Source organism: Salmo salar, chromosome ssa04 (assembly GCF_905237065.1).
Source record: "Salmo salar chromosome ssa04, Ssal_v3.1, whole genome shotgun sequence".
Lineage (NCBI taxonomy): Eukaryota > Metazoa > Chordata > Actinopteri > Salmoniformes > Salmonidae > Salmo > Salmo salar.
The window spans coordinates 40,398,838-40,540,234 of record NC_059445.1 but is presented as its reverse complement, the minus strand read 5'-3'; the positions used below and the strand labels follow the sequence as shown (position 1 = coordinate 40,540,234).

General features: G+C 42.3%; 9 protein-coding genes and 2 long non-coding RNA genes across 22 annotated transcripts; 4 read left to right on the top strand and 7 right to left on the bottom strand.

Annotated features, from left to right (window-relative positions):
- Positions 1–802: 802 nt before the first annotated feature.
- Positions 803–7,200, bottom strand: LOC106603066 (eukaryotic translation initiation factor 1A, X-chromosomal). The gene is made up of 7 exons (XM_014196216.2): positions 6,973–7,200; positions 6,344–6,427; positions 2,141–2,244; positions 1,806–1,856; positions 1,617–1,698; positions 1,301–1,392; positions 803–1,103 (listed from the first exon to the last, which is right to left on the bottom strand). Exons 1-7 carry the CDS (start codon positions 6,986–6,988, stop codon positions 1,098–1,100), a joined length of 435 nt encoding a protein of 144 aa, XP_014051691.1. The 5' UTR covers positions 6,989–7,200; the 3' UTR covers positions 803–1,097.
- Positions 7,201–7,735: 535 nt separating this feature from the next.
- Positions 7,736–20,047, bottom strand: LOC106603065 (ribosomal protein S6 kinase alpha-3). Of its 3 annotated transcripts, none has more exons than XM_014196214.2 (23): positions 19,983–20,047; positions 19,717–19,871; positions 18,483–18,527; positions 17,426–17,542; positions 15,573–15,654; positions 15,319–15,399; positions 15,115–15,194; positions 14,347–14,453; positions 14,076–14,113; positions 13,720–13,862; positions 13,509–13,579; positions 13,303–13,391; positions 13,051–13,115; positions 12,809–12,911; positions 12,005–12,129; positions 11,548–11,673; positions 11,356–11,445; positions 10,912–11,070; positions 9,702–9,863; positions 9,455–9,531; positions 9,179–9,296; positions 8,872–9,012; positions 7,736–8,754 (listed from the first exon to the last, which is right to left on the bottom strand). In XM_014196214.2, exons 2-23 carry the CDS (start codon positions 19,780–19,782, stop codon positions 8,632–8,634), a joined length of 2,208 nt encoding a protein of 735 aa, XP_014051689.1. In that variant the 5' UTR covers positions 19,783–19,871; positions 19,983–20,047; the 3' UTR covers positions 7,736–8,631. The 3 variants fall into 3 exon arrangements, with proteins under 3 accessions (XP_014051689.1, XP_045572874.1, XP_014051688.1); XM_045716918.1 differs by having other exon boundaries at positions 20,009–20,027; XM_014196213.2 differs by having other exon boundaries at positions 19,717–20,033.
- Positions 20,048–24,355: 4,308 nt separating this feature from the next.
- Positions 24,356–46,915, bottom strand: LOC106603064 (pyruvate dehydrogenase E1 component subunit alpha, somatic form, mitochondrial). Of its 4 annotated transcripts, XM_014196209.2 has the most exons (13): positions 35,377–35,556; positions 34,644–34,664; positions 32,942–33,832; positions 32,280–32,348; positions 32,022–32,195; positions 31,775–31,901; positions 29,470–29,561; positions 29,223–29,315; positions 28,962–29,117; positions 28,807–28,878; positions 28,634–28,701; positions 25,743–25,851; positions 24,356–25,561 (listed from the first exon to the last, which is right to left on the bottom strand). In XM_014196209.2, exons 1-13 carry the CDS (start codon positions 35,539–35,541, stop codon positions 25,397–25,399), a joined length of 2,202 nt encoding a protein of 733 aa, XP_014051684.2. In that variant the 5' UTR covers positions 35,542–35,556; the 3' UTR covers positions 24,356–25,396. The 4 variants fall into 4 exon arrangements, with proteins under 4 accessions (XP_014051684.2, XP_014051685.2, XP_045572873.1 ...); XM_014196210.2 differs by lacking the exon at positions 32,942–33,832; XM_045716917.1 differs by lacking the exons at positions 32,942–33,832; positions 34,644–34,664; positions 35,377–35,556 and adding an exon at positions 46,788–46,915.
- Positions 46,916–51,730: 4,815 nt separating this feature from the next.
- Positions 51,731–57,816, top strand: LOC106603063 (peroxiredoxin-4). Its single transcript, XM_014196208.2, has 7 exons — positions 51,731–52,041; positions 54,576–54,693; positions 56,194–56,310; positions 56,407–56,529; positions 56,739–56,869; positions 57,031–57,065; positions 57,715–57,816. The coding sequence occupies exons 1-7, from the start codon at positions 51,828–51,830 to the stop codon at positions 57,763–57,765; spliced, it is 789 nt and encodes a 262-aa protein (XP_014051683.1). The 5' UTR covers positions 51,731–51,827; the 3' UTR covers positions 57,766–57,816.
- Positions 57,817–68,582: 10,766 nt separating this feature from the next.
- Positions 68,583–70,829, top strand: sat1a.2 (spermidine/spermine N1-acetyltransferase 1a, duplicate 2). The gene is made up of 6 exons (XM_014196207.2): positions 68,583–68,889; positions 69,077–69,128; positions 69,233–69,316; positions 69,739–69,840; positions 70,374–70,414; positions 70,549–70,829. Exons 1-6 carry the CDS (start codon positions 68,824–68,826, stop codon positions 70,720–70,722), a joined length of 519 nt encoding a protein of 172 aa, XP_014051682.1. The 5' UTR covers positions 68,583–68,823; the 3' UTR covers positions 70,723–70,829.
- A 626-nt stretch (positions 70,830–71,455) lies between these two features.
- On the bottom strand, positions 71,456–82,342 carry apooa (apolipoprotein O, a). Of its 2 annotated transcripts, NM_001141477.2 has the most exons (10): positions 82,203–82,266; positions 80,864–80,965; positions 80,636–80,755; positions 80,004–80,036; positions 73,089–73,143; positions 72,865–72,960; positions 72,487–72,578; positions 72,216–72,296; positions 71,989–72,074; positions 71,456–71,711 (listed from the first exon to the last, which is right to left on the bottom strand). In NM_001141477.2, the coding sequence occupies exons 1-9, from the start codon at positions 82,209–82,211 to the stop codon at positions 72,024–72,026; spliced, it is 639 nt and encodes a 212-aa protein (NP_001134949.1). In that variant the 5' UTR covers positions 82,212–82,266; the 3' UTR covers positions 71,456–71,711; positions 71,989–72,023. The 2 variants fall into 2 exon arrangements, with proteins under 2 accessions (NP_001134949.1, XP_014051611.1); XM_014196136.2 differs by lacking the exon at positions 80,004–80,036 and having other exon boundaries at positions 82,203–82,342.
- Positions 82,343–82,433: 91 nt separating this feature from the next.
- cssa04hxorf58 (chromosome ssa04 CXorf58 homolog) lies at positions 82,434–96,522 on the top strand. 3 transcript variants are annotated; one of them, XM_045716916.1, is made up of 8 exons: positions 82,434–82,532; positions 83,067–83,175; positions 84,928–85,022; positions 85,213–85,318; positions 93,729–93,860; positions 94,013–94,236; positions 95,036–95,195; positions 96,175–96,522. In XM_045716916.1, the coding sequence occupies exons 2-8, from the start codon at positions 83,152–83,154 to the stop codon at positions 96,400–96,402; spliced, it is 969 nt and encodes a 322-aa protein (XP_045572872.1). In that variant the 5' UTR covers positions 82,434–82,532; positions 83,067–83,151; the 3' UTR covers positions 96,403–96,522. The 3 variants fall into 3 exon arrangements, with proteins under 3 accessions (XP_045572872.1, XP_014051679.1, XP_014051678.1); XM_014196204.2 differs by having other exon boundaries at positions 82,512–82,783; positions 94,112–94,236; XM_014196203.2 differs by having other exon boundaries at positions 82,512–82,783.
- Positions 96,523–99,447: 2,925 nt separating this feature from the next.
- Positions 99,448–100,379, bottom strand: LOC123742454 (uncharacterized). Its single transcript, XR_006769616.1, has 2 exons — positions 100,095–100,379; positions 99,448–99,776 (listed from the first exon to the last, which is right to left on the bottom strand). It is a non-coding gene; the product is annotated as an uncharacterized lncRNA (long non-coding RNA).
- Positions 99,530–116,775, top strand: LOC106603060 (zinc finger Y-chromosomal protein 1). Of its 3 annotated transcripts, none has more exons than XM_014196202.2 (8): positions 99,530–99,817; positions 101,263–101,359; positions 103,028–103,363; positions 103,508–103,654; positions 103,763–103,846; positions 103,930–104,064; positions 110,791–110,937; positions 112,849–116,775. In XM_014196202.2, exons 2-8 carry the CDS (start codon positions 101,293–101,295, stop codon positions 114,114–114,116), a joined length of 2,184 nt encoding a protein of 727 aa, XP_014051677.1. In that variant the 5' UTR covers positions 99,530–99,817; positions 101,263–101,292; the 3' UTR covers positions 114,117–116,775. The 3 variants fall into 3 exon arrangements, with proteins under 3 accessions (XP_014051677.1, XP_014051676.1, XP_045572871.1); XM_014196201.2 differs by having other exon boundaries at positions 112,804–116,775; XM_045716915.1 differs by lacking the exon at positions 99,530–99,817 and adding an exon at positions 100,405–100,650 and having other exon boundaries at positions 112,804–116,775.
- A 249-nt stretch (positions 116,776–117,024) lies between these two features.
- On the bottom strand, positions 117,025–119,382 carry LOC106603057 (lipocalin). The gene is made up of 6 exons (XM_014196198.2): positions 119,132–119,382; positions 118,025–118,164; positions 117,854–117,933; positions 117,654–117,761; positions 117,395–117,496; positions 117,025–117,287 (listed from the first exon to the last, which is right to left on the bottom strand). Exons 1-6 carry the CDS (start codon positions 119,225–119,227, stop codon positions 117,268–117,270), a joined length of 546 nt encoding a protein of 181 aa, XP_014051673.1. The 5' UTR covers positions 119,228–119,382; the 3' UTR covers positions 117,025–117,267.
- Positions 119,383–126,932: 7,550 nt separating this feature from the next.
- On the bottom strand, positions 126,933–137,322 carry LOC106603059 (uncharacterized). 2 transcript variants are annotated; one of them, XR_001328362.2, is made up of 4 exons: positions 137,024–137,322; positions 136,394–136,668; positions 133,680–136,301; positions 126,933–127,172 (listed from the first exon to the last, which is right to left on the bottom strand). It is a non-coding gene; the product is annotated as an uncharacterized lncRNA (long non-coding RNA). The 2 variants fall into 2 exon arrangements; XR_001328363.2 differs by lacking the exon at positions 126,933–127,172 and having other exon boundaries at positions 135,381–135,842; positions 136,194–136,301; positions 137,024–137,272.
- Positions 137,323–141,397: the final 4,075 nt, after the last annotated feature.

Below are 141,397 nucleotides of genomic sequence, written 5' to 3'. Positions count from 1 at the left end.
TTAATTTCACATTTCCAAAGTGTTTCCTTTCAAATGGTTTCAAGAATATGCATATCCTTGCTTCAGGTCCTGAGCTACAGGCAGTTAGATTTGAGTATGTAATTTTAGGCTAATATTGAGAAAACAAAGGGTCCGATCCTTAAGAGGTTTTACACAATTAAGACCAACTAGAAGGGAAGAACAGAACACAGCATCAAACTTTATAGTAGACGCACCTTTCAACCCCTCTGTCCAGAAATGAAATGTAAGCGTGGATAACGTGGTGACAGCATCCGAGCGAGACTGGGTATTTTGCGGAGGTCGCTTTGTGGTAGGTAGGCTTACCTACTGTCAGTCTGACTTCATAGTAAAGCCAGCCAAGTTCTGGGAATTCCAGACAAAAAAAAAGCTTAGAGAATGGCCGTGTTCGACAGGATCTAAACCGTAATGTATCATGGGTAAATTGACTGATCCACAAATAATCATGTAGCAAGGTTCTTTGTAGATCAATCAGTTGGCAGTTGCCTGCACTGTCGGCCGAAATGTCAAAGCCCAATATTTCTCCAGCGTTGCGCAAATCCTGACTAGGCTAAAAGGTTTACCAACATGGCAGGAACCTGAGTTATACCTGCTTTCACCATTTTTACAAAGAGACTTCTGTTGCCAGACCCAATGTTCTTTGATATAAAAAAAAGAAATTATCACAAATAAAATACTTATTTTATTGATAATCAAAATCAAGAAAACAAACATTGGTAAAAAATAAAATAAAAAGGGGGAGGGATCCTTTGTTTCAGACAAAAAAATATATCCAGACCAAACATAAAATGATTCAAGTTTTTATTGTAAACTCTGGTGTTCTGTAATTTGAGGGTATATTCCACATGATGGAATAAAAATACATTACAACAAACAAAAATATGAAGTGTGTGAACTAAAGTAGGTGTGGTGATGTTCTCAGTGACAGATTCCAGGCTTAAAGCAGTCTCAAGAGAAGGGAAATGAGCTGCCTCAACTGACTTGAAGCAGGGAGTTGTTGGCAAGGTTGCACTGCCTCTGCCAGTATAGAAATGTCCACTTTCCTCTGCGTAAACGACTTGGCACACAATAGTTCTGATTCAGATCTGAGTGGAAGGGGAGAGACATGTGTTACTAAGTTACCTGACTCAAAAGCAGACAAAGACAAAGCATTCAAGCAAAATGGATAGAGCAAAAAGCATTTCACTCAATTGTATGTGATTTCAGTTGATTGACTGCATCACACCAATTATTACCTATGGATGGCTTTCCTTGTAACTAGCAAGAGGAATCCTCTACTTACATCATCAATGTCCTCGTCGTCATCGCCAATGTCATCAAACTGAATATCCTCATCGTCGCCAGGTCCAAATGTGTCAGTCTCATTGATTTTAGCTAGGGTGTTAGAAGATAGTCACAATTAATAAACTAGCCTACTTAAAAAAAATTTTTTAAAAGTGAACCATTCCTGGCTTTATGGTTTCAGCATCACATGGTGAAGGATGCCTTTCCAGAGGGGGCTATTTTCCTTAAACTACTTGAAATTTCATTTTAGTCTTCGATTAGAGGCTATTAACCTCCCTGACTTCCTCGCTCTTTTAGTGGTCCAAGATACTTACCGTGTTCAGGAAGCTCCCCATAGGCCTTCAAACTCCTGGCCTCGTCTGCATTGTACTTAAGGATAACATCGGCTTTTTGGTCCTTGAGGGAAGAATGTAACCATTAGGACATATTCTTCGAACTTTGGGCCTCCTAGTGCATTATCTTTTTTTTTTTAAAATACACCGCACAATTTTTATTAATATTACCTGGTAATCTCGAAGTCCCACAAGGATGATGTCTGAAGTATTGATCCAAACCTACCCAGGAGCGAAGAACAAGATGTCAGCAAGGACAGCTTGGAGTATGGAAACTGTAATATTTCCAGCATAGAGACAAACTAATCAGGTAGAAGAGCCTGTAAACCCTCATGTCAAACCCAAAGCATTGTGGAAGTGGAGTGTAAATGATAATGGCATTGGATTGCATTTATACAGTACACATAAGATCTCAATAATCTTCAGTCTACAGCTATTTGCCAAAACACGTGGTGGATATTGTGACTAATGGCACTACTTATATAGGCTACTGTGTACACCATTACCTTTTTCCGTAGCTTTCCTCGGATGTGGCATAGTCGCTTGACTCCATCAAAACACATAGCTTCCAGTCGTCCATTACCCAACATCTTTATCACCTGCGCATATTCTTGATTAGAACAGAAGTTCAGCCAGTTAGTCAACTCATATAGAGGGGGGGTCACGAGGTGGCTCAAATGTAAGAGCTGAATTGTTAACAGCCCTACTCCCTGGTTACGGTGACCGTATTACCGCCACACTGGCAGTCACCAGTCATGACCGAAGTCAAATTCCACATGACCGTTGAGTCATGGTAACTAGGCTACTCCAAAACTGCGCTCTGATGCTGCTGATGGTCATTAGTAGCCTTTATTTATTTCACCTTTATTAACCTCTCTTGGGTAGGGGGCAGTATTTTGACGTCCGGATGAAAAGCGTGCCCGAAGTAAACTGCCTGTTACTCAGGCCCAGAAGCTAGGATATGCATAGAATAGGTAGATTTGGATAGAAAACTCTAAAGTTTCTAAAACAGTTAAAATTATGTCTTTGAGTATAACAGAACTGATATGGCAGGCAAAACCCCGAGGACAACCCCCCCCCCCCCCCAAAAAAAAGAATTCAGCCTTCCTCTATTTTCAATGACTATCACTTTAATTATAAGGCCAAGTCCTCCCAGATTGCAGTTCCTAGGGCTTCCACTAGATGACAAGTCTTTAGAAAGAGTTTCAGGCTGCTCTTATTCTCCATGGACTTTAAGTGTCCTAAAACGTTTTGGAATTATTTGCATCCTGCAGCACTTTCTGTTTGAAAAAGCTAGCCTTTGCTTTCCTGACTGACTCTGTATATTGGTTCCTGACTTCCTGCATATCGCGGGGACTATTCAAAGCTAGTGCAGTGCGCCAGAGGATGTTTTTGTGCTGGTCAAGGGCAGTCAAGTCTGGACTATATCTGTTCTTAGTTCTACATTTAAGGGGCATGCCGATTTAAGATGGTGAGGAAGGCACTTTTGAAGAACAACCAGGCATCCTCTGACGGGATGAGGTCAATATCCTTCCAGCATACCCGGGCCGATTAAGAAGGCCTGCTCGCAGAAGTGTTTTAGGGAGCGTTTGACGGAGATGAGGGGTGGTTGTTTGAGATCCTGGTTGAAAACAGCAGAGGTGTATTTAGAGGGCAAGTTGGTCAGGATGATATCTATGAGGGTGCCCATGTTTACGGATTTGGGGTTGTACCTGGTAGGTTCCTTGATCATTTGTGTGAGATTGAGGGCCTAGCAAACTTGCTAATGGCTTGGTACTCAGCGCTCTATTGTCCCTCCATCAGGTCCTAACTGCCTGGTACTCAACGCACTATTGTCCCTCTAATCACTCTGACATCAATGCAAATGCAATCTAATCAAACACTTCATGAGAGCCCTGGCATTCATTCAGAGTTTGAGCGGAATAGGATCACCTGTTGTGCAGGGAGAGCCAGCTTCTCATAGCTGGTTGATGCATGGAGTTAAATAAGGGTTCTTATAATGAGCCCATGTTGAACAACATTTCTATAGGCCATGCAATTGTGAGAAAACAGAGTTTTGATGGCCTCTATTAAAAACAGGATCCCATCAGCTTTCTATAGACTAGGCCTACTATATTTATTTCTCAACTTTCCTAATATTAAGCACATTGCTTCTCTTTCCAACCGAAGTAGCATACCTGGCTGGCATGAAAATGAACGGCAGGAAAAGCGTCCTCCATTCGCTATTCAAGAGCATACAGATGTCTTTTTCCCCCCTGTCCCAATATGTGCATGAAAATAGGCCATTCTAAATCAGAACTAAAATCGCACATACAGTACTAGTCAAAAGTTTGAACACACCAGCTCATAGAATAATAGCGTTAAAAGTGTTCAAATCAAAATATATTTGATATGAGATTCTTCAAAGTAGCCACCCTTTGCCTTGACAGCTCTGCACACTCTTGGCATTCTCTAAACCAGCTTCATGCGGTAGTCATCTGGAATGCATTTCAATTAAAAGGTGTGCCTTGTTAAAAGTTAATTTGTGGACTTTCTTCCCTTTATGGGTTTGAGCCAATCAGTTATGACAAGATAGGGCTATCTTCTCTATACCACCCCTATTTGTAAAAAGACCAAGTCCATATTATGGCAAGAACAGCTCAAATAAGCAAAGAGAGACGACAGTCCATCATTACTTTAAGACAAAGTTCAAACATTTCAAGAACTTTGAAAGTTTCTTCAAGTGCAGTCGCAAAAACCATCAAGTGCTATGATGAAACTGGCTCATGAGGACCGCCACAGGAAAGGAAGACCCAGAGTTACCTCTGCTGCAGAGGATAAGTTCATTAGAGTTAACTACACCTCAGATTGCAGCCAAAATAAATCCTTCAGAGTTCAAGTAACAGACATCTCAACATCAACTGTTCAGAGGAGACTGTGTGAGTCAGGCCTTCATGGTCGATTTGCTGCTAAGAAACCACTACTAAAGGACACCAATAATAATAAGAGACTTGCTTGGGCAAAGAAACACGAGCAATGGACATTAGACCGGTGGAAATCTGTCCTTTGGTCTGAGTTCAAATTTGAGATTTTTGGTTCCAACCGCTGTGTCTGAGACGCAAAGTAGGTGAACGGATGTTCGCCGCATGCTTGGTTCCCACCGCGAAGCATGGAGGAGGTGGTGTGATGGTGCATTGCTGGTGACACCATCTGATTTATTTAGAATTCAAGGCACACTTAACCAGCATGGCTACCAGAGCATTCTTCAGCGATACGCCATCCCATCAGTTTTGCGCTTAGTGGGACTATTTGTTTTTCAACAGGACAATGACCCAAAACACACCTTCAGGCTGTAAGGGATATTTTACCAATATTGAGAGTGATGAGTGCTGCATCAGATGACCTGTCCTCCACAATCACCCAACCTCAACCCAATTGAGATGGTTTGGGATGAGTTGGACCGCAGTTTAGGAAATGCAGCCAACAAATGCTCAGCATGTGGGAACTCCAAGATTGTTAGAAAAGCATTCCTCATGAAGCTGGTTGAGAGAATGCTGTCATCAAGGCAAAGGGTGGCTACTTTGCCTTTTAGGTTACTAAACTCAGCAAAAAATGAAAAAAGGGACATTTTCTACAATGTAGAAAATAGTAAAAATAAAGAAAAACCTTTGAATGAGTAGGTGTGTCTAAACTTTTGACTGGTACTGTATTATTTAGTATATGTAAAGAGAAGATTAAATTGAGAATAGTCTGATGGTTGAGAATATTATCATTTGTGAATGATGCCCAGCATGTGCGGTATAAGGCAAGAAGCAGAGCATGCATTTTGTGTGTGCCTTTTTCACATCATAGTTGCATGCATCATGTAACCTAGCCTATAGGCCCATACGTTTTGATAAGGTTTATATCACAACTAATGTAGCCAAATAACTTATAGAGTAGGACCCCTGGAACATGGTTGGAGAGCCCATAGCCTACAGAGCCTAGTGAAACGTGTTCTTATAAAGCCCAGTCATTGAGCAATCACGTGTGAAAACAGAGATCTGACAGGCCACCATTTAAAAGAGGATCCCAGCTTTCGTGCTGCTATATTTATGGCTAATGTCGTAAAAGTAAGCACATTAATCCGCTTTATAAACAAGTACAACTTTTTTTTGTGGAGGCGGGGGTAAACTAGTGGGAGTTTGGCAGCATAATTTCTACAGGGCTTGACAACGACCTTGGTGGTTTCATTTCTGATATCCATCGTGGCAGTGGCAGATTAGCTAGTTAGAGCTAACTCTGTATTGGCGGGGTAGAGTTGAGGGAGGCAGCTTTAACTGTAAACTTGACCCTGTCCTTATGAATTAAAATATTACAGGTGGAGGCGTATCTCGTTATTCCCTTAGCCTAACACGTTATTCACATAGCCTACCACAGATAGCGGCATTTTTTCAAACTCAAAAGGAGTCATACTTAACTTTGCAGTTTCCTAGCGGCCCTACACACAACCCACTCTGCGGCACGTTCTGTCCATGGTGCTGATACAGATTTTGTGACGACCTGTCACTCAATCACTTGAACTTTGGTATTTTTATATAGGGACATAAAACTGTGGGGGCACACGTTTCAATTGAGTGGGTTAAGCCCTTTTTTGCCCCCTCATGGAGCAGGCCAGATTGACAGCGAGGTCAAAACCTGCTTGCTAAATTTACAGGTTAAATAAGGTTGAAGGGGGTCCATGCACTCACCTTGGCCATCCTCTTTAAATACCAGTTCTCTCTTTTCTGATTCATTCTCGTTCTTACCACGTCGCCGATTCTTTCCACCCTTACCTGTAATAAGAAGATGAGATAGTAAACATGTGGCACTGGTAACTGTAATTCCAATTCCAAATGTTATTGGCATCATAAGCCAAATAAACACATAAATAAACCAACCACATGCCTTCAACCTAACTACAAAGATTTTAACTAACCCCTTTTATATGTGGTAACTAACTAGTTAGCCAGTGAATGTGACAGCGATTAAGGCAGAGGCTCAAGATGATGTAAACCGCTGGGCAGGGATATTGTTGGCCTACCACTAGTTGATGGTAGTCATTCTGAGGCGCAACAGAATGTGACAAAAGCAAGCAAGGCAGTTCATTTAGCTGGATAATCGCCATTTGAATTCCTTATTTTTTTAATAGTCAAATTATGCTTAAATAAAACAACGACGATGGTTGTAACTAAGGTTAACGTTTCCACGCTTTCAATTGTTCAATGCCATACCGTGCCTTCCTCCGGTAACGTTGCTAAGCATGGGCCGGGAAGCTAGCTAGCATAAACTTCCCCCCTGAAATAGAATAACAACCAAAGACAACATATTTGCTGCTTACCTTTATTCTTCGGCATATTCCCAAACGAACAGACTTTTTTAAACGAGTCCTGTTTTTTCCGTAACAAATTAACTATCTAGTTTTATTAAAATGGAATGGAAACCAATCCTTGATGATGTCACACACTCTTTACAAAGTTAGCTAGCTAAGCCAGAGATATTAGAGAAAGGAGATGGGGATCTCATTGCGCAATTAATAGAGGAACGTATAACGCCCCACCCAGCAGACTGTCGACCAATCGTGTTCACGTTGTAATGCAACGTCACGAGGTTGCTAAAGTAATCGTCACTTAATCCCTTCTAAAAATCAGGTTAAATTAAGAAATCTGCTTTTTTTCCTAGAAAGTACGTAATGACACGATTCCAAATGTATATGATATTACAGAAAACAGGTTAATTATCTCGGAAAATATTTAATGTTGTACTTTTTCACAAAATTCATGCTGTTGTTTTTTTTGGGAGCTAGCGCCCAATAGACTCCCATTATTTCCTTGAAGGAGATCTCTCCTATAGCCCAGAATGCATTGTGCGTCCTATTGACGACGTATGAGCAAACTACACAATGGGCGTTAATACCGTTCCAATGGAGTTTCCCATCTCCTTATTAACTAAGTTTAGCCAGATATACTTTTTTCTTGCGAAACATTTTCCTCTTGTGACACCGTACTGCGCTTGCGTGAAGAAGCATTCGTTTCTAAAAAGTGGTTCTGGTCTCCTACATTGTGGCTTTTCAGTGGAGGAAAGAATAAAATGCTGATACATTATTTGATTGTATATTTATTTAATCGTGATAATTTTCATTTTTTAAAGTTACAAAATAAGCTGTAGACACTTGCCTGGACCACACCTGAGAATGTTTTTTTTCATTTGTTAAACATGGACAGGCAGATGCCAAAGCAGAGGGGAAATACAGTGTCTATTCTCACCTGTCCTGTGGCCTCAATCATGCACACCAAGTAGAAAATGTTTCATTCATCCACATACAAAAATACATTCTTAATAGGCTCTTAAAATTAGACTGTAAAATTAATCCTAATTGCTATTAGTATATCCCTTGTTCACATGTGACAAAAAATGTAAAGACTGAGTAAAGCAAAAAAAAACTTTGACCCCTGCCCCAACACAAAGGTCTGAGAGAAAGTGCAGCAGCAGAGGTCAGCACATTTTCTCCCCCCAAGTTTGAAAGGGTCTTGGTAAACTGATTGTTGTAGAATTGAGGAGTTTGCCCAATAGATGGGTATAAGCAATAGCCCATATTGAGTACCCATCTTCTCAGATTTACACAAGTGCATAGGTAGTGGGGGGGGACTGGCTTTTGCCACATCTTGTGGTCCATGCAATTGGAGGAAACATCCTTGTTATCCTCTCCAAACCCCTTCATCCCGCAGTGCTTAACTCTCTCTCTCTGTTTAAACACAGACCTATAGGAACCCGTACAGTTAATTATATTGTTCTAGTAAATATAACTCATTTTCATAAAATAATATATACAGTCTTGTAACTCTTGTTCTGTGGGCAGTGAAGATTGTACACGCAAATAAATTGTCAAGTTCCTTTTTGGTCTTACACACCGTTCTTCTAACACAGCGGGAGTCAAAACTCAATAATGCACTGGTGCAGTAGCATTAAACAGGTGAGATTGATACTAGTGGCAGGTGGATCACAGGGCTGTGGAAGTCAACTTCTTCACTCCTCTTCGTTGAGCTAATGAGGAGTGTCCTACAGGGTCCAGCACAGGGGGAACATGCATGTTCAGAGCAGAGTAAGTGGCTGCCATCGCACCCTGTAGGAGGAAAGAGAGAACAGCCTTGGAGTCTTAAATTTATCAATACCCAGTAGAGACTTTTTTTCAGAGTGGTAGAAAAGAGAGACTTTAGTGCATTGAATCAAGTTTTGTTACCTTGACCAAATGAGGGGTATCATGTCTATTGAGCTGGTACTTGGGCAACCGGTCCTTGTGTACTATCCAGGAGTGTCGCAGCACCTGAGCAGCAGTTAGCCTCTGGTGGGGGTCCACATGCAGCATCTTCGACACTAGGTCCTAAAGAAAGCAATTCCAAAGTTCAGTTTGTGCATTAACTGCCATTACTACAACATCAAGCACATTGTGCTAGGAAAAAAGTATTTACTTTGGAAACTACTATCGTAGAGAAATGGGATACTATGGAAAGCACAGTGCTGTCGTCCAACCGATGTTCCAGACATACCTTGGCCTCTGCTGAGACAGAGTTCCAGTAGCCGCCCGTCAGAGAAAACTTTCCACTGCCAATCCGAGCCAAGACCTCTTCAGGAGTATCTTCTGGTCCATTGGCAAAAGGAGTGAACCTGAAACATCAAGAAAAACACATACTTCAAAAGGACCTATAACATATGAAAGTACTTTATTGGTCTTCTTAAATTGTATTGCATTTCTGTGTTAAATATTATATTTGTATGCACATCATTGACTATTGCCTGCATTATAGTTGATATAGCACACATACCCAGTAAGCATTGTGTAGAGCAGTACTCCCAGACTCCAGATATCACACGCTGCATCATAGCCCTGTTTCTTCAGCACCTAACAACAACATTAAGTATTGCACACTGCATTAGAATACAGAAAGCAAAGAACATTGTGTCAGTTACTAGACAAACATATTGAAAACTGAAAACACAGACTAGTTATACAGCAGACAGACATTAGCTGAGGATGCAGGTACTAATCACAGAAACATGTAGAAGAGACACCTCGGGGGCGACAAAGTTGGCCGTGTAGCATGGAGTCATCAGGAGCCCGTTTTCAGCTCTCAGCTGTTTGGCGAAGCCAAAATCACAGATCCGGATGGACTCTGGGTTTCCAGACTCATCCACATACAGGATGTTACTGGGCTTCAGGTCTCTGTGGACAACCTGAGCAGGGAGACAGATATTTCATCAGTGACATCCTAAGTCAGTGAGTCAAATTTCATAGATGGCCAACTCGTATTTCTTATATAGTGCGAGGTTGACCATGTGGTAGGATTTTAACAGTGATGAAATTAATGGATTTTTCTTGCCCAGAGTGAGGCTTTTTACTTGCAAGTGAAGATAATAATAGCCAGCAAAATGTACAAGTATTTAGAAAAATAATAAACTGGATCAAATAGAGCTCCTCAATCAAAACCGAGCAGCATGCCAAACTGTTCCCTGTCCTGTCCTTCAAACAATGAGGACAGGCTTCTTATAGCAATACCCATGGGAAACCCTTACACATAGTATATCTGGTCAATTAACATTCAAAGCACATGATATACCATACAGAAATGTTCAGCTAAACATATGTACCTATACCAGCACACATCTCAATAAAGGTGCTAGCATGCTTTAAGCGTCAATAACCTGGGATATAAACATGTACGTCCCCCGGAATAAGCTACTACCACATTACCCGTACCCTAAATAACCATGCATTCAAACGCGCCCCCATTTGCCCATTAATTCTCTGAACATAAATTAACAGACCTCTTCAACAACGAGAAAAACAGGTACGTTTGCAAACAATTCTTTACCTTCAATCTAGCCATTACATTACCAGAGTATGTGCACTTGAATGTTAATTTAGCTCAGAAAAAGCATGCCCAGCACTACAAACAAATGGTTGGCACGCCCAAAGCCAAAATGACTGTCGGCGTAAACTCTAACATGCATTTCTCTCGTTACAGGCGAACGGTCGGCCGCACCGAAGGACATAGTAAACACATTCAATTCAATAGATATATGTGCATTCTTAGAAACCCATAAAGTGTTATTGATATAACGTATGTCTTTAAAATTATGTGACAAGATCATAAGTCGATCGTCACATACAGGATAATGTTGCTTTGAAAGTACCGAAGTGCTCTAGGTAAAAAAAATATAATACATACATGGAACGCATAGTATAATAGTGTAATGTATCATAGTGATGGTGATCGCTTACCCCCTGTACATGCAGGTACTCCACAGTTTTGGTGATGGTGTGGAGAACCGCACTGGCCTCCCTCTCAGAGAAGAACTTCTGTCGGAGGATCTTATCCAGCAGCTCCCCTCCTTTCATCAGCTCTGTCACCAGGTACACGGAGCGCCCATCGTCATACACCTACAATCAACAGAGCACAACCTCACACTGTTACCTAGAGAGATACTCACAAATAACATGACTCGTTATAGAAGAGTATTCAGCGCAATCAAAAAAATAAAAATATGGAGACAGGTGGCGTAATTAGTCAGAGAAAATATGCTCATAACTCTCTCAGAACATAGACATACTAGCCAAACAACAAATCTAGAATAATAGCACCATCTTGCTGTAACTTTCAACTGTGGCTCAAAAGCAAAACAGTGTCGCTTGCTTCATGAGCATACTGCGGATGTAATGACTCACATCTTTGAGAGTGATGATGTTGGGGTGCTGTCCGTAGCGCAGAATAATCTCCACCTCTTCTGTGGGGTCCCTCTTGGCCTTACTGATGATCTAAGATAATAACATCAGTAATGACCGTTAATCGTACCATTCTAACATGGGCAGCGCCAGAGGGAGATATTGACAGTGTTTAAGGACAGTGTTACAGCTCACCTTTACAGCATACTCCATACTGTTGCTCTTCTGAACGCAGCGTTTGCATATGGAGTAAGAGCCCACGCCGATGTCCTCCTTCACATCGTATACATCACTGAACAGTGCTGCGTTTTTGTGGAGTTGCTGAAAAGAGATTCAGATACAGAGACCAGTTCTGTTATTTCCACATGTAACCGATGTGAAATGGCTAGTTAGTTAGCGGTGGTGCGCGCTAATAGCATTTCAATCAGTGACGTCACTCGCTCTGAGACTTGAAGTAGGGTTTCCCCTTGCGTTGCAAGGACCGTGGCTTTTGTGGCGCGATGGGTAACGATGCTTCGTTGTTGATGTGTGCAAGGGTCACTGGTTCGAGCCCAGGTTGGGGCGAAGAGAGGGGCGGAACCTACACTGTTACACACACACACACAACCATATAATAACAGCAGATCATACCCCATAGTGTATGTGTTGGTACCTGTATTGAGGTTATGTTCATGCTGGTGGTCTGTGGTGGTTGACTCTCCTCCTCCGAGATGGCCACGAAGCTGAAGCCTCTGAAAAGCTGGTGGGCGTTGGCACTCGGGGGACAGCCAGGAGAGTCTGTAGGGACAATCCTCACGTCAATCCGCTCACTACTTTTCATTCACACAATTCATAATAATAGTGGGTGCTTATTTTTCTGGCTATTGTTAAGTTCCAATTCGCCACTTGATGCACGAGTGATATACTGTTAGGCGATGTTCCCATTGAATTAATAAAATAATACGAAGACAGATTAAACTTGATTGCGATGGTTTGTGGTCGAGTAATCCGGGTTGACTATCGGTAAAAACCATGTGAATCTCCCAATTCACCCATGCAGCCCTACTATCTGTTTTCCTGTGACCCTATACGCCTGACCCACCACCTGACCCATAACCCAAGTGAGACTGCTCTCTAGTGGTGAGAAGACCAAACAGCCACAACACACATCAAAATAGTTCTTACACTTATATTTGTCCTATTTCATGTGTGAATTGGAAATTCGTTTTTTGCATATCCCAATTCCCCGAGACACCTGGGAGAGTGGGGTCACGGGCAGGGTCAGCCACCATCAACGGCAACTCTGTGAGCAATGGGCACAGACGGAGTTTTCATCTTGTGGGCTCTGGGATTCAAACTAGAAACCTTTCAGTTACTGGCCCAACACTCTAACCGCTAGGCTACCTGCCACCAATAACACTGTTCAGATTATGAAACTGTGTATTGTAAAAGCACCAAACAAGAACCTTTTATTTACCTCGTGGAGTTTTTGCAGTGAATTCAGAGTCAAAGTAGACAGTGTCATCAGGTCTGCCACTCGCAGGTTTAAAGGGGGGATGGATTTCTCTCCTGAATAATTTCTATAGGCATACCAACAAAAGGGGATACTAATTGGAATAAACCTAAACATGTATGTTAAAAACACAAAAAATACATGTATAATACATAAAGGACAGAGCCGTAGGCAGATGGTACAAATCTGAATAGCCAAAAACGTACATTCCAGTCAATAGTGGAAAAGAAGAAATGTCTCTTAATCTCTTCCACTCCGTCTGGACCAGCACCTGTGAACAACAAAAACCACACACATTACATCAGGATAGCTGGGGTAATAGGATTGCAGTTGTTCAAACATTCGGTGATATTTCAGTAGTCGGACTAGAGTTTTTCCGTTTGAGTGTGATTTATTTGAGCCACCCATTAGTTACAAGACACAGCAGAAAATACCATTTCAGTGATGAGATTGATTACCTAGTCTGTTGCCTGGGTTGCGTTTGAACAGGTTACGTAGGAGAGACTGGGCCTCTTGACTCAAGGACTGTGGCATTCCCAGCTTGGCCCTGCAGTGCATACAAAAAAAGTACTATGGTAGATGAAGAACAAATTATGGCTAACTATTTTAACAGCCTGAAAGAACTGGTACTATAGAGAATGGGACATGTTGAGGGAGGACACACTTCAGTATCATGGTCATGGTTTCCTTCCGATCCTTCCCTTGGAAAGGCAGTGTTCCAGTCAGCATCTCAAACTGGGGAAGATGAAAACAGTGGTCCTGTCAGCCATTGGACACATTGGCCCATACAGGCAGATATGAAGGCACACTTGATACCAGTCAGATATTTGAACACATCCCAGAGTAATAAAAGGTAAAAGAGCTACAGCATTCACCATGAGCACGCCGTAGGACCACCAGTCGGCGCTAAGGGTGTGTCCTCGGCGGTTCACGACCTCTGGTGCCATGTACTCCACTGTTCCGCAGAAAGAGTAGGCCTTGTTCTCATGATCAATGGACTCTTTACTCAGGCCGAAGTCTGGAACAAACAAAGGGCAGCAAAATGAGCTTGTGCTTACATTCTATTCACAATCAAGCAGAAAATGGTACATAGGCAAACTGAGGGCTCCTAAAATGACATGCAAATGTATTAATATGACTAGCAGTGCTTTCCTATTGTGCTTGGTGGCTGAGTCATGCTAAAGTGTGAATATGAAGCATGAATATTTAATAGAAGCAGAGCATTACTCACCAGTGAGTTTGATATGTCCCTGCTCATCTAACAGGATGCTGAAAGGACAGATCTCAGTCAGAGAGGAAAACAACATACACCAGCAGAAACTCATTCAGTAAATAGACAGTATATAACATTGTCCCTTCTACGCTCAAAATTTATTTGACTCAAAATAACATTTGGCTTAAATATGAATAATACACATGTATTTTCCAGGTTGCTGATTGGAAGAGAAACAAGTACCTAATGTGCATAAAGAATGTTTATAGCATTAGTGTGATTAGTGTACTTCTCAGGTTTAAGGTCTCTGTAGATGATTCCCAGGCCATGCAGATGGTCCAGGGCCAGAGCCAGCTCTGCCAGGTAGAACTTCACATCCTCCTCTGTGAACATTACCTGGGAGTATGGAGACAGACTGATTAAAATAACATACCTACTGATACACAAAACACACAGAAATTATTCAAAATGTGTCCTTTTTCTAAATATACTGAACAAAAATAACCATTTAAAAGATTTTACTGAGCTACAGTTCATAAAAGAAAATCAGGCAATTTCAATAAATTCATTAGGCCCTAACCTAAGGATTTCACATGACTGAGCAAGGGCACAGTGCAAGGGCATGAGTGAGCCTGGGAGGGCATAGGCCCACTCTCTAGGGAGCCAGGCCCAGTCAATCAGAATTCGATTTTTACCACAAAAGGGCCTTATTAGAGACAGAAATACCCCCCCGAGGTCCTGGGTTGGCATGGCGGCTTATGGTAGAGAAATTAACATTAAATTCTCTGGCAACAGCTCTGGTGGACATTCCTGCAGTCAGCATGCCAGGTGCACGCTCCCTCAAAACTTGAGACATCTATGGCATTGTGTTTTGTGACATTCTTTTAGAGAAATAAGCTTTTTGTGCTTATGAACATTATCAGGGATCTTATATTTCAGCTCATGAAGCATAGGACCAACACTTTACATGTTGCGTTTATATTTGTGTTTAGTGTGAAACAATTATATTTAGAAATAAATCATAGAAAACCCCCCTCAGGATTACAATTTGGTTTACCTCTTTGGACAGCCGTGTGAATAAATCTCCACCCCTGAGGAAGTCTAAAATCAGGTACAGCTTCCCTTCTGTCTGGAATGCTGTGAAGAATCATGGGTACATGTTCAACTCGAAACTCATCTGTAAGTTTTGATAATCTCTCTTTACATCTGACGTAAAAAAAAAATATATGGCAGGTCAGTGAGATGATGTCTGATAACTCACCGTAATGTAGTCGGACGATAAAAGGATGGTTCACCTCCACCAAAATATCTCGCTCCATCTTGGTCCGGACCCTATCTCGCACTGGTGATACGTGATAAGAATAATAAGTGAAACCCAGCTGTAGACAATTCAACAAGAAAGATTGATAATGTAGTTGGAAAGTAGTTCTAAACCCAGAAAGATAGACACTGTAGTTGTAAAGTAGTTCAATATAAACAAATTCACACAAAAAAAAAATCTGTGCACTAGTGTACCTTTCAATGTGGCCTTTTTCAGCACCTTCATAGCATAGAGCTGTCCAGCATCAGGCCCTGTTATTTTCTTCACAAGGAACACCTGAACATCAATAGACAGAGACACAAATCAGTTCAGTTGTTAATCACAACATCTTCCATCAATTTGTCAGTCACATTTACACAAATGTTCAGAGATATGATCATACTTCATACAGCTGAAGTCGGACGTTTATAAACACATTAACCAAATACATTTAAACTCAATTTTTCACAATTCCTGACATTCAATCCTAGTAAAAAGTCCCTGTCTTAGGTCAGTTGGGATCACCACTTTATATTAAGAATGTGAAATGTCAGAAAAAAAGTAGAGAGAATTATTTATTTCAGCTTTTATTTCTTTCATCACATTCCCAGTGGGTCAGAAGTTTACATACACTCAATTAGTATTTGGTAGCATTGCCTTGATTTTTTTTTAAATTGTTTAACTTGGGTCAAGGGTTTCGGGTAGCCTTCCACAAGCTTCCCACAATAAGTTGGGTGAATTTTGGGCCATTCCTCCTGACAGTACTGGTGTAACTCAGGTTTGTAGGCCTCCTTGCTCGCACACGCCTTTTCAGTTCTGCCCACAAATTTTCTATAGAATTGAGGTCAGGGCTTTGTGATGGCCACTCCAATACCTTGACTTTGTTGTGCTAAAGTCATTTTGCCACAACTTTGGAAGTATGCTTGGGGTCATTGTCCATTTGGAAGACCCATTTGCGACCAAGCTTCAACTTCCTGACTGATGTCTTGAGATGTTGCTTCAATATATCCACATAATTTCCCTCCATCATGATGCCATCTATTTTTTGAAGTACACCAGTCCCTCCTGCAGAAAGGCACCCCCACAACATGATGCTGCTCCCCCGTACTTCACGGTTGGGATGGTGTTCTTCGGCTTGCAAGCCTCTCCCTTTTCCTCCAAACATAACAATGGTCAATGTGTCCAAACAGTTCTATTTTTGTTTCATCAGACCAGAGGACATTTCTCAAAAATGTATGATCTTTGTCCCCATGTGCAGTTGTAAACCGTAGTCTGGCTTTTTGGCGGTTTTGGAGCAGTGGCTTCTTCCTTGCTGAGCGGCCTTTCAGGTTATGTCAATATAGGACTCGTTTTACAGTGGATATAGATACTTTTGTACCCGTTTCCTCCAGCATCTTCACAAGGTCCTTTGCTGTTGTTCTGGGATTGATCTGCACTTTTCACACCAAAGTACGTTCGTCTCTAGGAGACAGAACGTGTCTCCTTCCTGAGCGGTATGACGGCTGCGTGGTCCCATGGTGTTTATTCTTGCGTACTATTGTTTGTACAGATGAACGTGGTACCTTCAGGCGTTTTCTGAGGTCTTGGCTGATTTCTTTTGATTTTCCCATTTAGTCAAGCAACGAGGCACTGAGTTTGAAGGTAGGCCTTGAAATACATCCACAGGCACACCTTCAATTGACTCAAATGATGTCAATTAGCCTATCAGAAGCTTCTAAAGCCATGACATAATTTTCTGGAATTTTCCAAGCTGTTTAAAGGCACAGTCAACTTAGTGTATGTAAACCTCTGACCCACTGGAATTGTGATACAGTGAATTATATTTGAAATAATCTGTCTGTAAACAATTGTTGGAAAAATTATCATGCACAAAGTAGATGTCCTAACTGACTTACCAAACTATAGTTTGTTAACAAGAAATTTGTGGAGTGGTTGAAAAACGAGTTAATGATTCCAACCTAAGTGTATGTAAACTTCCGACTTCAACTGTATATGAATAATATTATCATTAAGAACAAAGAAACATTACAACCACGTCTACAAATGGCAACCTCACACAATAATTTACCTTCCCAAAGGATCCCTGTCCCAGGACCTTGCGCAGCTCAAACTGCCGCGGATCAGCCTTTTCAGAGCCCTCTTTAACATGGTGTGTGATACTGATCTCATTCACAAAGCCCTCATCCTGTGAAAGAAAAGAGACGCAGTCAAACCAAAGCCAGGCGCGACCCAAATACACAACACAGCAGTGTAGAAAAAAATCAAACAATACACAGCAGTGTGGAAAAAGTCCAACAATACACAGCACAGCAGTATGGAAAAAGACAACAATACACAGCAATTCTAGAAACAAACACAGATGTGAGTACGAAAACAAACACACGAGACATGCAAAGAATAAGCAAATATACAAGGCAATAGAATGAATCAAATCAAATACATTCACAACCTTTGATCTAAAACCCCACTAAGAAAGAGACTGCATACTCAGCGCCTTTTCTCTGCACTAAAGCAGAGAGTCATACTGTGAGAGGATGGAGAAATAAACTCCCATGCTTTCCCACCAAAACACAACACCAAACCAGACCCACGTACAGCACACCAGCTTACAGTGAAGTCCTTCTTTGGCCCGTGTTCTGCCCAAGCGGAGGCCAAATCCCCCATGCCGGTGCTGGGCCAGCAGAGCCCCTCTCCCTGTGTCAGTGTTGCCGAGAGGCTGCGGTGGGGGAGACTGCGCTGCACTCGGATCAGCCGGGACTGACAGCTTGCAACTGGTTGCCATGACACCAACACCCCCTCCCATTGCATCAGAGGTGGTGTGGAGGAGGATGACTAAAGACACAGTATGCTCCCTCTCTCTTTCACAGTCACTCTCAGGCTCTTTCGCTACCCCCTCATCTTCGCTAACCATTTTCCTCTCCTTTTACTCAGACGACCCCACCACTACGCCACTTTAATACATAGTACTCAGCGTTATTGTGGAGTGCCTGAATGTAGGTGTTTGAGCAAGTGAGTAAGAGAGAGAGGAAGAAAACAGAACATAAACACATACACCAACTGTGTAAATTAGACAGTCAGGGAGAAGACAGAAGGTGAGATAATATTTATATTATTTTTAAACTTACACTGCATGCAGTATCATCATCATCCCCCATGGAGTCATCCATGACCTGTACAACACATAAAACATATCATCTCTCTCTATCCCTTAAGGTCCTTGTGTAATGTGTTATTGTACCCCTTAGCCACCACCCTAGCCCTACTGTCATTTGTATACTATTTATGTGTACTTGTGTTCACCATCTACCTTCGTATTGATGTATTATTGTTAATAATAAAAATAGTCACAATTGCGGTATTTTTTTACACTTGCTTCAGGGCCAATTGTTCAGTTGATTATAAAACATATATAAATAAAACTGTATTTATTAATAAGCCTAGTTTACATGTTAGAACTTGTCCAATAACATTGCATGTTCCCTGTAGTGAGTGAATTACCCAAAGGTCAGCCAGCCCAGCAGCTAGTAGCTATGACTCATACATTGAGTGAAACAAAACATTAGGAACAAGAACACCTTCCTAATTGCGTTGCACCCACTTTCCCCTCAGAACAGCCTCAATTCATCAGGTATGGACCACATGGTGTCGAAAGCGTTCCACAGGGATGCTGTCCCATGTTGACTCTAATGCTTCCCACAGTTGTGTCAAGTTTAGCTGGATGTCCTTTGGGTGGTGGACCATTCTTGATAGACACGGGAAACTGTTGAGTGTGAAAAACCCAGCAGCGTTGCAGTTCTTGACACACTCAAACCGGTGCGCCTGGCATCTACTACCATAACCCCATTCAAAGGCACTTAAATATTTTGTCTTGCATTCACCCTCTGAATGGCACACATACACAATTCATGCATCAATTGTCTCAAGGCTTAACAATCCTTCTTTAACCCGTCGCCTCCCGTTCACCTACACTGGTTGAAGTCGATTTAACAAGTGACATCAATAAGGGTTCGTAGCATTCACCTTGTCAGTCTCATAGAAAGAGCAGGTGTTCCTAATGTTTTGTGCACTCAGTGTATATCGCGAATAGTTTTTTTTCCCCCAACACAGCTTCCTTCCGGCCACAAATGTCTGTTGTTACAATGTAGCAACCTGCACTTGAGAAAATTAGATAACTTAAGATCACAATGCTGTCCTTTTGTTAGTCGTTTAAGTTTTAAAATCCGTTTGTGCGAAACTTAAAACGAAGTTTCTGTCCCACAAACTCTAGGGAGGGCGTCAATTTACAAGAGACCGCGGCAATCATTGACAACAAATGACAGCTACGGTGGCCATTGGTCATTCATTTGCATGCCTATTTACCTCGGTTTCAGAATTACCCAATGCCAGTTTCTGCCAAGGGTCTGCTCCAAACTGTGCCAAGGGCATCTTCGACAAGAGTTCAGTCGCGAGCTTCCAGTGACTTGAAGCTTTCAAGGGTGAGATAAGTAAAAATATTTCTTGAGGTGGGGGGGTCTCTGTTCAACGAGAAAAACAAAATCGTAAGAGGGTTTCAATGTAGACGCAACTGTAGGTATAAACTACTTTTATCACTATTCCTAATGTTTTCTTGAAACTACATCGCTTACACTTTTTCCACAACAAAATCACTCACTTCCGTTCTCAATATGGCGCCGTGGCTCGGCGTACCTGTCTGTCAGAACAGGCTGAGGAATGCGTCACCCATATGCCATTGGTTGGCAGGAACAAGATAACGTCTCGAGGACAGGTAATGATAAGCAATAAACTAAAATGTATCAAATATGCCTTGAGATGAGATGACAAATGTCACCTAGGACTTATTGGGGTCCAATTAGTCAAATAGCCATGTCATTGTGTAACATTTATTTTATTTAACCTTTATTTATCTAGGCAAGTCAGTTAAGAACAAATACTTATTTACTATGACGGCCTACCAAAAGGCCTTCTGCGGGGAAGGGGGCTGGGATTAAAAATATAGGACAAAACACACATCACGACAAGAGATAACACTACATAAAGAGAGACCTAAGACAACAACATAGCATGGTAGCAACACAACATGGCAGCAGCACAAAACGGGGTACAAACATTATTGGGCAACATTGAGCCACCCATCCATGCCGTTTAAGAGCAAGGGATAAAACGGTGTGTATGTATGTATGTATGTATAAATATGTGTGTGTGAATATTATTTATATTTCAAGTTTGGACACATCTACTCATTCAAGGGTTTTTCTCTTTTCTGTAGAATAGTGAAGACATCAAAACTATGAAATAACACATATGGAATCATGTAGTAACCCAAAAAGTGTTAAACAAAAACAAATTATATTTTAGATTATTCAAAGTAGCCACCCTTTGCCTTAATGACAACTTTGCATTCTCTCAACCAGCTTCACCTGGAATGCTTTTCCAACAGTCTTGCAGGAGTTCCCACATATGCTGAGCACTTGTTGGCTGCTTTTCCTTCACGCTGCGGGCCAACTCATACCAAACCATCTCAATTGGGTTGAGGTCAGGTGATTGTGGAGGCCAGGTCATCTGATGCAGCACTCCATCACTCTCCTTCTGGGTCAAATAGCCCTTACACAGCCTGGAGGTGGGTTGGGTCATTTTCCTGTTGAAAAACAAATGATAGTCCCACTAAGCACAAACCAGATGGGATGGCGTATCGCTACAGAATGCTGTGGTAGCAATGCTGGTTAAGTGTGCCTTGAATTCTAAATAAATCACTGACAGTCTCACTAGCAAAGCAACGCCACACCATCACACCTCCATGCTTTACAGTGGGAACCACACATGCGGAGATCATCCGTTCACCTACTCTGCGTCTCATAAGGACACAGCAGTTGGACTCATCAGACCAAAGGACAGATTGCCACCGGTCTAATGTCCATTGTTTGTGTTTCTTGGCCTAAGCAAGTCTCTTCTTCTTGGTGTCCTTTAGTGGTTTCTTTGCAACAATTTGACCATAAAGGCCTGACTCACACAGTCTCCTCTGAACAGTTGATGTTGAGATGTCTGTTACTTGAACTATGTGAAGCATTAATTTGGGCTGCAATTTCTGAGGCACTCTAATGAACTTATCCTCTGCAGCAGAGGTAACTCTGGGTCTTCCTTTGCTGTGGCGGTCCTCATGAGAGACAGTTTCGGTCATAGTGCTTGATGGTTTTTGCGACTACACTTGAAGACACTTTCAAAGTTCTTAATTTTCCCAATTGTCTGACCATGTCTTAAAGTAATGCTGGACTGTCGTTTCTCTTTGCTTACTTTAGCTGTTCTTACAAAAATAATTGCTTCCTGTAGCACTAATTCCAAAAAGTTTCAGGACACTGTAAAGTCATGGAGAATAAGGTACCTCCTCTCAGCTGCCCACTGGACAGAGGATAGGAAACACTGTCACCACCGATAAATCTACGATAATCGATCATTTCAATAAGCATTTTTCTACGGCTACCCCTACCCCGGCCAACATCTCAGCACCCCCTGCAGCAACTTTCCCAAGTCCCCCCCGCTTCTCCGTCACCCAAATCCAGATAGCTGATGTTCTGAAAGAGCTGCAAAATCTGGATCCCTACAAATCAGCTGGGCTAGACAATCTGGACCTTCTTTCTAAAATGATCCGCTGCCATTGTTGCAACCCCCATTACTAGCCTGTTCAACCTCTTTCGTATCGTCTGAGATCCCCAAAGATTGAAAAGCTGCCGCGGTCATCCCCCTCTTCAAAGGGGGAGACACTCTAGACCCAAACTGTTAGACCTATATCCATCCTGCACTGCCTTTCTAGAATCTTCGAAAGCCAAGTTAACAAACAGATCACCGACCATTTTGAATCCCACCGTACCTTCTCCGCTATGCAATCTGGTTTCCGAGCTGGTCATGGGTGCGCCTCAGCCACGCTTAAGGTTCTAAAAGATATAACCGCCATCGATAAAAGATAGTACTGTGCAGCCGTCTTCATCGACCTGGCCAAGGCTTTTGACTCTGTCACTCACCGTATTCTTATCGGCAGACTCAATAGCCTTGGCTTCTCAAATGACTGCCTCGCCTGGTTCACCAACTACTTCTCAGACAGTTCAGTGGGTCAAATCGGAGGGCCTGTTGTCTGGACCTCTGGCAGTCTATGGGGGTGCCACAGGGTTAAATTCTCGGGCTGACTTTTTTCTCTGTATATATCAAGGATGTCGCTCTTGCTGCTGGTGATTCTCTGATCCACCTCTACGCAGATGACACCATTCTGTATACATCTGGCTCTTCTTTGGACACTGTGCTAACAAACCTCCAAACGAGCTTCAACGCCATACAACACTCCTTCCGTGGCCTCCAACTGCTTTTAAATGCTAGTAAAACTAAGTGCATGCTCTTGAACCGATTGCTGCCCTCACCCTCCCGCCCGACTAGCATCACTACTCTGGACGGTTCTGACCTAGAATATGTGGACAACTACAAATACCTAGGTGTCTGGCTAGACTGTAAGCTGTCCTTCCAGACTCACATTAAGCATCTCCAATCCAAAATTAAATCTAGAATCGGCTTCCTATTTTGCAGCAAAGCCTCTTTCACTCATGCTGCCAAACATACCCTCGTAAAACTGACTATCCTACCGATCCTTGACTTCGGCGATGTCATTTACAAAATAGCCCCCAACACTCTACTCAGCAAACTGGATGTAGTCTATCACAGTGCCATCCGTTTTGTCACCAAAGCCCCATATTCTACCCACCACTGCGACCTCTATGCTCTCGTTGGCTGGCCCTCACTACATATTCGTCGCCAAACCCACTGGCTCCAGGTCATCTAGAAGTCTTTGCTAGGTAGAGCCCCGCCTTATCTCAGCTCACTGGTCCCCATAGCAACACCCACCCGTAGCACACGCTCCAGCAGGTATATTTCACTGGTCATCCCCAAAGCCAACACTTCCTTTGGCCGCCTTTCCTTCCAGTTCTCTGCTGCCAATGACTGGAACGAATTGCAAAAAAAAAATCATTGTTAATGCTAAATTCAGTGTTAATGCTAAATTGTACAATTTCACCTCTATGGCCTATTTATTGCCCACCACCCTACATTTACACACACTGTACATAGATTTTTCTATTGTGTTATTGACTGTACATTTCTGTGTAACTGTTTTTGTCGCACTGCTTTGCTTTATATTGGCCAGGTCGTAGTTGTGAATGAGAACTTGTTCTCATCTGGCCTACCTGGTTAAAGGTGAAGTGAAATGAAATAAAAGAAAAAAAATCTAATCTGGACTTGGTATTTTTACCAAATAGGGCTCATCTGTATACCACCCCTACCTTGTCACAAACCCATTAAGGAAAGATATTCCACAAATTATCTTAAGGCACACCTGTTAATTGAAATGCATCCCAGTTGACTACCTCATGAAGCTGACTGGGGCAGCAGGTAGCCTAGTGGTTAGAGCGTTGGACTAGTAACCGAAATGTTGCAAGATCGAATTGCCGAGCTGTCGTTCTGCCCCTGAACAAGGCAGTTAACCCACTGTTCCTAGGCCATCATTGAAAATAAGAATTTGTTATTTTACTAAAGTCAAGTCAGTTAATGTAAAATACACTTAAAAAAATGGAGAGAATACCAAGTGTGTAAAGCTGTCAAGGCAAAGGGTGGCTACTTTGAGAAATCTCATTTTGGATTTGTTTAACACTTGATTAGTATATGATTCCATGTGTTTTATTTCAGTTGACGTCTTCTATTATTCCACAATGTAAAAAAATAAAGAAACCCTTGAATGAGGTGTAAACTTTTGACTGGTACTATATACACATACATACTGTATCCCTTGCTCTTAAAGAAAACAGGCATGCCATTTAGCAGACTTATCAAAAGCAACATTTATGCATGCATTTTTGTATGGGTGGTCCCAGCGGGAATCAAACCCACAATCACGCTGTTGTAAGCGCTGTGCTCTACCAACTGAGCCAGGGGACCACACATTCACACAAAGCCCAAAACAAGTTAATTCGTTTCTTGAGGTTTATTTGTTTTGATAGACAATAACAGCGCACACACTTCCTGATCTCGTCACCTCTGGGGGGGGGGGACCAGGACAGATCCCTGTGTAGTGCACCACTGTTTTGTAGTCTGACCATTATTCACTAACAGTTGACCATTATTCACTAACAGTTGACCACCAAGACTCCCAAAAGAGGCATTTCCTATTCCTGCTTGAAGCAGTTAGTTTGAGTACTGGTACGTTAGGTACAAAACACAATCGGCAATAAATATGAGGCTGATAGAACAAAACAAATATTTTTGAGAACTAGAGAGCATTATGATTTAGAGTCTACAAAAATGGTGTATGACAACACAGTGAAGGCATGAAGTCAGCAGTATTCTAATATCTCTGAAGCATCACACCAATGTACAGACTCAGCCTCTGTTCATGTGGATCTGCAGTGTTTGTGCTCGGCTACGAGTGACACGCAGCCAAGAGACATCTTCCAAACACAGACAAGATCCCACAGGCACAGGTTTGATTTGGCAAGATAAATAAAAATGTTAACATCCCAATAAAGCCATTTATTTAATATTATATTTGGATAGGGAAGAAAACACTAATCAAATAGGAATAATTATGCCAGTAATGTTAAGGAGAATTGGTCCATGTGACCAGTCTCAGAACAACATTTGGAGTAGGATAATGAAAGGCTCTTACTTCTCTGCTGTGTTTTAAGTGGCCTTTCAATAGAAAAGACAAGAGCCAATAGTGTGGCATGAGCACTGCAAGTAGCAATGACTCAGTTAGTCAGTGAGGTATGACACCAGTCAGGCATTCTTTTTGGGTGTGGAGTGTTTGGATTAGGGCTCTGGCAGAGGGTCAATGGAAAATAAGTGGGTGGCATAAGTTGTTCTTGGCACGGGATGTGTGGGGGGGCAGGCAAAGATTAGAGTCCATGAAGTCCATTGGCTGAGATGGGGAATGTGATGTGTGAAAAGATAAGTGCGTTGATGGAGCATAGGGGAAGGGCCTAGGAGAGAAAGGGGTGGGGCACAAGAGCCTTTAGCTGGTCGACGTCAGCTTGGTCCATGGGGTGGCGCCACGCACTTCAAAGGGCTGATCATTGGCGAAGATGTGGCTACACAGGTCATCCAGAGGGGGCTCGGGGTCTGTGGTGGCAAATTGTGCAGCATCTTCAATCTCCTTCCTCACCGCAATATCAATCTCCTGCACACATACGGGACAAGTGAAGTTTGGTCATTACATCCTCCAAGACATGCTTTTATCAGCTGTAACTATTTACAATGCGTCAATCATGCATTTTTCAAACTTAGTCAAAGATCTGAATCTTTGACTATGTATATACTGCGTCGAATGGCCAGTATATTAGTGAATATTTGAGAATCACCTTGAGCTCATCTATGCTAGCCATGTTGTTGCTGAGCATACGGTCCTTCAGCATGGAGATGGGGTCGCTCTTACTACGGACCTCCTGGATCTCCTCACGTGTGCGGTAGCTAAGGAAAGAGCGGGGTAGGGTTATATAGTGTCACTATGGCAGCTAAGATAATGCAGGGAGGCGGCTACTGGGGGACAGAGTGCAGGGGTAGCAATATATTAGAGCACTGAAAGACTAGCTGTTGAATCCCTGGTAGGTCAGCACTAGGTTTCCATGTAATTGGTTCCAGATTTTCATGCAAATATTTGGAGAGAAAAATAAATATATATTGTGCATAAAATCAATATGCACATTGTCCCACCAGAGGTATTTCCATCAAACTGATTTGTTGAGAAGAAAAGGCTGTGTGTGATGACGTGCACATAAAAAGCATTTTGCGGTTATGTTCCCAAAAAAAGGCCATGGCTGCGGATCTGTATGTAACCCCCCCCAGTTCTACCCCCCTTACAGTAACAAATCACTGAAGCCTCATCTCGCTCACTAACTTCAAGCATCAGCTGTCAGAGCAGCTTACCGATCATTGCATCTGTACACAGCCCATCTGTAAACAGCCCACCCAACTACCTCATCCCATGTTATTTTTTGTTGTTGTTGCTCCTTAGCACCCCAGTATCTCTACTTGCACATTCATCTTCTGCACATAACTTGTGTTTAATTGCTAAATTGTAATTATTTCACCACTATGGCCTATTTGCCTTACCTCCCTAATCTTACTACATTTGCACACACCGTATACAGATTTTTCTATTGTGTTATTGACTACGTTTATGTGTAACTCTTGTCACACTGCTTTGTTTTCTTGGCCAGGTCGCAGTTGTAAATGAGAACTTGTTCTTAACTGGCCTACCTGGTTACATAAAAGGTTAAATAAAAACATACTATGCCAGACACTCAATGTCCAGATGATCATATACTTGCCCATGTTGGCTAGATAGCTGGTTAGTCTAACTTATCTAAATCTTATCATGGCCAGATTACGTGGCCAGTGGGCTTGATCCCCAGGGTGCCCCCATTGATTTTGTTGAGTCACTCCGGTATCATATGAACGCACAAGACATGGCAAAATGTGTAGAATTGCAATAAGTTAGCTTTAAAATGGCATCTCTCTCCACCAACAAGAGGGGTCTGAACAGTTGCGGTCGCGAGGTGGGGGTTGGTTACTATGCCGATAAATGACAATATCCACCCAGACCTTTGCGGTTCAGTTCCCATGTGCCAAATATTATTATTTTATATATGGCCATGGCTGCGGAACTGTAGGTAATCACCCAGTTCTGACGGATCCCATGGAAAGATCAGTATCACGTTTTGCGCATGCGTTTCTTCACCTCTAATTTAACCACTTTTTTTTGCAGTAACCCTCCCTTCACATTTCTCACTGTCAATTGTGAATGATAATTCAGGTTTTACCAGTTTAGCGTGCATGCCAACCATTTGATCTGTCAGCTACATGGGAATAGGCGTGTAGATCTTCTTAGTTACGTACAGTGTTTCAAATTATGTACAGTGCATTTAAAAGCAGATGGTGCTACCACGTTAACAAACTGTAGCATACCTGTTTTGTTTCAATCAAAGAAAATAAATGTAGGAACTCAGTAGGGCTTTCAATTTATTGATGTTGAGAGTTATACTCGTAGAATGAACAACGTGCAATTTCTACATTTGGTAGTATATGGGCAGTTTCCCCCACTGTCATTCACCGACAGACCAGAGAGAGCAATTAATAAACTGTCATATCTCCAGTTGATCAACTACTAGCCCATGTTAGCTAGATAGGTTAGTCTATCTTGTTATCATGGCCAGATTACATTCCCAAGGGCCTCAACCCCCAAAACTGTTAAACAGAACTTGCCCAAGCTGGTTTTGGCACATGCTTCCTAGACAAGTTTGCTGATAAAGTGGACAGGTTATATGATGAGACATGGATAAGAGCAAGATCAATTAATTTGATAATTGGCAGCAAGCAGCGATTCTCATGTCACCAGCAATCAAATAGTCTACCCTTGGTATTTAGCCATTTGGATTTGCTTGATCATTACACTCAACCACCATCTGAAGTTCATATTAACTTATTTCATGTACCTATAAAACGGTCATGCTTTTTAGCGTGGAGGTGGTAGGCCTATAACGTAACATATCATTGCGTGACTTGTGGCCGTTATCAATATTTGTGCATAAAGGCGCTTCCACCTCCATTTCTCACATAACTAATTTTACTGACAAAAAAATCCCACCATGTCGAACAAACAAATTGTCAACATTTTAACCGACATTTCCTGTTTCCATTAGCCCTGTCGTGGCTGTTTTTATGCGTCAGGTAAAAAATCTGCATTAAATGGTTGGAAACCTGTTTACTGATGGGAGTTCAAATAACATGGGTAGGTAATAATCTACAATAGTAATCTACTAATCCAACAAGAACAATAGAGTATACAAAACATTAAGAACACCTGCTGTTCCCATTACATAGACTGACCAGGTGAAAGAAATGATCCCTTATTGATGTCACTTGTTAAATCCACTTCAGTCAGTGTAGGTGAAGGGGAGGAGACCGGTTAAAGAAGGATTTTTAAGCCTCAAGACAACTGAGACATGGATTGTGTGTGTGTGCCATTCAGAGGGTGAACGGGCAAGTCTAAATATAAGTGCATTTGAATGGGGTATGGTAGTAGGTGCCAGGCACACCAGTTTGTGTCAAGAACTGCAATGCTGCTGGGTTTTTCACAACAGTTTCCCGTGTGTATACAGAGCGGTCCACCACCCAAAGGACATCCAGCCAACTTGGCACTGTGGGAAGCACTTGAGTCATTGGTATACTCAGTGTAGCTGTGGACTTTTACCTGACGCCAGGATCGCTCATGCTGTGTCCATGGTAACGGTAGGTCTGGAGCTCCATGAGGATAGGGCCCTGAACACAGGTGGAGCAGAGAAACAGACTTAAACACACAAACCTGTACACAGTACACACAGACACAAAATTAACAACCCTACATACTGTAAGGTTGATGCTCACCTTTCCAGATCGGCAGTGATCAGCTGCAAACTTGGTGGCCTCTCTAACACACAGGACATCCATCCCATCCACCTGGATACAGATACATTTCGTGAGTTTAAGAATGACATTTTGTAAGTTGTACAGAAGCGTGAATGTATTAGTTAGCGGTCTACCCTGAGGCCAGGAATGTAGTCTCCTCTCTTGTAGTATTCGGTGCTGGCAGAAGAGCGCTCTACTGATGTGCCCATGCCATATTGGTTGTTCTCACAGATGAAGATGATGGGTAACTTCCAAAGAGACGACATGTTATAGGTCTCAAATATCTGACCCTGTGGATTAATACAAATTCAGTCAACAGTTGGGCTCAAATTTAAACTTGAAGTGATTGTCCTTCATATGTTCAATGCATGCAGGTTTCAATAAGCATGTCAAACCTGGTTGGCTGCTCCATCACCATAGAGACTGACACACAGCTGGTCATTGCCCAGGTACTTACAGGCCAGGGCTACACCGGCTCCCAGCGGTACCTGAGGGGAGATTAGGCAGGTGTTATATTTGAGAAGGAGAATCCACCATCTTTGAATGGGATATACAGTTTAGACAAATTATAAAGTTTAAAAAAGAAATCAAATGGGATTCTTTCAAATCTAAGAAATGAATAATGCTAGGCCTTTGAATTACCTGAGCTCCCACAATGCCATTGCCGCCATAGAAGTTTTTAGTGTACATGTGCATAGAGCCTCCTTTGCCCTTAGCAATGCCTCCTCTACGACCTTAGTGAGATAGCAAGGGAAGAAAATAGGAAATGAGGGAAGAAAACAATGAGTGAAAGAGGTGTTTGAATGGTTTGGAAGACAAAATCAGAGGTGCAAAGTACAATGATTAGCTCTTGGTGCTAAGCGATTATTTATTTAACTAGGCAAGTCGGTTAAGAACAAATTCTTATTTACAATGACGGCTTACCCCGGATGACGCTGGGCCAATTGTGCACCGCCCTATGGGACTCCCAAGCATGGGCGGATGTGATACAGCCTGGAATCGAACCAGGGACTGTAGTGACACCTCTTGCACTGAGATGCCGTAGCGCCACTCGGGAGACCAAATGTTTTTTTTGGGGGGGTTATTAAACAAATAATTGACCGACAGTTTTAATTACTTTAATTCCATTTAGTTATTGGAGGTGAGCCCAATGCTCTGTTTCTCTACAGAGAAATCAAATCAGTCATGAGAGAAATGAAGTAAAGAACTAAAATGGGACACTGGGCTGAAGGGAGTTGTAGTTTTTATGAAGCAAATATTCAACCTAGTTCAGCACAGAACCGTGGTAATTAACTACAATGACCATAATCCATTGAGCCTGTTCTTTTCCGGCTCGGACACAGATGGATACACTTTTACGCCTCATGTTAGATTAGAGACACACAGATGGCATACGCCGCTGCATGAGAGAGTAATGTACACGAGAGAGGGATAGAACATTTTAAAGTATGCCTTATCTACTTTGAAGAACTAGTACAATTATTTAAAACCTGTTTGGGATAGGGGTTCCGTAGCGGAACGTTTTGACAACATCCGGTGAAACGGCAGAGCGCGAAATATATATATATATATATATTTTTTTAAATATTTAGCTTTCATACATTCACAAGTGCAACACACCAAATTAAAGCTGAACTTCTTGTTAATCTAGCCACCGTGTCAGATTTCAAAAAGACTTTACGGCGAAAGCAAACCATGCGATTATGTGAGGACAGCACCCCGTCAAACACAGAATCATATTTCATCCTGCCAGGCGCAACACAGAAGTCAGAAATAACAATTTAATTAATGCCTTACCTTTGAAGAACTTCTTCCGTTGGCACTCCAATATGTCCCATAAACATCACAAATGGTCCTTTTGTTCGATTAATTCCATCGTTATATCTCAAATGTCCATTTATTTGGTGCGTTTCATTAAGAAAAACACCGGTTCCAACTCGCCCAGCATGACTACAAAATATGTAATAAGTTACCTGTAAAAGCTGTCCAAACATATGAAACAACTTTCCTAATCCAACTTTAAATGTAAATAATCGATAAAATGTAAGACGGGATAAACAGTGTTCAATACCGGATAAAAACAAAGTGAAACTCGTGACCTGGAGCGCGCATGAAAACATTAGAGAGCACTCGGCTGGACCCTCGTTCTAAACTGCCGTACTTCTTCATTTCTCTAAAGAAAAACATCAACCAATTTCTAAAGGCTGACATCCAGTGGAAGCGATAGGAACTGCAACCAAGTGCCACAGAAATCTAGGATCCCATAGAAAACACTCACCTCAACAAACCAAAATCCTGGATGGTTTGTCCTCGGGTTTCGCCTTCCAAATAAGTTCTGTTATACTCAGACATTATTTTAATAGTTTTAGAAACTTGTTTTCTATCCAAATCTACCAATTATATGCATATCCTAGCTTCTGGGCCTGAGTAGCAGGCAGTTTCCTTTGGGCTCGCTTTTCATCCGGACGTGAAAATACTGCCCCCTATCCCAAACAGTTTCAGACAACTATGCAGCATACTTAGGCAGGCTAGTCTAGCTAAATAGGATGACTAAAGACAGCACAGTATGGGAAGAACACAGAATGTTAAATGGTTGTCTGGCTGGCTGCTACTGTCTGAGCAGATGAGATGACTAAGGAATGAAAAATTATGAAGTAATATACACAACTGAAATATTTTATTATTTAATAGTAATTTCCTTTACCCCCCTATATGGACCTGACAAAGACAATGGAATATGTTCAATGTTTTGGCAATTTAATGTTCACCATTTCTAGCTTTGGCATTTCCATAAAAAAAATCTCTAATCATTGTTTAATAATGCATTTAATATAAAAAAATATAAGTTTCGAAACCCGTTATTCCCTAAAAATCAAACAGACCTCAAAAAGCAGTAATCGTTCAGCACTATTAGAGTTATCGATTGGATTGAGTCAAGTCCACTCACCAGTGAGCTCAGCCATGATCTCCCTGACCGTCCCGCCCCTGGTGAGGGTGTAGCCATGGGCGCGATATGCAGTGATCAGGTGATCTGACAGGGTGATACCCCCCTCAATGCCAACCGCACAGGCTTCCTATCATAGAATAACAAACAGAATCTCTGAGCGTTTATATTTGAATGAAGTGCGTCTTCATGTTCATGCGAGACTGTACGTTTGCTTATACAATACATGAGTGATTGTGTGCACTCTAACCTGGCCATCATACAGGTGACAAAAGCCTCTGATGATCTTCTGCTTGTACAGCTGATCTGCCTTCAGCTCCATGCGTCTTATTGTCTGCATGGTGCGGTAGTACTTCAGCCCCTCCTCCCGGGTCAGAGTGGCCGTCAGGGGTGGGCCTTCCTCCAGACGATGAAGGTCAACTTTCTATAGGAGGGAGCACACAATGAGATCAAGGCGAAAAGTGAGTATCAATCAGCTAAAAAAAAATATACTTTTTATTTGCCTTACCTTTATGTCAAAGGTGGCCTCAGGAGTGAAATCAGCATATGAACGTGACGACGCCACCATGCTGGCGGCCTAAAATAAAAACAGAGGACATTGAGAGGTTTCACTCCACGTGTACCTTCTACCAGACATCACAAATATACTTCGCAGGACCTGCAGTTGGGCAAGCCAGGAGGACAGACCCAAACAGTGAGAAAGGGTGGAGTGAACAACCTTGAGACAAAACATAGCTACACTTCCAGAGGTTGAACCACACACCACAACTAGCGTGAATAAACACTCCATTGTCACCGAGATCACCAGTGAAAGGTCACCGTCTCAAACACTGAACCAATCAACTTACAAGAATGCCTCGTCGGCTGAAAACAGACATATCCAGAACACTGTATTCACCCTGGAAAAATCTTGTGTTCAAATGTGAATGGTTAATGGAGAAAGAGAACATAGTGTTGTAGACCAAATATGAATAGAGTTCATTTTGGGGTGAGCAGGTTCGCACAGCCAGTATGTCAATTCAAGCACTCTAGGGAAACAGTGATCACCACACCAGCGTGAGAAAACGAGTGGATCACAGCACCTGTGCATAAGGGCATGCAGTGTACTGTAAAAGCATGACTAGTGGTGAGGGGAGGAGTGTAGGAGACAGGGGGGCTGCCAGTACTCACAGCAAGCTGTGGCTCTGGTAAAGGAGCGTCTTCAGTCAAGCTGAGGGCGATCTCAGGGCGTGAAAGCAACATTATGTCTGTATTCTGGCTCCTCTCTGCCAGCTGAGGCTCAGATATGGAAGTGTTGCTGTTTGTACTGATGTCAGGTTCGGATGGGTTTAATTCCTGAGTCGGTTGGTCTGTGTTTAGAGGTCGTTCTGGCGATGATAGTTCTAGCGTTAGTTGGTCAAAGTCCATTTCTGCTTCTGTTGAAGAGTGAGCTATGATAGGTGCATCAGAGGTTATTGGAGGCTCTGGTAAAGTCGATTCTGATACTTGAGAGTCCATCGCAGCTGACCGTTCAGATGAGTTTGATTCTGGAATAAATGGGTTTGTACTCACGAATGGTTTGGATAAAATTAATTCTGAAACAGTCAAGGCGGTATCTGCCAAGGGTTCTGCTTCTGAAACAGTCAGGCCAGTTGCTAAGAGTTCTGGTGAGTTTAGATTTGGTTGCTCTGATACGGATAACTCTGAGCCTGGCGGTTCCGTATTTATCACGTGGTGAAGTGATAGATCTGCAAATGGTTTGTCAGTGTCAAATAACTCCTCTTCAGGTTTACTGTTAAAGACAGGGGACGAATCGACTAGAGTGACTTCTAGGGGTTCTTCTTCAGGTATTAGTCTGCTGTCAATTGTACGTTCTGTGGTCAGTACAGCACTGTGGTCCATTTCAGTAAATGTTAGATCAGTCTTTGGTCTTTTTAAATTGTCTGCTAGAGGACTGTGTGAGATGGAGTATAAATCTGTGTCTGGCTTGTAGGGTCGTAGTGCTGGATCTGGTGGAGAGGTTATGTCAGCATACTGCCCCTGGACTGCCAGCAGCTGCAAAACAGCCCTGCGCATGGAGGACTGGGGAGAGAAGAGCCAGGGAGATAAGTCACTGCAGAGTCAACACCCACTGAGAGGTCTGAAAACAGCAGCAGTTAACTACTCCAGCTCAAACAGCTAAAGCTATTTTGGTTGTTCTGAAGGTGTTGATCCAGTTCAACACTAAAAAAAGCTATTCTCAACACTTAGTGCATCATCTGAGTTCTTTGTTTCATCGGGAATACGATAATAAAAATGGTGTTATTCCACATAACTACTTCACCAATTAAAGCCCTTTAAAAGACAGACATAAAAAAAATATATAGGCTAGTTCTACACCACATTCTCTGCACTAAACTTACAAACCAAACAACTTTCCACTCACAACATAAAATAAACAGTACCTACCAATCAGACCACATTTGGCTTAGCCAAAGCATCTGCACTAGCCTGTTGGCTCTGACACCACTATCCAATGTGAAATAAGTAGGTCTAGCTAGAAGCTATATGAGATAGGTCTGTGTGCATGTGAGAATGAATAGCTCTTCTCAGTATCAGAATTTTCAAAAAGCAACAAGATGAGGGATAAGAAGATAGTAAAGCATGATTGCTTAAAAGAGAAAATTAAATAAACTTGTTTTTCTAGTGGTGGGTTGGGTAAATACAATGTTGAAGGATGCTGGAAATGGACAAAGTATTCAGTGGTCACAAACTAAAATCATTGAGTGAAAGTATGGCACATACCATGGTGAAAGGGAAATAAATCATTTGGTTTAAAGCTGGAGTGCAAAACTGGCAGTCAGGCATCACAGGGATTGTATCACCCTTACACTTGAATAAAACCACATCTTACCTCTGACACAACCTGGGCTCCCTATAAGGCAGCCAATAGGAGAGAGAACCAGAGGGGAAAAGTGAGAACACGAGAAAGACATCAATGGATAAAGAGATCAATTAGAGAATCACATGATATTGTCAGACATGAAAAGAGAATTACGACAATGTGCCACATCAAATGTTTTGAGTTGTTCTCCATGGTAGCCAGGCCAGCCAATCACACATTTAGTTCCCTGTGATTACCTTCACACTGATCCTCTCTCATCATACTGACACTTCTGTCAGAAGCTTTTTCACATCATTAAGACATTATCATTGGGTATCTTGATTAATAGCTGACATTGTGGCACAGAAACAAAAACAACCAATGGCGTGATATGAGGAGACGCTCTCGCATCTAACGATATTAGACTGCCTTTGATGATGATGCTGCTGAAGGTAAGGCTTGTTGAGGTCAATTCTTTTGACAAGTTAGCAGCTAGGTAAACGATTGGCTAACTAGATAAAGTACCGGTAACGTAGGCCTTTAATATGATTCGCTAGGATCTTAGCTAGCAGGTTAACTTAACTACAGCTAGGCAACAGTCATATGTGTATCTAAAGCCAGGCAAGCTAACTTTACCTCGGTACGCGTACGAATTGGGGCCTTGCTGTCAAGCAAGGTCAGGACGTCAGCCGGTCTTGTTTTAGAAAAAGGCATGCGGTCATTTGCAACCTATACTAAAGTACTATACCGAAGCAATACTTACATTTCTGCTTGCACCACCCCTCAGCACGTTTGCGATTATTGTCAGCATCTTTTGCATACTATCTTGCTGCCACCGACCTGCAGTCTCTGAACGTTTCTCCCCTCCTTTCTGCTGCCTGTCTTCTTCGATGAGGTTAAACGGCGATGGCATCCAATAAAGTTGCATTACCGCCACCTACTAGACTGGAGTATAACTCCCTTATACTTTGCTGGAAAAAAATATTCAAACTTTTATCATTTGAATCTGCTGTGTAGTGTTAGGGCAAAACCCAAAACTTGCACCAGTTGGGGTCCCGAGGAAACGCTAGGTTTGGGTTTACGGCAGGGACGTCCCACGGATTCAAGATAACACCGACCCTTCTAAATGCACAGTTTAGAGATAGGGCAAGAGCACAGGCAAGGGTAGCTATAGCTAGGTAAAAGAAAACAGAATTCCTCTTCAAGCATTAGCTTGCAAAATGGATTACTGCATACGAAACAAGCACATTCAATAGTCATGAAAAAGGACGATACATAAACTGGTTTAGACTGTTTAAACAAGGACCTTCAGAGGATTAACTTGGATAAGTGAGTGTATTTCAAATACTTACAATACATCCTTCACATCCCTCTTAAGAATGAGTAACACAATATACATTTTATTGTAGGGACCCTTTAGAATTATAGTAATATAATATATGCCATTTAACAGACACTTTTTTCCAAATGCAACTTTTTACATATGTTTTTTTACATATGGGTGGCCCCAGCGGGAATCGAACCCTCATCCCTTGGCTTTGTAAGCGCCATGCTCTACCGACTGAGTCACAACAAAATAGGAAAAACCTCAATGCTTTCATCATTGTTTTTATATAGTTGTATATACCCAAATCAATCCTTATCACACTAGAGGAAGGGCAAGTACCCCTGGAAAGGGTTCAATCGAGGTCAAAACTACGTGTGCATATGAAATAAGAGCATCCCCTGCATGCATTTGTAGTTCTTGGAGAGAAAGATGGCGGAAACGGATATTCTGTTTGAAACCAACAGCGCATCGGGTGAAGATGAGAGCACAAAGAGTCTGAATGAGTGGGTTACAGTGGCGAAAAAGAAAGGAAACAAGGGAAGTAAAGTTGTGGGGAAATCAAGCGTCCTCTAGACTTGTTTTGCAGATGATATAACTGAGGAAGTAGGTGAAGTGGTTGGTTCACGTCTATTGACCAGTACGGTAGATGGAGTAAAGAAATCCACTTCATTCATACTATTGTTCTTTGATGAAGAGTCTCTCCCTTCTCATGTAAAGTTAGGATTTATGAGATACTCTGTAAGAGTTTTTGTACACAAGCCCCCTTCAGTGTCATTAATGCAAAAGATTCGGTCATGTGTCAAGTGTATGCAGATGGGAAGAATATCGTATGCCAGCTGAGGCTATATCCTGCAATTGTGGTGGCGAACATGTGCCCAGATCGCTCTGTTAGGGTGAATGAGACAGAGGTGGCAAGAATAAGAGCGGTCAAGCATGGCTAGCTGGAGGCGCTGAGAAGAGCAGAAGGAGTGAGTGAATGTTCTCTTTCAATTATTAATTTTGACATCACACTAGTGGAATTCACTGGAATCTCCTAAGTAGCTCGAAAGAACCAATCATCACAGGAGCCTGCTGAGGGGAGAATGACTCATAATAAATGGACGGAGCGGAGCAAATGGAATGGCATCAAACACCTGGAAACCGCGTGTTTGATGTATTTGATACCATTCCACTTATTCTGCTCCAGTCATTACCACAAGCCTGTTTTCCCCAATTAAGGTGCCACCAACCTCCTGTTCCAATCATACACATCTGTCAGAGCAGACAGGTTGAGTGGCGAATGAGGGAGTCCCTCCCCTCAGACCCACCTGCCCTCTGATCATTCTCGCCTCTGTTCCTTACAGAAGAGTTCTACTTAGCTCTTCTCAGCACGACTTGATCTGTTTTCCTGTTCACAGGTGTGCCGTCAAGGTTATGCTGCAGAGTGCAGGGTTATCATCGCTTGTCTTTTGTGTTGGATGACATGAGTGAAAGGAAAGTTTTCGCTTCGGGTAAGAATTTGCTTCACCACTTTTTTTCCATTGTATCCTTTTGTAGCTAGCGTCACACGGCTAGCTGCGGAGACTTGGCTAGCTTAGCTGCAAGGCTTAGCTAACCTGGCTGGCTCGCTGCAAGGCTAGCTATCCTACCGACTAGCTTTTCTACCTGGAAGAGTAAAATGACTAGTTCATGTTCTCGATAAGTTCAACCCACTACCGGCATTGACTAGACCGACCATCCCAGCGTCATTGCTTATCGGTCGAGAGCCACACTTCTGTTAGTCGCAAGACTAGCTTTCTTTCGCTAACTTTGTGCTAACTAGCTAGGCTACTAGCCCACGTGGCGAACGGTAGCTACGTTCACATTGTTAAAGGATTAGCTTCTCCGGCTAGCACTGTGCTAACTAGCTAGGCTATAAGCCCAAGTGGCGAACGCTACTGACATTTAACTTTGTTCACGGATTAGATGTTTTTTGGAGCCATGGAACCTGCTAGCCCGGCCCAGGGGCTACCAAGCAAGGCCCCGGCCCGTTCCCCAGCAGACCCATGCCTATGCAGGGCAACCATTTCGGGCAAGGACACGCACTCCCTCTGTGTCGTCTGCCTGGGTGTCGAACACGCGGAAGCAGCATTCGACCGACCCCCGGTCATGCATCCATTGCAAGGTTTTTGCTACTGAACAAGTCTGCTAAATTAACATATTCTTTCTACCGTTTATCAGCATACACCCAATATGTTCCCTTTGTTGATGATGCTTATTATGCATTATGATTGAACCAAAATATTACATTTAAGGCACAGATCTGGGAAGGGTACCAAAACATTTCTGCAGCATTGAAGGTCCCAAAGAACACAGTGGCCTCCATCATTCTTAAATGGAAGAAGTTTGGAACCACCAAGACTCTTCCTAGAGCTGGCCGCCCGGCCAAACTGAGCAATCGGGGGATAAGAGCCTTGGTCACGGAGGTGACCAAGAACCCGATGCTCTCTCTGACAGGACAACCATCTCTGCAGCACTCCACCAATCAGGCTTTTATGGTAGAATGGCCAGACAGAAGCCACTCCTCACTAAAAGGCACATGACAGCCCGCTTGGAGTTTGCCAAAAAGCACATAAAGACTCTCAGACTGAGAAACAAGATTCTCTGGTCTGATGAAACCAAGATTTGGCCTGAATGCCAAGCATCACGTCTTGAGGAAACCTGGCACCATCCCTACGGTGAAGCATGTTGGTGACAGCATTATGCTGCAGGGATGTTTTTCAGCAGCTGGGCCACACAGCCAAGACAACGCAGGAGTGGCTTCGGGACAAGTCTCTGGATGTCCTGGAGTGGCCTAGCCAGAGCCTGGACTTGAACCCGATCGAACATCTCTGGAGAGACCTGAAAATAGCTGTGCAGCGACACTCCCCATCCGACCTGACAGAGCTTGAGAGGATCTGCAGAGAAGAATGATGTAGCGTCATACCCAAGAAGACTCAAGGCTGTAATTGCTGCCAAAGGTGCTTCAACAAAGTACTGAGTAAAGGGTCTGAATACTTATGTAAATGTCATATTTCATTTTTTTCATTTTTATGAATCAGCAAACATTTCTAAACTGTTTTTGCTTTGTCATAATGGGGTGTTGTGTGTAGATTGATGAGGGGGAAAAAACGATTGACTCAATTTTAGAATAAGGCTGTAACTATCAAAATGTGGAAAAAGTCAAGGGGTCTGAATACTTTCTGAATGCACTGTATATGACTAATAGTTGTGGTGAGGGTTTCGCTTAATGCAGGTTTGTATCTTGTAGGCCTATGCAACTTGAATTAAAAATGTAACTCAGTCTGTCATCACTATTGTGTTGATTACATTCAGGTAGGCTAATTAATTTGTGATGAAAAGGCCAAAGTAGCCTAGCCACCCCAAGTTTAAATATAAACAAAATGTGATCACATTCACATTTTAAGAAAATATATTGGATGTATTTATAGCCTATTTAGACAAATAAATGGGCTATAAATACATAACCACTTCGTTTACGCTGCCCTGGGTGACGGGGCGCATTGGCTGTAATGCAGCTGCTGCTGTAATCCGTAGCCTACACTTGATCACACTGAAAAATCGTCTAGTTTTCATCCCAAACAGCATGGCAAATCGATAATGTTTAGGTGTAGGCTGTTGCAACATTTCTGTTAAGATTTTTTGCTTGTGTCTATCGGGGTTGAATATTGCTTGCTAAATATCTGAGAAATGTTGAGAGAGCGCTTTGCTAGATGTGTCTTGTGCTGTCCCGCACGACTGTGATTTCCATGACTCTGATTGGTCAAGACACGCAGTACTCCGATATGAAGGACAGATAACTTGTGCACGAGTTGTCAAATCATTAAGCAAATACGTTAATAAAAATAAATTAAAAACGGTACTTTCCTCCAATTTGTAACGCTTTTCCATCATTATTTTAATTGAACTCCATCTTAGTTGTGTAAAGTTCTTAAGTAAAAATACTTAGAAGGACTACTTATGTCGTTTTTGGGGGGTTATCTGTACTTTACTATTTATAATTGACAACTTTTAATTTTACTTAACTACATTCCTAAAGAAAATAAATGTACTTTTTACTCCATACATTTTCCCCGACAGCCAAAAGTAATCTTTACATTTTGAATGCTTAGCAGGACAGGAAAATGGTCCAATTCATGTACTTATCAAGAGAACATCACTGGTCAACCCTACTGCCTCTGATCTGGCGGACTAGTAGCACACATGCTTTGTTTGTTAATTATGTCTGAGTGTTGGCGTGTTCCTGCCCCTGGCTATCCATACATTAAAAAAACAAGAAAATGGTGCTGTCAGTTTTTTTATTTTTTATGATTCATACTTTTAATACTTAATTATATTTTTTACATTTACTATCATAACCAGATCAGAGTCCAGGAGGTACAGAGAGGTAGGCAGGCTCAAGGTCAGGGCAGGCAGGTACAGAGTCCAGAAAAGGCAAGGGTCAAAACCAGGAGGACTAGGGAAAAGGCAAAGCAGGAAAACCGCTGGTAGGCTTAGACATACAAGACAAACTGGCCCAAAGAGACAGGAAACACAGGGATAAATACACTGGGGAAAACAAGCGACACCTACCCATATCGCTTTAACCATTAAAATTGATTGACGCCTAAGGGAACGCAAGAGTGAGAGGTCTGGTCTCGGGCACACTCGTGCACCCGATATTGCGCGTTCACTTCCTATGGAATCCGTAAGTTTCCGAAGGCAGCTCTTCCGAGAGGAGTCGAAGCCAACTGAGCTCTCTCGTGAATATACAACGGGTGAATGGGATACTCCTGAGCCTATGCAGTTGGGAAGAGCTAGGTTATCAGTTGGGGAGCGCTCATGGAGGATGAACAGTAACTGTTGTCTGTACTGTGGAGGGGTCAGGACACTTTTTATAGCTACCTGCCCTATTAGAAAACCCTTGTCTTTAGTGGGTACCAGTACCATTGTGAGTCAGACTGGGAGTTCCCTAATTCCCATCACCCGCACACCCCTTGTGCTGTGGGGAGACCAATCTAAGTTTCTCCAAGTGCTCATTGACTCTGGGGCTGATGAAAATCTCATGGATGCCACGATAGCTTCGGTGCTTGGTATTCCCACTCAGCCTCTCTCTGTGCCCATGGATGCTAGGGCACTGAACGGCCGCTCTATAGGGGAAGTTACCAATAGTTCTGTGCCCGTTCAATTACGAATTTCCAGTAACCACAGTGAGACTATAGTTCTTCCTCATTACATCTCCCCATGTTCCAGTTGTGTTGGGATTTTCCTGGGTGGAAGCCCATTTTGCCATTCCCACTGCATTCAAGCAGCACAGCCTTCCCCCAAGCCGTCTTCCTCAGGATGTTAGCAAGACTGTGGATGTCTCTGCTATTCCCACTATGACCTCCTGGAAGTGTTCAATAAGCCACGTGCTACTTCCCTTCCTCCGCACCGTCCTTATGATCATTGATCTTTTCCCAGGCACTACAGCACCTCGGGGTCGATTGTGTTCTCTGTCTGGACCAGAGACCAAAGCTATAGAGGAGTCTCTGGCCACTGGGGCCGTCCATCTGCATCTCCTGCCGGCGCAGGGTTTTTCTTTGTGGAGAAGGACAAGAGCGTGCATCCATGCATTGACTACCGGGGACTTAATGACATTACTGTCAAGAATTGTTACCCCCTACCTCTCCTCGGTGTTTTGAACCTCTCCAGGGGTCCACCATATTTTCCAAGTTGGACCTTCAAAATGCCTACTACCTGGCTCAGATATGCGAGGGGGATGACTGGAAGACAGCCTTCAACACAGCCAGTAGACATTATGAGTACCAGGTCATGCCATTTGGACTCACCAACGCCCCTGCTGTTTTCCAGACGTTGGTCAATGATGTGCTTCGGGACATGCTAAAGTGGTTTGTGTTCGTGTACCTTGACGACATCATGTTTTTTTTCTCCCCGATCTGCACAAGAACATCTTCATGTCAGACAGGTCCTTCAGCACCTCCTGGAGAACCAACTGTTCGTGAAAGCTGAGAAGTGTGAGTTCCACCGCTCTACTATCACTTTTCTGGCATATGTCATTGCTGAGGGCAATGTTCAGCTGGATCCTGGAAAGGTGAAAACAGTGGTGGATTGGCCTCAACCAACATCCAGGGTGCTGTTGCAACAGTTTCTTGGTTTTGTTAACTTCTACTGCTGTTTCATTTGGGACTACAGCACCCTTTCGGCACCCCCCTCTCCCAAGGAACTATTCAAATTGTCTCCAGCTGCCGACAAAGCCTTTGTGGACCTGAAGCATCGGTTCACAACCGCACCCATCCTCATCCATCTGGACCCCTCACGTCAATTTGTGGTGGAAGTTGATGCTTCGGATGTTGGAGTGGGGGCCATCCTGTCCCAGCGATCTGCCCAGGACCAAAAGCTTCATCCCTGTGCCTTCCTGTCCCATCGTCTCAATCCTGCTGAAAGGAACTATAATGTTGGCAACTAAGAACTCCTGGCGGTGAAGATGGCGTTGGAAGAGGAGGCACTGGCTGGAAGGTGCCGAACAGCCATTCCTGGTCTGGACCGACCATAACCTGGGATATCTCCGTACAGCCAAGCGCCTCAACTCCTACAGGCCCAGGAGGCCCTCCTGTTTACCAGATTTAACTTCATCTCCTACCGCACAGGGTCTAAGAATGTGAAGCCTGATGCCCTCTCCCGCATATACAGTTCCTCTGCCACACCCTCGACCTCTGAAACCATTCTCCCTACTTCATACCTTGCTGCCACTGTGGATTGGGGTATTGAGAACCTGGTCCGCGAGGCACAACGCTCCCAGCCTGGACCTGAAGGGGGCCCGGCTAACCGGCTGTTTGTCCATACTTCAGTCCGGTCTCGGGTCCTGGAATGGGCTCATTCCTTCAGGGTCCCGTCGTACACTAGCCTTCCTTCGACAACGTTTCTGGTGGCCCACAATGGTCCCTGACGTCTCTGCCTTCATCACCGCATGCACTGTGTTTGCTCAAAACAATACTCCACGGCAAGCTCCTGCTACCACTACCGGTTCCTCATCGTCCCTGGTCTCCTATATCTCTGGACTTTGTCACTGGGCTCCCTCCATCTGATGGCAACACTGTCATTCTGACGGTAGTCGACCGGTTCTCCAAGGTCGCCCATTTCATCCCTCTCCCCAAACTACCTTTTGCCAATGAGACGGCCCAGCTTATGATGCAGCATGTCACCAGGATCCATGGACCCCCGGTGGACATGGTCTCCGATCGGGGTTCTCGTCTCAGTTCTGAAGACATTCTGCACCCTTATTGGGTTGTCGGCCAGCCTGTCATCCGGATTCCATCCCCAAACTAACGGTCAGTCGGCGCGAGCCAACCAAGACTTGGAGACCACCTTAAGGTGCCTGGTCTCAACCAACCCCACTACCTGGAGCCGTCAACTGGTCTGGGTGGAGTATACCTGGAACACCCTTCCCAGTTCTGCCACGGGACTCTCCCCTTTCGGGTGCTTCATGGGGTATCAGCCTCCACTCTTCCCTGAACAAGAGCAGGTCAGCATACCCTCGACCCAGATGTTTGTCTGCCGCTGTCGACATACCTGTAGAAGAGCCAGGGCGGCTATTCTCAAGACCAACTCCAGGTATCGTCGACAAGCGGACCGCTGCCGGACCCCAGCTCCTCGCTACTGCATTGGGCAGAGGGTATGGATGTCCACACAGGACCTACCCCTTCAGGTAGAGTCCCACAAACTGTCCCCGGGTTTTATTGGTCCTTTTATTGGTCCTTTTCCCACCTGTGTCTCTCAGTTCTTTGTCTTCTGTCCACAGGCCCCCCCCCCCCTCCTCCTCCCCGTGTCATTGCTGGCCATCCGGCATACACGGTGAGACGTCTCCTGGGTGTTTGACCACGGGGAAGGGGTTTCCAGTACCTGGTTGACTGGGGGGGTTACGGCCCGGAGGAGAGGTGCTGGGTTCCCATTAGATATGTCCTGGATCCAGCCCACATCGCTGACTGCCACCCCGGTCAACCAGGTATGCGCCCAGGTAGGACGCCAGGTGGCACCCCTGGGGGGGGGTACTGTCGCACCCTGATCAGTTTCACCTGTCCTCGTTATTGTCTCCACCCCCTCCAGGTGTCGCTTGTTTTCCCCAGTGTATTTATCCTTGTGTTTCCTGTCTCTCTATGCCAGTTCGTTTTGTATGTCCAAGCCTACCAGTGGTTTTCCTGCTTTGCCTTTTCTCCTTTTTCTAGTCCTCCTGGTTTTGACCCTTGCCCGTTCTGGACTCTGTACCTGCCTACTACTCTGTACCTCCTGGACTCTGATCTGGTTATGACCTTTTGCCTGTCCACGACCATTCTCTTGCCTATTCCCTTTGGATTTATTAAACATCTTAAACTCCGACAATCTGCCTCCTGTGTCTGCATTTGGGTCTTGCCTAGTGTCATGATAGCTGACACCTTTGCTAACAGGTATTGTGTCAATTTAAAACTTGCACAAGAAAGTTCCCAGAATTGTCCATTTAAAGAAATGTAGCCAACTTATTAATTACTACATTTAGTTAATATTAGCTAGTTAATCCAGAGATGCTTACCTTTACCTTGATTTGGCAGTCTCGTCCAGATCATTGTATTTGTAGTTATAAAGTAATAATCACAATAGCAGCTAATTAGCGTTTCATTAAAGGCGACTATATTACTTAGTCACCTTGTCCTAGAGATTTACACGGTTATTAAAACGTAACGCCATGGCACAGCCCTTTAAGTGTTTCTATATTCCCCCATGGGACATTTTGTGTTAAACGCTCTACAACAAAGCTTTCTTAGTGTTCTCTGCACTTAACCTTGTTCTGAACACCTCCAAAACAAAGGTCATGTGGTTTGGTAAAAATGCCCCTCTCCCCACAGGTGTGACTACTACCTCTGAGGGTTTAGAGCTTGAGGTAGTCACCTCATACAAGTACTTCGGAGTATGGCTAGACGGTGCACTGTCCTTTTCTCAGCACATCAAAGCTGCAGGCGAAAGTTAAATCTAAATATAGACTTGGTTTCCTCTATTGTAATCGCTCCTCTTTCACCCCAGCTGCCAAACTAACCCTGATTCAGATGACCATCCTACCCATGCTAGATTACGGAGATGTAATTTATAGTTAAGGGTGCTCTCGAGCGGCTAGATGTTGTTCACCATTCGGCCATCAGATTTTCCACCAATGCTCCTTATAGGACACATCACTGCACTCTATACTCTGTAAACTGGTCATCTCTGTATACCCATCGCAAGACCCACTGGTTGATGCTTATTTCTAAAACCCTCTTAGGCCTCACTCCCCCTTATCTGAGATCTACTGCAGCCCTCATCCTCCATACAACACTCGTTCTGCCAGTCACATTCTGTTAAAGGTCCCCAAAGCGCACACATCCCTGGGTTGCTCGTCTTTTCAGTTCGTTGCAGCTAGCGACTGGAACGAGCTGCAATAAACACTCAAACTGGACAGTTTTATCTCAATCTCTTCATTCAAAGACTCAATCATGGACACGCTTACTGACAGTTGTATCTGCTTTGCATAATGTATTGTTGTCTCTACCTTCTTGCCCTTTGTGCTGTTGTCTGTGCCCAATGTTTGTAACCTGTGCTGCTGCCATCTTGTTTTGCTACCATGTCATGCTGTGTTGTCTTAGGTCCCTCTTTATGTAGTGTTCTCTCGTCGTGATGTGTGTGTGTGTGTTCTATATTTTTAATCCCCCGTCCCCGCAGGAGACCTTTTGGTAGGCAGTCATTGTAAATAAGAATATGTTCATAACTGACTTGCCTGGTTAAATAAAAATGTAAAATGTATTTTAAAAATGTATGGTGGAAAAAGGATTGGAACCATTTCCCTGTTTGACCGCTAGGTTTTATGGGTATTATGACTCATACTGTGGTACTCTGTGTAGAATTTATTGGATGCTTGATCTGATTCTCAAGTCTTAAATATGCTGCATAACTACTTCTAGTCTTTGCCTGCCCTTGAACGGTCTAAGTATTTAGAAAAGTTTATTGTTGACTTGCCTATATACTTTCAACTTGCCGGAGACCAGTTGTGTAGACAATCCTGCCAAAGTAGCCTATGGCGATATCTACACCTACTTCGTGTAATCTCCAGGTTTACACAGGCAATACATATAGCTAGTTAGATACAAACAAGTGTTAGCTAGCGATTTACCGTGAATGAAGTGCTTCGAACACACAAATGTATCGAGTAACAGATTTCCATTATCTTTGCAGGGTATAGCCTGAAACCATGAGGTTCGTTTAACCTGGTCCTTGGGAAGTGGATGAAACTTGATTTAATGGTCTTTTGACTATTATTCAAAGAAAACAGTACACAGCTTTTCAGCATCTTAGCTATAAGAGTTATTTAACGTTAGCTAGCTGAAGAAAGTCCATTGGAACCGTTAATTTGGCTGATGGTGACGTACATTCCATGTGGCAGTCTCTGTTCATGCTAACATTTTTACTTTTAGAATCAGTGTTTTTAGGTATGTAGTTTGTTGATTAAGATGACATGGAAGTATGTTAAAAACAACCAACCAAGCATATTCAGCATATTCAATAGCCTGAGATTAGCTATAAAACTGCAAAAGTTTATCTTTGCCCCATGACAAAATGTGTACAATTGTAACAAGTTAGCTGTTTTGAGGAAGGATTAAGTGCCTTGATCAAGAGCACATCGACATATTTTTCACCTAGTCAACTGGGATTCAAACCAGTGACATTTCAGTTACTGGACCAATGCTCTTAACCACTAGGATACGTGCCGCCGTTCTACACGCTCACTGTATGGAAATAAGTGGTGCAATTTTGAGAAGTGGTGCTACCGAAAACAGATCATATCTTACCAATGCTCTGGATCTGAGGTGTTATGCTTCTTGCAGGACCTTTTGGACAGAGGGAAGGTTTTCTCCAATGTTGAGGTCTATCTAGCCACTATCTCTATCTGTCATATAGGCTTCCACAAGGACAAGGTGGGAAAACACCCCCTGTTATGTTGTTTCATGAAGGGGGCATGTCCAATGATGTGTATGAACCCGGGATGACTGACAGGGGGTGCTGTATTGAAGTCACCACGCAGTCATCTTGGTAGATTTTGGAAGATGAATAAATGCATTTCTATATGTCTATATTCGCTTTTGACACGTTTATTCTATTACAGACACCTTAATGTTTACCTTTAAATTATATTAAACATATAAATTAAAAATATATTTAACATTTTCCTTAAAGTATTTTTTTAGAGAGTGCTAATGTTACTGTCCCCACTACAACAACAAAAATACTTAAATACATGGAATTAATTCCTATGGAGGACTGCTCCTACTGGAGAGTGCCAATATGGCCGACCAGTGGCTTCAAAGCCTCACAATGGCCAATACATCATTTGTCACGTAGGTTCAGTTCCCAAGCACTTAGCCCCATCATGGGATTTGTCTATTGTGCTTGTGGCTATTTCACAGCAGCTTTTTGAGCCGCTGGAAATATGGAGATGAAATATCTCTCCTTTAAGACAATTTTACTGCAAAAGGAGTGAATGAGCTGCATGTACTGTCAGTCACCATTCGTGCCTGCAGTTTGCCCAGGGCTTGTCCAAGTTCACCTTGTTGCCCATGTAACAGGTTTGCTTCCTTCCATCTCTTTGCCCCTACCTGGGCTCGAACCAGGGACCCTCTGCACACATTAACGAACAGTCACCCTCGAAGCATCGTAACCTATCGCTCCACAAAAGCCATGGCCATTTCAGAGCAACAACTACTTCAAGGTCTCAGAGCGAGTGACATCACCAATTGAAACACTATTAGCACACAACCCACCATTTCACACCGGTTACACTCACCCCACTTTTGACACAGCAACCAGTGATCCGGGTCAGCAGCATCAATGTAACAGTTTTGCTTCCATCCCTCTCCCCTACCTGGGCTCAAACCAGGGATCCTCTGCACACATCAACAACAGTCAGCCTCAAAGAATCATTACCTATCGCTCCACAAAGGACAGAGCAGAGCAAGGGAAACAACTACTTCAAGGTCTTAGAGCAAGTGACATCACCGATTGAAATGCTATTAGTGCACACCCCGCTAACTAGCTATTCATTTCACACCGGTTACACCCAATTAGCCCATGAGTCGGTCATGGTCACCAGATGAGGATGCCTTGCAAACTTCAAACCCAATGTCTGCCCCCAGCCTAAGGGGTGAATTTCCTCTTGGTCTAACGGTCTAAGACGTTGGTTGCTCTGGGTTCATGCCCCGTGTCTTACAATGCTGCCAAACGTGGGGTGGTCTCTCATGAGTGAGGAGGTCAAAGGGGGGTGAATGTAGTGGTTATGGTCACGTGATGAGGTAGCCCTGCCTGTGAACTTCAAAACAAGTGTCTATCCAAGGGGGGAATTTCCTCTTGGTCTAAAGGTCTAAGACATTGATTTTTCCTGTGGAAGCTCCGGGTCCCGTATGTTACGCCCAATCCCGCCTTTATGCCCGAGGTTAGCGCAATTACAATTGTCTGGCCTTGGAGCTTGTGGCTTTCCACCCGCCGCCTTTCTTTTCGATTGAAGAGGAGCGGCTACACCGTTTTGTCCAGTACGTGTGTTGAGCATATACTTGGATAGGAAGAGTTTTGCACTAGAGTGCCCAACTGTTTGTCCTTGGTACCTCCTTGCAAGGGAAGCCCCCTCTCTTGTTAACGGTTGTCTCATTGGATTGTGGAAGCAATTGTATTGGCCTATAATAAAGATAGGCACTCCGGAGGCTGTAACCCAAGGGCTCACTCCACCAGAGGTATGGCTACCTCTTGGGCTATGTTCAAGGGAATCTCCTTGCAGGAGATTTGCAGTGCAGCTTGTTGGGCATCCCTCATACTTTTTATGAGGTTCTTCCGACTAAACGCCACTGCTCCGTTATTGGTGCATAATGTCCTCAGTGTCAGGGCCTCTGAGGGTTGACATTGAGACTGCCTGGCTTCGGAGAGCATATGGGAGTTGGTCATGTCCCACTAGTGAGATGTCGAAACAAATAATTGAAAGATAATTTAAGGTTACTTGTGTAACCCCTCTTCTCTGAGATTATGAGTGAGACATCTCACCACGTTCCCCTACTCACAAGAGTGTGAGGAAGTTTGGCACGCTCCAGAATGATCGCAGGGCAGGCGTGTGGCTCTTTATTATGAGGGGAGGGGCTCCCTCATTTGCCACTCAACCTGTCTGTCTCAGAGAGACGTGTATGATTGGTTCTTCAAGCTACTCAGAAGATTCTGGTGAATTCCACTAATATAGTGAAATATCTCACCCATAATATCAGAAAACCGGGGTTATGCAAGTAACCTGAAGTTTCTCGGCAACTGAGGTATCCTGATATATTGCATGTGAAAAAGGTGTAATTTATTACAAGGGTCATAAACTGCACAGCACAAACAGAGAAGAAATCTGAGAAAAGTGGCATCATTGTGAGGGCAGGATGAAGACCTACCTGTGGCGGCAGGTGTGGGGGTAGAGATGAACAACATTTGCCCTGAGAGACGTTTTTGGAAAAAGGGGATCCCTGCTTTTTGGCTGACCCATATATTGTTTCAAGCTTAGTAAAGGACGAACTGGTAACTGTTACATCTGTCAATGTTTTGAGAAGAGGAATTGTTTAGATTTTTTGGTGTATCTTCCACTTCAGAGGCAGCAGGCACGGTGCGTCACGCTTCTCAGGGGTTGGCCTGTGTTGGTCTTTGCTCTCCAGAGCAGTGCGCTGCTGAAAGGAGTGATCAGTGACGAGAAAGAATATTCCTGGTGTTTGTGATGCCTGCCGTTTGGTAAGATGCAGACCCGGTGGAAATGGTTAGACGGAGGATACCCTGTCTGTCTTGTTGAGCTTCGACATGGAGTTTCTACCTGATAAGGTCAGGCTAGGGTACATTAACTATTCGTTGAGGGCAATTGTTCCGAACCTGCAACAGTGCTTCAGGTGCCAAGGATTCAGATATGTGGTAGCAATATGCAGAAGGGATACCCCCCAAATGTGGAAAGTGTGCAGGAGGGCATAGTCAGAGGGAGTGTGAAGTGGGGGTTGAGAAACCACTGTGTATAGTTGAGATTGCCAAAGTTTGAGTCAGGAAGACGGTTTGAGGGATGAGGGTTTCGACTGAGTTTAGTTAGGTTGGATTTGTTGCATTTATAGCCATCGTGATCAACTGCACTGCACTGATGGAGCGGTTATCACAGAAGATAGATGTGGTAGTTGCAGCAGTTGAGAAATATTTGGGTTTGAGAGATTTCAGTGCAGAAGATCTACAGGGAGTTCTGAGAAAAGGGGTTCCTCCCAGGCCAACGGCCTGGTGTAGGATTGTTTAGGGCCAAAGTGGTGGGATGGGGTTCCAAGGGAAGCCAGGCTTCCCAAAAAAATTGACCAAGGAAAATAAAAAGAGAAAAACATATAAAAGAATGTATATTTTGTCTCTCTCGTTCATAATTTAGGCCATCTGTATGATGCTGTCAGGTCAAAAAGAGTATCACATTGTTGCCGCCCATAGCATTGAATGCAAGGGAAGGATGCTAGCGAGCATTTTACCTCCCTTGATAAAAAAGTATAAAATAATAGCCAATCAGCGTTGAGCTAAATTGAGTGAGCGAAACTGTGAATTGTCCTGGCGCACCCCACCATTTTTTTTCAAGGGAAGTCAGTTTGGATTTGGCTTCTCTCCAATCACATCACATGGAGAGAAATACGTCATTGACAGAAACAACATGAACTGTTGCATCTAGGTGTGTTGTTGTCCAGTGGCTGGCTGCTAGCTAGCTACCTAAAATTGACCCTTTCCTAAATTAGCCATGGATGGAGACAGGGATTTGGACTTGTGGTTTTACTTAATTCTCCTTAATGGCCAATAATTATAACGGTGATTCTAATCCAACCATAAATTCATACATTGTGCCCCTGGCCTGAGAGGATGGAAGTTCAGTATGTAGCTAGATGTAGGCTAATGTTGGCCATAAAAAGGAAGTTAGGCTAGTGAGAACATTTTAGCCAGGTAGCCTAGGACAACAAATAAGTGTTTACTGTATGAGAGTCATAGACCGTTTCATCAATATGAAAGAGAGGAGGATGGCATTGGTGTCTCTCTACAAGTAGGGTGAGTCAACATGTTTTTTCTACTTGCACGAACACGCACACATACACAGAAATCAGAACCCTGGACAGCCACATCATATTTAGCTTACGTTGATTGGACTAAATAGTTTTTGGTATGTATTAGTTGTCACTGTATTAGACTAAGCATATGTGATTTGATGATTTTGAAATGTTGAAATGGTGCTAGGGTAGTGGAGGCATTTCCTGTTTTCTTTGCAACTTGCAGTAACTCTCCAAGTGATTCTTAATAAATAGTTGTTTAGCAGTCAGAAACATTAACTTGCGTGACAATGCTGTTTGTTACATATGCTTTGTGGACTTCATCGGACAGAGGTTGCTCTCCAGTTTTGTGATGAAACAAAGGTGTGGTTGAATTTATTCTGCCACTGTGTCTTCTTATTGTCTCTGCCTTAAGCCTATATATCACGGTACCAAGGCATATTAACTAACAGGCTAGAGCAAACAATTCAATTATCACAACTCATAGGTTGTAATATGGCTTTATTTCTGGCTTGGCTTCCCCAGTGATTTTACCCACGCACCGCTACTATGTAGAGATAAGTTGAAGGGTTAGAAGGTGGTGCAATTTAAAATGTCCACATGCCCCTTTTTTTTGTGACCAAAATGTGCAATCCGCATTCCGACCTGCGAACGCCAGCAATACGCAACACAGCGTCTAGCCTGCGGAAAATTCACACGAAGAAGAGGATTTGTAGTTCTTCCTGTACAGTACTTTCTTAGCAGCTAGCTACGTGGTTTTAGCAAGACTGTGGAATGAACGTCATGCTTCATATGAAAATGTTAAAGGACATTTTACGTGTGTTTTGCACAATTTGTCTTGTCACCAAGTTTACCACTGCAGCCCAAGACGACTCTAATGGGAAAAAGGACCAAGAGTGTTACAACTACGCTGGAGGACACGTCTACCCCGGAGAGGCTTTCCGTGTGCCCGTTTCTGATCATTCCTTGCACCTCAGCAAGGCAAAAAGTGGGTATTGTCCCCCGTGCACCGTACTGTAGTTGTACTTGGCAATCATATTGACTTAAATTATTTTAATAACGGGAGGATGTTTTACTCAACAATACAATGGTAACTCCATAGCTAGCTAACTAGTTTGCCTGCAGCCAATTAGATAGCTAATTTAGTAGTCTTCATTAATGTTAGCTAGCCACCGTTACAGTTATGCTGCAAATTTTCACAACTGAAGTTTGCATCAAATCGATATTCGCGTTATTGTAATGTGCCAGATTTTACTTGTCGACCCAAATTCATAAGTTGTAGCTATTAGTACATTTGGACACGTCATGCAAAAAAAACTTGGCTCCAACTGTAGCCTGCAGTTTTACCGACCCTACGATTACGCTTGTTTACACTAAACTGCACTGGGGTCAGAACGCCGTCATGGTTAGATTAACGTCCAAGGACCATACAGTGAGGGGAAAAAAGTATTTGATCCGCTGCTGATTTTGTACGTTTGCCCACTGACAAAGAAATTATCAGTCTATAATTTTAATGGTAGTGTTTATTTGAACATTGAGAGACAGAATAACAACAAAAAAATCCAGAAAAACGCATGTCAAAAACGTTATAAATTGATTTGCATTTTAATGAGGGAAATAAGTATTTGACCCCCCTCTCAATGAGAAAGATTTCTGGCTCCCAGGTGTCTTCTATACAGGTAAAGAGCTGAGATTAGGAGCACACTCTTAAAGGAAGTGCTCCTAATCTCTGCTTGTTACCTGTATAAAAGACACCTGTCCACAGAAGCAATCAATCAATCAGATTCCAAACTCTCCACCATGGCCAAGACCAAAGAGCTCTCCAAGGATGTCAGGGACAAGATTGTACACCTACACAAGGCTGGAATGGGTTACAAGACAATCACCAAGCAGCTTGGTGAGAAGGTGACAACAGTTGGTGCGATTATTCACAAATGGAAGAAACACAAAATAACTGTCAATCTCGCCTCAGCCTGGGGCTCCATGCAAGATCTCACCTTGTGGAGTTGCAATGATCATGAGAACGGTGAGGAATCAGCCCAGAACTACACGGGAGGATCTCGTCAATGATCTCAAGGCAGCTGGGACCATAGTCACCAAGAAAACAATTGGTAACACACTACACCGTGAAGGACTGAAATCCTGCAACGCCCGCAAGGTCCCCTTGCTCAAGAATACATATACATGCCCGTCTGAAGTTTGCCAATGAACATCTGAATGATTCAGAGGACAACTGGGTGAAAGTGTTGTGGTCAGATGAGACAAATGGAGGTCTTTGGCATCAACTCAACTCACCGTGTTTGGAGGAGGAGGAATGCCAGGTCATTGAAAATGGGTCGTGGATGGGTATTCCAACATGACAATGACCCAAAACACACGGCCAAGGCAACAAAGGAGTGGTTCAAGAAGAAGCACATTAAGGTCCTGGTGTGGTCTAGCCAGTCTCCAGACCTTAATCCCATAGAAAATCTGGAGGGAGCTGAAGGTTCGAGTTGCCAAACGTCAGCCTCAAAACCATAATGACTTGGAGAAGATCTGCAAAGAGGAGTGGGACAAAATCCCTCCTGAGATGTGTGCAAACTTGGTGGCCAACTACAAGAAACGTCTGACCTCTGATTGCCAACAAGGGTTTTTCCACCAGGTACTAAGTCATGTTTTGCAGAGGGGGTCAAATACTTATTTCCCTCATTTAAAATGCAAATCAATTTATAACATTTTTGACATGCGTTTTTCTGGATTTTTTTGTTGTTATTCTGTCTCTCACTGTTCAAATAAACACTACCATTAAAATTATAGTCTGATAATTTCTTTGTCCGTGGGCAAACGTACAAAATCAGCAGGGGATCAAATACTTTTTTCCCTCAGTGTATATGTTCAGAGGTAAACTGACTCTGGCAGCCAAAACCGGCAAATACGATACGGTTATAGAAACATTAAAAAGCCCTCTACTTTCATATCACATTAAAATAATTTTACTAATGCAAAATATACACTCACTGTTTTAACAGTTGCAGCCGACAGTACTTCTCAGTTACAACACTTTTCTGGCGTTCGGGGACGCTAGATAGCTAGGCTAATTAGAACAAGTGGTCGCCTCTCTTCTGTAAACAGTCCGTAACATGGAAATATGGTTGTGTGGGGGTTGTAGTAATTTTACCTTTTTGTTTTATGAAAAATCTTTCTCGATTAGCCGATATGGAAGTAAACAAAGGTTTCCAAAACCGTATTGCAAGGATTATTGACGTAGAGGGAGCCCTCTTTGGTGAACGAAAGCTAGGTGTGCCCCAATCCTGCCCTGAGCCATAGGCCTACCTGCACACTGCTCACCAACTATGAACAAATACTATTAATTGTTGACCAAGCACACTAAATAATGGTGTGTTGGTATGAACAATGTTGGGGATACACAGCAGGAAGTCTGTTCTGATTAGTTTTTTTCCTAAAATGTGATCAGCAAATAACTTGCTTGCTCGTGCTTTGAACTGTCATCAAATGTGTTTTTGTTATTTCTTCTTCTTGCAGTTTCAAAGCCTGCACCTTACTTTGAGGGATCAGCTGTCATCGATGGTAAGTTTAAGGAGCTCAAACTGTTGGACTACAAAGGGAAATACCTAGTCTTCTTCTTCTACCCCCTGGACTTGTGAGTACTATCTCTTACTGACCTTCATCCTAAAACAATCCTCTTTATAGTGTTGTTTTCTACTGTCATAAAATATGTTTGTTTATTTTACTTTGTTATACGTATTTCGGACATCATTTTTTGGTAATTTTTTTTTAAGGGCAATTTATTATGACCCCCCCTTTCAAACAGTCCCATTTTTACCACTTGTTGGGATACGCATTTTACAGGCTACATCCCGTTGCGCAGCTGACGGATGTGTCTATTTGAATAAATCCATTGACTATATACCATCACAAAGAAACCCATTGTTAATAAGTTTAGGCAGATCTTAAGAAACATTATGATACTAAGAAAATGTATTTCAATTGAATAGCATATTTTGAGTTTTATGTTACTCGTCTGTGCAGCCTAGGCTATAGGCTCTGGCTGCACCATGCAAATGAAATCAATAGTTCATTAAACAAACAAGACACAATTACATTCCCTGCTCAGATCAGTCAACACAACATTTTATAGTGAGAATAAAATATAAATAATATTTATTCCCAAACAACTTGAGTGTTGCGGGAATGTGTGGACCCGCTGTTAATCTATTAAAAAAATAGGTGATCTTTTGAAACCGAGCCCATGCCCTCGTCGCTTTGAGGTGCTTTAGAAACCCCAGAATTTGCTCTTTCCGATCGTGTATTGAAATCAAATGTCTGACCTGGATGAATGTGATTTGAAATACATTTTTTTAATGGCTTTTTTGCTTAAAAAAGATTGCAGATCCACATTTAATCTTTTTTTCCTACCCTCTCCATATTATGCACATTGATAGCTTGCTAGAAAATGTACTCTAACTGATTATTTTTTTTAATAGTAGCACTAGGCAGTAATCTAAGTAATTGGAGCTAAACGTGCAAGGAGAAATGACTGGTGAAATTAATCAAGCAGCAAAAATGTTAATTATTTATTAGAATCCCCATTAGCTGTTGCTCACGCCGCAGCTACTCTTCCTTGGGTTCACACACATTACATACAGAACATTAATGTACAAGAACAGCTTAAGGACCGAACTCCATGCATTTAAATGGAAAGAATACATGAATTAAAAGCATTGTCCCAATGCCTGGAAAGAATGTTACTGCTGGGTTTTCCAAGCCGTTGGCAGAGCTTAATTGTGCTTAAGTCTGTCTTCTGAATTTATTGTACTGGGTTTGTTATTGGCTTCCCCTTTCAGATATAAAGAATAGGCAGTATAAAGACTGTATGGTAAAGATTGCATGATTTTGTCTGGGTATTAAAGTGATTTTAGTAACGTGCCAGGATGAAGAAATATAGCAATCCAAATCATCAGATTTTTATTGGGAGATTTCAGGGAGAGAAAAAACATTCTTAGTAGTGTATTGTAAAATCTAAACTGTAGTAACTGTATTTTAGAACCAGTGACTTAATTAAAATCCAGTATGCTTTGGTAAAGTAATAATGTTGTTGGCTATGTGTTATTCTGATAACACGAACTCTGTGTACCTGCAGCACGTTTGTCTGCCCGACTGAGATTATTGCGTTCAGTGATCGTGTGCACGAGTTCCGTGCCATCAATGCTGAGGTTGTTGCCTGCTCTGTCGACTCACAATTCACGCATCTGGCATGGTAAGATTACAAGCATCACACCCCTCTTCAGAGGTGCTTGGACTTTAATTTCAGATTTTTTAATTTTTTTTCTCCCTCCGGCTTTGTTGTTAACAGGATCAACACACCCAGGAAGCAGGGTGGACTTGGACCAATGAAAATCCCTCTGCTGTCTGACCTCACACACCAGATTTCCAAAGACTATGGAGTCTTCCTGGAGGACGCAGGACACACACTCAGGTACAGTATACACTTGCTCACGGGGGTAGAAGCTACTCCAAAAGAAGATTACTAGTACAACTACCATTTAAAAACTTTTTTTTTTTTAAATAAAAAAATTAAAAAATGGTACAACAAAATACCTGTTAATTATTATAAGTTCATAAAGTTTAAAGTCATGCGGTTTGAAACTGAACCGAACTTCTCATTGTTTTCATTGTCTGCCTCAGGGGCCTGTTCATCATCGATGACAAGGGCGTCCTGAGGCAGATCACCATGAATGACCTCCCCGTGGGGCGCTCTGTAGATGAGACCCTGCGGCTTGTCCAAGCCTTCCAGTATACTGACAAACACGGCGAAGGTACGGTTCACTCCTCAGCCTCCACATTCAGTCTCACCACATAACATTCTCAGATAATACCGCTTAACACGTAATTATCTGTGGTTGCTATGGATGGTCTTTTGACATTTTTTTTTTTTTACAGTTTGTGTGAATTAAAAAAATATATATCTCTTTTTCAGTGTGCCCAGCAGGATGGAAGCCAGGCAGTGACACAGTGAGTTTCATACTGTATGTGGTTAAAGAGGCAATCAGCAGTTGCTACGTCAATTTGTACCCATTGATTCTTGAGGAATAACTTCTAAATGCCTCATGAGCTTAAACTGTCATACCCCATCAGAACCTGAAAATATAAGCTTGTTTTATTCCAGTGTTTGTAAACAAACACTATATAGCCTCAATATGGTTAAAACTGTAAACATGGATGGTCAATCCTTGCATCTCCATAGCTCTGTCTATGAATTTGAGTGGTTACATTTCTCCAGCCGCATCCCTCATCCTTTTTCCCGAAGCAGGGTCGGGGAATACGCTTTATTGTTTCAACTGCTGACTGCCACTTTAAGTGAGTGCATGCATGAGATTATATTTATGATCTCTACCCGGCACAGCCAAAAGAGGACTGGCCACCCCTCAGAGCCTGGTTCCTCTCTAGGTTTCTTCCTAGGTCCCTGCCTTTCTAGGGAGTTTTTCCTAGCCACCGTGCTTCTGCATCTGCATTGCTTGCTGTTTGGGGTTTTAGGCTGGGTTTCTGTATAAGCACTTTGTGACATCTGCTGATGTAAAAAGGGCTTTAAAAATACATTTGATTTGATAGGATTTTCTTAGACAATTGCTTGTGCACTAATTCAATGTATTACTCTTCACAGATAATCCCAGACCCAGCGGGCAAACTCAAGTACTTTGACAAGCTGAACTGACCCTCTAATAAACACTTTGGTTAAAGCTCAGAATAAAAATAGTTTTGATAATCTGGTGTCTGTTTGTTTTAGCAACGTCGAGGCATATTGGGCAAATCAAATTCAATCTTATCTAGCGATCTGAGTAAAACTGGTGACCTTTGAGATGAGAAACAGGCCAGGAATTACGACAACCATATGCCTCTTAGAAATGGCAGTCACTCTCCTAAATGGGAGACACTATATGGTGCTTTTATGGAAATGCCTTTAAGTGCTTTGAGCATCCCAAATTTGCCCCACTCCAGTGGACTGGACACACCAGAACAGAGGTCTATAAACTTGTCGCTTTGCTCATTGAGAGTTTACGCACATTCCTGTGGAAGGGTCTGGAATATGATGGACGTGTACTGAAGGAAAGGACTAGGGTGGACCGTAAGCTAGGTTCAGGACTGTTGCTGCCACCATGGCACATCAGTGAGAATGCAATGAGGAGATGGGGAATCCAGGTTTAGGGGTATTTATTATACACAGTTGAACAACAGAGGCAGATGGGGGAGGGTTTGTATGGAGGAGAATATGGAGGTTAGGATTTGGGCTTGTAAGGCCTCTAGGTTGGATAGGATTAGCTGTGGATAACAAGGTTGAGGCGGTCTGGAAGGGAGATACAAAAAGGGAAACATTAGGAACACAACATAAAAGGTGCAGGCATGACAAAGTACAGTGCCTTCAGAAAGTCTTCACACCCCTTGACCTTTTCCACATTGTTGTTACAGCCCGAATTTAAAATGGATTAAATTTATTTTTATTTTTGTCACTTGCCTACACACAATACCCCATAATGTCGAAGTGGAACGTTTTTGTAAATTTGCCTAACAAGTCACATAAGTTGCATGGACTTACTGTGTAATAAGTGTTTAACATGACTTAATGACTACCTCTTTCCTGTACCCCGCACATACAATTATCTGTAAGGTCCCTCAGTCGAGCAGTGAATTTCAAACACAGATTCAACCACAAAGACCAGGGAGGTTTTCCAATGCCTCACGAAGGGCACCTATTGGAAGATGGGGAACAATAAAAGCAGACATTGAATATCCCTTGAGCATGGTGAAGTTATTAATTACACTTTGGATGGTGTATCAATCCACCCAGTCACTACAAAGATACAGGCGTTCTTCCTAATTCAGTTGCCAGAGAGGAAGAAAACCACTCAGGTATTCACCATGAGGCCAATGGTGACTTTAAAACAGTTACGGAGTTGAAAGGCTGTGATAGAAAACTGAGGCTCTATCAACAACATTGGAGTTCCAATAATAACCTAATTGACAGAGTGGAAAGAAGGAAGCCTGTACAGAACACAAAATATTCCAAAACGAGCATGCTGTTTGCAAAAAAGTAATACTGCAGAAATGTGGCAAAGCAATTCACTTTTAGTCCTGAATGCAAAGTGTTATGGTTAAGGCAAATCCAATACAACACATTACTGAGTACCACTGTCCATATTGTCAAGCATAGTGGTGTCTGCATCATGTTATGGGTATGCTTGTAATTGTTAAAAACTGGGGAGTTTTCAGGATAAAAAAAGAAACGGAATGGAGCTAAGCACAGGCAAAATCCTAGAGGAAAACCTGGTTCAGTCTGCTTTCCACCAGACACTGGGGGATGAATTCACTTTTCAGCAGGACAAAAACCTAAAACACAAGGCCAACTATACACTGGAGTTGCTTACCAAGAAGACAGTGAATGGCTGAATTACAGTTTTGACTTAAATCTATGGCAAGATCTGAAAATGATTCTAGCAATGATCAACAACCAATTTGACAGCGCTTGAAGCATTTTTTAAAGAATAATGGGCAAATGTTGGACAATCCAGGTGTGGAAAGCTCTTAGAGACTTACCCAGAAAGACTCTGTAGTCGCTGCCAAAGGTGCTTCAACAAAGTATTGACTCGGGTGTGAATACTTATGTACACTGAACAAAAATATAAACGCAACATGTAAAGTGCTGGTCCCATATTTCATGAGTTGAAATAAAATATATCTCTCAAATGCATTTGTGCTCAAATTTGTTTACGTCCCTGTTAGTGAGCATTTTATCCTTTGTCAAGATAATCCAGCCACCTGACAAGTGTGGCATATCAAGAAGCTGATTAAACAGCATGATCATTACCCAGGTGCACCTTGTGCTGGAGACAAGGAAAGGCCACTAAAATGTGCAGTTTTGTCACACAACACAATGCCACAGATGTCTCAAATATTGAGGGAGCGTGCAATTGGCATGCTGACTGCAGGAATGTCCACCAGAGCTGTTGCCAGAGAATTGAATGTTAATTTCTCTGTCATAAGCCGCCTCCAATGTCATTTTAGATATTTTTGCAGTACATTGCAACCGGCCGCACAACCGCAGACCACGTGTAACCACGCCAGTCCATGACCTCCATGGCTTCTTCACCTGCAGGATTGTCCTGCGGAGGAGTATTTCTGTCTGTAATAAAGCCCTTTTGTGGGGAAAAACTCATTATGATTGCCTGGGCCTGGCTCCCCAGTTGGTGGGCCGATGCCCTCGCAGGCCCACCCATGGCTGCGCCCCTGCCCAGTTATGTGAAATCCATAGATTAGGTCCTAGTGAATTTATTTCAGTTGACTGATTTCCTTTTATGAACTGTATATCTTTGAAATTTTTGCATGTTGCGTTTGTTTTTGTTCAGTATAAATCTGATATTTCTTAATTTAATTTTCAATACATTTGCTAAAATGTTTTCACTTTGTCATGATGGGGTATTTTTTCTAGATAGGTGAGAGAAAAAAATGTTGTTATCCATTTTGAATTCAGGCTGTAACAACAATATGTGGAATGAAAAGTCAAGGGTATGAATACTTTCTGAAAGTGCTCTAGTCACAGGTGACTATTGGGAATATGGGTTTAACACTAAACTGAGGAGACTGCCAACACATAACTAGAACAAAGGAGCCATAGCATTGGGCATTATCATTAGCAAACTGAGGGCATGGTCATGGATATAGAAAGTGATATAACGTAGGGCAACAAGGATATAATATTTAGGACATTCTCTATATAGCAAAATAACAGTTTGTACTTATTTCATAACACACCCACAGTGGTAGGAGGAAGGCTAGGGCCACGTGGAATCACCAAGCATGAATACCGATAAATCCACAATAATTGAGAATTTCAATAAGCATTTTTCTACGGCTGGCCATGCTTTCCACCTGGCAACCCCTACCCCGGTCAACAGCCCTGCGCTCTCCACAGCAACTCGCCCAAACCTCCCCCACTTCTCCGTCACCGAAATCCAGATAGCTGATGTTCTGAAAGAGCCTCAAAATCTGGACCCCTACAAATCAGCCGGGCTAGACAATCTGGACCCTCTCTTTCTAAAATTATCTGCCGAAATTATTGCAACCCCTATTACTAGCCTGTTCAACCTCTCTTTCGTATCGTCTGAGATTCCCATAGATTGGAAAGCTGCCGTGGTCATCCCCCTCTTCAAAGGGGGAGACACTCTAGACCCAAACTGCTACAGACATATCTATTCTACCCTGCCTTTCTAAGGTCTTTGAAAGCCAAGTTAACAAACAGATTACCGACCATTTCGAATTTCACCGTACCTTCTCCGCTATGCAATCTGGTTTCAGAGCTGGTCATGGGTGCCCCTCAGCCACGCTCAAGGTCCTAAACGATATCATAACCGCCATCGATAAGAGACATTACTGTGCAGCCATATTCATCGACCTGGCTAAGGCTTTCGACTCTGTCAATCACAACATTCTTATTGGCAGACTCAACAGCCTTGGTTTCTCAAATGATTGCATCGCTTGGTTCACCAACTACTTCTCCGATAGAGTTCAGTATGTCAAATCGGAGGGCCTGTTGTCCGGACCTCTGGCAGTCTCTATGGGGGTGCCACAGGGTTCAATTCTCGGGCCGACTCTCTTCTCTGTATACATCAATGATGTCGCTCTCGCTGCTGGTGATTCTTTGATCCACCTCTACGCAGACGACACCATTCTGTATACCTCTGGCCCTTCATTGGACACTGTGTTAACTAACCTCCAGATGAGCTTCAATGCCATTCAACTCTCCTTCTGTGGCCTCCAACTGCTCTTAAATGCAAGTAAAACTAAATGCATGCTCTTCAACCAATCGCTGCCCGCACCTACCTGCCCATCCAGCATCACTACTCTGGACGGTTCTGACTTAGAATATGTGGACAACTACAAATACATAGGTGTCTGGTTAGACTGTAAACTCTCCTTCCAGACTCACATTAAACATCTCCCATCCAAAATTAAATCTAGAATCGGCTTCCTATTTTGCAACAAAGCATCCTTCACTCATGCTGCCAAACATACCCTCGTAAAACTGACCATCCTACCGATCCTCGACTTCGGCGATGTCATTTACAAAATAGCCTCCAACACTCTACTCAAGAAATTGGATGCAGTCTATCACAGTGCCATCCGTTTTGTCACCAAAGCCCCATATACTACCCACCACTGTGACCTGTATGATCTCGTTGGCTGGCCCTCGCTTCATACTCGTCGCCAAACCCACTGGCTCCAGGTCATCTACAAGTATCTGCTAGGTAAGCCCCGCCTTATCTCAGCTCACTGGTCACCATAGCAGCACCCACCCGTAGCACACGCTCCAGCAGGTATATCTCACTGGTCACCCCCAAAGCCAATTCTTTCTTTGGCCGCCTCTCCTTCCAGTTCTCTGCTGCCAATGACTGGAACGAACTGCAAAAATCTCTGAAGCTGGAGACTCTTACCTCCCTCACTAGCTGTAAGCACCAGCTGTCAGAGCAGCTCAAAGATCACTGCACCTGTACATAGCTCATCTGTAAATAGCCCATCCAATCTACCTCATCCCCATACTGTATTTGTTTATCTTGCTCCTTTGCACCCCAGTATCTCAACTTGCACATTCATCTTCTGCACATCCTACCATTCCAGTGTTTAATTGCTATATTGTAATTACTTTGCCACCATAGCCTATTTATTGCATTACATCTCTTATCCTACCTCATTTGCACATGCTGTATCTAGATTTTCCTATTGTATTATTGATTGTATGTTTGTTTATTCCATGTGTAACTCTGTGTCGTTGTATGTGTCGAACTGCTTTGCTTTATCTTGGCCAGGTCGCAGTTGCAGATGAGAACTTGTTCTCAACTGGCCTACCTGGTTAAATAAAGGTGAAATAAATAAAAAATTGAGCTGGTAGGTAGGAAGGAGCAAGCAGCTTATATGGGGAAACAGGTGTGAGAAAGTCAGCAGAGAGGTGATTAAGGGAGTGGGAACAGGTGTGGAGGGAAGGGGCATGGCCTAGGTCCTAGGGTAATTGAAAACATTTGGAGCTCTTTGGGGGTGCCATGACACTTCACAACATGCACACTTAAAATAATTTGTGCAACTTTTTCAATGTAAATGTAACTACAGTGCATCTTGGCACACACAATAAAACCTTCCCATTTACAAAACATGTAAGTCTGCATGGTCACATGTTGTCAATGTCGTGTGTGTAGGTGGCAGGGAAGTCAGGTGCAGGAGAAACCAACTTGGTGTAACTGGAGTAGTTTAATAAAGATTAAACCAACTCCAAAAACCAACGTACATAAAAAAATAACATGGGTAAAATAACCCGTCGCGCACCAATACAAATACACGAGCACAATAACAACAAACAATCTCTGACAAGGACATGAGGGGAAACAGAGGGTTAAATACACATGTAATGAATGGGATTGGAACCAGGTGTGTAGGAAGACAAGACAAAACCAATGGAAAATAAAAAATGGATCAATGATGGCTAGAAGACCGGTGACGTCGACCGCCGAGCACTACTCGAACAAAGAGGGGCATCGACTTCGGCAGAAGTCGTGACACATGTATTCTGTTGATATTTCATTATAGCACTAGCACTAACCGAAAGAGAAACCAAACAGGAAGAGAGTTCAGTGGCAGTTTGTTCACAGGTTCATGGATCATCCTTGTTTAAGTGAAGTTAGTGTCTGCCTCCCTGAAGATTGGATAGTACATCTGGGTCACTACTGTGAAGCTTTGCAGAGCAATGCTACGGGCTGAGTCGTCAAAATATAAATACTGTCTCTTTGATCAAGTTTAAATCACTTAAGGGCTTTTATAACTGACACTTCCAATAAATCCTGGGATTTAAAATAACTCATAGACCGGCAGTAGAATACTGCTGTCAAGGGCCAATGGGTTTGGACAAGACTGCAGGCCTAATCGACAATAATAGGTGATGTTTTTAATGAATATGCATATTGGAGATGTTTTTGTTGACATGAAGGAAAATAAAAGATGAAGGACCCACAACCCCAGTGATTTACATCTAAGTGGCCTAAAGCCTATGTATTTACAATGTAGTTACATAGGCAGCAGGTACTGTGTAATTACATTGTAGGTATAGTTATGGTACTTACAACTGTGATGTATTTGTGGTTTGTGCAATTCGGTGCAATTTACATTGCCATTTCATTGAGTCTTCTTGGGTATGACGCTACAAGCTTGGTACACCTGTATTGGGGGACTTTCTCCCGTTCTTCTCTGCAGTTCCTCTCAAGCTCTGTCAGGTTGGATGGGGAGCGTCGCTGCACAGCTATTTTCAGGTCTCTCCAGAATTGTTCAAGTCCGGGCTCTGGCTGGGCCTCTCAAGGACATTCAGAGACTTGTCCTGAAGCCACTCCTGCGTTGTCTTGGCTGTGTGCTTTGGGACGTTGTCTTGTTGGAAGGTGAACCTTTGCCCCAGTCTGCGGTCTTGAGCACTCTGGAGCAGGTTTTCATCAAGGATCTATCTGTACTTTCCTCCCTTCATCTTTCCCTCGATCCTCACTAGTCTCCCAGTGCCTGCCGCTGAAAAATGTCCCCACAGCATGATGCTCCCACCATCATGCTTCACCATAAGGATGGTGCCAGGTTTCCTCCAGACGTGACGCTTGGCCAAAGGCCAAAGACTTCAATCTTGGTTTCATCAGAACAGAGAATATTGTTTCTCATAGTTTGAGAGTCTTTAGGTACCTTTTGGCAAACTCCAAGCGGACTGTCATATGCCTTTTCCTGAGGAGTGGCTTCCGTCTGGCCACTCTACCACAAAGGCCTGATTGGTGGAGTGCTGCAGAGATGGTTGTCCTTCTGGAAGGTTCTCCCATCTCCACAGAGAGCTCTGTCAGAGTGACCATTGGGTTCTTGGTCAACTCCCTGACCAAGGCCCTTCTCCCCCGATTGCTCAGTTTGGCCGGGCGGCCAGCTCTAGGAAGAGTCTTGATGGTTCCAAACTTCTTCCATTTAAGAATGATGGAGGCCACTGTGTTCTTGGGGATCTTCAATGCTGCAGAAATGGTTTGGTACCCTTCCCCAGATCTGTGCCTCGACACAATCCTGTCTCGGAGCTCTACGGACAATTCCTTTGACCTCAATGCTTGGTTTTTGCTCTGACATGCACTGTCAACTGATTGACCTTGTATAGACAGGTGTGTGCCTTTCAAAATCATGTCCAATCAATTGAATTTACCACAGGTGGACTCCAATCAAGTTGTAGAAACATCCCAAGGATGATCAATGGAACCAGGATGCACCTTAGCTCAATTTCGAGTTTCACAGCAAAGGGTCTGAATACTTATGTAAATAAGATATGTTTTTTATTTTGAATACATTTGCACAAAAAAAGTTAATCCTACTTTTCCTTTGTTATTATGGGGTATTGTGTGTAGATTGATGAAGGAAAAAAACATTTGATCAATTTTAGAATAAGGCTGTAAGTAACAAAATGTGGAAAAAGTCAAGGAGTCTGAATACTTTCTGAAGGCACTGTACATAAGTTTTAGGTCATTTGATTGACCATCCCTTCTCAGCCTTCTCTTGTGACACATCCTAAACACGTCATATGTGTTTCTGATGGTACAGTGAAACAGATGTGTATGCATATAGGATAACATTGTAAGACCTTGGGTTGTAAGACCTTGGGTGTATTCACTAGGAACCAAACACCTCACTTGTACAGGTTACCCACTTGACATGCACTGAAAAAGGACAAATATAAGCACCCCCCATTTGACATTTTTAATTTGTCCAATATAAACTTGTTTTCTTGCTTAATGTTTTCTGTTTGGAGTAAACTGTTTCTGTTGCAAAACGAATGAATACACCCTGTTTTACAATGGAGGTGTCACGCGAATACTGTAGCCTACACCATGTGACAAGGACATGTTACATAAATGCATGACATGGCCATCACATAGCCTACTTTGTGTGTGTGTGAGTGACAGAGAGGTAATTTTATCATTGTGTACTGATTTAATAACTTTAAAAAAAAATGGAACCATCATATAAAATCAAGTACTCTATCTAGGGCTAGGCGAACAGGACATTAAAGTTACCCTATAGTTTAGTGTTTCCCAACCAGGGGTACTTGGCCTATCTACAGGGGGTACTTGAGGAGACTCATAAGACCATAGGCTTACTGGTCAAATGTACATGAGGGTGTACTTCAGGCAGAGCAAAATATACTTGGTGGTACAATAACCGAAAAATGTTGGGAACCACTGCCCTATTTAAACCTATTTTAGAGATTCTTTAGAATGCATGTAGGCCTACATTCATTGTCATCAAGAGCAGCCATGTCAAAGTCCGACATACAGGAAACGATGCTGCATTCAAAACAACTGGGAACTGGGAAATCTCTGACTTCCAACTTCAGTGTGTTCAAGGCAACTGGGAACTCAGGGAAAAAAACAAACTTCTATTGGGTAAAATCGTTTTGAATTGTCATCAAACTCGGAATTCTTAGTTGGAAACTCTGGCATATTTTTAGAGCTCTTACTTTTCCGATCTTTCAGCGTTCCCAGTTGTCTTGAAAGTACCATAAACCCTAACCTTAACCATTTGAAATGTCAACGTCAATAGGGTAGGGATGTCCTAAGGATGCCGGACAGCACGGATCATTTATATATATATATATATATATATATATATATATATATATATATATATAGACTTTTTTTTGGGGGGGGGTTTGTGTTTTTATTTTTCAAGTCAATACAGAGGGTACATGGGGGAACACAAGTATATATAAATAATATACAAAGGACAATTGGGCTAGGGGGTACAATATCACATTACACAAGGACCTTAAGGGACATACATACACTTATTATTCTAACAGCTTTTTGTTAGTAGAGTATTTAATTGTCTTAAAATACAGTTCAATTTCTTTTTGTAAGGTAAGAAAATGTGGTGTTTTATTTGTAAATTTACATATGTGAATATGAAATTTGGCCAAAAGTATAATGAAATTGTTTCAGCTTATTTCTATCGTAGGTAAATAATCCAAGCAGTACATCTCTCCACAATAGTGTAAGATCTTCATAAATGTGTACAATTATAATTCTACTGATGTCTTGCCACAGTTGCCTTACATGAATACAATGCCAAAGATGCATCACCGTTTCTGGGTGGTCATTACAAAAGGTACAATTTAAGTTGATGTTTTTCTTAAACTTCTTCATATAGTGGTTGGCAGGATAATATTTATGAATAATTTTAAAGGAAACGTCCTTAATTTTGTTAACAAGTAGGTATGTGGCAACATCCAAACTTTTCCCCAACAGATATTATCAATAAAATCGTTTCAATAAGGCAGGACATAAGGTGTGGATACAACATCCTGCTGAAACAAGGTTCGTATCGCTCTGTTGTTGAATGGACCAAAAGAGAAACAAATCTTTCCTACTGATGAGTCAACAGGGTGAATAGAAGGTAGGTCCTGAGGGTCAGGTCTTGACACGTTCCTGGATAATAAAGCAACACCTGAGGGAATGGCGTCTAAAACAATCGCAAAATCTTTTAGCGTTACAGGAATCTTATAAAGTGATAAGAATTCCTTTTAATTAAGTAAAAAGTTGGCTCACCAATAGGACATTATTTCGGCACCAATATTCTAAAAACAAATGAGTATTTTTATACAATATATCCCGATTATTCTATATATAATATCTGTGTGGATAAAAATTATGCTTATAAATTAAAGACCATGACAAGAAAAACTGCCGATGAAAAGCAGTTTCACTGGAACTTTGTCAATATTATAATTGCAAACCAACATGAAGTTAAGGCCACCAAAAGTAGAGAAGACCGACATGATGAGGAATACAATTCCATGTAGAAGTTGGTCTTCTTAGGAATTGTTTTATCCAATTGATCCTAAAAGTATTATTTAAGGTAGTAAAGTCCAGAAAATTCAGCCCACCATACTCATGTGTTCATTACAAAAGTTTTCCTAATGTAATGGGTACGGTTTCTCCACAGAAAGTTGAAAAGCATCGGGTCCTACTCCTTGCTTATTTAACCGTCAAAAAATAAATTGAGCGCCATATGTTAGCCTAGAGATACCCTCAGCCATGGTTATTAGGACTCTTCCTTTAAAAGATAACTCCCTCTGTAGCCATTGATTTAGCTTCTTTGGGTTTTTTTTTAATAAGAGGGTTAAAATGTAGTAAGCCTCTAGACTTCTGATTCTTAGTAATGGTTATGCCTAAATAAGTAAGTTCTTCTTTCACTGGAATACGATAATATGAAGATGTCACACAATCTTTGACAGCCATGAGTTCACATTTATTAATGTTAAGATATAGACCAGATGCTTTGGAAAAGGATTGTATCACATTGATCGATATGTGAATTTGGTTGGCGTCTTTCAGAAAGTGTAGTATCGTCAGCCGGCTGGTTTATAATTAGTACAGCTCATGAGTCATGGGAAGTAGAGACCCGATGACGTCAACCGTTATTTGTTAAGCTATTTTCCCGTTTAGTCTTCCGGGATGTGATTGTGACGCGTTTACAGAATGTGTTTAAAAGAGGGTGAAGCGCTCAATAAAGTCAGTAGCTGCCAGCGACCAAAGCGAATGTAATTCCGCTCGTACTGGAATCCTAAACGTATTGCAGGGGGGTCAACTCCTAAGAAGCGGATGAAGAAACAGGTTTTGCTTATTTTCACATTCAGAGGACTTGTTAGAAAAGGGAAAAAGAGTAAAAAAAGAAAATGTCAAATTTCATATTACGGAAAGCCGAGCCCAAGGACGTGTCAGACATATTGCGACTCATAAAGGTAAAAGGATGCGTGTATTCAACGATGTATGTATGTATGTATGTATGTATGTATGTATGTATGTATGTATGTATGCGTTTAAATCTCCGTAGTTTAAGTTATAATCACAGACATAGCCTAAGCATATTTTTCAATATTATGACATTTGACTTAACAACAATACTTTTTTTATTCCCTATTATTTAAGGAACTTGCGAAATTTGAAAAAATGGAAGAGCAGGTCATCTTGACCGAGAAAGGTAACGTTAAGTCCACTTGTATGTGTGTAATTGCTGATTATTGTAAACATATCAAATGTTTCCCCAACAAATCAGAAGTCCCTGACTTTACAATTTACTTTCAGAACTACTAGAGGACGGCTTTGGGGATCATCCATTCTACCATTGCGTCGTTGCAGAAGTTCCTGAGGATAAGCAGAGCTCAGACGGTAAGCCATGTTGTAATTCTGTTAACAGAATGTCAGATCGTAAGGAAATGGTGCAAAGGTTTGACAATCAAGATTTCAAACATTTATGGCTAGTGAAAAAAAAGAACGGAAGCGCTGCTAAGGTACACAATAGTACGTGTTGGTAGACACAACACAATGTATGGTTAGTGTTGGTGGGCATAACTCAAAGTGAATCATGATCTGGAGTTTGGAATTTAATGTTCTCAATTCTCAGAGAAACTCCTTTTAAATCCTCAGTGATATCATAACTAGGGCCCAAGTTTTTCCTGACCATGAAAATCCCCTTCATCATAACACAAAAATATCATACTCAATAAGCCAAGTGGGATTTTGTCAGATCCTAGTAGTTTTACACAAACACTTACCTGCCGGTTTTGATGTGGATGTTTTCACTGTTTTAGGATACACTGTCATTGGGTTTGCCATGTACTACTTCACCTATGACCCCTGGATTGGGAAGCTTCTCTACTTAGAGGACTTCTATGTGATGAAGGAGTTCAGGGGTAAGTCTATGATGGTGTGTTACATCAAAGAAATAGGGTTGGTTATATTTGTCCTGTTTCACACATGTATAAGTGTGTGGTGTGAAATGAACTGCGTTTTTCGCATATCCCACACCCTCAGAAAGGGAACGTCACAGCCAAGGATCAGCCATTATTGACACCCTCGGAAAGGGGACATCACAACCAGGGATCAGCCATTATTTACAGCGACCTTGGAGGAATTAGGGCAGGGTTTCCCAAGCTCGGTCCTCGGGACCCTAAGGGATGCACATTTTGTTTTTTGCCCTAGCTGAATCAGCTGTGTAGTTAGGTCAAAATCCAAAACGTGCACCCCTTGGGGTCCCGAGGATCGAGTTTGGGAAACACTGGGTTAAGATTAAGTGCCTTGCTCAAGGGTAGATCATTTGGTTTTTCACCTAGTCGGCTTGGGGATTCGAACTAGCAACCTTTCGGTTACTGGCCCAACGCTGGCAACTGAATCAGGGTCCATGGATCCAGGGCTTAACTGCCAATCTTTGATCCTGTTTTCTCAGGTTATGGTATTGGGTCCGATATCCTGAAGGTTCTGAGTGAGGTAAGTCTATATGACATTTTTGCAATCAATTTACTGAACGCATAGATCAGTCCAGCCTATGGAAAACTCCCATCCTATAGGCAAGGCTATATGATGACCCTGTCTAACTTTGTTTAATGTCCTCCCTTCCTCAGACGGCAGTTAAGACTCGCTGCAGTAGCATGCACTTCATCGTAGCAGAGTGGAACAAGTCGTCCATAGAGTTCTACAAGCGCCGTGGAGCCTCAGACCTGTCCGATGAGGAGGGCTGGCGACTCTATGCGATTGATAAGGATGACCTGCTGAAGATTTCTGCAAAGAAACGATAAATTCAGCAAATTACCACTGATTACTAACGGCAATGCCTTCCCTTTCGTTTGTTAATGTCAATGTTCTTTAAAAGAAATATGTATTTCAATAAATAAATACAAAAACAGTTTGTTCAACTTCTTCCTGCAAGACCTGTTATACATCTGGGTGGTTTTGAAACTCGAAGTCAGTATGTTTCATTTACTCATGTCTGATAATGGTTGTGATTGACCTTCCATAAGCAAAAAGGAGAACTATCCTAGTCATGTGACCCTGTACTGGAACATAGATTTCAACATGAATCAGCATGTATAGATAGTTTATAAATGGCTTGATGATAACTTCTGGCTCAGAAGGAGAAGTGTGTGCTTGTTTATGGAAGGACAGACCTGTTATACATCTGGGTGGTTTTGAAACTCGAAGTCAGTTTGTTTAATTTACTCATGTCTGATAATGGTTGTGATTGACCTTCCATAAGCAAAAAGGAGAACTATCCTAGTCATGTGACCTTGTACTGGAACATAGATTTCAACATGAATCAGCATGTATAGATAGTTTATAAATGGCTCGACGATAACGTCTGGCTCAGAAGGAGAAGTGTGTGCTTGTTTATGGAAGGACAGACTTCTTAACTGTCTTGTCAAACAATATTTTTCTTCACGTAGTTGTTCTCACACACGCTTAGGGTGCCTATGTACAATACCTCTACAGTTTTCGGTGGCCTTTTATTTTAAAATCCACGCTGTCAATATAGATCGTACAATATAGATTTTATTCCTGTCTACATAAATACATTCAAATCACAAAGCTGAACCTTCAATACATAAGTTTAAATGTTTGTGATAGGTCCTGCCCCCTCCTGGGTAAATGCCAGAGAAAGGCTAGTGCAAAAGCTGGTCATTAGAGTCGCAAATGGGAGCGAGCCTAACCATGACTTATGGTAGCATACATTGGGAGGACCTGGGAAGACTGCTAATCCTGTTGTCACGGTCCTAGTATCACAACGTATCTGAAAAGAGAGAACTCATCGTTAGCCTTTTATCTACAAGCCTTTGCGAGCATTAGCACCTGATATGTAAAGTACACTGGTTTGTTCTCTGCTATCACAAAAAAATATCTTAAAGTTGGTATAAATGTTAGTATAAAGGATTTATAATGAATTGACAACATTTTGTGGCAAGTTATTGGGGTGTTACATAAACCTGCAGGTTGACCACTAGGGCAATGATTAAAGTGTTGCGTGCTGGCAGGCTGTTATTGTGCAAAAATGTTCAGGTTTGTTGTACCTGCTGCGATCAGGGTTTGGCCTCTGCAGCTCTTCTCATCTGGTTTCTTCTGGTTTATTTTCCTCTGGTTTGTCTTTTTTCACTGGCTGTGGAGGGATTCATGGTAGGATGTGACAATTCAGAGTTGTCAACCCATTACAAATACTCTGTATTGATCTGCACAGTAATTCTGTACCATCTCTATCCTCAGGATCAAACTAGTTTTTGACCTGACAGGATGAGCTCACCTTCCCCTCCACTGACTTGAAAACCTTCTCTACGTTAACGTAGCCCTGCAGGGCAAAATCGTACAACGAGTCTCCTGTGTTCTGTGGGAAGGAGGGGGACCGAAAAATAGGTTTAAGCAAAATAGTATACATTAAGAATCAAACATCACAGGATTAAGAATGACCCTACAACACTGTCTTATGTCTTGGTATGGAACAATGTGCATTAACTCCCACACAAGTAGGTAAAAAAACACAACATATGACATACAGTATTGACACGCTAACTCACCTTGGCGATTGATGCGGCTCGCTGGGGGTAGTACATAGTGTAGCCCACAGCCATCAGTCCAGTAGGATAGATCAGCTTCTTCACCCTGGAGCCTAGAAGACAGAGGAGAGAGGACCACATAGACTATTTTTTTATTCAAGGAGATTAGAAACAAGAAAAGGAAGCCGGAGAGGGCAACAGGAAGCAGCAGTAGGTTTGAGATTTGTACCCCGCCTTGTATGGTCTGGAGGCTACAGCTCTACCTCTAGATCAGCCTCTGGCACAGAGACTCACAGAGTGCTTGCTTAGCACAAGGACAAGTGGATAAAACCCCAAAACAATAGAGATCAAAAACAGGGTACTTTTCATCCAAACCCAAAACTTACACCCACTATTTACCTCTTGCAAGAAAGAGTCCAAGGATACCAGCAAATCCAATGACCCCAGCCCGGGGGTAGAATTCAGCAGGAGGGTTTTGCAGGAAAGTGAAAGTCTCTGAAACAACAGAAAGTAACTCTGTAACCAAACTGAAACTGACATTCTATTTGTACAAATGAGTGTACATTACAGTGTATGAGTAATGAGTCCACTTTATGTGTATCATGGGGTGTGTGTTCTCTTACCATTTCCTAATTGGATGGCACTTTCAACCTTGGGCATCACTTTTCCAATGGCACCCTGAATCCCACAGGAAAAGAGGACAGCACAGTGAACACATAATGTACATCAGCTCACATCACCCAATCTCTGCACCTTCAGAGCCATTCAATAATGGATAAATGTTTATTTTTCATTGTTACAGAACAAGTTGACATTTCATAACATGATAATACGATATTTCACAGTAAATATGCTCTTGCTCAGTAATCCTCAATTCAAGTTTACTGTGTACTTGTGATGCTTTATATTGTCTGTACTGTGATTGTTATAGTGGTAGTATAACTAGTGGTAGTGTAACAGGTGTAAAATATACTTTATGTATTTCACTGAAAATCGCTCATATTTATTTTCATTTATTATTTTATGGTTCTTTTGAGATGTATTACACTACTTTCAAGGATTCATTATTTTATTTATTTTCTAAATTGTGTTGATGTTGATGTCATCAACGGGAGCCATGCTTTTACTCTTCAGTTTGCTCAAAGCATGATGAGGTGAGGCAAATATACTTGTGCATGTTAGTCCAGACGGCAGCATTAAAGTTTTCCTTGCATTTGTATCCATTCCATGCAGCCATTAAAAGAGAGACAACCGGCAGAATTGTGTCCAGAGCTTTCCCTTCCACCTACACCTCACCAGAACACAACACAACACAGAAAGGTACCGGTACAGAACCGGTTACAGTAGGGCTGCCACGCCCTTAGAACCCTCATACAGTTCTGTTTGCCTACGAAGAGACCTGTCTTTATTTACCCTGTAATAGAGTCAGAATTACCTACAATACAAAGGTTTATTTGACTGTTCACAATCACTATTTGTAAATTGGGTTTTACAGCCTAAAGCACAGGTCAATCTGTCACCCAGTAGGGAGCTCTAGTTGAAACATCAACGAACAGCACTTTGTGTACCATTGAAATGTTGTAAAGACATTCTGCACTGTAAAAGAGCAACTACCAATAAAGTTCCAACCACTGCACTTTACTGACAAACATGTGCTGTATGTTAGTGAGCTGCTTATCTCCTAACTGAAGGAACCAATGGGGCAGAGGTCAGATGGGTGACTTAGAAGCAGTGATAACAGCCACAAACAGAAGCTTCTAGAGCAGAAATGGAACAGCCTGGCCGAGCAGAAATGGAGAGGCTGAATGGGTGTTAAAAAATGATTTACAAAGTACTTTACCAGTCTTTTAGACATAACAACTAATCAGCTGAATCTCAATCCCTCCCTGTGAGTTTATGATGATTGTGTGTGTTATCAAAGCGCACAACAGAACGGTGTACAGTCTATACTCAGTTTGTTGTTTTTATGAAATAGTTTTAAATCAGAGGTAAAGTTTGTATTGCTACAGATTCCGCGACCCGGTCAGCCTTTACGGCTGGGACCGCAAGTTTGTGTCCCGGATTCCTGTTAAGTAGCAGTTAGGTGCTAGCCATCATGAAAACGGAGCAGGCTAATGGCTAACGCTAACAGAGCTGGCCCACCAATGTTTTTATCCAACCCTTGGCACAAATCAAATCACATTTTATTTGTCACATAGGCCGAATACGACATGTGTAGACCTTACAGTGAAATGCTTACTTACAAGCCCTTAACCAACAATGAAGTTTTAAGAAAAATACCTTAAAAAAAATAAGAAATAAAAGTAACAAATAATTAAAGAGCAGCAGTAAAATAACAATAGCGAGGCTGTCACGTCCTGACCAGTAAAAGGGGTTATTTATCATTGTAGTTTGGTCAGGGCGTAGCAGGGGGGTGTTTGTTTTGTGTGTTTCGGGTTTTTTGGTTTATGTTCTATATTTTCTATTTCTATGTGTATATCTAGTTTTCTATTTCTATGTTGGGTTTTTTGGCAATGACCTACAATTAGAGGCAGCTGGTTGTCGTTGTCTCTAATTGGAGGACATATTTAGTTGGGTTTGTTTTCACTTGTGTTTTGTGGGTGGTTATTTTCTGTATAGCCTGGGAGCCTTATGGAACTGTTATCGTCGTTTGTTTATTTTTTTTGGAGTGTTCTTTAAATAAATTAAGAAGATGAGCACTTTACCCGCTGCGCCTTGGTCCAATCCTTACGATGCCTATGACAGAACCACCCACCAAAAAAGGACCAAGCAGCGGAAGAAGGAGCAGCAGGAGAGATATTTGGAGTCATGGACGTGGGAGGAGATCGTTGATGGCAAGGGTCCATGGAGCCAGGCTGGGGAGTACCAGCGCCCAAAGGAGGAACTGGAGGAAGCGAAGAGGGAACGACGGAGGTACAAGGCATTGTATCCTCCATTTCAGGAGGTGGAGAGACAGCCGGGGAGTTTGGTTAAGTCAGGGGGCAGGCCTGACCTAACTTCCCGGGCATACAGGAGAGAGCCGTGGATCAAACCGGAACCAGTCAAGGAGTCAAGCGAGGAGTTTGACGCGAGATTCCGGAGAATCGTGCTGGCGGAAAGGGCACTACGAAGCTGGCGGAAAGAGGGGCGAGAAATGCATTACAGAGTAGTGCGCACGATCTCGCCCATCCGCACGCACAGTCCGGTGCGGTCGATACGGGCTCCGCAGCGTTGCCGGGCTACAGTGACCATCCAGCCAGGACTGGTTGTGCAGGCAGTGCGCTCGCACTCGCCCTGAGGTGCGTGTTAATAGTCTGGCGCCTCCAAAGTTATCGTCGTTTGAGTGTTCTTTAAATACATTTAAGAAGATGAGCACTTTATCCGCTGCGCCTTGGTCCAACCCTTACGACGCCTATGACAGAGGCCATATACCCGGAGCACCGGTACAGAGTCAACGTGCGGGGGCACCAGTTAGTCGAGATAATATGTACATGTAGGTAGAGTTATTAAAGTGACTATGCATAAATAACAGAGAGTAGCAACAGCGTAAAAGGTGGGGGGGGGGGCAATGCAAATAGTCTGGGTAGCCCTTTTATTAGATGTTCAGGAGTCTTATGGCTTGGGGGTAGAAGCTGTTTAGAAGCCTCTTGGACCTAGACTTGGCGCTCCGGTACCGCTTGCCGTGCGGTAGCAGAGAGAATAGTATGACTAAGGTGGTTGGAGTCTTTGACAATTTTTAGGGCCTTCCTTCCCCCAACAGACAGATGTTCAGCTCAACTCTGCGGCCCATGGGAGACGACACTCGCAAGGCCTAGGAGATCGGGGAAGCAGTCTGGCCACCCTTCATCTATCTGAGAAGATGTGATCCAGCTATCAAACAGCTTTGCCTCGCTTGAGACAGACCTACCAGCCCCGAGAATCAGCACGGATCCTGGGTGTATACCAACAGCCGGCGGCCGCCCAGTGACACCCCCCCCCACCCACCGCAGTTCAGCAGGTCGCTTCCTCATCGGATTTCATCACGACCACCATTATTGTGGGCAGCTCAATGGTGAGAGATTTTGGCCTGCCCTAGATCTGTGGACCGACCAAGGTCCACTTTCACCCAGGAGCTCGTGTCCATGACATCAACTCCCTCCTGCCCACGGTTCTGGCCAACTACTCCAATATTGACACCATCATCACATGTAGGTTTTAATGACCTTCGTTTTAGGCGATTTGAGGATCTGAGAGAGAACTACAAAAAAAAAATTCAACACCCTCGCTAGCACAGGGAAGATAATAATTATCTCTGGCCACCTCCTTGCTACCGAAGAGGTTTGGAACGTTTCAGCCGACTCGTGGCCCTGAACGAGTACCTGCAGACTATTTTTTTAATTTGCTGTGGGAGCAACCATCACTTTTTAAAAGAGACAGGATTCACCCTAACTGCATTTTTTTTTTACTAATGCTTTTAGCTGTAAGGACATTTTGTTTGGCGACTTCGGGTCTTTTGAGCATCGTCCTATACTGTTCAAATGTCAGCCACCTTTGCTGGCCAGAATGCTCTATAGGCCAGCAAAGCACTGCCCACTTTCTTTACTGATTTTATCGGAACTATTGTTTATTGTTCTTGAGAACTGTGATACAATCATTGTGTTGGGCGATTTTAATATTCATGTTGACAAAGAGACTGACCAAGGCCATTGAATCTTTTGAGCTTTATCCAACATGTTACTGGGCCCACCGATAACCGGTAACTGAAGTTGCTACAGATTTTATTGAGTGTATGAACAATACTCCACCACCTATTCTGTCTTCCTTTTGTGATGATTTAGTTGAAAACTTTAATAGCAAATTAAGGACAACCATTGATGCCATAGGTCAAGTAAAGTTGAAAAAGGCCACATCCAAACAGAGAGCCCCTTGGATGAGTGAGGAAACTAGTCAATTAAAGAGAAATTGCAGAGCGGAAGTGGAGAAAGTCAAAGTAATTATGATATTCTGAGAGAGAAACTTGGCATTTATAACAAGGCAATTAGAAATGCCAGACAGGCTCATTTTTCTAACTTGATCACTATTAAATCAGAATAATTTGAAAGTGCTCTTCTTGACCATTGATGGCCTGATAAATCCTACCCCCGCAAACCTATGTCAACTTTCCTCATCTAAATGTGATGAGTTTGCGGCATATTTCAAAGATAAGATAATCAATATTAGGCTGGGTATCAGTCAAGCAATACCTGATGAGAAGTTTGATATGTGCCCTATCCTACCACGCAAAGGCACTATGGATTTATTTTCCCTGGTTGACACAGACATGCTCAGGAAAGTGATATCACAACTTAAGCCTTCTACCTGCCTTCTCAACCTATCCTCACCACCATCTCCAAAACAGTTTTTAAATGCATATCTGAAGAAGTGCCAACTGAAAAATTCCAATCTGGTTTTCATGCCCACCACATCACAGAGACAGCTTTAGTTAAAGTGGTAAATGATCTTAGAGCCAGCACAGATGGCAAACAGCTCTCTGTCCTTGTACTCTTAGATTTAAAGTGCTGCATTCAACACTGTTGACCATGATAGCTTTCTGGACAGACTGGAGAGATGGGTGATAAGGGAATTATATGCTTAAAGGTAATGACTAAACAAATTCCACCCTGAAACGTAATTATGACATGATGTAACAGATATAATGAATTAGAATGGTAAACTTCAGTGTGACTAAGGAGAGACCGAGAACCATTGTACAATGCATTGCCCGACCTGGCTAGAACTCTTGAGAAACTTACGATAGGACAGGGAGTCCTTTCAAGGTTCCTCTAATCTCGGGGGAATGGAACTGTCGGCTTGGTAGTGATAAACAGTGGTGAGAAATATGGGGAAAAGATACAACTCACCTACTGTTTGTGTGTATGTATGTGCGTAGGATATCTAGGATATCTGTATGTGCGTAAATAGGGAGTGAGTTATAAAATGGATGTCTTTGTATTATGGACTTCAGAACGTTCTCTGAATAAACTGTACGAACCTTTTGCATAAGCTGAGTCTTTGCCTAATTATTATTAAACTCAGAGTCTTACAAACCTTGGGGATTAGTCAAAGCTTATTGATTGTTAGTTATTATCATTGAGATTGAAAATTCTCGTGACAATGGGTCAAGAGTTTTTTTGTCACCCATGGTGAACATAACTCAGAGAAAATGCATATCACATGTGGCGTTCCACAAGGTTCGATTATGGGTCCGGTACTGTTCAGTTTATATATGTTACCCCTTGGCAACGTTATCACAAAGCCCAGCATTGATTTTCACTGCTACGCAGACGATACACAACTTTGCATTTCTGTGTCACCAGACGATTTTAGCTCCATGGATAAATTATTAGACTGTATAGTGATTTAAATACTTGGATGGCTCACAACTTCCTCCAGCTAAATCAAGACAAGACCGAGGTACTTATTGTTGGAGCCAAAGCACAGAGAGAGAATCTAGCCGCGCATTTTAATTCACGGGCAATAAAGATAAAACACCAGGTAAAAACCCTAGGTGTTATTTTAGAATCTGAACAAAATTTTTAATCACACATTAGGAATGTGACCATAATAGCTTTTTACCACCTGAGGACCATTGCCAGGGTAAGGTCGTTTCTCTCTCAGGCTGATACAGAGAGACTAATCCATGCTTTTATTACAAGCGGGCTTGACTACTTTAATGTTCTCCTGTCTGGTCTACCCAAGAAAGCCATTGGTCAACTGCAAAACATACAGAATGCTGCAGCACGGGTACTGACCAAGACCAGATGGAGAGCACACATTACACCGGTTTCACAGTCTCTGCACTGGCTGCTTGTGAGTTTTAGAATGAAAGATTCTTCTATTGGTTTTTAAATCAATCCACGATTACGCACCACAATACATGTAAAATGTGCTTTTTAGTTATGTACCCAGTGGGTCCCTCAGGTCCTCTGGCACTGGCCTTTTAACTATCCCAAAAACTAGGACCAAGAGGCATGGAGAGGCAGCCTTTAGTTATTATGCCCCCAGCCTCTGGAATAGCCTGCCAGAGAACCTGGGGGGGGGGGGGCAAAACTGTGGACATATTTTTATTTAACCTTTATTTAACTAGGCAAATCAGTTAAGAACAAATTCTTATTTACGATGACTGCCTACCCCAGTCAAACCCGGATGATGCTGGGCCAATTGCGCGCCGCCCTATGGGACTCCCAATCACGGTCGGTTGTGATACAGCCTTGAATCAAACCAGGGTCTGTCGTGACGCCTCTAGCACTGAGATGCAGCCCCTTAGACCGAAGCGCCACTCAGGAGCCCAAAAGAGATATTAAAACCTATTTTTTTTGTGTTGCTTTTCCTTAGGGTCTTTTTTAATTGTTCAGTTTGTCATTCATTTGTTTTTTTAATCTTATATTTGTTGTGTAGTAAATATTTCAGCTTTTATTTTCATTGTATTTTATTAGTTTTTTCCTGCAATGCACATTATGTTGCATTCCATGTCTGAAATGCACTGTATAAATAAAGCTTGATTTGATTTGAATTATGTGTGAGTGGCTATGGGGGAGTACCTGAACATTTTCCACTGCTGAATGGCTTGTTTGCTGAAAGGGGAGCAGATCATTGGTGTGATCACAGGGGCAGAAGCAGAGCAGCACAATCATGACTAACACTTCATTGGAGAAAGACAAAATAATTTCAACATGTGCAATGATTATTGATTGCATGGAATCAACAGTAAATGTTTACTGGTCATGATGAAACACAGTACAGATTTACTGGCCATGGTGAAACAGGATGTAAAATAGCTCTAGTAAATATTAACTGGTCTCTGGGAAAATAAGTACTGTTCATACTCAAAGAGAAATCAAAGATGAATTGATATCAATGAGACCTACTGTAGTTAATATTTACCAGTCACAACTAATCACAGTACATCTTTGCAGGGGTGCATTGTAAAATACGCAAAAGCAGCTGGGATGATAATGTAAAGCAGTGCAAAAACATTTCACATTTCAGTGTCCATGTGAAGTTATTTTGGAGTGAGGATGGGGTATCAGACATTATGAATCTTGCCTGGAGTTGCATATCTAAACAAACACCCAACAACTGTCCTTATTTTCAGATAGAAAAGACTGTTCCTAACAGAGGAAAGAATTACTATCACCCAGTAGCTCACAGGTGAGTAGGGTTATCAATGTACCTGACACCAGGTAGTGTAGGGCTCTGCCAGTTTCCTTAGAGTGGTTACACCTTGCTCCAAGTGCCCTATCTCCGGCTCCACATAGCGGAACTTCTGCTGGGGTATAGTGTAGAGGGAGAGCTGTAACAAACAATATGGGTCAGTTACCTCATCCCAATGTGGGCTTGCCTCAGATTGGATGTATGCTGAAAGACTTCAGAAAGTGTGATTGTGCGCACAATGCGGTACCTCATCTGTATTTAAGGTGACATTTGGATTGTCCTTGGTGGCAGCAAACACAGTCCCTGAAATCAGGTATAGAGTTCCAGGCACAGCAGCCACACATGCTACCTGGGAAGACACAGAATGACTGGGACATCAATGGGGCATTTCCATCTGAGACTTACCCCACACCAGTGTGTTGCCAGTGTTTATGTTAACGTAAGCTCAAGTGTTATTTTTTGGGAACTGTGTTTGACACAAGACTTGGGGCGAGCGGAATCAACAACCTCTGCATCATCAAGACAGTTGCTTTGTGAGAAGGTGTTAACAGTGGAACGTGCTAACCCATGTTCACTGTTATTTAAATGCAAGCTGAAAAGTACCAAGCATAGTCAAAGCAGTTCCACTAAGGCCATGGCCCAGTGAGAAACGAGCTGGGCCGTGGAGGTGGAAACAAAAGTTTGAGCCTTTTTGGTAAAACACCGGGGTAAGTCTCAGGTGTAAATTCGCAGTTCGGTCTACACCCTCTCACACAAAGATGGTAGGTCTCGCTGGGAGTAACGTGAATCGAGTCAGCCAGGCTATTACCTAGTTAGGGCCATCACAATGTTGCAAATTTCACCTGTCAAGCAGTACATTCAGACCTGGAAACACCAAAGGAGTAGAAGCTAGAAGTTGTAATGGAATTGACAATTTTGGCCCTCAAAGTCTTACAGAAGATCAATGTCGCCATCTAGTGTAAAAAAAAGGTATATTGTTCATCCCATTAAGTAGGCATGTGACAATACCGGTATATCGAGTGTCTGTCTAGTTCATGAACTTCTAGCCTAAAGCAGTGGTTCCCAAACGTTTTCGGTTACTGTACCACCAACTGATTTTTGTTCTGCCCAGTGTACCCATGAAGTACCCCTTCATATGCTCTCATGAGTCTCCTTAAGTACCCCGTGGATAGACCAAGTAAGGACCTACAGAGTGTGGTAAACACAGCCCGAACGCGTGAAAAACTAGCTGAGGTTTCTTACTTTCGACTTTAGTTGGCTGTGCATGAGTGACAAGAGACAGCTACCTCAGAGCGCCAGAAACTCTAAGTATCAGTATGAATGACTCCGACATAATGAAGAAAAATGTATACTGTGTTATGCATTTAATGCAATGCCCTTGATAATCATGGTGTCTTGCTCGCTGTCCTTACGCCCTCTGTGCTTCACCGGGGGATCGAGTCCCCTTAATTTTATTGAAACAGATCGCTATTCAACTAAAACAGTAAATTAACAAAACACATAATAACTCAGTGTGGACTGAATCGGAAATACATTAATTTCAAAATATTAAGTTATTACGTAGTACATAAAGTTTATATTCTCACCTTGTACATGATCCTTTTTTACCGTGCCAAGCTTCGAGTACTTACGGTGTCCGAAAGGGAACATGCTGCTCCTCAGGTCGCATTCCAATCCGAAACTCGCTATCATCCCTCAGCTCTTGTTCATCTCATTGGCCGGTGTTCTCATAATAAGGCCAATGACTAACCAGATAATTACTTGATAATAAACTATTTGTTAATAAACACGTTATTAACACATAAGAATGCAAAGGTCGACAATCTGTTTGTAATTTTTTTGGGCTTTATCCATTTCTATCTGGGATCCTTGGGACGTCCCTATCCTCATTGAAGTTGACATTGAAAATGATTAAGGTAAGGAAGGGTCCCTAACCGATTTAAAATGGTTAGGATTAGAAAAGGTTAAAGTTAGGCTAAGAGTAGGAGTTAGGGAATGGGCGTCGCAACGATTCCGTATAGCACCAACGCTCTGATTAGCTCAGGAAATGTGTCTTTACTTTGGCTCGTGAAGTTAGTATTCTAATCGTCCCTTAGCAACTCGTCTCTAACAAGATACATTCACAGGCAGAGGCAACAGCATTGCAGGAGTGGAAAATGGAATATGGGTAAGGGTCCGGTCCGTAGATTAATTGTACAAGACAAGGCCTCGCAAGTCCCGTGTGGCTCAGTTGGTAGAGCATGGTGTTTGCAACACCAGGGTTGTGTTTCCCACGGGGGACCAGTATGGGGGGGAAAAAATGTATGGATTCACTACTGTAAGTCGCTCTGGATAAGAGCGTCTGCTAAATGACTAAAATGTAAAATGTAACATGATAAAGTCTGCTTCTGTTGTTAAATGTTTGACCTTGATATATTCTGAGTCTCAGATTATGAATTTACATCATGCAGATTCAATCAAGAGGAGCGTGTATTTGCCGCGAAGAAGATTCAGACATACTGGAGGTCTCACCAAGACAAGAGACTTTTCCAGCTGATGTCGCTCACTGTTCGTGCTGCTGTGAGTGCTAGAGTTGCAGCCTGGCAGCCTTACTGATCAACACAACATTGCAATTCAGATTTAAAATGATCATAGGCTAGATGGCCTTAATATGAACTCAATTATATAGGCCTATTGGTGGGGAGCTGTGTGAAAATCTGATATAATCATTATATCAGATGTTCGCTTATGCACAGTGACTTGCGAAAGTAATCACCACCCTTGTAAATTTCCTATTTTGTTGCCTTATAACCTAGAATTAAAATAGTTTTTTGGGGGGAGGGGGGGGTGTATAATTTGATTTACACAACATACCTACCACTTTGAAGATGCAAAATATTTTTTTGTGTGAAACAAAAAAGAAATAAGACAAAAAAACTGAAAACTTGAGTTTGCATAACTATTCATCCCCCCAAAGTCAATACTTTGTAGAGCCACCTTTTGCAGTAATTACAGCTACAAGTCTCTTGGTGTATGTCTCTATAAGCTTGGCACATCTAGCCACTTGGATTTTTGCCCATTCTTCAAGGCAAAACTGCTCCAGCTCCTTCAAGTTGGATGGGTTCCGCTGGTGTACAGCAATCTAAGTTATACCACAGATTCTCAATTGGATTGAGGTCTGGGCTTTGACGAGGCCATTCCAAGACATTTAAATGTTTCCCCTTAAACCACTCGAGTGTTGCTTTAGCAGTATGCTTAGGGTCATTGTCCTGCTGGAAGGTGAACCTCCGTCCCAGTCTCAAATCTCTGGAAGACTGAAACAGGTTTCCCTCAAGAATTTCCCTGTTTTTAGCGCCATCCATCATTCCTTAAATTCTGACCAGTTTCCCAGTCCCTGCCGATGAAAAACATCCCCACAGAATGATGCTACCACCACCATGGTGTTCTCGGGGTGATGAGAGGTGTTGGGTTTGCGCCAGACATAACGTTTTCCTCGATGGCCAAAAATATCAATTTTAGCCTCATCTGACCAGAGTACCTTCTCCCATATGTTTGGGGAGTCTCCCACATGCCTTTTGGCGAACACCAAACGTGTTTGCATATTTTTTTCTTTAAGCAATGTCTTTTTTCTGACCACTCTTCCATAAAGCCCAGCTCTGTGGAGTGTACGGCTTAAGTGGTCCTATAGACAGATACTCCAATCTCCGCTGTGGAGCTTTGCAGCTCCCTCTGGGTTATCTTTGGTCTCTTTGTTGCCTCTCTGATTAATGCCCTCCTTGCCTGGTCCGTGAGTTTTGGTGGGCGGCCCTCTCTTGGCAGGTTTGTTGTGGTCCCATATTCTTTCCATTTTTAATAATGGATTTAACGGTGCTCCGTGGGATGTTCAAAGTTTCTGATATTTTTTTATAACCCAACCCAGATCGGTACATCTCCACAACTTCGTCCCTGACCTGTTTGGAGAGCTCCTTGGTCTTCATGGTGCCGCTTGCTTAGTGGTGTTGCAGACTCGGGGGGCCTTTCAGAACAGGTGTATATATACTGAGATCATGTGACAGATCATGTGACACTTAGATTGCACACAGGTGGACTTTATGTGACTTCTGAAGGTAATTGGTTGCACCACATCTTATTTAGGGGCTTCATAGCAAAGGGGGTGAATACATATGCACACACCTCTTTTCCGTTTTTAAATATTTTGAATTTTTTGAAACAAGTTATTTTTTAAATTTCACTTCACCAATTTGTGAAACGCCAAGGGGGATGAATACTTTTGCAAGGCACTATAAGTGGGCCAAAAAGTGAGTCATTTGTTTTTGTCATGGCACTGTTCAGGAACACTGTCTTGCACCTGCTATTCTCCGCCAACTCAGCCCCAGAGAAGCTGATCTGGTCAGAGATCCAAGCATGCACTGCAAGGTCAGATTCAGGTACCCCATCTGTAAACCTAATACCCATTTTGCTGCTATGATCTCAACAAGTGTAAAGATTGTCTGGTAAATCCAAATTAAAATGCTGACAGTAAAAAGCATGTGGATGTAATTATATTCAAAGAGACCTAATTGCATGCTAAACCTCATTAACACAGTAATGGGCCTGTTTTTGTTCTTTGGCTGATAGATTTTCAGGTTCCCAGTTCCCTCCATTGATTGTCTTCAAGATCTTCCACCTTGGTGGAGGAAGACAATATATTTCTGGAAAAAGAGTGTTCCGACCATCTAATCAGGTAAGCCTGAGAGAGACATCTCACCTTTCATAATATACTGTATGGGTCATTCTACAGAAGTGGTACAAATTGGGGGTTCAATTTTTTGTTGTTGTAACCTATTCCTCCCAAACGTCCAGCACAAGTCTTCCAACATGTCATATAATACACACACACACACATTTTGTATTGCATATTTGACATTTTACCTGAATTGCTTACCACCCCACTAAATGTGTCACTACTGAAACTGTGACAAAGTTGCAATAAAGAGAGAATCATGCACAGTAGTGATCATTTTGATTAACCTATTACAGATTCATTTAATAAATTGTATTTGCATACCAAATGAACAAAATAGTAAAAACATGACTTTTAACCTGATTTTCTAAACCTTTAAATAAGCCATTGAGGGCTTCCACTATTTAAAAGTAGTCAACTGGGTGGGGATTCCTATGGGTTGGGAGTGATCAGCCAATGATCAGAGAGCTTTGTCTTCTTCAAATTGGGTTGCCTATGGAGCCAAGACTAAGATTTATACTAGGACATTGGTCCCAAGATCCAGACCCAGTGAGTTAAGACCATGACAAGTTAAAAAACAAATTTACGTGATCTTGAGTGGTCTCAGGACGAAGACCACTAGATCAAGAGTCCATGGGTCCTTCAATTTGTAAGGGTAAAGTACAGTAGGGTAAAGTACAGTACAGCAAAGTACAGAACAGTAGAGCACAGTACATTAGAACACAATACAGTACAGTACAAATCAAATTTGATTTGTAACATGCACCGAATACAACAGGTGTGATACAGTGAAATGCTTACTTACAAGCCCTTAACCAACAATGCAGTTTTAAGAAAATACCTAAAAAAAAAGTAAGAGATAAGAATAACAAATAATTAAAGAGCAGCAGTAAATAACAATAGTGGGGCTATATACAGGGGGTAGTGGTACAGAGTCAATGTGCGGGGGCACCGGTGTCGAGGTAATTATGTACATGTAGGTAGAGTTACTAAAGTGGCTATGCGTGGGGGGGGGGGGGAGGGGGCAATGCAAAAGTCTGGGTAGTCATTTCATTAGCTGTTCAGGAGTCTTATGGCTTGGGGGTAGAAGCTTTTTAGAAGCCTTTTGGACCTAGACTTGGCGCTCCGGTACCGCTTGCCGTGCAGTAGCAGAGAGAACAGTCTATGACTAGGGTGGCTGGAGTCTTTGACCACTTTTAGGGCCTTCCTCTGACACCGCCTGGTATAGAAGTCCTGGATGATAGGAAGCTTGACCCCGGTGCTGTACTGGGCCGTACGCACTACCCTCTGTAGTGCCTTGCGGTTGGTGGCTGAGCAGTTACCATACCAGGCAGTGATGCAACCCATCAGGATGCTCTCGATGGTGCAGCTGTAAAACCTTTTGAGGATCTGAGGACCCATGCCAAATCTTTTCAGTCTCCTGAGGGGGAATAGGTTTTGCCGTGCCCTCTTCACAACTGTCTTGGTGTGCTTGGACCATGTTAGTTTGTTGGTGATGTGGACGCCAAGGAACTTGAAGCTCTCAACCTGCTCCACTACAGCCCCGTCGATGAGAATGGGGGCGTGCTCGGTCCTCCTTTTCCTGTCGTCCACAATGTACAGCAAAGTACATTAGAGAACACTACAGTATAGCACATTATAGACGTCTATGGTGTTGTCCAACAGATGTCAATGTTTGTGCTCTTGGGGGGTTGAAGCCCCCCTGCTGTCTATGAATCTCAATACTTTACAATTTTTCCTGAAGTGTGCACTTGTCCACTACCCACATATTGATCCTCTGTAGCTCAGTTGGTAGAGCATGGTGCATTACACTTTAGATTAAAGATAGCCTCAATGGCGCTGCCCGTGCTGTCACAAACTATATTCAGTTGAAGTCTGAACTTTACATACACTTAGGTTGTCATTAAAACTCGTTTTTCAACCACTCCACAAATTTCTTGTTAACAAACTACAGTTTTGGCAAGTCGGTTAGGACATCTACTTTGCATGACACAAGTAATTTTTCCAGCAATTGTTTACAGACAGATTATTTCACGTATAATTCACTGTATCAAAATTCCAGTGGGTCAGAAGTTTACATACACTAAGTTGACTGTGGCTTTTAAACAGCTTGGAAAATTCCAGAAATTGATGTCATGGCTTTAGAAGCTTCTGATAGGCTAATTGACATCATTTGAGTCAATTGGAAGTGTACCTGTGGATGTATTTCAAGGCCTACCTTCAAACTCAGTGCCTCTTTGCTTGGCATCATGGGAAAATCTAAAGAAATCAGCCAAGACCTCAGAAAAAGAATTGTAGACCTCCACAAGTCTGGTTCATCCTTGGGAGCAATTTCCAAATGCCTGACGGTACCACGTTAATCTGTACAAACAATAGTACGCAAGTATAAACACCATGGAACCACGTAGCCGTCATACCGCTCAGGAGGGAGACGCGTTCTGTCTCCTAGAGATGAACATACTTTGGTGCGAAAAGTGCAAATCAATCCCAGAACAACAGCAAAGGACCTTGTGACGATGCTGGAGGAAACAGGTACAAAAGTATCTATATCCACAGTAAAACAAGTCTTATATCGACATAATTTGAAAGGCCACTCAGCAAGGAAGAAGCCACTGCTCCAAAACTGCCATAAAAAAGCCAGACCAACTGCACATGGGGACAAAGATCGTACTTTTTGGAGAAATGTCCTCTGGTCTGATGAAACAAAAATAGAACTGTTTGGCCATAATGACCATCGTTATGTTTGGAGGAAAAAGGGGGAGGCTTGCAAGACGTAGAACACCTTCCCAACTGTGAAGAACGGGGGTGGCAGAATTATGTTGTGGGGGTGCTTTGCTGCAGGAGGGACTGGTGCACTTCACAAAATAGATGGCATCATGAGGGAGGACAATTATGTCGATATATAGAAGCAATATCTCAAGACATCAGTCAGGAAGTTAAAGCTTGGTCACAAATGGGTCTTCCAAATGGACAATGACCCCAAGCATACTTCCAAAGTTGTTGCAAAATGGCTTAAGGACAACAAAGTCAAGGTATTGGAGTGGCCATCACAAAGCAGTGACCTCAATCCTATAGAAAATGTGTGGGCAGAACTGAAAAAGCGTGTGCGAGCAAGGAGGCCAACAAACCTGACTCAGTTACACCAGCACTGTCAGGAGGAATGTGCCAAAATTCACCCAACTTATTGTGGGAAGCTTGTGGAAGGCTACCCGAAACATTTGACCCAAGTTAAACAATTTAAAGGCAATGCTACCAAATACTAATTGAGTGTATGTAAACTTCTGACCCACTGGGAATATGATGAAAGAAATAAAAGCTGAAATAAATCATTCTCTCTACTATTATTCTAACATTCCACGTTCTTAAAATAAAGTGGTGATCCTAACTGACCTAAGACAGGGAATTGTTACTAGGATTAAATGTCAGGGATTGTGAAAAACTGAGTTTAAATGTATTTGGCTAAGGTGTATGTAAACTTCCAACTTCAACTGTATATAGCATAAAGTATAATTTGATTTATTTATTAGTATCCCCAATTAGCTTCTTCCTCGGCAGCGGCTACTCTTCCTGGGGTCCAAACAGGAAGCAACACAACAAATAAAATACATAATATACATAAATATACAGACATACATATCACTACATTTACATTACAATTTAGCCATTCAGCAGACGCTCCCATCCAGATCGACCCACAGCTTGGGTGTTAATCTTAAGATAGCCAGGCGAGACAACCACATATCACAGTCGTATCCCAACCACGTATCACTTACATACAGTGCATTCAGAAATTATTCAGACCCCTTGACTTTTTCCACACATTGTTACTTAGCCTTATTCTAAAATGTATTAAAAAAAAATGTTTCACCCTCATCAATCTACACACAATAGCCCATAATGACAACGCAAAAACAGGTTTTTATACATTTCTGCTAATAAAAAACTGAAATATCACATTTACATAAGTATTCAGACCCTGTACTCAGTACTTTGTTGAAGCACCTTTGGCAGGGATTACAGCATCGAGTCTTCTTGGGTATGACGCTACAAGCTTGGCACACCTGTATTTGGGGAGTTTCTCCCATTCTTCTCTGCAGATCCTCTCAAGCTCTGTCAGGTGGCGTTGCTGCACAGCTATTTTCAGGTCTCTCCAGAGATGTCTCATTGGGTTCAAGTCTGGGCTCTGGCTGGGCCACTCAAGGACATTCAGAGACTTGTCCCAAAGCCACTCCTGCATTGTCTTGGCTGTGTGCTTAGGGTCGTTGTCCTGTTGGAAGGTGAACCTCTCTGGAGCAGGTTTTCATCAAGGATCTCTCTGTACTTTGTTCTTTTCATCTTTCCCTTGATCCTGACCAGTCTCCCAGTCCGTGCACCTGAAAAATATCCCCACAGCATGATGCTGCCACCATCATGCTTCACCATAGGGATGGTGCCAGGTTTCCTCCAGACGTGACGGTTGGAATTCAGGCCAAATAGTTCAATCTTGGTTTCATCAGACCAGAAAATCTTGTTTCTCATGGTCCGAGTGTCCTTTAGGTGCCTTTTGGCAACTCCAAGCGGGCTGTCATGTGGCCACTCTACCAAAAAGGCCTGATTGGCGGAGTGCTGCAGAGATGGTTGTCCTTCTGAAAGGTTTACCCATCTCCACAGAGGAACTCTGGAGCTCTGTCACAGTGACCATCGTGTTCTTGGTCATCTCCCTGACCAAGGCCCTTCTCCCCCAATTGCTCAGTTTGGCCGGGCGGCCAGCTCTAGGGAGAGTCTTGGTGGTTCCAAACTTCTTCCATTTAAGAGTGATGGAGGCCACTGTGTTCTTGGGGACCTTCAATGCTGCAGAAATTTGTTGGTACCTTTCCCCAGATCTGTGCCTCAACACAATCCTGTCTAGGAGCTCTACGGACAATTCCTTCAACCTCATTGCTTGGTTTTTGCTCTGACTTGCACTTTCAACTGTGGGAGCTTATATAGACAGGTGTGTGCCTTTCCAAATCATGTCCAATAAATTAAATTAACCACAGGTGGACTCCAATCAAGTTGTAGAAACATCAAGGATGATCAATGGAAACAGGATGCATCCGAGCTCAATTTCGAGTCTCATAGCAAAGGGTCTGAATCCTTACAGTATGTAAATATCTATATATTTTTTTAAATATTTTTTTTATATATTAGACAAAAATAGTTTTTACTTCGTCATTATGGGGTATTGTGTGTAGATTGATGAGGATTTTCTTTTTATTTATTCCATTTTAGAATAAGGCTGTAACGTAACAAAATGTGGAAAAAGTCAAGGGGTCTGAATCCTTCCCGAATGCACTGTATTACAATACATAATACAATGCAAAATACAATACAAAATGCATAAAAATGTCTGTGTCTCTTCACAGTCCCCGTCGTGCCGTAAGGTGTTCTTTTATCTGTTTTTTTATTCTGGTTTTATTGCTAGCTTGAGTTACCTGCGGTGACAAAGAGTTCCATTTAGTCATGGCTCTATTTAATACCATGTGTTTTCCAGCCTCTGTTCTGGACCTGGGGACTGTGAAGAGACCTCTGTTTGCATGTCTTGTGTGATACAGATGAGTGTCCGAACTGTGTGACAACAGTTTGAACAGAGAGTTCGGTACCTTCAACACATCACCACCTCAAACAAAGACCAAAAACAGTGATGCAGTCAATCTCTCCTCAACTTTGAGCTGGAGAGATCCATGTCATTGACATTCTCCCTTCGTGTACATCTAAGTGCAATACGTGATGCTCTGTTTTGGACCAATTGCAATTTGCCTTTTTTGCCGCAACTGACCACAGAACTGGACAGTAGTCCAGGTGCGACAAAACTAGGGCATGTAGGACCTGTCTGGTTGACTGAGATATCAAGAAAGCAGAGCAACGCCTTATCATTGACAGACCTCTTTCCATTTTAGTAACCATTGAGTCTATATGTTTTGACCATGATAGATTCCTAGCTACAGTGCCACCCAGCAGTCAGGTCTCTTCAACTTACTCAATAGCCACATTATTCAATAATATTTTCAGATGAGGTTTGTTTTTGAGATATTTAGCTCCAGCCTATTGCTTGTTACCCATTCTAAAACTGACTGGATCTCTATGTTAAGGGCGTTAGTTATTTATTTCACTGTTGCAGCCGACGTGTATACTATTGAGTTGTCAGCGTACATGGACACACAGGCTTTATTCAAGGTTAGTGGAAGGTCAATAGTAAACACAAAAACCAATAATGGTCCAAGCCGGCTGCCCTGCGGTACACCACAGTCAACCAAATTTGCATTAGAGAGGCTTCCATTAAATAAAACCCTCTGTGTTCTATTCGATAGGTAACTGTCCATCCATGATAAAGGCAGAGGAAGTTAATCCATAACACCTACGTTTTTTCAGCAATATGTTATGATCAATGATATCAAAGGCTGCACTGAAGTCTAACAAAACAGCTTCCACAATCTTATTATTGTCAATTTCTTTGAGTGCCTTTCCCTATAAGCATGCTGAAAGTCTGTTGTTAATTTGTTTTCTGTAAAAGAACATTGTATTTTTTCCAAAAGTTTGCTAAGCATCGTTAACAGGCAGATTGGTCTGTTGAATGAACCATTATAGGGTGCTTTGTTATTTTTGGGCAGCGGAATGACCTTTGCCTCCCTCCCGGCATGAGGGCACACTCCGCCTTCTAGGCTTAGATTGAAGATGTGGCAAATAGGAGTTGTAATGTATTCTGCTACCAACCTCAGTAATTTACCATCCTGGTTGTTGGTTCCATGTGGTTTGTCCTTATTTATAGAAAACAATTATTTTTTCACCTCTTCCACACTAACTAACTTTGTGGAATTCAAAGCTACAGGGCTCGTCTTTCATTATTTGGTCCGTTATGCATGAATATGAAGGCTCAGCATTTGTTGCTTGCATGTCATGCCTAAGCTTACTAATCTTGTCAACAAAAAAGTTATTAAAGTGGTTGGCAATATCAAAGGGTTATGTTATGAATGATCCATCAGCCTGGAGCTGAGTTAGCTTTTCTGCCTAGAATTTAATGTACTCCAGAGCTTTTTAGAATTGAATTTACTCAAGAGCTTTTTGCTATCATTCTTTATATCATTTATCTTTGTTCTATAGTATTTTCTAAAACTTCAATTAAACACTGAGTCTCAAATAGCCGCCTGTCCCTTTTGATAGCTGGGTCTAAATGAAGTGTTTACGAGGTTACCATGAATTACCATGAATTGTTTGCAAGGTTAAATGTTTGATTTGTTATATTAAATAATTCAGCAATAACAAACAAAAACTTATGGCAATCATCCGTTTTTATCGGCAATAAGAAACTGCTAGCCATTGGCTGCTAACAGCTGAGAACTATTAGCTAACTGTGAAGCACAAAAAGTCAACTTCAGGAGTAGACCCCCAGAAATCAGCCTAGTGGCGAAAGTAAGAACTGATGAAAATGCACAGTCAAAGCAAGAATCATTATTCTTATTTTTTTTGTCATAGTAAGACAAAAGAAACGTGACACAGTGTGTAAATGATAACACGTTAGTGCAACAAATTAAGAAATGCATTAAATTGCTGGAAGTGAATGCTGGAATTAAACAATGAACTATGCAAAAGCTTCCCTGTGGCTCAGTTGGTAGAGCATGGTGTTTGCAATGCCAGGGTTGTGGGTTCGGGGGGCCAGTACAAAAATTAAAAAAAATGCATGAAATGAAATGTATGCATTCACTACTGTAAGTCGCTCTGGATAAGAGCGTCTGCTAAATGACTAAAATGTAATGCAAATGAGCAAAAGCTGTGTGCATTAAGGAAATAGACACCTGGCTCAAATAGAAGCCAGCCTCTAATAAGCACCTGTTGTGTTCTGTGATTTAAGAAAATAAACATCTGGGCTATTATTTTAAGTTTTACGGTAGTTTCTTCTTCTTTTTGTTTAGTTATGTGATTACTCAATTTATTGTATTTTTGCCAATCTGCTGTATTGCTAGACTTATTTGCCATTCTCTTAGCCACATCCCTCTCAGCCATACAGTTTTTCAATCATCATCTATCCATGGGGATTTGGCAGTTTTATCAGTCAGTTTCTTTATGGGCGCATGCCTGTCAGTAACCAGAAGAAGCAATTTCATAAATGTTTCAAGTGCAGCGTCAGGATGTTCCTCATTACACACATCAGACCAACAAATATTTTTCATATCTTCAACATAGGAATCATTGCAAATCCTGATCGCTTATGCACTATTTTAGGTCCAGTCTTTGGAACTGGTTTTCCTAGATATGATCACTACATCTGATGGATATGGATACTGCTTTTGAGTAGATTTCTGCAGCATTAGCAAAGATTTGGTCAATACAAGTGGATGATTTAGTTGGTTTGACATGTCTCATATCATCTAAACCTATTTGTACTTCCATGTAGGCCACAACAGACACCTGCAGGATGATGGGAAATAGGATATTCATCAATCACATTATTGCTGATGAGATCCAGAGGCAAGGGAGGATGATTTCTGACACGTCTTATATTACCTGTATGAGGGACTTTATGCAGGTGAGATTGAGAACATTTTTGATAAGAGTAGTCTTCACATTCAGAGCATTTTGGAGCAATACTTTTACATCATACATGAAACAATTGTACCATATGCAATGGGCATGTTTTTCAGAGAAATCTGACACCACTAGTATGTACCATAATTGTAGTACTCAAGTCACCTTGACGAGCTACCTGCATACCTTGGAGGGCGAGAGAACACTTGGAGGTCTCTCTCTCTTCAAGGACTGTCACGAAACATCCTACAGTGGGATAGCTTGGAGGTGGGCGGGAAGGGCACTGTGGCAGACAGGCTAAGGCAAGAGCTGCTGCTGTTCGCGCCTCAAATTCCTTGCCCTCTGATTGGAGGAGCAATCCCACCTCGGATGCTCAGGTAAGCATAAAGACAAGCTCAGGAGGGCACTATGAGTGACATTCCCTACTGTATTAGGTCATTAATGTGGTTTCTTGCATTTACAATAGGAAGATATACTGTATACACTGAGTGTAAAAAACATTAAGAACACCTTAATATTGAGTTACATCGCCTCAGAACAGCCTCAATTCGTCAGGGCATGGATTCTACAAGGTGTCAAAAGCGCTCCACATGGATGCTGGCCCATGTCGACTCCAATGCTTCCCACAGTGTCAAGCTGGATGGTTGTCCTTTGGGTGGTGGACCATTCTTGATGCACACAGGAAACTGTTGAGCGTGAAAAACCTAGTTCTTGACACAAATCGGTGCGCCTGGCACCTACTATCATACCCCATTCAAAAACACAAATCTTTTGACTTGCCGATTCACTCTCTGAATGACACACATACACAATCCATGTCTCAACTGGTCTCAAGGCTTGAAAATATTTGTTTTACCTGTCTCCTCCCCTTCATCTACACTGATTGAAGTGGATTTAACAAGTGACATCAATAAGGGATCATTTCTTTCACCTGGTCAGTCTATGTAAAGTGACATTTTTTTATTTAACTAGGCAAGTCAGTTAAGGACAAATTCTTATTTACAATGACGGCCTCAATATGGGATCATAGCTTTCACCTGGTCAGTCTGTCATGGAAAGAGCAGGTGTTCAAAATGTTTTCTACACTCAGTGTATATACACATTACTTGAGTAACTGTGGGTTTACTACTCATCACAAATGGCATCATGATGGCAATAGTCTTCACTTGATCCTAGGTCTCCTGCTGCTCCCCCCTCTTCTGTGGTTTCTACAGCACGCCATGCCTCACAACCTGACACTAGCTCCACCCCCCTCCCCTCAACTCGCCGCTCTGCCCGTGCACGCATCACAGCTGCCCGCATGAGACATCTGTATATCATTGGGAGTACAACGAAGGTGAGTTTATATGAAACATATACTGAACAAAAATATAAATGCAACATTAAACAATTTCAAAGATTTCACTGAGTTACAGTTCATATGAGAAACTCTGTCAATTGAAATAAATTCATAAGGCCCTAATCTATGGATTTCACATGACTGGGAATACAGATATGCATCTGTTGGTCACAGATAGCTTTAAAGAAAATGGGCCTCACAAGGGCCTCAGGATCAAGTCACAGTATTCAAATTGCCAATCGATAAAATGCAATTGTGTTCGTTGTCCGTAGTTTATGCCTGCCCATACCATAACCTTACTGCCACCATGGGGCACTCTGTTCACAGTGTTGACATCAGCAAACCAGTCACCCACACGACTATACACGTGGTCTGCGGTTGTGGGGCCTGTTGGACGTACTGCCAAATTCTCTAAAATGACATTGGAGGCAGCTTATGGTAGAGAACTAAACATCCAGTTCTCTGGCAACAGCTCTGTTGGACATTCCTTCAGTCAGCATGCCAATTGCACGCCACCCCTAAAAACTTGAGACATCTGTGGCATTGTGTTGTGTGACAAAGCTGCACATTTTAGAGTGGCCTTTTATTGTCCCCAGCACAAGGAGTACCTGTGTAATGATCATGCTGTTTAATCAGCTTCTTGAAATGCCACACCTGTCAGGTAGATGAATTTTCTTGGCAAAGGACAAGTGCTCACTAACAGCCATGTAAACACATTTTTGCACAAAATGAGAGAAATAAGATTTTTTTTTACCTCATATGGAACATTTCTGGGATCTTTTATTTAAGCTCTTGAAACATGGGACCAACACTTCACATGTTGTGTTTATATTTTTGTTCAGTTTATATACACACCATAAATTCTACTTTCTCAGATGTTTTTTGGGGTTGATCAATCAGCGCTGTGCAGTAGATAACAGGACATAGTAGAGGTAGCCTCGATTCCTGATGAGTTTATTTCTACATCGTTCTACAGGATGAGAATAATGAAATAACAGAGAAAAACCACAACCCAGAGAGAGGAGAGGAAGAGAAAGACATGGAAGGAAGTGTTGTAAAGCTTGAAGCACCCCAGATAGTTTTGCCATTGGGATTGGAGGAAGACTCCCTCTCGGATTCTGAGTGGGAAGAGGAAGCAGAGAAACTCTGCTTGTGGACAAGGCAGCTTGCCCTGGATGATATGGACAATGTGCCATTCACCTGAACTAGAACTTCAACTTGAGCAAGACTAACCCTAACCTAAAAAAAACTTTTCCACTCCTATGGCTGTTCATTTTCTCTTCTCTTGCTTTGCACACAAATCTAATAAAAATGCTTGTGTAAATTACAGTGTATTAGCCTACAGCTGTGACTGTGTATTCTACTGCCTCAACCTAAGGCCTGGGCTTTCGTGTTACAGGTGGTAGAGCAGTAGCCTCCATAAGACTGGAAGACTGCGCCATAGAACTAAGATCAAGCCTGTCAGAATGTATCCCTTTTTATTTTACCACTACAATCTGTTCTTAGGACAAAACTGAAAAATAACAACTCATGTAGAAAGTAAACATCCACACCTCAATGGTACCAAGTCAGGGATGCAAACTGGTGAGGGCCCAAAAAGGTGACACTTGCTAAAAAAAATCCCTGCTAGGGGGAAATAATCCCCCCTCACTCACACACAAGTGTTACTGTCAAGTTCAACACAACAAAAGCAATATCTTTTGGCTACACTGCACATTATTACATTGTACACTTTCTGCCTGTGGACATCTGTTCTACAATGTGCCAGCAAAGCATGATACCCTTTGTTGGTATAATTGATCTCTTTCAGGCATACCCCTATTTATCCACTGTATTGAAAAAGTGCGAGGGAAAGTGTGTGGTGTTCCATAAGCCAGGTCCAGCTTCAGCTACACTTGATCCCTGAATCGACTTGTTTAATAAACAACGCCTCATTTTCACCTAATTCTCTCATTCTGAAAATTAACCAGATAGTAGTTAGTTTGTTAGCTAGTTAACATTTCACACAGATTGCCAGGGTCCAGTAAGCAACTAACGCATTATAACTTCAGGAATGGCAAGGAGTCGTATACCAGTAAATACTATAAGGAATTGGTTAGGTTACTAACGTTAACTCATCTAAGTTAGCTATCTGACTTTATTAGCCACCTAATTTCACACCATAAACTAAATTATTTGATCAGTTGAATTGGCTAATGTTGCTCAACATTTCTCTGGCTAGCTAACTGTTAGGCGGAGCAGCACAGGGAAACCCAAGAGCAGACTCAGACCAAGAAACAGGGATGAATGAACCATGGTATTTATTGTAACACAGGGAGATATGGAGTGCAGATCCAGGGAAACTTGAATGAGTGGTAGGAAATTAGATGTGGAGGAAGGCACTTTTAAAGAATAACCAGGCATCCTCTACTGACAGGATGAGGTCAATATCCTTCCAGGATACCCGGGCCAGGTCGATTAGGAAGGCCTGCTCGCTGAAGTGTTTTAGGGAGTGTTTGATAGTGATGAGGGGTGGTCGTTTGACCACAGACCCGTTACGGATGCAGGCAATGAGGCAGTGATCGCTGAGATCCTGATTGAAAACAGTAGAGGTATATTTGGAGGGCAAGTTGGTTAGGATGATATCTATGAGGGTGCCCGTGTTTACGGATTTGGGGTTGTACCTGGTGGGTTCATTGATAATTTGTGAGATTGAGGGCATCAAGCTTAGATTGTAGGATGGCCGGGGTGTCATGTCCCAGTTTAGGTCAATACTTTTGATACCTAAGTATATTTAGAACCAAATACTTTTAGACTTTTACTCAAGTAGTATTTTACTGGGTGACTTTTACTTGAGTAACTTTCTATTAAGGTATCTATACTTTTACTAAAGTATGACAATTGGGTACTTTTTCCTTTTTGCACGCCACCCTGTCTGCGTCACACCAAATGACAAGCATCACACCGGGAATCTTCCCCTTCAGTTGGTCAGCATTTACATTTACAGCTATCCCAGTAATCACTTTGCCCTTTTCTTGAGAGCAAAATAATTCACATCTCTTGCCCCCGTTCATTTAACACGGAGCACCTACTCCCTCTGACCAGCAGAAACACAAACAATTATCACAAGACCACTTCTGGTTACCCTCACCGATTCCACAGCACCCAACTCTGTTTTCACCTACTCTGTAACCACAAATGGATCAGCCAAAAGGCAAGGGTCCACTTTTTCCAAAAATGCTTCAGTCCTACTGTCACAGAATCATCTTTATCCTGACCCTCGGTGCAAGCCTCAGGCTCCGAGAACTTCACCACAGCTACCACACTTTGCCCTCATTCACTTCCATTTCTCCTCCTGTCTTCAACTCACTCTGCTTACACTTTCTACCATTCTTCTTTAACAAACCATCTCCCTTTTTTCCACCATTTTAACCTACTCAACCCTCTCTCTCTCTCTCTATTCCAAGTGTCTCCTTATGATAACACTGCCCTTCTCCTGACATACATCTTGTTCTTGCCTTGTCAAGGGACACCATTTAACCAGCTGTCACAATCTCCATACAATCAGCTCAAACCCCTCGTGCTTTCTGGTGTTGATAACTGGTTCGCCATGTTTAGAACATGTGGGCACAGAGCTCATCACGCTTTGAGCTAACAGGAGTAAAAGCATGGCTCCCGCTGATGACATCACAACATCAACGCAATTTAGAAAATACAATAAAATAGTTCACTCTTGAAAGTAGTGTGATACATATCAAAATAACCTTAAAATAATACATGAAAAGAAATATGAGAGATTTTCAGTAAAATACATAAAGTATATTTTACACCTGTTACAGATGGGGACACTTATTGGGGAATAGGCTACCGTTTGTGTAAGTGTTCTACTGCTTCTACCTGAGGCCTGGGCAATAACGGTGGTAGAGCATTTACTTCTGCAGCGGAAGACACTAAGATCGAGCACTCTGACAGCTGGTCTCTCTCCATCCATCTTTGAAGGTATAATCAAATTGCAGGCATGAGAGAAGATCATCAAGGGATATCAACTTCAAGAATAAAGAAAATGCCATGTGTCAAATGATTTTGATCAAGAAGTAGAAGTGGTCAATCACTGGCAAATCTGTAGCTGTCAAATTAACCTGTAAAGCCGGTAGTAACATGATTAACCAATAGGATTAGATCATTGCATCTGGCTAATGGTAGTAGGAGTAAATGTCGAACATCATCGCAGTTTGTTCATGATTTTTAGCGACATACATGAATAAACTGGGCTCACTATACCAGGCTTTCAAAGGGTATGCAAAGAAAACATCCGCGATGTAAAATCTCCATAGTGGAGCACAATTGCTGTGCCCCTGATCGTGGCCTGTCTATAACTACCAGTCGATGGGTGTCCAGACTTCTTCCGCATTTTCCTACGACTTTCGGGCTGTGACGTGAGTGCTGACGGCGGCCTTGGTGCTGGCGGAGCTGGGGGCTGTAGCGATTATCAGTGGAGCTTCGAAAGACTCGGCCCCTCCCTCCCTGCGCCTCAGCGGCCCGCCCAGCTAGCACAAACTCCCGATTGAATCCTGCCCGAGTCTGGGGAAACCGGACGGCCTGGAAATCGAGAGAGAGGCCAACTTGTACTACACAATCTGGTAAGCAGGTTATCTTGATTTTTTTATTATTTTTTTTCATGTGCACGGAGCATAGGAAATGCCTTACATTTGTGATTGCATGTGTATTATTCTATGTTTATATCTGAAAAGTGGAGAAGCGTACGAGGGGTTGGGCCTTTCTTGCTTATTTGGGCCCCGGCCACAATAGGCCATAATTACGGCCTAGAAAATCAGCGAGGGGATTTTTCAAAACATCGGTAACATTATAGTCTGCTATTAGCCAGATACCCCCCACAAAGTTTAACAGTATAGTTACCATGTTCAAATATGATATTGTAGAGATTATTTTTGCTCTGCATTAACAACGCCAGTGGGTAAAATGTTTGTCCAGGGATCTCCAACAAAATGGCGCACATCTGTTTTTGAAAACACGGAAGAAAATATGCTTTAGCTTGGTAGGCTAGCCGCCATACTTAGCAATAAACCTTTCAGGTGGCTCGCGAACTTGCTAACCTAGCAATGCACTTATGTTTACTATCGCACGGATGTGTGGGTTGGGTCAGCTGTCATGTTTCCATTGACGTTAGTTAGCTCAAAGCTGCCTTTCACTGCTAAATGACTAAACTGTAACTTAAACGACCACATTAATCTAGAGTCTAATCTTTGATGTTATGTAACCATTTTACTGCGACCGCCAGATACTTTTGTGAAATTCTATTTTTGTTTGCTTGCAGACCTTTTGTCTTAAATGTTGTCTTTTTGCGTAAATACCTATGTAAATTACAGCAAGCGCCATTTTTGTGTCTAATTTGTTCCCATTTAGGCTATAGTTAAAGATTTGAGTCTGTTGACCTAATTGTGCGTGTCCTCCGGTGAGTATCATGAAGCATCACTGCTTGTCTCGCGCTCCCACACTGTTGTGTGCCAGACCACTGCTGTCAGATTTGACCGTGGGGGAATTGGATGACAAATGTACTGCGTCGCTCAAACCTTTTGTTTATGTCTCGGTGCATTTCGGAAATGCAAATGTAACCGCGTATATTTTTCCACTTTGCATGACTATGAGGATTAAGATCGATAGATAGTATTTGCATGGCTGAAAACATCTCTCGTGACGTCAAAGCACATTACAACAAAATAATGATTTTATCATTACGATCATAGCTTAAATAAACCTAATCACATAGCTGCCTATACCCTTCCTATTTTTGGTTTAGGCAGTGGGCCAAGTAATATATCTAAAATAGTTTAGAAGATTACCACCAAATAAAATGCAGACCAATATAATTGATATCCAGAAAGATTAGGACATGACTACATTTCACAGGAGGGGAAACACATGGGCATAATGATACCTGTTACATTGTAACGAGATGTATTTCTTGTTTGATTGAGATTTAGGAGTTGAGTATGGTAGACTAATATTTTGGGTTGGCCATTAGCACTATGTGACTGTGATTTGACTGGTCAATTCTTGCCTCCAGTGCTGCAGTGACAAATGAGGTGTAAGGACAATGGATGAGGATGAGACAAGGCTTGCACTCCATTCCCAGGATCCTAAAATAATTCTCCATGGATCAGGTAAAAGCTACGTTTCACTGAGCATTCAAGTATTTCCCTGTACTGTTCTTTGTTCTGCACAAAAATACAGCTTTTCTTAAAAGCTTTTTAAAGCTATTTTCTTTGTAAGAGTGCATGCATACAGTGCCTTATGAAAGTATTCATACCTCTTGACTTATTCCACGTTTTGTTGTTACAGCCTGAATTCAAAATGGATGAAATATATTTTTTTTTCTCGCATCTACACACAATACACCATAATGACACAGTGAAACATGTTTTTAGAAATTTCTGCACATTTCTTGAAAAGGAAATACAGAAATAATCTAATTTACATAAGTATTCACACCCCTGAGTCAAAACATGATAGAACCACCTTTGGCCGTGATTACAGCTGTGGTCTATCTGGTTAAGTCTCAAAGAGCTTTGCACACCTGGATTGTACAATATTTGCCCATTCTCTTCAAAATTCTTCCAGCTCTGTCAAATTGGTGGATGATCATTGCTAGACAACCATTTTCAAGTCTTGCCATAGATTTTCAAGCAGATTTAAGTCAAAACTGTAATTCGGCCACTCCGGAACATTCACTGTCTTGGTAAGCAACTCCAATGTAGATTTGGCCTTGTGTTTTAGGTTATTGTCCTGCTGAAAGGTGAATTAATCTCCCAGTATCTGGTGGAAAGCAGACTGAACCAAGTTTTCCTCTAGGATTTTGCATGTGCTTAGCTCCATTCAGTTTATTTTTTTTATCCTGGAAAAACTCCCCAGTCCTTAACGACTACAAGCATACCCATAACATAATGCAGCCACCACTATGCTTGAAAATATGAAGAGTGGTACTCAGTACTGTGTTGTATTGTATTTTCCCCAAACACAAAACTTTGTATTCAGGACAGAAAGTGAATTGCTTTGCCACTTTTTTTCATTATTCATATTTTCCTTCTTTTCACTGTGTCAGTTAGGGTAGTATTGTGGAGTAACTGCAATGTTGTTGATCCAGCCTCAGTTTTCTCCTATCACAGGCATTAAACTCTGTGATAAAATGTAACTGTTTTAAAGTCACCGTTGCCTCATAGTGAAATCCCTGAGTGGATTCCTTCCTCTCCAGCAACTGATTTAGGAAGGATGCCTGTGTTTTTGTAGTGACTGGGTGTTGATACACCATCCAAAGTGTAATTAATAACTTCACCATGCTCAAAGGGATATTCAATGTCTGCTTTTATTTTTACCCATCTACCAGTAGGTGCCCTTCGTGAGGCATTGGAAAACCTCCCTGGTCTTTGTGGTTGAATCTGTGTTTGAAATTCACTGCTCGACCAAAGACTGTAAAAATGCGACCTGATGCGTCTCTGCTTGGCACTCAGCATTAAGGAGATAGATTGGGGTAAGGTCCTGCAATAGACTCACGTCCAGTCCAAGGGGTACATCAAGCTACATCAACCTGCCCTATGAGCTGTTCCGGCTTGCACAAGCCATGGCATAATTCCACTTTGACATTATGGGGTGGGTAGGCCAGTGACAAAAAAATCTAAATTGAATCCATTTTAAATTTGAGCTGTAACACAGCAAAATGTTGGAACAAGTCAAAGGGTGTGAATACTTTCTGAAGGCACTGTATGTCTGCTGCAATATGTTTATGTAGGCCAATACTGAAGATATCCAACTGTTCCTGTGTTGATGTGTTCCAGATGAGGGTGGTGCTGGAGGGGAGGAGTTTGTGGTGGAGCTGCAGGAGACGGTGCTGGTGTCGGAGGGGGAGGGGGAGGGAATGGCGGTGCATGGATTCGCTCCAGAGGAGCTGGTGATCCAGGATGCTGTTGAGGACGTGGTGTCTGAGTATGTGCACTGCGATGAGGACGAGGAGGTTGCTGTGGAGACATGTGTGATGTCGCTGGAGGGGGAGGACGAAGGCGTTGCCATGGGGGACATGCCTGAGGATGAGATGGTGGCAGACGGGCATGCCCAGGATGAACTGGACCCAGAGCAAGACACAGACGGCTGTGGGGACTACCTCATGATCTCCTGTGAGTACCATCCTGCTTCACTTCTCCAGTTCTACATCGATAGCACTCACTCAGTCACCTGTCTTATAAAGAAAACGTTGCAGTTAGACTAATGATCAGTAGTGAATGGCTCTCTTAACTCGCTCTCTTTTCATCTCCCTCCAGTGGATGAGGCAGGCAAGATGGTGTCAGACGACGGTACAGAGGTGACTGTGGAGGGAGCCGTGGAGGACCAGGTGGAGAAGGACGAGGATGGCCAGGAGGTGATCAAGGTGTATATCTTCAAGGCAGACTCTGGGGAGGATGACTTGGGTAAGGAGACATTTGAATCATGTTTAATGCACTTAGAAAGAGGGATTCTATAACCCACGGTAGTTGATCACTAACGAGTATTATGTCATTGTGTGGTTGTCTGCGTAGGCGAAACCGAGGACGTGGCACTGACGGACTCTACAGGCCGAACGCTCCGAGAGAAGATGGTGTACATGTCCCAAGGGGACCATGGTAAGAAATACATTCTGTGTGTGTGTGTGTGTGAGAGTGTGTGTGTTTTACGATTGTGTTACAACTGGTGTGTTTTCCTGCAGGTGCATCAAAGATATCTGATGAGGTTTACATGGAGGTGGTGGTGGGGGGTGAGGAGCCAGTGACCCATGAGCGGTCTTACGACGGCACGGCTCTCAGTAAGGACTTCATGCCTGTGGCTTGGGCAGCCGCTTATGGTCAGTGACACACACTATTATATACAAATGTATCGTTTAACAGGGCAGAGAATGTCTTGTTGCTCTTCTGTACTCTGTAGTGATAAGTACAGTGCATTTGGAAAGTATTCAGACCACTTCCCATTTTCCACGTTTTGTTACGTTACAGCCTTATTGTAAAATATTTTTTATTTATTCTCAATCTACACACAATACCCCATAATGACAAAGCGAAAACAGGTTTTTAGAACATTTTCCAAATGTATACTTTTTTTTTTATATATAAGTATTCAGGCCCTTTGCTATGAGACTCGAAATTAAGCTCATGTATCCTGTTTCCATTGATCATCCTTTAGATGTTTCTACAACTTGGAGTCCACCTGTGGTAAATTCATTTGATTGGACATGATTTGGAAATGCACACTCCTGTCTATGTAAGGTCCCACAGTTGACAGTGCAAGTCAGAGCAAAAACCAAGCCATGATATCAAAGGAATTGTCCGTAGAGCTCCAAGACAGGATTGTGTTGAGGCACAGATCTGGGGAAGGGTACCAAAAAATATCTGCAGCATTGAAGGTCCCCAAGAACACAGTGGCCACCATCATTCTTAAATGGAAGAAGTATCGCACCACCAAGACTCTTTCTAGAGCTGGTTGCCCAGCCAAACTGAGCAATCAGGGGAGAAGGGCCTTGGTCAGGGAGGTGACCAAGAACCCAATGGTCACTCTGACAGGGCTCCAGAGTTCCTCTGTGGTGATGGGAGAACCTTTCAGAAGGACAACCATCTCTGCTGCACTCCACCAATCAGGCCTTTATTGTAGAGTGGCCAGATGGAAACCACTCCTCAGTAAAATGGACATGACAGCCAGCTTGGAATTTGCCAAAAGACACCTAAAGGACTATGTCCATGAGACACATGATTCTCTGGTCTGATGAAGCCAAGATTGAACTCTTTAACCTGAATGCCAAGTGTCAAATCTGGAGGAAACCTGGCACCATCCCTACGGTGAAGCATGGTGGTGGCAGCATCATGCTGTGGGGATGTTTTTCAGAGGCGGGGACTGGGAGACTAGTCAGGATCGAGGGAAATATGAACGGAGCGAAGTACGGAGATATTTGATGAAACCTGTTCCAGAGTGCTCAGGACCTCAGACTGGGGTGAAGTTTCACCTTCCAACAGGACAACGACCCTAAGTACACAGCTAAGACAACGCAGGAGTGGCATCTGGACAAGTCTCTGAATGTCCTTGAGTTGCCCAGACTTGAACCCAATGAAACATCTCTGGAGAGACCAGAAAATAGCTGTGCAGCGACGCTCCCCATCCAACCTGACAGAGCTAGAGGATCTGCAGAGAAGAATGGGAGAAACTCCCCACATACTGGTGTGCCAAGCTTGTAGCGTCATACTCAAGGCTGTAATTGCTGACAAAGGTGCTTCAACAAAGTACTGAGTAAAGTGCTGTGAAAAAGTATTTTCCCCCTTCCTGATTTCTTATTTTTTTGCACATTTGTCACACTTAAATGTTTCAGATCATCAAACAAATTTAATTATTCACAAAGATAACCCAAGTAAACACAAAATGCAGTTAAGTGATGATTTTATTTATTAAGGGAAAAAAGCTATCCGAACCTTCATGGCCCTATGTGGAAAAGTAATTGCCCCCTAAACCTAATAACTGGTTGTGCCACCCTCCGCAGCAACAACTGCAATCAAGCGTTTGCGATAACTGGCAATGAGTCTTTCACATCGCTGTGGAGGAATTTTGGCCCACTCTTCTTTGCAGAATTATTTTAATTCAGCCACATGGGAGGGTTTGAGCATGAACCGCCTGTTTAAGGTCACGCCACAGCATCTCAATCGGATTCAAGTCTGGACTTTGACTAGGCCACTCCAAAACCTTACATTTACATTTACGTCATTTAGCAGAGCGTCTTACAAATTGGTGTATTCACCTTATGATATCCAGTGGAACAACCACTTTACAATAGTATATCTATCTTTTTTTTTGGGGGGGGGGGTTAGAAGGATTACTTTATCCTATCCCAGGTATTCCTTAAGGAGGTGGGGTTTCAGGTGTCTCCGGAAGGTGGTGATGGGACTGATCAGAGCCTGAAGGTACGGAGGTGCCGTTCCCCTCACAGCTCCGTAGGCGAGCACCATGGTCTTGTAGCAGATGCGAGCTTCAACTGGAAGCCAGTGGAGTGTGCGGAGGAGCGGGGTGCCTCCGTGACACAGAGAAGAGCAGTCTCAGTTGAATGACCAGTCTTGAAACCTGACTGATTTGGATCAAGAAGGTCATTCTGAGAGAGATAGCAAGAGAGCTGGCCAAGGACGGCACGCTCAAGCATTTTGGAGAGAAAAGAAAGAAGGGATACTGGTCTGTAGTTGTTGACATCAGAGGGATCGAGTGTAGGTTTTTTGAGAAGGGGCGCAACTCTCGCTCTCTTGAAGACGAAAGGGACGTAGCCAGCGGTCAAGGATGAGTTGATGAGCGAGGTGAGGTAGGGGAGAAGATCTCCGGAAATGGTCTGGAGAAGAGAGGAGGGGATAGGGTCAAGCGGGCAGGTTGTTGGGCGGCCGGCCGTCACAAGTCGCAAGATTTTATCTGGAGAGAGAGGGGAGAAAGAGGTCAAAGCATAGGGTAGGGCAACGTGAGCAGGACCAGCGGTGTCGTTTGACTTAACAAACGAGGATCGAATGTTGTCAACCTTCTTTTCAAAATGGTTGACAAAGTCATCCGCAGAGGGGGGGGAGGAGAAGGTGGCAAAGAGCTTCCTAGGGTTAGAGGCAGATGCTTGGAATTTAGAGTGGTAGAAAGTGGCTTTAGCAGCAGAAACAGAGGAAGAAAATGTAGAGAGGAGGGAGTGATAAGATGCCAGGTCCGCAGGGAGGCTAGTTTTCCTCCATTTCCGCTCGGCTGCCCGGAGCCCTGTTCTGTGAGCTCGCAATGAGTCGTCAAGCCACGGAGCAGGAGGGGAGGACCGAGCCAGCCGGGAGGATAGGGGACATAGAGAGTCAAAGGATGCAGAAAGGGAGGAGAGGAGGGTTGAGGAAGCAGAATCAGGAGATTGGTTGGAGAAGGATAGAGCAGAGGGAAGAGATGATAGGATGGAAGAGGAGAGAGTAGCAGGAGAGTGAGAGCGAAGGTTGCGACGGCGCAATACCATCTGAGTAGGGGCAGAGTGAGTAGTGTTGGAGGAGAGCGAGAGGGAAAAGGATACAAGGTAGTGGTCGGAGACTTGGAGGGGAGTTGCAGTGAGATTAGTAGAAGAACAGCATCTAGTAAAGATGAGGTCAAGCGTATTGCCTGCCTTGTGAGTAGGGGGGGACGGTGAGAGGGTGAGGTCAAAAGAGGAGAGGAGTGGAAAGGAGGCAGAGAGAAATGAGTCAAAGGTAGACGTAGGGAGGTTAGTCACCCAGAACTGTGAGGGGTGAGCCATCCTCAGGAAAGGAACTTATCAAGGCATCAAGCGATAAATGATAAGGATGTTAAGCTTGAATGGGCTAGTGACTGTGACAGCATGGAATTAAAATGAGGAGATAGACAGATGGGTCAGGGGAGAAAGAGAGAATGTCCACTTGGGAGAGATGAGGATTCCAGTGCCACCACCCTGCTGACCAGATGCTCTCGGAGTATGTGAGAACACGTGGTCAGACGAGGAGAGAGCAGTAGGAGTAGCAGTGTTTTCAGTGGTAATCCATGTTTCCGTCAGCGCCAAGAAGTCGAGGGACTGGAGGGTAGCATAGGCTGAGATGAACTCTGCCTTGTTGGCCGCAGACCGGCAGTTCCAGAGGCTGCGGGAGACCTGGAACTCCACATGGGTCGTGCGCGCTGGGACCACCACGTTAGAGTGGCAGCGGCCATGCGGTGTGAGGCGTTTGTGTGGCCTGTGCAGAGAGGAGAGAACAGGGATAGACAGACACATAGTTGACAGGCTACAGGAGAGGCTACGCTAATGTAAAGGAGATTGGAATGAAAATTAACTGAACAACTGGGGAAGCGAGAGCGCAGGGCCTCCCTCACTAACCATTCACTGAAACACTCATATAACTTTTCCAACTTCCACTTTAGAAATATAATTGATGTAAACTACAGTGGTTCAATGTTTCCAGGAATAGGCTCAAACTTAGTTTATTCAGCTAGATAACTTGGTACAGTATTTTGTTTTTTTTAAGCCGTTCAGAGGTGGACTTGCTCGTGTGTTTTGGATCATTGTCCTGCTGCAGAATCCAAGTGCGCTTAAGCTTGAGGTTACGAACTGATGGCCGGACATTCTCCGTCAGGATTTTTTGGTAGATAGCAGAATTCATGGTTCCATCAATCGCAGCAAGTCGTCCAGGTCCTGAAGCAGCAAAGCGGCCCCAGACCATCACACTACCACCACCATATTTGACTGTTGGTATGATGTTCTTTTTCTGAAATGCTGTGTTACTTTTACGCCAGATGTAACGGGACGCACACCTTCCAAAAAGTTCAACTTTTCTCTCGTCAGTCCACAGAATATTTTCCCAAAAGTCTTGGGGATCATCAAGATGTTTTTGTCAAATGTGAGACGAGCCTTTGTTGTTTTTGGTCAGCAGTGGTTTTCACCTTGGAACTCTGCCATGGATGCCATTTTTGTCCAGTCTTTTTCTTATGGTTGAGTCATGAACACTGACCTTAACTGAGGCAAGTGAGGCCTGCAGTTCTTTAGATGTTGTTGTGGTTTCTTTTGTGACCTCTTGGATGAGTTGTCGCTGCGCTCTTGGGGTAATTTTGGTAGGCCGGTCACTCGTGGGAAGGTTCACCACTGTTCCAAATGTTCTCCATTTGTGGATAATGGCTCTCACTGTGGTTCGCTGGAGTCCCAAAGCTTTAGAAATGGCTTTGTAACCCTTTCCAGACTGATAGATGTCAATTACTGTGATTAACCACAGTAAATTCATGATTTAACGGGGGGGGGCAATTACTTTGTCACACGGATAGCTTTTTTCCCTTAATAAATAAAATTATCACTTAACCTTTTAGGGACAGACGTTCCGCTAGCGGAACGCCTCACCAATATCCAATGGTAGAGCGTGGTGCAAAATACAAATAGCTAAAAAATGCTATAACTTCAATTTCTCAAACATATGACTATTTTACACCATTTTAAAGACAAGACTCTCGTTAATCTAACCACATTGTCCGATTACAAAAAGGCTTTACAGCGACAGCAAAACATTAGATTATGTCAGGAGAGTACCCTGCCAAAAATAATCACACAGCCATTTTCAAAGCAAGCATATATTTCACAAAAACCAAAACCACAGCTAAATGCAGCACTAACCTTTGATGATCTTCATCAGATGACACTCCTAGGACATTATGTTATACAATACATGCGTGTTTTGTTCAATCAAGTTCATATTTATATCAAAAACCAGCTTTTTACATTAGCATGTGATGTTCAGAACTAGCATACCCACTGCAAACTTCCGGTGAATTTACTAAATTACTCATGATAAACGTTCACAAAAAACATAACAATTATTTTAAGAATTATAGATGCAGAACTCCTTTATGCAATCGCGGTGTCAGATTTTAAAATAGCCCGGCCATCACGGCTAGCTAATTTGACACCCACCAACTTTGGGGCTCACCAAACTCAGAATTACTATAAAAACATTGGATTACCTTTGCTGTTCTTTGTCAGAATGCACTCCCAGGACTTCTACTTCAACAATAAATGTTTTGGTTCCAAATAATCCATAGTTATATTCAAATAGCTCCATTTTGTTTGTGCGTTCAGGTCACTATACGAAGGGTGACGCGCGAGCGCATTTCGTGACACAAAAATTCAAAATATTCCATTACCGTACTTAGAAGCATGTCAAACGCTGTTTAAAATACATTTTTATGCTATTTTTCTCGTAAAATAGCGATAATATTCCAACCGGGCGACGTTGTATTCATTCAAAGGCTGAAAGAAAGTAGTCTTGTGGACGCGCATCTCCAGTGTCACTGTTCCCAGCCTGACCACTCACAAATTCTCCTGCTGTTCTTTGCCCAGAGACTGCAGACATCCCATTCCACTTTCTGGCGCCTTCTGAGAGCCAATGGAAGCCTTAGAAAATGTCACGTTACAGCACAGATGCTGTATTTCCGATAGAGATGCTACAGAAGGACAACAAATTGTCAGACAGGGCACTTCCTGTATGGAATCTTCTCAGGTTTTGGCCTGCCATATGAGTTCTGTTATACTCAGACACCATTCAAACAGTTTTAGAAACTTTAGTGTTTTCTATCCAAATCTACTAATTATATGCATATTCTAGTTTCTGGGCAGGAGTAGTAACCAGATTAAATCGGGTACGTTTTTTTTATCCGGCTGTGAAAATACTGCCCCCTATCCCAAACAGGTTAAACTGCATTTTGTGTGTACTTGGATTATCTTTGTGTAATATTAAAATTTGTTTGATCTGAAACATTTGTGTGACAAATGTGCAAAAAAATAAGAAATCAGGAAGGGGGCAAATACTTTTTCACAGCGCTGTATGTAAATGTGATATTTCAGTGTTTTATTTTTAAGACATTTGCAAAAAATTCTAACCATGTTTTTGCTTTGGTATTGTGTGTAGATTGATTAGGGGGGCAATTTAATACATTTTAGAATAAGGCTGTAACGTAACAAAATGTGAAAAATTTCCGAATGCGCTGTATCGCTGCTCTAGCAGTGTTGAGAGAAGGTGTGCATTTGCATTCAAAGTTTACGATGTGATTTCAGGTTCTGAGGACAGTGAAAGCTGTGAGAACAGGAACGGTGCCGCCAGTGCTCTGCTGCACATTGACGAGTCAGACGGAGTGGACAAGGTCAACAGGCAACGGAACAAGAATAAGAGAACAAGGGCTGAGCCTCGCCAGGTCCAGACAGGTACGTAGCTGTCAGATGGGACTGAACTACAGTCAGGTCCCAAATTTATTGGCACCCTTGATAAAGATGAGCAAATAACACTGTCAAATAATGAATACAAATAGTGAGCTACACTACATGGCCAAAAGTATGTGGACATCCCTTCAAATTAGTGGATTCGGCTATTTCAGCCACACCCATTTGCTGATGGGTATATAAAATCGAGCACACAGCCATGCAATCTCCATGGTCTTAACATTTGCAGTAGAATGGCTTTACTGAAGACCTTGGTGACTTTCAACATGGCACCGTCATAGGATGCAACCTTTCCAACAAGTCAGTGTGTCAAATTACTGCCCTGCTAGAGCTACCCCAGTCAACTGTAAGCTCTGTTATTGTGAAGTGGGAACGTCTAGGAACAACAATGGCTCAGCCGCGAAGTGATAGGTCACACAACTTCACAGAACGGGACTACCGAGTGCTGAAGTGCGTAAAAATCTTCTGTCCTCGGTTGCGAAACTTACTACCGAGTTCCAAACTGCCTCTGGAAGGAATGTCAGCACAATACCTGTTCATCGGGAGCTTCATGAAATGGGTTTCCATGGCCGAGCAGCCACACACATGCCCAAGATCACCGTGCGCAATGCCAAGCGTCAGCTGGAGTGGTGTAAAGCTCGCCGACCATTGGACTCTCTGGAGCAGTGGAAACGCGTTATCTGGAGTGATGAATCACGCGTCACCATGCCCGAATGCATTGTGCCAACTGTAAAGGTTAGTGGAGGAGGAATAATGGTCTGAGGCTGTTTTTCATGGTTCGGGCTAGGCCCCTTAGTTCTAGTGAAGGGAAATCTTAATGCTACAGCATACAATGACATTCTAGATTATTCTGTGCTTCCAACTTTGTGACAACAGTTTGGGGAAGGCCCTTTCCTGTGTCGGCATGACAATGCCCCCGTGCACAAAGCGGAAATGGTTTGTGTGGAAGAACTTGATTGGCTTGCATAGAGCCCTGACCTCAACCCCATCGAACACCTTTGGGATGAATTGGAAAGCTGACTGCGAGCCGGGCCTAATCGCCCAAGATCCGTGCCTTACCTCACTAATGCTCTTGTGGCTCAATGGAATCAAGTCTCCACAGCAATGTTCCAACATCTAGTGGAAAGCCTTCCCAGAAGAGTGGAGGCTGTTATAGCAGCATGGGGGGACCAACTCCATATTAATGCCTATGATTTTGGAATGAGATGTTCGACGAGCAGGTGTCCACATACTTTTGTTCGTGTAGTGTATGTGCAGATACAAAAGTGCAGATACAAAAGTATGTGGACACAATGTAATGAATATTATGTGCTAATTAGTTTCGTTGAAATTGCTCAGAGAAAGAGATTTTGCTTAACAAACAAAATGCATCTAAAAGATAGGGGTCAAAAATATTGCCACCCCTGTATTCAATATACCAGCACCCTTCCCTTGCGAGGATAATGACACTGAGCCTTTTCCTAAATGTTTTATGAGATAGGTGAACACATTGGGATGGGTCTTAGACAATTCCTCCATACAGAATCTCTCCAGATTCTCCAACGGGAGGGTGCTGGAGTATTGCATTGTAGTTTAGAGATTTATTTGTTAAACAAATTCTTTCTCTAAGCAATTGTATTAGTATAACATAACAGCATTTTCACATTTTTGAGCATACAATATAGCTCAGTATTTGTATTCTTATTTTATACAGTCGTCTTTGCTCATCTTTATCAAGGGTGCCAATCATTTTGCACCTGACTGTATATGTTACTGATTCTATGGGCTGGGCAACTGCAGGTCATTTATAAAGTCAACTGATTGCTAAACTCACTCTGCACAGGTATTCACACGTTTCATTTCTGAATACAGATCATGTGATATCTGGGAGTCATGAGTTTCTGTTTCCCATTCCAGCCATCATTATTGGTCCATATGGCCAGCCTCTGACCGTATACCCCTGCATGCTCTGTGGCAAGAAGTTCAAGTCGCGAGGCTTCCTGAAGCGCCACACCAAAAACCACCACCAAGATGTCCTGACCAGGAAAAAGTACCAGTGCACGGACTGTGACTTTACCACCAACAAGAAGGCCAGCCTTCATAACCACATGGAGGGGCACACGCTGAGCAGCAAGGGTCTGTTTGAGTGTGAGGTTTGTGGCAAGGAGTTCCACCAGCAGGCGGCGCTCTTCTCACATCGACTGCAGCACCACCACCGTGAGCCCAAGAGTCCGGTGCCCTCACAGGCCAACAAGATGCACAAGTGTAAGTTCTGTGACTACGAGACGGCTGAACAAGGTCTGCTCAACCGCCACTTGCTGGCTGTCCATAGTAAGAGCTTCCCTCACATCTGTGTGGAATGTGGCAAGGGCTTCCGGCACCCCTCCGAGCTGAAGAAACACATGCGCACACACACCGGCGAGAAACCTTACTCTTGCCTCTACTGCGACTACAAGTCGGCTGATTCCTCCAACCTGAAGACTCATGTCAAGACCAAGCACAGCAAAGAGATGCCCTTTAAGTGTGAGCGCTGCTTCCAGACGTTTGCTGAGGAGGAGGAGTTGCTGCAGCACGGGCTGACGCACGAGGAGGCCAAAACCCACCTGTGTGCCCACTGTGAACACAAGAGCTCCAACTCCAGTGACCTGAAGCGCCACATCATATCGGTGCACACCAAGGACTACCCCCACAAATGTGCCGTCTGCGCTAAAGGCTTCCACCGGCCGTCTGAACTGAAGAAGCACTCTGCGTCGCACCGTGCCAAGAAACTGCACCAGTGCCGACACTGCAACTTCAAGATCGCGGACCCCTTTGTGCTCAGTCGCCATATCCTGTCAGTTCACACCAAGGAGCAACAGGCCTCTCCTGAAAAGAATGGGGCCAAAAGGACCTTATTGGGGCCTTCCCCTGCCAGTGCACCGGTGGCAAAGAAGCAGGTTTTGGTGCCTGGTGCTAGTTCTAGTGCTGCGGGCATGGCCAAGGGGCCCAGGGAGAGGAGGGTGTACCAGTGTCAGTACTGTGACTACAGCTCTGGGGATGCCTCGGGCTTCAAGCGCCATGTGATCTCCATCCACACAAAAGACTACCCCCACCGCTGTGAGATCTGCTCTAAAGGCTTCCGCAGGCCCTCGGAGAAGAGCCAGCATATCGCACGCCACCACAAGGACTTAGTGCAGGCAGAGTGACCCTGGCACTACCTACCCCTCATACCACAACAAAAACACAAATGGAACCACTACCACACCATAATCAATTGTATGTATGTATGTATACTGAACAAAAATATAAATGCAACAATTTCAAACATTTTACTTAATGTTAAAATTCATATTAGGAAATCAGTCAATTGAAATAAATTAATTAGGCCCTAATCTATGGATTTCACATGACTGGGAATACAAATATGCATCTGTTGGTCACAGATACCTTAAGGGTAGGGGCATGGATCAGAAAACCAGTCAGTATCTGGTGTGACCACCATTTGTCTCATGCAGCGCGACACATCTCCTTCGGATCTCGTCACGGTATCTCTGTGCATTCAAATTGCAATCGATAAAATACAATTGTGTTCGTTGTCTGTAGCTTATGTCTGCCCATACCATAACCTTACCATTACCATGGGGCACTATTCAATGTTGACATCTGCAAACCACCCGCCCACACGACGCCATTCACATGGTCTACGGTTGTGAGGCCTGTTGGACATACTGCCAAATTCTTTAAAACAACGTAGGAGACAGCTTATGGTAGAGAAGTGAACATTCAATTTTCTGGCAACAGCTCTGGTGGATATTCCTGCAGTCAGCATGCCAATTGCACGCTCCCTCAAAACTGGAGACATCTGTTGTGTGACAAAACTTCACATTTTAGAGTGGCCTTTTATTGTCCCCAGCACAAGGCGCACCTGTGTAATGATCATGCTGTTTAATCAGCTTCTTGATATGCCACACCTGGCAGGTGGATGGATTATCTTTGCAAACGAGAAAGGCTCACTAACAAGGATGTAGACACATTTGTGCACAACATTTGAGAGAAATTTGCTTTTTGTGTGTATGGAACATTTCTGGGATCTTTTATTTCAGCTCATGGGACCAATACTTGACATGTTGTTTATATTTCTGTTCAGTGTGTGTGTGTGTGTGTGTGTGTGTGTGTCTGTTTGCTGCATTAACATGGAACCTCTTCTGTTATTATTACCCCAGAGACTCTCAAGCTAACTTTTCTGCAACTGAAAATGAATATAAGTGTACATATACCTGGGTAAGGCCTATGGAATCAGGTGACAAAGCCCTGTACAGACTTGCACTTTGTCTGCATATCCCCCTGCTGGTGAAAGTGTGCATTGTTGGATGTGCAAGAATTCTGAGGTCTTTGTAGATTCGTACGTTAGTTTTTACTCCACAGCCACCAGTTATTAAAGTAGCAACTGTTAATCCTACTTTTACTTGTTGACACACAACTAAGACAAAATGTAATCTACAAGCTGTTTGTATTCACACAATGAATTGGACATTCACCTGCGGCGAAAAAGCAGGTCCACTGAGCAGAGTGGTCGAGATGAACTCTTATTCGAATAGCACTTGCCAATATATTTAATGAACTATGAATGCAGTAATCATGAATTATACCTGATGCTTTGAATGCTGAGACACCGAGAGAATGTGTTTTGTATGTGGTTGAGTGCCTGTTGTGAGGGATGTGTCAGTTAAGACATTACAGCAATGTATCTATACCCTATGAAAGTACTTCCTGGTTCAAGTCCCGTACTGTTTTTGAATGGGCGTCAAGCTTATATCATCAAATTCATGAAAATGTGGTCATTTAAATAAAAAAAATAATGTCACATATTTGTATCCGTGGATTAATTCACCTTTACCCAATGGATTTTATGAACGTTTTTGATGACAGAATATTAAAAAGCAATTGGAAACCCTATTAAAGGCATCAGGTATAAGTAAATTAATCCACGAGTACAAATATAATTTGACGTGTCTTAAATAACCACGTTTTCATGAATTTAATTATGTAAGCTTGATGCCCATTCAAAAAAACAGGACTTGAACTAGGAAGTAGGCGGGACTTTCATAGCGTATTGCGCTTCCTGGTGCTCTGACCCCACATCTCCATGTCATCATTACTTTGTTGTTTTGAGGAGAACTGTCTGTCTGGTCATGGACAATGCCTGGAGAAGGAGTTGACTGCATCATAGCAAATAGCCATGTCCATTGTAAAAGCTGCGGCTTCAGAGAGGTTTCTTTTAGTTGATTCACTTCTTTACACAAAATGAGATACTAGATGTGGTTGTTTTTCCCATGGGGGTGATCTAACAGGTAAGCAGTATCATTTAGAACCAACCCATAAACCCATCTTCATACAGAATATTTAACCCCTAATAAGCTTGATTATCAGAGACCTGAAGTATGATGCAGCGCCAGCGAGGCCTTCAGAGTTAGATTGCACTAGATCTGGTACCACAGACTCATGACCACAACATACTTCCTTTACCCAAACACACATCTACTTATGCCAGTGGCCAGGGAGAGGCATTAGTCCCCTGAGGAGAAATACAACTTGTAAAGACTGGTGGTATATTTGTACTCTGGCCTCGACAGTTCCTTCCCCTGTGATCATTTTTGTTGTTTTTATATTTATTTCATCATCATGAACTTTGTTGTATAATTCAGTGTAACTAGAATTCTATAGGAGGTAAATTATTGTTTTGTACACATTTGTAAATAAAGTGTGTAGATGTAAACATATAACAGGAGGAATCAGAGCTGTGTTATGGATGTACTTGACGTATTTGTTAAAAAAGCTACAAAAATATAAAAGCATAATATTTTACCTGCATGTTTGTCTTTTTAATAATTGACAAATATATGTAATTGTCAGCTACCTAATTACTGCAAGGAGTAGGATGACATTTTCAATAGAATGATGGTACACCAAGGTTACTTTTAGAGCTGGGTTTACATTACATTTCATCAACACAGACTTCTAAAGCAGCTAACATTACATCTTAGGATCAGAGGTATTAAATACCCAACATATTCTAGTCATCTGAAGAGTAGAATGACTGACAAACTGAAAAAGCACGAGACAGTATTTTATTGGAACCAATCAGGGAAGTGAAAAACTAAGGTTACAAGATTGCCTAACCAGCTACGCCGGCCTTCAGTAGGTAATGCAGATGCAAGTTAAGGTGTAGTCTGATGGATCACTGCAGCTAAAGATGATTCATAGTTGCCACAGTGGCCATGGGTCTACCCATCAAATAGCAAAGCCATGCAGAAGGATCAAGGGAGCACGCCTTGGAAGTAAAGAAGATGGATGAAATTACGCAGCGGGACACTCATCTGCAGAAAAAAAGACGGTTGATAATTATAAGTCTTAGACGTTCCACACTTCTATCCAGAAATATTGTCCAACTTAAACACACTTCACAAACAGAGATGGGATGTACCGTTTTTGGGGAAGATAGCGATGTTTTCAGGCAGAATGCCAGTGTCCAGAGAGAACTGCCTAAACTTCTGCAGCAGGTCAGGGCTCAGGTTTGTCCCACGGGCTGTAGACACAACACATGTAGTACATGGCAGACTAAATACACTGTGAAGGATGCAATATTTTGTAATATAAGATTTCTAACAAATGATGGGGAAAGGAATAGTGAAACAATGAGACTTGAGTCATAGGATTTTGCAGAGGAGTGGAAAGGATCGTACCATACAGGTTGGTGAGCACAGCTGAAACACCCTTGGTCTTGGTGTGAATAAGAGCATACTCGTCATACTTAACGTCAACGACACGCATGTCATTTTCATTACTCCAGCCTGGAGGGGACGAGAGGGAGACCAATTGACAATATCACACATAGGCCCATTAGTGCACTGTGTGTGTATGTGTTTATAGGTTGTAGACTTACGCTCGCTATTGTAGATGAATTTCCCAGCAAGGTTTGTCTTCTTGGCCAGGTGGTTCATTCTCCAGCAGGAGCCATCAGCGCTACAGAGACAATACAGTTCATACAGTATCAGCACAATATCTCTCACTCTCTCACTCACTCACTCACTCACTCACTCACTCACTCACTCACTTCCGGCTAGTGTATGCAATATGCAGGTCTCCATCGGCAGTTGGTGTCAGAATGGTGGTGCCCATCTTCATGTCGGCCCTGTGTTTGACGAACCACTGGGCATTAGTGGCAAATCCAATCACGTACCACTTTCCTGCCACCTGCAAAAACCAGCCCTGATTAGATTACATCACCTCCTCATTCCTGTCTGCAGGGGTCACAGAAAGTATCAACCTTAAAGAACGGATGCCTTTGAAAAGCAACAGATCCCTATGAAAACGGCCTCTGTGGCATCAATATGAGTCAGAAAGTTATTCTAGTATCAAAATTGACTTCAAAGTGTAAATAGGATAATTATGGAAATAAAGTCAGTCTCGTCTAAAACGGAGTTTGGAACATCCGTGCGTCACAATGGGTAAAGGAAGGTTGGGTTTTGATTTAAGGATGTCAATTTGCCCACTAACATGGGGTGAACAACTGCGGTGTTTTTCTCTATCTAATAGCATAGACAGTGAGACAGACCTGCTCAGCAACTACGACCGTTCACATAAGACAACAACTCGAGCATTTCTTTGCTTGAGAAATACTGCACTAAACACCTTAGATGTAAAACTGCACAACTAAAACATCCTTGGCAAAAACGTCAAAATTAATTACAGATTTCTATTACTATTTAGTTCACTCTGGGGATTTTGAGGAAGTGAAATAGGCTGCAGTGTCTCATGGGGGACAAACATCAATAACCAAATGTGGAATCGGCCAGGAAACACACCTCCAAGACTGAAACTTCATTTTTCTAATGAGCAACAGAAAAACCCACGTGCCAATCGGCGTGTTCAGTGGTTCTTTAAATGTGTGAGAGCTGATACTGAAATATTCCTGAATCATTCATGAAGGAACATCTGAATAACTATTGTCTCAATATGAACACCCAACAATGTGTCACTAGAATTCCCACATTTGTCTTCATCCCTTCCATTTGAATCTTGTTTTCATCACAGGTTTCTTTCTGTATTCTTTCTCCTAATGTTTTTTTTTCTTCTCCATAGCAATCCCTAGTTTGTTCCTCGTCATTTGATTTTCAATGTAACGCTGATTTCTGATCCCTCTCTTCATTCTCTCTCTTACCCCCTGTAGATTGAAGTCTCCTTGGGGCATGACCTCAGCGGTGACAGCCAAGGAGCAGAGCAGTGCTCCTAGTGCGCTCAGCAGCATGGTCGTCATGGCTACAGCAGAGCAGGGTCAGTATCAAGAATTATAAAGGACAAAACAGGAGATCTGCTTTTATTTGCTATCTCTCACTCCTATATATACTGTAGAGCATGGGCTTACTGTAGAGCATGCCCCCCCCCTCCCCGTAAACACACAAGCTGCTACCTGCTACCATCTCTATCCCCCGCCTCTTAGACACACACATACACAATACCCATGGGTGGAGATGGGGCTTGTTGGGGGTGTGGCTGTGACCTCCCACTCCTACCCTCTATAGAACCCCGGAGGTGGTGAGATCACCGGGTTCAAACAGGAGCAGCATCATGTAATATGTGTAGGCGTGTGTACATGTGAGTGCATGTGAAAAGGGATGAAAGCTCTTGTATGCAACAGCCCATCAATTTAGAAAATAAAATACCAGCAGCCAAAATAGACGGACAGTGATAAACAAAGCAGTATCTGCCCCTCCAGCGCTTTCTGTGGGAACTAGCGGTTCGGGGGGGGTGCCCCTGTGACAACAATTTTGGACCCCCTTGTGGACACCCTAAATGTGCAGTATGAAATAATTTTTACAAAACACATTTTTGCTAACATTCTTTGTAACATCCGTTATTAGACAGTGGCAACGATGATGATTATGAACATGGTATTTTGCCTGCTAATGCCTGCAATGCAGTGAAGAAAACGATATGACAACAATAACGTCTAATGTAACTGGCCCCTCTAACAGTACAACTGGCCCCAGCTTGGCCCCCCCCAGTTGAAATGGTCTAGAACCGCCACTGTCTGTGGGCAGGAACTAGTGAATGAAATCTAACTGTCAGCACTATAGATGGTAAACAGAGCTCCCCTAACACACAAGCCCTGTTTCTCTTTGTGTGTGTGTGTGTGTGTGTGTGTGTGTGTGTGTGTGTGTGTGTGTGTGTGTGTGTGTGTGTGTGTGTGTGTGTGTGTGTGTGTGTGTGTGTGTGGTTTAATGTGAAATTTAACTATCAGTATAAAACCTTGCTTGAGGGTGAAGAGCAAGACCACATGTAATGTTAGTTTCATATAATCTCAGGTCAACACAATTTTAAAGGTATAGTCAATTCAAAATACAACTTAACATGATTTTCCACATATATTTTGAGTCGTCTATCCCTTTAAATAATATACTGCTTCGGGCAAGTAATCCTTACATAAGTTCTAAAAATCTATTTGCCAGTTGTTAATTTTCTGCTCTTGTTGGAGGCGGTAGACACTGTGATGGAACAGACACACCTACAGCTCACATATTGTACCTTGCCAGTTGGTACAGGGGTCTTGAAACATATCATTATTCAATCCAATATTGAAAAATCTAACCAGATGCTCTCAGCATCTAATGACAATATTTGTGTGCTTATTTCAGGTGCATAAATACAATCAAATAATGATTGAGGGGCTTAAATAGTTTATCAGAACATTATTTTATGAACAAAAACGTTTTCACTTTACAAGCTGCAACTTGAATTTGAATTAACATGTATTTAAAAAAATAAAACCACAAGGGATTTTAGTCTACTGACTGAACAACCATGCATGCAAGTTTTGTTATTACTGTTCTATGATATAGATCAGGGGTCTCCAACATTTTCTAGCATGAGCGCTACATTTGGGTTGGCAGGTAGCCTAGTGGTTAGAGCGTTGGACTAGTAACTGAAAGGTTGCAAGATCAAATCCCAGAGCTGACATGGTAAAAATCTGTTGTTCTGCTTCTGAACAAGGCAGTTAACACATTGTTCCTAGGCCATCATTGAAAATAAGAATTTGTTCTTAACTGACTAGTTAAATAAAGGTAAAAAGGAAACAAGCTACTCATTTTTTTCTAGCTTTCAAATAGGCACATTCTCCTCTCCCCTGCAAATACCCCCAGGTCCTTAGTGTACAAGAGAAAGTAGTGCACAATGTTTTCTGTCAATATACCTGCTAAAATAATGGTTAAAATAAAAACTATATAATCTGTGATTATGTTTTCTATTTTCCCAAATTATGTTTTCTCGGTTGTATTTTTCCTGGTTTTAGATGTTGGGGGGTTTTCACTCTCAAAATTACAATTGTTCATAGAGAAACAACAAAATCAGATATTCTGAGTCGATGTCAGTGCTTTAATCACATTAGAAGAGATTATTTTTTAGGTCTGGAGGAAAACTAACATTTTGATTTAATTGAGCATCTGGCCCTTTAATTGCGCGGTGTTCTGCCTAATGTGCTGGTCTAGGGATGGTTCTGTACTGCTGCTGCTCATTTCATGGCAAAGTTTGCAAATAACAAATAATCGATAGGAATGTACTTACTCAGGACATACTTTTGCCAGGTAGGCTAAGCCTACTTTGCAGTTAACATTTAATTGCGAAGGTTTGGGGGAAAGTATATCTGTCAACCCACAAGATTGTTATCACATCAACTGGCTATTATCAAATCAAATCGTATTGGTCACATACAAATATTTAGCAGATGTTATTGCGGGTGTAGCGAAATGCTTGTGTTCCTAGCTCCAACAGTGCAGTAGTGTCTAACAATTCACAATACACAAATCTAAAAGTAAAAGAATGGAATTAAGAAATATATAAATATTAGGACGAGAAATGTCGGAGTGGCATTGACTAAAATACAGTTCAATAGAATACAGTATATACAGTTGAAGAAATAGATGGCATCATGAGGGAGGACAATTATGTGGATATATTGAAGCAACATCTCAAGACATCAGTCAGGAAGTCAAAGCTTGGTCGCAAATGGGTCTTCCAAATGGACAATGATCCCAAGCATACTTCCAAAGTTGTGGCAAAATGGCTTAAGGACAACAAAGTCAAGGTATTGGAGTGGCCATCACAAAGCCCTGACCTCAATCCCATAGAACATTTGTGGGCAGAACTGAAAAAGCGTGTGCCAGCAAGGAGGCCTACAAATTCAGTTACAGACTCAGTTACACCAGCTCTGTCAGGAGGAATGTGCCAAAATTCACCCAACTTATTGTGGGAAGCTTGTGGAAGGCTACCCGAAACGATTGACTAAGTTAAACAATTTAAAGGCAATGCTACCACATACTAATTGAGTGTATGTAAACTTCTGACCCACTGGGAAGGTGATGAAAGAAATAAAAGCTGAAATAAATCATTCTCTCTACTATTATTCTGACATTTCACATTCTTAAAATAAAGTGGTGATCCTAACAGACTTAAGATAGGGAATTTGTACGAGGATTAAATGTCAGGAATTGTGAAAAACTGAGTTTAAATGTGTTTGGCTAAGGTGTATGTAAACTTCCGACTTCAACTGTACATATGAGATGAGTAAAGCATATATCAGGCCCTACACCCAAATAAGGGCACTGCGTTCATCCACCACTGGCCTGCTGGCCCCCCTACCTCTGAGGAAGCACAGTTCCCGCTCAGCCCAGTCAAAACTGTTCGCTGCTCTGGCACCCCAATGGTGGAACAAGCTCCCTCACGACGCCAGGACAGCGGAGTCAATCACCACCTTCCGGAGACACCTGAAACCCCACCTCTTTAAGGAATACCTAGGATAGGATAAAGTAATCCTTCTAACCCCCCCCCTTTAAAATATTTAGATGCACTATTGTAAAGTGGTTGTTCCACTGGATATCATAAGGTGAATGCACCATTTTGTAAGTCGCTCTGGATAAGAGCGTCTGCTAAATGACTTAAATGTAAATGTAAAGCACTATGTAAACATTATTAAAGTGACTAGCGTTCCATTATTAAAGTGGCTAGTGAGTCGATGTCTATGTATATAGGGCGGCAGCCTCTAAGGTGCAGGGTTGAGTAACCGGGTCGTAGCCGGCTAGTGATGGCTATTTAACAGTCTGATGGCCTTGAGATAGAAGCTGTTTTTCAGTCTCTTGGTCCCAGCTTTGATGCACCTGTACTGACCTCGCCTTCTGGATGATAGCGGGGTGAACAGATTTTCATCAAGAATCTCTGTACTTTGCTCTGTTCATCTTTCCTTCGATCCTTTTAGTCTCCCAGTCCCTACCGATGAAAAACATCCCCACAGCATGATGCTGCCACCACCATGCTTCACTGTAGGGATGGTGCCAGGTTTCTTCCAGACGTGACTCTTAGCATTCAGGCCAAAGTGTTCCATCTTGGTTTCATCAGACCAGAGAATCTTGTTTCTCAAGGTCTGCGTCCTTTAGGTGCCTTTTGGCAAACTCCAAGCAGGCTGTCATGTGCCTTTTACTGAGGAGTGGCTTCCGTCTGGCCACCCTACCATAAAGGCCTGATTGGTGGAGTGATGCAGAGGTGGTTGTCCTTCTGGAAGGTTCTCCCATCTTCACAGAGGAACACAAACCCCATCAGAGTGACCATCGGGTTCTTGGTCACCCCCCTGGCCAAGGACCTTCCCCCCCGATTTCTCAGTTTGGCTGGGCGGCCAGCTCTAAATCAAATCAAATTTTATTTGTCACATACACGTGTTTATCAGATGTTATTACGGGTATAGCGAAGTGATTGTGTTTCTAGTTCCAACAGTGTAGTAATATCTAACAAGTAATATCTAAAAATACACACAATCTAAAGAAAAATAATGGAATTAAGAATATATAAATAAATATTTGCATGGTGTTTCCAAACTTCTTCCAATTAAGAATGATGGAGGCCACTGTGTTCTTGGGGACCTTCAATGGTGCAGACATTTTTGGTACCCTTTCCCAGATCTGTGCCGCGACACAATCCTGTCTTGGGGCTCTACGGACACTTCCTTCGATATCATAGCTTGGCTTTTGCTCTGACATGCACTGTCAACTGTGGGCCCTTATATATACAAATCATGTCCAATCAATTGAATTTACCACAGGTGGACTCCAATCAACTTGTAGAAACATCTCCTGGATAATCAATGGAAACAGGATGCACCTGAACTCAATTTCCAGTCTCATAGAAAAGCGTCTGAATACTTGCTTTACCAATCAAATGTTCAGATACACCTACTAATTCCAGGGTTTTTCTTTATTTTTACAATTTTCTACATTGTAGAATAATAGTGAAGACATCAAAATTATGAAATAACACATATGGAATCATGTTGTACCAAAAAAGTGTTCATAATCAAAACATATTTTTTTATTTGACATTCTTCAAAGGAGCCACCCTTTGCCTTGATGAAAGCTTTGCACACGCTGTTGTTTTCATAGTTATTCTTAACTGTACCATGCTCACCTGTCTTGCAGACACTGTATATTTTCCTAAATTGACAAATCATAAATGATTGTGTTAATCACTGCTAGAAGCTAGTCAGACAGACAGAGAAACAGGTAGACAGATATTTGTCACGTCCTGGCCAGTATAAGGGTTAATTGTCATTGTAGTTTGGTCAGGACGTGGCAGAGGGTATTTGGTTTATGTGGTTCGGGGTGGTGTTTTTGTAGTAAGGGCATTTGATTTAAGTATTCCGGGTTTTTTGGGGCACTGTTTGAGATTCATGTATTCTATGTTTAGTCTTGGTAGTCTGTTTCTATGTAGAGTTAATTGGGGTGGACTTCCAATTGAAGGCAGCTGTGTGGTGTTGCCTTTGATTGGAAGTCCTATATTAGTTGGGTGTGTTTGTCTGTGTGTTTGTGGGAGATTGTTCTGTGTTTAGCCTTGTGCCTTGCCAGACTGGTTGTTTATTGTTTGTTCTTTTTTTTTTTGTTATTTTTGTACGTTCCTTCTGAGTTAATAAACGTCAAGATGAGCTTACGCATACCTGCTGTGTTTTGGTCCTCCTTTACCAACGACAACCACTTTATGAAGCCAGTTCATCACTGAGGGGAAGGAAATGACAACACAGTAACTACACATTCAACCATGTGAACACTTGAGAAATGCCATCATCACAACTCACCTTGGGTCGTCACTAGAACAAACACAAAATAAATACCATCAGTTTTGCCCAAGATATCAAAATAAATATTGTATTACTAATGCAGATTAATCCTTATATGCTTGCAATAATATTTTTTACTTGGCATCCTCTGTTACTTTAGCTAAATAAGAAATAGTAAAAAAAAATTGTTTAATCCTAGAATTGAAGTGCACTAGAAGCTGGAATACTACAGACTACATATGAATGAGTGTGTAATAGATGTGTGGAGTCTTTAATGAGTCTTTAATGATTGGTTAGGGCAATATGAACTTATCCTGTTGATCACGGTTTTGGGTACAGAAACAAATATTATGATCTTTGGATCTAGTTTTTACAATCCCCACACAGTGTCACATGCAATTACACATGCAAGGAATCACCCAGAAAAGACAGTGGTGGAGAGGAGAGAAACAGGAAGAGAGGCAAGCAAGTAAAATTATAACATATGACTCACCCAGGGCCTTTTGAATCTTCTTCACTCCTCTGGGTAATGAGATCCTATTTTTCTTGGTTTTACGTTTTCCATCTAAAAATATAGAACAGGGAGGTCCGGTCAACTGAGTCAGTCACTCAAGGTTCTCCTGTAGCCTACCCTGTAACACTTATCATAATCACATAATCACATGACTATGCCCTGTGTGTCGTGCTGCATGTAGTGAGTTGTCATACTCACCAGATTTAGTCAGCAACAGACACACCACCACAAGCATCACGATCAGCAATGACTTCATCCTAGTGCTGTGATACTTTGCATACCTCCCGTCTTATTCTGGTGACTTATATTCCAGTTCTGTTCCTTTTCTCCTCCCAACAACCTCTACTTTAAAAATATTTATATTTTTGTATTTCACTAGGCAAGTCAGTTAAGAACAAATTCTTATTTACAATGATGGCCTACCCCAGCCAAACCTGGATGACGCTGGGGCAATTGAGCTCCGCCCTTTGGGACTCCCAATCATTGCCAGATGTGATACAGCCTTGATACGAACCAGGGACTGTAGTGACACCTCTCGCACTGAGATGCAGAACCTTAGACTGCTGCGCCACTCGGGGGCCCCTCATCAAACCCCCAAAGACAGAAGGATAACTACCAGTTTTCAGCTTTGTGTGTTTTGGTGAAATATGGTAATCACAGGTTAAAGCAGCCATCATGCTGTCATTACAGGTTGTAGTCACCTCTTACAATGGGTGGGGCCCTCATTTGGATTGCATACAGCAGACACCCAATTGAGGGAAAATGTTTTCTGCAAAAAGAAAAGGAAGACTGCACACCACAATTGACTCTCCCCTTTCCTGTTGCCAGAATTATATTTTGATCTCCAGAACCAACTCAAAGTCTGTTTCGATCTTAAATGCAGAAAATGTTTCAAACAGTAGACCTAGGAGGTACAACCTGAGGCTTCTTCGATGAAGGAAAACTGTACCACTATAGTGTCAGAAATCAAGCCTCTTCCTCCAGATGTGCCGGTTTTAAAAGGAGACCATCCCGATTTGAGGCCTCGATTGGAAGACTGCACTGTATTCAACTGACAGAATCTTGACCTGATAGAAATGTCAGTCACTACTAGGGATTACGCAATAGGTGTTCAGTAATTGCTGTGATAGAGATGGGGGAAATGTCATCACCTACAAATATGTAAATTGAAATTGTATAACAAGCACCCACATACACACTTCACAGATTTTATTATAGATTTTTTAAAAAGTTTTACAAAAAACTAAAGTCAGCTGTCAAATGTTTATTTACATTGTAATGTACCAAAAGACATTTAGTCAAAGGTGAAAACGGCTTTTAGTACAAAGACAGACATTTACCAATGGAAGTATACAATACAGTATAGTACAATATGGGCGAGCATAAGAAACAAGGGTACACATGATCCAGAGCAGGCATGGAGGCTGGAGTATGGGGGTGGCATCCTCTGCAGGGAGTTACAGGTATTCAGAAGAAACCAATAGGGTCATTTTGAGTTTTTGGAGTCTGTACTCCATGCAGCTCCAGTTTCCCGCCAGCGTGGGGTAGTGTTTTATGGACGCGCAGGTGCATAAATTCATCTCCACCAACATGGACCTATAAGAAAGGGAAGGATTAGGGCCTGATGAGTGATGCATAGGTGGTAGAGAGACATGACTCTCAAGACTCTTACGTACTGAGTAAAGATCCATTTGTTTAGTGTTTACAAAGCTCTTCCAGTACATGTTTACTCCCTATACATTTTTAACACAGCCCAATGCTTTGAAACCCATACAGGGGTTGTGAGGGTGTGGCAGGGAGTCACAGCTCTCACAGAGCTTGAAGACAAAATCATGACTCAATGTATTGCAGGGGTCTCCAACAGGTTGATCGCGAGCTACCAGTAGCTCGCAGACCACTTATGAGTAGCTGGCCATACAATTCTGAAAGTACTTGCAATTTTCATGTGTTCCACCCAGGGCTGGCGCCAGATCTTATAAATTGGACAGGCCTTTGATTTCCATAGGCGGCATGTTTTTTCACGGATCTCCAATGTGTGCACGCACAATTTTTGGAACTGGTGTAATAGTAAAGGCAGCTTGTCAAACTTACAATTTATCCTACCAGTTATGATTATTCTATATGCGCATTTTCGTAGAACAGTTTAATTTCAATAATAAAATTTTCGTTTTTCAAAATCATTGTCACGTGGGGGGGAACCGGCTTCAGACAGCTATATCGGTCCGCTAATACAGGACTATTAAAGCCCCAGTGCACTACTTTTGTGAAACAATTTTCTTTTTTCAAAATATATTTGTATTATTTTATTTTATATGGGATCATCAGATCATGATATTTTGCTCTTTCATACCGAGGCTTGGTGAAGATCAAGGCCGGGAGTGTTGGAAAGATTATTTAAAAAAAACTGTTGACTTGTTTGAGATTATATCACGTCCTGACCCTGGTATGAGGTCATTTTTCCCTAGTAGATTGGTCAGGGCATGACAGGGGGGTGTTTTGTCTATGTGTTTTGGGTTTTCTGTTTTCTATGTGGGTTGTCTAGAGTTTCATTCTATGTTGTCATTTTCTATGTTGTGGCCAGGTATGGTTTCCAATCAGAGGCTGCTGTCTATCGTTGTCTCTGATTGGAACCCATACTTAGGCAGCCTGTTTTTCATGGGGGTTTGTGGGTGGTTGTTTCCATTTTAGCCTAGTGCACCTGACGGGACTGTTGTTGGTCGTTTTGTTATTTTGTTGGTAAAGTGTATTTCATTAAAGACAAAGAATGAGCACTATACACGCTGCGCCTTGGTCTCCATTCAACGACCCCTATGACAGATTAAAAACAATTGACTGAGAAGCTCAGTTTATTAGTGGTGTACGTGATGAGTTAAGATAATCAGACACTGCCAAATGGGAAAGTCATGCTCCCGGTTCAAGTATTTTGAATGATTTTATTTAGACGGGAGTTATTATATAATAATAAATAAATAACTTTAGGGCAATCCAGGATCCTAACAGTGCACTGTGCACCCGCCAACCCTTTCCAGTTTGCAAGAGGCTGAAACCAGATATCTGTATATAATGACGAGATGCTCATGTCTCCGCCCTAACAATGGGACTCTTTGTCCCAAATGCGGGAAGGCAGGCGACAAGCTTAACTCTGCATATTATTCCCATAGAAAGGTATTGGGCTTACTCTGTACAGATTTTGGTGAGAGTGAGCCCTCTCGCTTCGCCTCTTCCTCTCTGCTGAAATTAGGAGAAAGGGACAAAATTGTGTATATATATATATTTTTTTATCCAGTCGGATAAACACTCCAAACAGCCGACCCGACCGCTCGGAGGCGTCCTCATGGTCCTAAAGCACACCGTTGCCTATTTTTGTATCACATTCCAATGATAAAACTGGGGGGGGACAAAAATGCTATTTCAATATGTCCCTCCCCCCGTCCCCAGTGAAAGTTACACCCCTGCATGCCATAATCTTTAGTCTTTCTGTCTGCGTGCGTCACAGTCAAAGAAATGATCAATATTTAAATAATTTATTTGGACAGGCAAGGAGGTATGGTAGGGTGGGCCAGGACCCCTGGTTCCACCGTAAACTGTCATGATCAAATTTCTCAAGTATCAGACACTGCAAGCTTCCAGCTCTAACCAACTTAAGAAATATTGATATTATCCCACCCTTGGTTAGCCACTATTGTCTTAAAAATCCAAACCTAACACAATATGTGCCAATTAATTTCCAACAATATTGCTCATTTCTGTCTGTGTGTTGCGGCCATTTGTCTATTACTCAGTGCATAGCCAGTGTACTGATGAGTCGTTCGCGAATGAACGGCTCTTTTTGAACGGCTTTTTTTGGTGAACGTCGAGAACCGAATCGCATATGTGAAAGAGCCGTTAATTTGGCTCCCTGATTTGCATACTTTTCCTATTACTTTTTGAGCTCCAGACAACGATTATCTGCAGATAAATTAGAAAAACATCCTCTGAAGATGGCAATTCCTCAGTGCAGGAACAATATAGTGAGGAGAGAGCCTCACTCAGTGTCAATATTGTTTTGCAGGACATCTAACAATTTGGTCAGGTAAAAATGTATTTGAACTCACATTTCACGATCTGACATAGTGGTAGGCAACGTTTTAGGCTTTAAATTCGGGATTTACATTTTTTTATGGTTTTGGTACATTTCTAAGCATTATTGAGCGATGAGCAGTGTGGGAGACAAATTTACGGAGGCAAATGATCCTGCTCACAATGACCATTAATGATGTCGCTCTTGCTGCTGGTGATTCTCTGATCCACCTCTACGCAGACGACACCATTCTGTATACTTCTGGCCCTACTTTGGACATTGTGTTAACCTGTTGGGGGTAGGGGGCAATATTGACACGGCCGGATAAAAAACGTACCCGATTTAATCTGGTTACTACTCCTACCCAGTAACTAGAATATGCATATAATTATTGGCTTTGGATAGAAAACACCCTAAAGTTTCTAAAACTGTTTGAATGGTGTCTGTGAGTATAACAGAACTCATATGGCAGGCAAAAACCTGAGAAGATTCCTTACAGGAAGTGCCCTCTCTGACAAGATCTTGTTCTTCTTGTCTCTGTTTATTGAAGACTGAGGATCTTTGCTGTAATGTGACACTTCCTACGGCTCCCATGGGCTCTCAGAGCCCGGGAAAAAGCTGAATGATATCGAGGCAGCCCCAGGCTGAAACACATTATCGCTTTTGGCAAGTGGCCGATCAGAGGACAATGGGCTTAGGCGCGTGCACGAGTTGACCCCGTGCTTTATTTTCTTTCGTCTTTTTACCTAAACGCAGATTCCCGGTCAGTATATTATCGCTTTTTTACAAGAAAAATGGCATAAAAATTTATTTTAAACAGCGGTTGACATGCTTCGAAGTACGGTAATGGAATATTTAGACATTTTTTGTCACGAAATGCGCCGTGCTCGTCACCCTTCTTTACCCTTTCGGATAGTGTCTTGAACGCACGAACAAAATGCCTCTGTTTGGATATAACTATGGATTATTTGGGACCAAACCAAAATTTGTTATTGAAGTAGAAGTCCTGGGAGTGCATTCTGACGAAGAACACCAAAGGTAATCAAACTTTTCTAATAGTAAATCGGAGTTTGGTGAAGGCTAAACTTGCTGGGTGTCTAAATAGCTAGCCCTGTGATGTCGGGCTATCTACTTAGAATATTACAAAATGTGCTTTCACCGAAAAGCTATTTTAAAATCGGACATATCGAGTGCATAGAGGAGTTCTGTATCTATAATTCTTAAAATAATTGTTATGCTTTTTGTGAACGTTTATCGTGAGTAATTTAGTACATTTTTTGTAAATTCACCGGAAGTTTTTTGTAAATTCACCGGAAGTATGCTAGTTCTGAACGTCACATGCTAATGTAAAAAGCTGGTTTTTGATATAAATATGAACTTGATTGAACAAAACATGCATGTATTGTATAACATAATGTCCTAGGGTTGTCATCTGATGAAGATCATCAAAGGTTAGTGCTGCATTTAGCTGTCTTCTGGGTTTTTGTGACATTATATGCTAGCTTGAAAAATGGGTGTCTGAGTATTTCTGGCTGGGTACTCTGCTGACATAATCTAATGTTTTTCTTTCGTTGTAAAGCCTTTTTGAAATCGGACAGTGTGGTTAGATTAACGAGAGTCTTGTCTTTCAAATGGTGTAAAATAGTCATATGTTTGAGAAATTGAAGTAATAGCATTTCTAAGGTATTTGAATAACGCGCCACGGGATTCCACTGGCTGTTACGTAGGTGGGACGAAATCGTCCCACTGGCCCTAGAGAAGTTAACAAACCTCCAGATGAGCTTCAATGCCATACAACACTCCTTCCGTGGCCTCCAACTGCTCTTAAATGCTAGTTAAACTAAATGCATGCTATTCAACCGATCGGTGCCCGCACCTGCCCGCCCGACTAGCATCACTACTCTGGACGGTTCTGACTTAGAATATGTGGACAACTACAAATACCTAGGTGTCTGGTTAGACTGTAAACTCTCCTTCCAGACTCACATTAAGCATCTCCAATCCAAAATTAAATCTAGAATCGGCTTCCTATTTCGCAACAAAGCCTCCTTCACTCACGCTGCCAAACATACCCTCGTAAAACTGACTATCCTACCGATCCTTGACTTTGGCAATGTCATTTACAAAATAGCCTCCAACACTCTATTCAGCAAATTGGATGTAGTCTATCACAGTGCCACCCGTTTTGTCACCAAAGCCCCATATACTACCCACCACTGCGACCTGTATGCTCTCGTTGGCTGGCCCTCGCTTCATCTTCTTCGCCAAACCCACTGGCTCCAGGTCATCTATAAGTCTTTGCTAGGTAAAGCTCCGCCTAATCTCAGCTCATTGGTCACCATAGCAACACCCACCCGTAGCACGCGCTCCAGCAGGTATATTTCACTGGTCATCCCCAAAGCCAACTCCTCATTTGGCCGCCTTTCCTTCCAGTTCTCTGCTGCCAATGACTGGAACGAATTGCAAAAATCACTGAAGCTGGAGACATATCTCCCTCACTAACTTTAAGCAGCAGCTTACCGATCACTGCACCTGTACACAGCCCATCTGTAAATAGCCCACCCAACTACCTCATCCCCATATTGTTGTTTATTTTTGCTCTTTTGCACCCCAGTATCTCTTTGCACATCATCATCTGCACATCTATCACCCCAGTGTTAATGCTAAATTGTCATTATTTTGCCACTATGGCCTATTTATTGCCTTACCTCCCGAATCTTACTACATTTGCACACACGGTATATAGATTTTTCTATTGTGTTATTGACTGTACGTTTGTTTATCCCATGTGTAACTCTGTGTTGTTGTTTTTGTCGCACTGCTTTGCTTTATCTTGGCCAGGTCGCAGTTGTAAATGAGAACTTGTTCTCAACTGGCCTATTTGGTTAAATAATGGTTAAATAAAATAAAAATACAAATCATTAGTAGCCGGTTGATGTGATAACCATTGTGGGTTGACAGAAAAACTTTCCCCAAATCCTTCTCAATTATATGCTAACTGCAAAGTAGACTTACCTGGCAGACGTACATCATGAGTAAGTATATCATTTGTTTTGATTATTTGTTATTTGGAAACTTTGCCATGAAATTAGCATCAGCAGAACAGAACCATTGCTAGACCTGCATATGAGACAACACACTAGATAAGCAATTAAAGGGCCAGATGCGCAATTAAAGGGGAACTACACTCAAAAATGTAAATGTGTTTGTTTTCTTCCAGACCTAAAACAATTGTCTTCGGATGTGATTTAATCATTGACATCAAGTCATAATATTCAATTTAGTTGTTTCTATGTGAACAAATATAATTTTGAGAGTGAAAACCCCCAACAAATATATAACCAGGAAGAATAAAACTGAAGAAAAAAATCACAGATTTTATATGGCCCATCTTAGTTTTTTATTAACCATTATTTTACCAGGTATATTGACAGTACACATAGTGTACTACTTTCTCTTGTACACTTAAGGACCCAGGGAAGAGTTTCAGGGGAGAGGAGAAGAATGTGCATATTTGAAAGCTAAAAAGAGCTGAGTAGCTCGCCTCATGCTAGAAAAGGTTGGTTACCCATGACGTAGTGGAACCCCGAGACATGTACTTTTGCAAAACATAGGCTAGAAATAATACAATAATTTTTAAATACACATTCTCACTTGAAGAATGAAGAAGTTGGTCTCCACCACAACTTGTGTTGTGAATGTTTTGACAGTGAAAACATCAAACTTCTTTCAAGCATGTGGCTTCATCTGGAAACCTTTAAAAGACAATCAGGCAATGACTTAGTTGTTCCAGCAGCATTCCAGATTTACTCCATATAGCCTATGCACACCTATAGGTTTGACATTTGTTTTTTACCCACAAATGGAATATAACATGGTCGAGGAAATTATTGTGTCTTCTTTGTTGAAAGAATACATTTGTTATTTACCCACAAATGGAATAACATGGCCGAGGTAATTATTGTGTGTCATCATTGTTGAAAGATGAGCATATTCAATTGGACAACTAGACTAAACAAGCTAAATGAAGGAATTATGCTCACTTTATAGCAGATTTGCTGCACTTCAGGAGTGGCATCCTTCACGTTCATGGCTAGAAGGGATCCAGTTTATGTCAAATGAACGTCAAAAGTTGATTTTTGTTGCATTTTAGCTAAGCCTAACTCTTTTCCTAACCTGGACCTAATTATTCTAACCTGCAACGTTAATTATCCCAACCTGCTGTTTAAATTTTCCTAACCGGCTACAAAACGTCAAATCTGAATTTAAATTGACAAAAGCTGGATCCCGTCTAGCCATGGCCTTCACCTCGGAGGCACCGCCTCACATAATCATGATTAGTTGAAGTAGGAAAGTTAGTTACAGCTGAAAAAACCTACAAAAGATTTCACTAATTAATTTGTACTTTGTTGTTTATATTGTCACGATCACGACTTGAGTCGTGCTTTTTGAAAGGTACCATTATATTTATGAAGTGGATAAACTGCCACTGTATAGATTTACAAGCTGTTTAAAACTACAAGCTATTTGTATTCCACAATGAAATGGACATTCAAGTGCTGAGAAAAAGCAAGTCCACTGAGCAGAGTGGTCGTCTATTCTAACTAAGCAATAAGGCCGGAGGACGTGTGGTATGTGCCCGATAGGGCTGTTCTTACGCAAGACGCAACGCAGAGTGCCTGGACACAGCCCTTATCCGTGGTATATTGGGCAAATATTACAAACCCCCGAGGAACCTTATTGCTATTATAAACTGGTTACCAACGTAATTAGAGCAGTGAAACTAAATGTTTTGTCATACCCGTGGTATACGTTCTGATATGCCAGAATTCAGGTTACCCAATATATTTTTGAAGATTTTTGATTACGGAAAATTCTAATGAAATCGTAAATATTCATGAAAGACATCAGGTAGAAGTAAATTAATCCACAAATACAAATATAATTTGACATATATCGTAAATGACCACGTTTTCATGAATATGATAAGCTTGACGCCCATTCAAAAACAGTACAGGATTTGAACAAGGAAGTAGGCGGGACTTTCATAGCGTATTGCGCTTCCTGGTGCTCTGACCCCACATCTCTATGTCATCATTACTTTGTTGTTTTGAGGAGAACTGTCTGTCTGGTCATGGACAATGCCTAGAGAAGGAGTTGACTGCATCATAGCAAATAGCCATGTCCATTGTAAAAGCTGCGGCTTCAGAGAGGTGTCTTTTAGTTGATTCACTTCTTTACACAAAATGAGATACTAGATGTGGTTGTTTATCCCATGGGGGTGATCTAACAGGTAAGCAGTATCATTTAGAACCAACCCATAAACCCATCTTCATACAGAATATTTAACCCCTAATAAGCTTGATTATCAGAGACCTGAAGTATGATGCAGCGCCAGCGAGGCCTTCAGAGTTAGATTGCACTAGATCTGGTACCACAGACTCATGACCACAACATACTTCCTTTACCCAAACACACATCTACTTATGCCAGTGGCCAGGGAGAGGCATTAGTCCCCTGAGGAGAAATACAACTTGTAAAGACTGGTGGTATATTTGTACTCTGGCCTCGACAGTTCCTTCCCCTGTGATCATTTTTGTTTTTATATTTATTTCATCATCATGAACTTTGTTGTATAATTCAGTGTAACTAGAATTCTATAGGAGGTAAATTATTGTTTTGTACACATTTGTAAATAAAGTGTGTAGATGTAAACCCTTAACATACAACAGGAGGAATCAGAGCTGTGTTATGGATGTACTTGCAAGGAGTAGGATGACATTTTCAATAGAATGATAGTACACCAAGGTTACTTTTAGAGCTGGGTTTACATTACATTTGATCAACATGTAGACTTCTAAAGCAGCTAACATTACATCTTAGGATCAGAGGTATTAAATACCCAACATATTCTAGTCATCCGAAGAGTAGAATGACTGACAAACTGAAAAAGCACGAGACAGTATTTCATTGGAGCAAGTCAGAGAAGTGAAAAACTAACAGAGTTTACAGCTACGTTGGGATTAACTTGCATCTGAATTGCCTAGTGAAGGCGGAGCCTGATGGGTCAGTGGAGCTAAAGGGGGTTCATGGTTGCCACAGTTGCCATGGGTCTACCGACCGAGTAGCAATGCCATGCAGACTGATCAAGGGAGCATGTTTAGAAAGTAAAAAACATGGATGAAATTACACAGCAGGACACTCATCTGCAGAAAGAGAGAAATAAGGTTGATAATTATGTCTGAAACATTCCACACTTCTATCAAGAAATATTGTGCAACTTAAACACACTTCCTAAATGGGCTGTACAGATGGGCTGCACAGATGGGCTGTAGCATTTTTGGGGAGGATAGCCAGTGTCCAGGGAGAACTGCCTAAACTTCTGCAGCAGGTCAGGGCTCAGGTCTGTCCCACGGTACAATACATGGCAGACTAAATACACTGTGAAGGATGCAATATTTTGTAATATAAGATTTCTAACAAATGATGGGGAAAGGAATAGTGAAACAATGAGACTTGAGTCATAGGATTTTTCAGAGGAGTGGAAAGGATCGTACCATACAGGTTGGTGAGCACAGCTGAAACACCCTTGCTCTTGGTGTGAATAAGAGCATACTCGTCATACTTAACGTCAACGACACACATGTCATTTTCATTACTCCAGCCTGGAGGGGACGAGAGGGAGACCAATTGACAATATCACACATAGGCCCATTAGTGCACTGTGTGTGTATGTGTTTATAGGTTGTAGACTTACGCTCGCTATTGTAGATGAATTTCCCCAGAAGGTTTGTCTTCTTGGCCAGGTGGTTCATTCTCCAGCAGGAGCCATCAGCGCTACAGAGACAATACAGTTCAAACAGAATCAGCACAATGTCTCTCTTTCTCTCTCTCTCTTACTTCCGGCTAGAATATGCCATTTCCTGGTCTCCGTCAGCAGTTGGTGTCAGCATGGCGTTGCCCATCTTCATGCTGGCCTTGTGGTTGATGGGCATTGGTGGCAAATCCAATCACATACCACTTTCCTGCCCCCTGCAAAAAACAGCCCTGATTAGATTACATCACCTCCTTATTCCTGTCTGCAGGAGTCACAGAAAGTTTAAACCTTAAATGTGTGAGAGCTGATACTGAAATATTCCTGAATCATTCATGAAGGAACATCTGAATAACTATTGTCTCAATATGAACACCCAACAATGTGTCACTAGAATTCCCACATTTGTCTTCATCCCTTCCATTTGAATCTTGTTTTCATCACAGGTTTCTTTCTGTATTCTTTCTCCTAATGTTTTTTTTTCTTCTCCATAGCAATCCCTAGTTTGTTCCTCGTCATTTGATTTTCAATGTAACGCTGATTTCTGATCCCTCTCTTCATTCTCTCTCTTACCCCCTGTAGATTGAAGTCTCCTTGGGGCATGACCTCAGCGGTGACAACCAAGGAGCAGAGCAGTGCTCCTAGTGCGCTCAGCAGCATGGTCGTCATGGCTACAGCAGAGCAGGGTCAGTATCAAGAATTATAAAGGACAAAACAGGAGATCTGCTTTTTTTTGCTATCTCTCACTCCTATATATACTGTAGAGCATGGGTTTACATAAACACCCCCTCCCATACACACAAGCTGCTACCTGCTACCATATCTATCCCCCGCCCCTTAGACACACACACACACACGCACACACACACACACACACACACACACACACACACACAAACTAGTTATACAATACCCATGGAGATGGGGCTTATGGGGTCACTCCTCCCTCTGTAGAACACTGGAAGTGAACTTATCCACAAAAAAGGAACATCATGAACTGAATTTTGAGATGAGAGCATTTATCAAAGTGCAAGTACATAATACACATTTAATCTCAAATAAATTGAAATAACTTTAGAAAACATATCATGAATTGTCTTGGTGATTGTCTGCATGCTATGAGTGTATCCAGTACCAGTCAAAAGTTTGTACACATCTACTCATTCAAGGGTTTTTCTTTATTTTGACTATTTTCTACATTGTAGAACAATAGTGAAGACATCAAAACTATGAAATAACACATGGAATCATGTAGTAACCAAAAAAGTGTTAAACAAATCAAAATATACGTTATATTTTAGATTCTTCAAAGTAGCCACCATTTGCCTTGATGAAAGCTTTGCACACTCTTGGCATTCTCTCAACCAGCTTTACCTGGGAATGCTTTTCCAACAGTTTTGAAGGAGTTCCCACATATGCTGAGCATTTATTGGCTGCTTTTCCTTCAATCTGCGGTCCAACTCATCCCAAACCATCTCAATTGGGTTGAGGTTTGGTGGTTGTGGAGGCCAGGTCATCTGATGCAGCACTCCATCACTCTCCTTCTTGGTCAAATTGCCCTTACACAGCCTGGAGGTGTGTTTTGGTCATTGACCTTTGAAGACTCTCAAACCCCCAAAAATATATTTGGACACTTTTTTGGTTACTACATGATTCCATATGTGTTATTTAATAGTTTTGATGTCTTCACTATTATTCTACAATGTAGAAAATAGTACAAATAATAAAAAACCCTGGAATGAGCAGGTGTGTCCAAACGTTTGACTGGTACTGTATGTAATATGTTTGTGCATGTGAAGTGGGCTGAAAGCTCTTGTAATGATCTGCCCATCAATTTAGAAAATAAAATAACAGGAGCAAAAAAAGACAGACAGTGATAAACAAAGCAGAATCTGTCCTCGATTGCTTTCTGTGGGCAGGAACTAGTGAATCAAATCTAACTGTCAGCACTTTAGACAGTAAACAGAGCTCCACCTAACACACGATCCCTGCATCTCGCTTTGTGTGTGTGTGTGTGTGTGTGTGTGTGTGTGTGTGTGTGTGTGTGTGTGTGTGTGTGTGTGTGTGGGGTTTATTGTAAAATATAACTATCAGTGTAAAACCTTGCTTGAAAAGGAAGACCAAGCCTTCATGTAATCATATCATCTCAGGTCAACACTTCATATCATCTCAGTTCAACACAATTTTAAAGGTATAGTCAACTAAAAATACAACCTACGAGGATTTTCCACATACCTTTTGAGTGGTATATCCCTTTAAATATTATACTGTTTCATGCAAGTAATCCTTACATAAGTTCTAAGAAACTGTTTGCCAGTTGGTAATTTTCCACTCTTTTGGCAGTTGGAGGCGAAAGACATACTGTGATGAAACACCTGAAACAAGTGTGGGCAAGTCTTTGTGTCAGACACACCTACAGCTCACATACTGTCACTAGCGGTTCTGGGGGGGGGGGACTAATATTTTCTATCGTTCTTTTTTTATATCCGTTATTAGACAGTGGCAACGCGGAACACTAATTTAACCCACACATTTTCTAGAGGGATGGCTTTAGGCGGAACACAACAGTATCGTACCATATGCAAAACGATATGACAACAATAACATCTAATGTAACTGGCCCCTCTAACAGAACAACTGGCCCCAGCTTGGCCCCCCAGTTGAAATGGTCTAGAACCGCCACTGCATCTTACCAGTTGAAACAGTGGTCTTGAAACATATCATTATTCAATCCAATACTAAGAAATCAAACCAAGAAATGTTCTCAGCATGTAATGACAATATTTGTGTGCTTACTTCAGGTGTGTAAATACAATCAAACCATGATTGAGCGGCTAAAATAGTTTATCGGAACATTATTTAATTGAACAGAAAATGCAATTCACTTCATTCCAAAAAAATAAAACCACAAACGATTGTAGTCTACTGACTGAACAGCCATGCATGCAAGTTTAGGTATTACTGTGTTATGTTCTATGGTATAGATTAACTGGTATGTACTATCAGCAAGAAAACTGACAGTTATCAATTGTGCTGGATATAAGATGTCTCTATGTTCATTCTGACAGATGGCAGGTTCAGCTTGTGGATTGAACTGGGGAAGTTTCAAGATGTGTTGCAGCAAGTCTTTTCACACAAGCTTTGCTCCCAGCTGTCCCGTAGATAATTTCATGAGAAAGGTGACCTCTGCTGTCCGTCTACAGTATTGACACTGTGTTCTTGAAGTGGAGAGAGGACAGACGAGAGTACAAGTCTTTGTATGATTGGATTAGATGATAGAAGGTAGAACATCGATTACACAAGTTGCACTAAATAGGAGGCTACTCACTCATATAGTCTTTGGTACTCACCATTACTGTCAAGTCTTAGCTTCAAGTCCCTCATACATAGCTGACTGTGAGGGTAAAGGACAGGAGGGAAGCAAAATGAGGGAAACAATGCAGACAATCCTCCACTCTAAGGTGTTCATATAGAATGAACTAGATGTGTAGTTGGCAGTAGGTTTATGTTGTTTTCATACAGTCCTTCTTAATTGTACCACGCTCACCTGTCTTGCAGACACCGTTAGCAATGCCTTTTCCTAAATTGAGAAATCAAATCAGAAATCATTGTGTTAATCACTGATAGATGCCAAACAGACAGACAGACAGAAAGGACAGACAGACAGCTATTTCTCACCAACGTCAACCACTTTATGAAGCCAGTTCATCACTGAGGGGAAGGAAATGACAACACAGTAACTACACATTCAACCATGTGAACACTTGAGAAATGGCATCATCACTTCCATGATCACAACTCACCTTGGGTCGTCACTAGAACAAACACAAAATAAATACCATCAGTTTTGTCCAAAATATCAAAATAAATATTGTATTAAAAATGCAGAGTAATGATTAAGTGCGTGCAACAATATTATTTTTTACTTACATCTCAAATGTTCATTTACAATGGCATCCTCTGTTACTTTAGCTAAATAAGAAATAGTAAAAAATGTTTGTTTAATCCAAGAATTGAAGTGCACTAGAAGCTGGAATACTACAGACTACATATGAATGAGTGTGTAATAGATGTGTGGAGTCTTTAATGAGTCTTTAATGATTGGTTAGGGCAATATGAACTCATCCTGTTGATCACGGTTTTGGCTACAGAAACAAATATTATGTGTTGTACTTACCCAGATCTTTGGATCCAGTTTTCCATTTCAAAGTATTTACAATGCGATTAGGGTCTGCAACAGACACAGCCAACCACCTCATGAACAAATGAAGGGCCACAACACTTACAGTATTAAACACGTGGACATGAAACGTTTTAAAATCAAAGCTCTCAATTCTCAATAAAGTTACAATCCCCACACAGTGTCACATGCAATTACACATGCAAGGAATCACCCAGAAAAGACAGTGGTGGAGAGGAGAGAAACAGAGAGGCAAGCAAGTAAAATTATAACATATGACTCACCCAGGGCCTTTTGAATCTTCTTCACTCCTCTGGGTAATGAGATCCTATTTTTCTTGGTTTTACGTTTTCCATCTAAAAATATAGAACAGGGAGGTCCGGTCAACTGAGTCAGTCACTCAAGGTTCTCCTGTAGCCTACCCTGTAACACTTATCATAATCACATAATCACATGACTATGTCCTGTGTGTCGTGCTGCATGTAGTGAGTTATGTCATACTCACCAGATTCAGTCAGCAACAGACACACCACCACAAGCATCACGATCAGCAATGACTTCATCCTAGTGCTGTGATACTTTGCATATCTCCCGTCTTATTCTGGTGACTTATATTCCAGTTCTGTTCCTTTTCTCCTCCCCTCCACCTCCACTTTTTATTCCCCTCATCAAACCCCCAAAGACAGAAGGATAACTACCAGTTTTCAGCTTTGTGTGTTTTGGTGAAATATGGTAATCACAGGTAAAAGCAGCCATCATGCTGTCAT

Excerpts from the sequence above, each read along its gene's own strand:
- LOC106603066 (XM_014196216.2), bottom strand. Across the intron at positions 2,245-6,343 it reads ATTTAAAGAGGATGGCCAAG|AATATGCGCAGGTGATAAAG; the intron begins GTGAGTGCATGG and ends GTTCTAATCAAG. Across the intron at positions 1,857-2,140 it reads GAGGAAAGCTACGGAAAAAG|GTTTGGATCAATACTTCAGA; the intron begins GTAATGGTGTAC and ends GCTCCTGGGTAG.
- LOC106603065 (XM_014196214.2), bottom strand. The coding sequence starts at position 19,782 with ATGCCCTTGGCACAGTTTGGAGCAGACCCTTGGCAGAAACTGGCATTG. Across the intron at positions 12,912-13,050 it reads TTTCCACTATTGACTGGAAT|AAATTATTCAGGAGAGAAAT; the intron begins GTACGTTTTTGG and ends GTATGCCTATAG. Across the intron at positions 8,755-8,871 it reads ATACCCCTCATTTGGTCAAG|GGTGCGATGGCAGCCACTTA; the intron begins GTAACAAAACTT and ends TTCCTCCTACAG.
- LOC106603064 (XM_014196209.2), bottom strand. The coding sequence starts at position 35,541 with ATGCAACTTTATTGGATGCCATCGCCGTTTAACCTCATCGAAGAAGAC. Across the intron at positions 29,118-29,222 it reads GTGATGGAGCAGCCAACCAG|GGTCAGATATTTGAGACCTA; the intron begins GTTTGACATGCT and ends ATTAATCCACAG. Across the intron at positions 28,879-28,961 it reads ACTACATTCCTGGCCTCAGG|GTGGATGGGATGGATGTCCT; the intron begins GTAGACCGCTAA and ends ATCTGTATCCAG.
- LOC106603063 (XM_014196208.2), top strand. The coding sequence starts at position 51,828 with ATGAACGTCATGCTTCATATGAAAATGTTAAAGGACATTTTACGTGTG. Across the intron at positions 56,530-56,738 it reads GACGCAGGACACACACTCAG|GGGCCTGTTCATCATCGATG; the intron begins GTACAGTATACA and ends TGTCTGCCTCAG. Across the intron at positions 57,066-57,714 it reads GGAAGCCAGGCAGTGACACA|ATAATCCCAGACCCAGCGGG; the intron begins GTGAGTTTCATA and ends TACTCTTCACAG.
- sat1a.2 (XM_014196207.2), top strand. The coding sequence starts at position 68,824 with ATGTCAAATTTCATATTACGGAAAGCCGAGCCCAAGGACGTGTCAGAC. Across the intron at positions 68,890-69,076 it reads ACATATTGCGACTCATAAAG|GAACTTGCGAAATTTGAAAA; the intron begins GTAAAAGGATGC and ends CTATTATTTAAG. Across the intron at positions 69,317-69,738 it reads GGATAAGCAGAGCTCAGACG|GATACACTGTCATTGGGTTT; the intron begins GTAAGCCATGTT and ends TCACTGTTTTAG.
- apooa (NM_001141477.2), bottom strand. Across the intron at positions 80,037-80,635 it reads CCTACACTACCTGGTGTCAG|CAAACAAGCCATTCAGCAGT; the intron begins GTACATTGATAA and ends CTCCCCTTTCAG. Across the intron at positions 72,075-72,215 it reads TCAAGTCAGTGGAGGGGAAG|CCAGTGAAAAAAGACAAACC; the intron begins GTGAGCTCATCC and ends ATCCCTCCACAG.
- cssa04hxorf58 (XM_014196203.2), top strand. Across the intron at positions 85,319-93,728 it reads TGTTCCGACCATCTAATCAG|GCCACAACAGACACCTGCAG; the intron begins GTAAGCCTGAGA and ends ACTTCCATGTAG. Across the intron at positions 94,237-95,035 it reads ATCCCACCTCGGATGCTCAG|GTCTCCTGCTGCTCCCCCCT; the intron begins GTAAGCATAAAG and ends ACTTGATCCTAG.
- LOC106603060 (XM_014196201.2), top strand. The coding sequence starts at position 101,293 with ATGGATGAGGATGAGACAAGGCTTGCACTCCATTCCCAGGATCCTAAA. Across the intron at positions 103,364-103,507 it reads GGACTACCTCATGATCTCCT|TGGATGAGGCAGGCAAGATG; the intron begins GTGAGTACCATC and ends ATCTCCCTCCAG. Across the intron at positions 103,847-103,929 it reads CATGTCCCAAGGGGACCATG|GTGCATCAAAGATATCTGAT; the intron begins GTAAGAAATACA and ends GTTTTCCTGCAG.
- LOC106603057 (XM_014196198.2), bottom strand. The coding sequence starts at position 119,227 with ATGACGACCATGCTGCTGAGCGCACTAGGAGCACTGCTCTGCTCCTTG. Across the intron at positions 117,762-117,853 it reads ATTCATCTACAATAGCGAGC|GCTGGAGTAATGAAAATGAC; the intron begins GTAAGTCTACAA and ends CGTCCCCTCCAG. Across the intron at positions 117,288-117,394 it reads CGCTATCTTCCCCAAAAACG|ATGAGTGTCCCGCTGCGTAA; the intron begins GTACATCCCATC and ends TTTTTTCTGCAG.